At 45.6% G+C, this 112811-nt stretch overlaps 2 protein-coding genes across 3 annotated transcripts; both read right to left on the reverse strand.

Annotated features, from left to right (window-relative positions):
- Window positions 1–377: 377 nt before the first annotated feature.
- On the reverse strand, window positions 378–3365 carry LOC108698141 (notch-regulated ankyrin repeat-containing protein). Its single transcript, XM_018229406.2, has one exon. The coding sequence runs from the start codon at window positions 2749–2751 to the stop codon at window positions 2407–2409; it is 345 nt and encodes a 114-aa protein (XP_018084895.1). The 5' UTR covers window positions 2752–3365; the 3' UTR covers window positions 378–2406.
- A 6926-nt stretch (window positions 3366–10291) lies between these two features.
- exd3.L (exonuclease mut-7 homolog) lies at window positions 10292–106549 on the reverse strand. Of its 2 annotated transcripts, none has more exons than XM_018229408.2 (22): window positions 106279–106549; window positions 104986–105046; window positions 86948–87008; window positions 85957–86021; window positions 85702–85869; window positions 85349–85510; window positions 83722–83775; window positions 83272–83411; window positions 83013–83113; window positions 82652–82725; window positions 81736–81774; window positions 80425–80591; window positions 78472–78610; window positions 77454–77676; window positions 77119–77228; window positions 76627–76837; window positions 75895–76058; window positions 74981–75157; window positions 73502–73555; window positions 73138–73269; window positions 16405–16501; window positions 10292–10982 (listed from the first exon to the last, which is right to left on the reverse strand). In XM_018229408.2, the coding sequence occupies exons 3-22, from the start codon at window positions 86967–86969 to the stop codon at window positions 10693–10695; spliced, it is 2589 nt and encodes an 862-aa protein (XP_018084897.1). In that variant the 5' UTR covers window positions 86970–87008; window positions 104986–105046; window positions 106279–106549; the 3' UTR covers window positions 10292–10692. The 2 variants fall into 2 exon arrangements, with proteins under 2 accessions (XP_018084897.1, XP_018084896.1); XM_018229407.2 differs by having other exon boundaries at window positions 106362–106548.
- Between the last annotated feature and the right edge of the window lie 6262 nt (window positions 106550–112811).

Consider the following 112811-nt stretch of genomic DNA (forward strand, 5'->3'; position numbering starts at 1 on the left):
TATATATATATATATTATATATATATATATATATAAATACACACCATACACTCCGGGTCACATAGTACAGACTCCATCCAGTTACTCTTCAATTACAGCTTCAATATAAGCCTATAAGTTTAATTAACATAATTAAAGAAATGCTTTGTTTTCATTAAGTCTGGCGCTGGGATACAAGCAAACGTACATTAACTCCTTTCTGGAGTAGATTTCAGCCACGGCGTCCTGATCATCCCAAGGATTTCAGTGAAATTACAAATACGGAGTGAAATGGGACTGGGGACCCCGGAAGTCTCTGTGGGTGCCCAGTGTTGGGGTGCAGGGACGGGAATGGCTCTAGGCAATGAGACTGCATCCATTCACAGTGGAATAATTCAAACAAAAATGAAGTTCCCCTTTAATAAAAAGTGGGAGTGGCTTGAAACCCTTGAGATGAACACAGAATATTCACATCATAAATATTATGACATTAAATTGTGGCAGATCCACTTACACAATGTGCAACAAGCTGTATTTGTTTTATTATACACAAAAAGCCCCCCCCACTTTATTTCTCTTTTCATTTAACCCCCCCGTTTCCCCTTTCATACAGAAGCACAGGTCTGTGCTCACATTAACAGAGCCAGTCTAGTCACGTAGACAGATTAAATAAATGGGGGTCCCCCCATACACACATTTTTTCTTCTCTCTTTTTTCACTCCTCTGTGTGGGGGGGTGACAGGGGTATTTAAAAGAACCCCCCCCCATAAATTGTGGATTGTCTTTAAGATTAAAATGGGCTGCCCATCCCCCCGCCAGTCCTGGCGTAAAACATATATTACAGGGCAAAGCTCTGATAGGCCGGCTCATTTCATTTTAACTTTACTTTTCTCCCCCTGAAAAATAAAGGGGAGAAGCAGCCCCCCCCCCCCCGCCACAGCACTAACAGGACCCCCCAATGGAATGTACCCCATGTTTGGGCCTGACCCACGAACTGGACATTTCCATCCCTTTCGATATAAAAGTGTAATTAGATGTAGGGATGCACAGAATCCCTAGTTCCTCTTCTCAGCCCTAATTAAGAATATGCAAATTGGGAATCGGTTCGGTTTTCAGTCTTATTTGAAGGATTCGGGGGTTCAGCTGAATACCAAACAAAATCCTAATTTGTATATACAAATTAGGGGTGGGAAGGGGAAAACATTTTTTACTTCCTTGTTTTGTGCCAAAAAAGCATGCGATTTCCCTTTCCCCATATGCAAATTAGGAAGCGGTACGGTATTCGGGCCAAATCTTTTTTGAAGGATTCAGGGGTTCAGCTGAATACCAAACTGAATCATTATTTGCATATACAATTTAGGATTCGGTTGGGCCAGGCAGAAGGATTAGGCCTAATCCCGAACTGAATTCTGGATTCACTGCATCCCTAATTAGAACTGAGGGGTACATGGGTAGTGCAGACAGCTATTTAGGGTGACCCTTCTTCTGCATTCTGATCCACAACCGCCCCCCCCCAGTGATTTTCATTTCCTTTAATCAGAGCAGCATCACAGTTCGTTCTCTAATTGGTCACACATTTAAACGTGAACGTGCAGTTCTAATACCCCGCGTACACATGGACACACACAGGCAGATCAGTAGTCAACAGGTCAGTGCCCAAGTAACTGTCAGACAGCAGGTGGCGCCATTGCTCCTGTGCAAAACAGAAGGCCCCCCCACCCCATACACAAAATATCTGTCTATATAAAAAATATGCCGAAAAGCCCAGATTGTTTGTCAACAGCAACCTGTGCCTTTAAGAAAGGGACTTTTTTTTTCTTATTAAAAAATGGAGTGGGGTTATTTTTACATATTTTCATCCCATTACCTGAAATGTCTATTTTTTCAGCATTTTTTAAACCCATATTCCAAAAGTAGGGGCACGGGGGTTACTGAAGTGCAACATACAGTATCAAGTCCTGTGGGGCAACACTGTACGAGAACACTGAGGTAGATGAGAAAAGGATTTTTTTTTTGTTTGTTTTTTTTTAAAGTGATTTTTTTTTTCAAAAAAAAAAAAAAATTCTATATTTCTTTGCAGCCCCCCAGATTTCCTACAGACTTGGGGGGGTTCTAGAGCAGCTTTTCCATATCAAGTAAGAAAAAAAAAAAAAGGCAAAAAAAATGTCATCCAAAAAACCCCACAAACTCTCAGTTGTACCTTGAAATCACCCCGCTTACAAATTGAAGTCATAATTTTGGGGAGAGGGGGGGGCTCACAATACATAGAACTGAAGCAGCTGTTAATATTCATTAAGACATTATAAAGGGAACAAAAAAAAGAAATGATCCGATTTGCACTCCCCCTGCAACACACTTGCACGCTCACTCACACACAAGGACAGGGAGTGTTGGAATGTAAGTCCTGCACTCACTCCGCCACCTTGATTATCGGCTGCTGGAGGAGTATTTGGCCTTAGTGATCAGGTAGAGGACAATGTCTTGGTGGCCACCATAAGCGGCTATATGGAGCGCACTCCACCCGTCCCTGTTTGCCAGCCTAATATCCGCCCCAAACTTTACCAACAGTTTCACCAGTTCCAGGTTCCCATCAATCACCGACTGGTGAAGAGCAGTCTGGCCCTCGGGGCCGAAGGAATTGACGTTAAACTCACAGTTGGTCATGTTCTGCAGGAGGGAATGCAGTTCCTTGGTGTTGCCATTGCGCACGGCCTCCTGGAAGACCCGTTGGGTGTGGGGCATGGAGCAGGTGGACATTTCGGCCTGGCTCATGGCTGGTACCGGAACAGGGTCCAGTAGAAGGTCTTGACAATGAGGTGCCCCAGTAGAAGGTCTCGACAATGAGGTGCCCCAGTAGAAGGTCTCGACAATGAGGTGCCCCAGTAGAAGGTCTCGACAGTAGAAGGTCCACTAATGATGCGGAATAAGTGGTCAGACCTCGGCAGTGGTCATCCAATGATAGAAGGTCCAGGTCAGTTGTAGGAGGTCCAGAGAAGAACTCTACTGGTCCCAAGAGCTGATCTTTTGTAACTGATCCACAAAGGAGTAGTTGGACAGAAACCAGATGTTTGCTCTGTAACCAGGATTCCCAAGAGGTCTCTAAGGCAGGTAGGTGCCCAGCTAGAAGCCCTTAGCAGGGATACATGTATCAGCGTCTAGGGGTCGGCGACTCAGGAGGCAGCAGCAGCTCAGGTAAGTGCAATAAGCCCAGCTAGAAGGTGCTGTAGTCCCAGGGAATCAGGGCTCTCCGTAGGTCCCGAGGTCAGACAGAATCTCACTCACAGATCCAGTTTCCAGCAGAGGTTTCCCCAGTCCCCTGGCAGCGCCGATCCGCGTCTCTCTGTGTCCCCGTTGCGCTGCGCTTCCAACTCAGAATCGACTCAGCGCCGCTGCAGCTTTTCTTACAGTCCCCTCCTGATTTGCATCATAATGCGGAACAGCCGCGGCCGCCCATTGGCTGGAAGCCCACGTGGGGGTGGGAAGGAAGACTGGGAAGCCCTCCCTCCGTGTGGAACGTTGAGAATCTGGGCGTGGCCGTGAGGTTAGAGTTAGGGAGCGAGGAGAAAGTTTCAGGCGATGTTGAGCAGAAAAAAAATAATTTCCTATACTTGAGCCAGACTGCTCCCCTTTATTGCCATTACAGTCAGGGTGAAATGTAAGAGCTAAAGGACTTGGCATTGTGTATTGGAGCATCACTTTGGGGTAAAAGACTGATACATTTAGGTAAATAAAACTACAGATTGGGGCCCTGGGCTTCCTGTTGTGCTGTGGCCCTTTACATCTAAAAGTGTGGCCCTAAGATCAGTGTGGTTCCCAGGGGCAATAGGAGTCAATATATCAGCAGCTGGGACACCAGGATTCCTATGCACAATCTTGTCTGGATATTAGGCTTATATACTGCAGAACTACAACTCCCCGCTGCCATCATAACTGCCCCACGTGCCATTGCTCTAAGGCTAATATTGCCCTTATGGCAGTTGCTGCATTGGGACTATTTGCAGATTCATTCGAAACCCAGATTCTACACTTCCGGGGGGAACTGACTGAAGTGATTGTAAGCTCTTGTCAACGGCAAGAAAATGTCAAATTATGAAAATGGTATTTGATGGGTAAATGCAGGCCTTGGCAGAAAGAGCTTACAATCTACCGATAGTGTGAAGGTGGCCATAGATGTAGAAATCCGCTCGTTTGGCGTCACAGTGGGCGATATTGGGCTGATCCAATCGTGGGCCCAACGATCGGATCATAATGGATCCGATATGAGCAGTCAGATCGCAGGACCGCATAGACACAGGATTTAACCTGCCTGATCGAGATGTGCCTGACTTTCGGCCTGATATCGATTGAGGAAGCCCGTCAGATGGCCCCACATACGGGCAAATAAGTTGCCGACTCGATCAGTCAGCAGCTTTTATCGGCCTGTATATGGGGGCCTTAAGGAGAATCTCCCCTGATCCAAAGGGCTTACAGTCTAAATAATGGCGAAAACCTGTATAGATGTAAGGAAGTAAATGCACAGACCCTGAGGTTTGGGGAGCAAATATGGGGGGCGCTGCGCTTATGAAAGGAGAGGCCTTTGGTACCAGAGATCTGCCCATTGCTATAGAAAGGAATTTACTCGGGCCTGTTCCTTTAAGTGGAGACAGGGGGCAGTAAGGGACACAGTTAGATCACCAGTCACACTGACCCTCATTATAACACCAAATGGCTCATCCAGAGAGGAAGCAATAGTGGGGGGATCAGGCCCGGACTGACAATCTGTGGGTTCTGGCAAATGCCATAGAAATTCATTATTTAGTTTGGGCCTATTTGCACTTGGAATGCCAGGGCCTATTTTGACTCCCAGTCCAGACCAGTATATACCCCTCATACTGTACTACAGTAACATGGCAGAGAGAAGGTGCCTGCTGCAGACTGCACCAGTTAAGGAGGCAGTTGAACAGGACAGGACTTGAGTTGCATTGCAGGCTGCGGGGGGACATTTATACAGGGGGCTGGGAGTGAATGAGCGGATTCTTTCATACCCTATGTACACAGTAAACAGAGATGGGTCAGTAGAAGAGAGAGAGGGGGCAGATCATTTGTGTTCCCCCTCCTTCCAGGATCAAATGGAGATTTCCCAGAAAAATACTTTCCCTTTAACAGTTTGGAAAATGAAGTAGCCATGCCTCGTAGCCCAATGAGGGGTGTTATACCCCAGTAGGGAATCTTCGGAACATTGCTTTGAGGCTAAATCCCAGTGTAGGTGTTGCTGAGCGAAGTAGTAAGGTTCTGGGAGTTGAAACTGAACAATACCTGTAGCAGTTTGACTTGCCCTTTACTTATTTTCCGTGAGATCGAAGTCGCTGTCCTCAGATCACCTCTCTGCGGCACATTTTAATCAGTTCCCTAACAAGGAGCTTTAATTGGCGGCAGATTCGGTCTGACCAGTTTCCTCGCAGCAAACCCGGGATACCATTAAAGGGCAACTAACCCCATACGTTCCTCCAACCAGAAAAAGGATTCCATAACATTCTTATAAGCAAAGATTTACAACATGCTCATGCCTAATGCGGATATGCCCGATCCATGGGCTTGGCAAGAAAATATTATTCACATTAGCTTTGCAACAGGATCCCAGGAGCAGCAGCTTCCAGCCTCAAATAAATAACATACAAAGCATAGATGGACCAATCACAGAATGGCATTCATATGGTATAAAACAAGAGCCCACATACTGGTCAAATGCTTTTATCTACATAGCTGGGAAAAGAGAACTCTTAAAGGGACAGTGACATTAAAATGCACACAGCTTTGTAAATACAGGTACTTCTGTATCTGGGATAAAGACTGCCATACGTGTGCATGGAACGCTGATCTCTAGGTGGCATCTTCAGCCTAGATGGGAGACCAGCGGCCTGGGGGAGTGCCGGCAGGGGTTCGGGCATGCAACAAGTCACAGTTATATAGAATGAAGCAACCATGCATGTGCCGACGCTACTTGTAGACCAGTACAGCCTGCAGCATAGACCCATACAGATTGCTGGTGACTAGAAAGCTGAAGAACACTGAAAACACTATGACGAGTGTACCACCCACCTCGCCCCATTAAACCCAAACACATAAAATCAACACGATCATTAGCGCTTCATTTACACGCATTGCTGCAAAGAAATCAGTGTAGTCCGCAGCATGCATCCATTAACGCATGTACATGTAATGGCTATTGAACGTAAAACAGGTCTGCACTGCTGGTTCTGACAATCGAAAATGTAGCAGAAGCCAGCTGGCTGACAGACTTGTGCAGACGCATGCAAGGCATTGTGGGAACTGGGGTTGTGCTGCAGTTCTATCAGTAGTTACGGGAGGAGCCAGAAACCTAATTCACAAGTCTAATAAACTTTCTATGGCTTAGAATGTCCCAAGAATACAGAAAGGATGGGATTCTGGGTAACAACCAACCAAGACCCGCCTTAAAAATTGGGCAGCAGTCACAGGTCACACGGGTGCAAAAGACCTCAGCAGCGTCACCCTATTTATCTACTGACCCCTGTGGTATACGAACTCTCTGGGAAAGTCCTGACAATATCAGTCTAGTTTCATTATCACTGTCACAATGAGGCTCCTCCCTCTTTATATTGTATCCTGTGATACTGCTCGTTTCATCGAAGGGAATGTGCACTTGAAATTAGCAAAATAATACTGTGTGCCCAAAACATTCCATTTCTCCATTTATACATATGGGAGGGAGGTGCCATATTGATTCCCTTAGACAGTACAGTATGAGGGTATAGCTTATTGTGTGCCCAGAACATTCCTTCTCTGTATATTTGTATTTATACATATGCGAGGAGGAGGTGCCATATTGATTCCCTTAGACAGTACAGTATGAGGGTATAGCTTATTGTGTGCCCAGAACATTCCTTCTCTGTATATTTGTATTTATACATATGGGAGGAGGTGCCATATTGATTCCCTTAGACAGTACAGTATGAGGGTATAGCTTATTGTGTGCCCAGAACATTCCTTCTCTGTATATTTGTATTTATACATATGGGACGAGGAGGTGCCATATTGATTCCCTTAGACAGTACAGTGTGAGGGTATAGCTTATTGTGTGCCCAGAACATTCCTTCTCTGTATATTTGTATTTATACATATGGGAGGAGGGAGGTGCCATATTGATTCCCTTAGACAGTACAGTATGAGGGTATAGCTTATTGTGTGCCCAGAACATTCCTTCTCTGTATATTTGTATTTATACATATGGGAGGAGGGAGGTGCCATATTGATTCCCTTAGACAGTACAGTATGAGGGTATAGTTTACTGTGCCCAGAACATTCCTTCTCTGTATATTTGTATTTATACATATGGGAGGAGGAGGTGCCATATTGAAAACTAGAGGAAAACTAGACAGTACAGTATGAGGGTATAGCTTATTGTGTTACAGTACAGTATGAGGGTATAGCTTATTGTGTGCCCAGAACATTCCTTCTCTGTATATTTGTATTTATACATATGGGAGGAGGAGGTGCCATATTGATTCCCTTAGACAGTACAGTATGAGGGTATAGCTTATTGTGTGCCCAGAACATTCCTTCTCTGTATATTTGTATTTATACATATGGGAGGAGGGAGGTGCCATATTGATTCTCTTAGACAGTACAATATGAGGGTATAGTTTACTGTGCCCAGAACATTCCTTTGCCTAGAGATGAAATGACCAATTTGTTAAAAAGTGAAGAGTTACCTAGGGAGCCATTCCCTGCAGCGAGAAAGAGACAAGGAGAGAGAGGGAGAGAGAGCAGCTTGCACCAGTCACAGAAGGGTTAATGAAGCGCTGTGCTGCCTGTGCACCTGACTCACAACTTGCAATAGAATTTCCCGGGTCCCTAAAGGGTTCAGAAGCCACTCCTAGTCTCCAGCAAGAGAAGGGGAGGGCCCAGAAGCAGCCAATAGGAAAAAGGCTTCGGAAGCAGATGAAACAAAACAGGGTGTGGCCTCTGGTTAATTCATTAAAATGTGTTGGAGAGCGTGGGAACAGAGAGAGTTTTACTTCCCAGCACAGACTAATAGAATAGAAACAGAGAGAGTGCAGGAGGCAGACAATCTAGACCCATGCACCCATCGCTCTCCCCTTATACTACATATATATATATATTATATATATATATATATATATAAATATATATATCTAATAGTAATAATAAATAGCTCTAACTAATGCAATGACTCATGTGGGTTCTCTAAAAATAATCTACTGAATAAGCTGCTGCAACTCCTAAGATCCGTAGCGCAACAAGATGCAAATGTGGGGATGCAGGGAGTTGTAGTGTGCCCAGGATTGGGTGTTGCACATGACTAATGGATGGATAACCTGGGAACTATTCTTCTTCTTGACCCAATGACGGTACTGGTGACCTGGAATAGGTGTTCTTCTAGACATGATAACTTTGTGGGTGGCCTAGATGAAGTATTATTCTGGACCTGGGGACTATAAGGGTGACCAGGATTTCCTCTAATGATGACCATTGGCTGGGTGGCCTGCTACCTTTATGGGTCATCTGGATTAAGTACTGCATGTGTGACCTGGGTTAGGTACTGGGGTAGATGAAGACATTAGGTGTTGTTCTAGAGAAGACAACTGTATGGATAACCCAGAATATTATTATACAGTTGGACCTGAATTAAGGTATTCTTATAGAAGTGGTGACTGTGTGGGTGACCTGAATTAGGTTTCCCTCGATTTAATTAGATATTCTTTAGATCCAACACCTTTAGTTGTGGCTTGGATTAAGAACTCTTCGAGAGATGAGCATACAGTTTGTGACCTGGATTAGGTATTCCTCTAGACTTGGTGTCTTTATGGGTGACCTGGACTAGGTATTCTTCAATAATTGGTGTCTTTATGGGTGACCTGGACTAGATATTCCTCTAGTTTTCATGTCCTTGTGTGTGACCCGGGTTAGTTATTCTTCTAGACTTTGTGTCTTTCTGGCTGATCTGGACTAGGTATTCCTCTAGTTTTCATGGCCTTCTGTGTGACCTAGGTTAGTATTCTTCTAGATTTGGTGTCTTTATGGGTAACCTTGACTGGGTTTTCCTCTAGGATTGATGTCTTTATGGGTGACCTGTATTAGGTATTCCTCTAGACTTGGTGTCTTTATGGGTCACCTGTATTAGGTATTCTGCTAGACTTGATGTCTTTATGGGTGATCTGGAGTAGGTATTCCTCTAGACTTGGTGTCTTTATGGGTAACCTGTATTAGGTATTTCTCTAGACTTGGTGTGTTTATGGATGACCTGTATTAGGTATTTCTCTAGACTTAGTGTCTTTATGGGTGACCTGTATTAGGTATTTCTCTAGACTTGATGTCTTAATGGGTGACCTGGAGTAGGTATTCCTCTAGACTTGGTGTCTTAATGAGTGACCTGTATTAGGTATTCCTCTAGACTTGATGTCTTTATGGATGACCTGTATTAGGTATTTCTCTAGACTTAGTGTCTTTATGAGTGACCTGTATTAGGTATTTCTCTAGACTTGATGTCTTTATGGATGACCTGTATTAGGTATTTCTCTAGACTTGGTGTCTTTATGAGTGACCTGTATTAGGTATTTCTCTAGACTTGGTGTCTTTATGGGTGACCTGTATTAGGTATTCCTCTAGACTTGATGTCTTTATGGATGACCTGTATTAGGTATTTCTCTAGACTTGGTGTCTTTATGAGTGACCTGTATTAGGTATTTCTCTAGACTTGGTGTCTTTATGAGTGACCTGTATTAGGTATTTCTCTAGACTTGGTGTCTTTATGGGTGACCTGTATTAGGTATTCCTCTAGACTTGATGTCTTTATGGGTGACCTGTATTAGGTATTCCTCTAGACTTGGTGTCTTTATGGGTGACCTGTATTAGGTATTCCTCTAGACTTGATGTCTTTATGGGTGACCTGTATTAGGTATTCCTCTAGACTTGGTGTCTTTATGGGTGACCTGTATTAGGTATTTCTCTAGACTTGGTGTCTTTATGAGTGACCTGTATTAGGTATTTCTCTAGACTTGGTGTCTTTATGGGTGACCTGTATTAGGTATTCCTCTAGACTTGATGTCTTTATGGGTGACCTGTATTAGGTATTCCTCTAGACTTGGTGTCTTTATGGGTGACCTGTATTAGGTATTCCTCTAGACTTGATGTCTTTATGGGTGACCTGTATTAGGTATTCCTCTAGACTTGGTGTCTTTATGGGTGACCTGTATTAGGTATTTCTCTAGACTTGGTGTCTTTATGAGTGACCTGGAGTAGGTATTCCTCTAGAAATGACAGTAGAAATGTATTATTCACAGGAAACATAACATCATTTAATCCAGAAATAAAAGTTTTAGGAGGAAGTTGATGGACGCTCAGGTGTGACTTCATATAAAAAAAGACCACTTTCAGACGTGTGTGTCACTTCCCTCTCTGACACTTTTTAGCAATAAAATACAGTCATTAAAAGACGGGGGGGGGGGGAACACAATATTAAAAACATAAAATATAGTATTGTCCATAAATCTTCATTAAAAGGAAAAAAAAAAACAATTGGGAGGAAGGACCAGACCTGGGGCAATTGTGGGTCGGAGACGTCAGGAACACAACTCATGAACACTCACTGCTCTGCTAAGGAAAGGCTGCCTGGCACAAACACAATGGCACGCAGTCGTTGGGCGTCCAACACAACTGTCCATCTTGCAGTTTTCAGGGATTCTGGTCCACCAGCTGGTAGAGATTTTCCCCAGTGTCCTGCAGGACCTCTCTGAATTGGGACACCACTCTCCCAAAATGGGAACCTTCCCAGAACACCTTGCCACACTGGCTGCAGCAGAAGAACAGGTCCACTTTGTGGAGAAGGCCTGGTGGTATGGAGTCCAGTTGCAGAGCTGCACCACTGGAGAGACTCAGAGAGTCCAGACAAATCCCAAGCTCTTCCAGCCACTGTCGCTCTTCACTACTGGGCCTCTTTCTCTGATCTTCTGACTCTGTGGGAGCTGCAGGAAAGGGAAGGAATGAGTAGTAAATCCAGCGGGTTAGAGTCATCAATATAGAAAGTACTGTGGTTTCTCTTGCTCTGCTTTAGCTTATTTATCCTCTATACAAGTACCATGGTTTCCTTTACTCTGCTTTAGCTGATCTTCTCTCTCTCTCTCTCTCTCTCTCTCTCTCTCTCTCAGTACCATTGTTTCCCTTGCTCTGCTTCAGCTTATCTATCTTCTCTCCAAGTACCATGGCATCCCTTGCTCTGCTTCAGCTTATCTATCTTCTCTACAAGTACCATGGTTTCCCTTGCTCTGCTTTAGCTCATCTTCTCTCCAAGTACCATGGTTTCCCTTACTCTGCTTCAGCTTATCTATCTTCTCTCCAAGTATCATGGTTTCCCTTGCTCTGCTTCAGCTTATCTAGCTTCTCTCTCTGTCCAAGTACTGTGGTTTTCCTTGCTCTGCTTCAGCTTATCTAGCTTCTCTCTCTCCAAGTACCATGGTTTTCCTTGCTCTGCTTCAGCTTACATAGCTTCTCTCTTTCTCTCTCCAAGTATATCTCCAAGTATCTCTCCAAGTATCATGGTTTCACTTGCTCTGCTTCAGTTTATCTATCTTCTCTCCAAGTGCCATGGCATCCCTTGCTCTGATTCAGCTTATCTATCTTCTCTCCAAGTACCACGGTTTCCCTTGCTCTGCTTTAGCTGATCTTTTTTCTCTCTCTCTCTCTCTCTCTCTCTCTCTCTCTCTCTCTCTCTCTCTCTCTCTCTCTCTCCAAGTACCATGGTTTCCCTTGCTCTGCTTTAGCTTATTTATCTTCTCTCCAAGTATCATGGTTTCCCTTGCTCTGCTTTAGCTGATCTCTTTTCTCTCTCTCTCTCTCTCTCCAAGTACCATGGTTTCCCTTGCTCTGCTTCAGCTTATTTATCTTCTCTCCAAGTACCATTGTTTCCCTTGCTCTGCTTCAGCTTATCTATCTTCTCTCCAAGTACCATTGTTTCCCTTGCTCTGCTTCAGCTTATCTATCTTCTCTCTCTCTCCAAGTACCGTGGTTTTCCTTGCTCTGCTTCAGCTTATATAGCTTCTCTCTTTCTCTCTCCAAGTGCCATGGTTTCATTTGCTCTGCTTCAGCTTATCTTCCTTCTCTCTTCCAATCTTCTGCTTGTTAGTTAGAAGTAGGCGGGTTCCAATGATACCAACATATATACAATCAGTATGGCAACGGTCTATCAAACACCTGTGCTTTCTTCTAATTGGCCGTGCCGCCACTTTACTGTCTACAACTTTAACCCCCGTCTGTTTTCTGGCGCAGGGGGAACATATTTATACAATTAGAGGCTCCTGCGCAGACACACATGGGACCATTTAACGTTCCAGTTTGTAGAAAGAGACATAGAGTAACATGCAGAGGCACGAAGAAGAAGGAGGAGGAGGGGGTGATACATTGCGTCAGGCATCGGCAGGGTTTTTGGAGTCGGTGACGGTGTCTCATAGGGAAGTGAGACGAGGCTAAGTGCCCCTGTGGCTCATTAGCCCCAGGACCTGTGCAAGGTGTGAGAGGATGAGGACTGTCACTCTACATTAGGGGATGGAAATAAGAGTACAAAGCAGAACTCTACCTCCAGGCTGGCCTCACAGCCCATGAACTCAATTCTTACAGTGCGACCCCTCAAGCTTTGGATAGAAATGCAAGTTGACATGATGTACCTGCTGGGGTAACACAACTTCTTGTAAGCTTATATGTGCAGGGACTGATGCGAATGTGATAGGGACTATTGATTGTAAGCTCACTGGGGCATGGGCTGATGGGAATGATAGGGGCCTTAGATTGTAAGCTCACTGGGGCAGGAACGGATGGGAATGGAATAGGGACTTTAGATTGTAAGCTCACTGGGGCAGGGGCTGAAGAGAATGTGGTAGGTAGCATAGATTGTAAGCTCACTGGGGCAGGGACTGATGGGAATATAATAGGGACCTTACAGTGTAAGCTTATCGAGGTAGGGATGAATGGCAACATGAAAGGAACTTTAGATTATAAGATTGCTAGTGTAGGGATTGATGGGAACTTTACAGGGACTAATGGGAATGTGATACCGACCTTAGATTGTAAGCTCACTGGGGCTGGGACTGGTAAGAATGTGATAATGGAGCTTAAATCATAAGCTCCACTAGTGCAGGGGCTGATAGGAATAAGGTATCTATACAGCACTGCGGAATATGTTGGTGCTACAGAAATAGCATTCCTCGTGTATCCGCCTGCACTCGTATGTGTGATTACATTGTACAACACTGCAGAACATGCCTGTGCTCTATAAATCCTTGTGAATTCTGATCATCGTGCTAAAAATCTCCATATCTGGCCCCGAATCTCCCTGTTTGACAGTCCTTTCCATGGCGAGGGAATCGCTGGGAAGTCGGCCAAGAGGAGAAAATGTGCGCTATTGTTTCAGGGCCGGCCATTGTTTCCTGACCTTTTGTACACTTCAAGGAATGTTTGGTATTTTGGATTTTTCAGCAACCCCCCCCCCCTTCCCAAAGGCATTTCAGCTCTAGCTGGTCACTGAATGGGAGGCCAACGTCACTGCTGGGGCCGAATAATGGCCAACTCACCGGGTTTCCATGATTGGAAATGGCCAGAGATACATTGTAACACTTGTAATCATATCCATCAGTGTATCCCCCCAAATGCCCACTTATGTGCCACTGCTCAGTCACCCATCAATGAACACAAACAGAACAGAGGAAGGTGGGGGTCCATACCTACAGCCCATGCACTCATGGGGTTAAAATAGGGGTATCCAGGGGCACACGAGTGCAGCAGTAAAATTCCAGTTGAACTCTAACGTATTCTTAAGTTTTTTGGTTAAACTTCCCCTTTATCCCATGAGAATGTCTTATTGGTGTTGTCTAGAACTGTTTGGTCTCTGTTATAGGGCCTTATTTACTGAGTGCAGAAGACACTTTGCCCCTGCCCTGCACATAGTAAATACCATGCCTTATGTTTATATAAACCTACTTCATTATACACAGCATGCCTGAAGCGCTCAGGAGTGGCTACTCTTGGGGGTTCATCTATCACCGAAGCAAAAAGAGAAAATATTCAGAGAATCTGTGACTAATTTACTAAATGAAATTAATTGCCCCGTTTCCAAAAACACTTATAACAATTCCCGCAGTGAGGTGAAAAGTTTAAACAGCAAGCGTATGTGGTGGGAACCAGCAGTGCAGTCCATTTGGATGGGAGGTGCCAGTCGACCTATCAGATGTCAGCGAGGTTAGGGAAAGGGTTAATGGAGCGGCAGGTGGGAACAGCCGGAAAGGGAGATCTAGTTTCCTTCTCACCTAAGGGAATGAATTAGACAGGGATGGGTTTGCTAATTAATTAGCCGGGGCTAATTGGTTATTGAGGTGCTAATGAATAAGCCTTGGCTCTCAGGCATTGGCAGAGACCTTAGTACAAGAGCCGGGTTCCAGTAGGAACATCTAGATATGTTTTTACTAATGAAAATCATGTGCATCAGACAAAGCCCTTTCCTGTACTAGAGCCGCCCCTGTGCCGCATGCCGCAGACTGTGCTGAATGCAATAGAGCCGTGTATCTGAGGAGCGGGCAGGCAGAGGATTGGATAGGAAGGGGTGAGGTGACAAGAAGTGTTGCACCTGAGTGAAGGCCGTACCGGAACAAACACAACAGGAAAAAAAAGTGTATTTGTTATGGGTGTCAAGAGTGTGAGAAAGGATGGGGTAGGAATGCTGCCGCAGGCTACACAGGTAAGTGGCACCAGACAGTTTAAAGAGTCAGTGATAGATGATAAGGAATGGCAGGTATCTCAGGAATGACGTGGAGGGAGGGCTGATGGGACAACAGCAGCCTCAGTGCCCTTTCTCAGGATCAACAACTACCCCGAGACTGCTGGGGGGCCCCATCAGGGCGTGACTCGCAAACACACTATATGCGGGCCCTAAAATGATGTTGCTGAGGGCCCCTCAACTTATTGTTACCCCACTGTCCAACTTCAAATATCATTTAAAGGGACACTACAGTAATGTATGATGCAGGTGTTCGACTAAAGCTCGTGTGCCTGTATATTGGGGCCCTAGGGAGGATCTGCCCCGACATTACACTAATTTTTGTAGCCACACACCTTGCGATACACTTGTTGGGCAAAATGAGTGTAATGTTGGGGCAGATCCTCCCTAGGGCCCCTATACACTGGCACATAAACTTTAGTCGACCACCTGCATCATACATTACTGTAGTGTCCCTTTAAATGATATTTGAAGTTGGACAGCGGGGTTCCCAATTCCATTCTCAGTGTCCGTCCTTTTCTCTTGTCTGCACTGCTGGTTCTGACTCCTGAAACAATGTCATTCTAAGCAACTTCCCAAAACCCATTTATTCCTTCTTCTCACTAGGTCTATGCTTCAGTGTAACTGTCAGTGTCTCTGCGCTTGATACAATGTAACAATATGGCAGTTGGTTTCTGTTACATTGTTGCAGTCAGAATCCAACATGGCAGGTAGATAGTGTTTCTAACAGCAGATATAATTGCACAGAACTATAAAACCAGTGAGGAGGAGGAACGAACAGATATTGGGAAGTTGCTTAAAATGACATTTACTTTTATTAGGCAACATTTTATTTTTGGGTTTATATACCCTTTAAGGAGCTGTGATCCAGATTCCAAGTTGAAGAACCTGCAGTTGCTGGGAGGTAAAGCTCCCATTTAATGCTGTTATTTTGGTTATTCCAGTGTCTGGGTGACAAAGCACAGAAAGGGTTAATTTTAATGGTAATGGCGGTTACTGTGCGGCACATGGAAGCAATCGCAGCCACCGCGTGAGGAATAGACGATGAAGAGCGAGTGCAGACTGTCTGCATCAATCTAACAGTTAATTGTGAGGGGTTAGGATTATAAGGCCGGCCGGGGCTGGAAGGAAATTGCCCATTTTCCGCGGCTAGTGACGAGCGCCAGTGCAGCGAGGGAGGGGAGTGTGTGATGGGAAAGTAAAGAGGGAATAGGGACAGGACACACCTTTACTGCAAGGCAAACCAGCAAGTTTTTCTCACACTTATCTGCAGACAGAATAAACAGTGGGAAGGGGGAGCGGGGAAGGGTGCGAACAGGCAGCAAGGAATGGCAGCACAGGTGAAATCACTCTGCACCCTTTCCTGCCCGTGGGAACGACACAAACCCACTGCATTTTGCCCCAAATTGGCCTTTGTTTCTTAAACAATAAATCTGGTTAAAGCTCCATCTTGCCCTGTTGTCCCGTAGTGCCAAGTGGAAGGGCAAGACATGGGCAGCAGTGTATTGTACCCCAAATTAAATATATGGCAATTAGTGTTCTATGTATGTAAGTGAGCAGCATTATGGCACTAGTACTTGGCATGACACAATATGTTGCCACTAAATGGCAAGTGGGGGTCTCACCTGGCGCTTGGTTTGTGTCCTTCAAGTAACCGTGAAGCTCCAGCAGCCGAGCCATTTTGTCCTGGGAGATGTGCAGGTATTTGTCACAGTTGCACACCTGGAAGAGAGAGAAGAGAGGCTCGTGGGTGGCGTTTAATTACTTTCAGGGTCACTATCCAAAAATAATGAGAACTAACCCCAAAGTGCAATTAACAAATGATGCTTACGTTGTAGTTCAAATAAGCACTCACCCCAAATCTCCCCCTAACTGACCTTCAGACTGGACCCCCTTAGCTCATAACAAGGTTACAGATATATAGAAACATTGGGGTAACAGTCACCCTGCTATAGTTCCAGGGGTACCCAGGGCACAAATAAGTACACACCCCAAATCTCCCCCTAACTGGCCTTCAGACTGGGCCCCCTTAGCTCATAACAAGGTTACAGACATATAGAAACATTGGGGTGTTACCCTGCTATAGTTCCAGGGGTACCCAGGGCACAAATAAGTACTCACCCCAAATCTCCCCCTAACTGGCCTTCAGACTGGGCCCCCTTAGCTCATAACAAGGTTACAGATATATAGAAACATTGGGGTACAGTCACCCTGCTATAGTTCCAGGGGTACCCAGGGTACAAATAAACACTCACCCCAAATCTCCCCCTAACTGACCTTCAGACTGAGCCCCCTTAGCTCATAACAAGGTTACAGATATATAGAAACATTGGGGTAAAAGTCACCCTGCTATAGTTCCAGGGGTACCCAGGGCACAGGTAATCCAACCCCCCCCCCATTACGGAACTGGACTATGGAGATCCGTGCTGCACCTTGGAGTAGAAGCAGGAGAGCTGGAGTGAGGGAAGCTATTTGCTCACACAGGTGTTTGTTTAGGTGCATATTAAAGCCACGGGTTTATGTATTAAAGGCAATAAGGCTGACACGGCACCGGTGGCCCATGAGAAATATAAATAGACTCCAGTGAGACTGAGCACGGAGCTAATCCCGGAGCCTCTGCCTATATAGAATTTAGTGCCTTCTCCACTTTCCCATATTATAAATGCACATGTTCTAACCAGTCCATTTAAGCCAAGGACCAGTCCATTTGACCTAGGGATAGGGTTGCCACCTTTTCTCGAAAAAAATACCAACCTTCCTATATATTTATCTTTTTTCCCCTATTAATAACATTGGGATCACTGACCTTATTATATATTTATCTTTATTCCCTATTAATAACATTGGGATCACTGACCTTCCTATATATTTATCTTTATTCCTATTAATAACATTGGGATCACTGACCTTCCTATATATTTATCTTTATTCCCTATTAATAACATTGGGATCACTGACCTTCCTATATATTTATCTTTTTTCCCCTATTAATAACATTGGGATCAACCATCATTTTTACCGGCCAGGCTGGTAAAATACCGGCAAGGTGGCAACCCTACCTAAGGACCAGTCCATTTGACCTAGGAACCAGTCCATTTGACCTAGGGACCAGTCCATTTGACCTAGGGACCAGTCCATTTGACCTAGGGACCAGTCCATTTGACCTAGGGACCAGTCCATTTGAGCCAAGGACCAGTCCATTTGACCTAGGGACCAGTCCATTTGACCTAGGGACCAGTCCATTTGAGCCAAGGACCAGTCCATTTGACCTAGGGACTAGTCCATTTGACCTAGGGATCAGTCCATTTGAGCCAAGGACAAGTCCATTTGACCTAGGGATCAGTCCATTTGACTTAGGGGCCAGTCCATTTGAGGCTAGGACAAGTCCATTTGAGTCAGGGACCAGTCCATTTGAGTCAGGGACCAGGGGATGATTTGGATTTAAATGTTGGGGCTCTGGGTGACCCTTGGCATTACTTTAGTAGAAAAGCTCCTGGTGCATTCAGTCTTTGCAGTGACCTTTCCCTCTAATCTGGGCTCATCTATTTGTGAGACTCGCCTAACAAAGAGCCTTCACCGCCCCCTGCGCACCCAGTTTCACAGGTTTAGGTGTAATCTCCTCCTGACGACCTTCACACTTGTTTCTCTTTCAGATAAAGCTGCTGCGTTCCTCTCGTCGGGCCACGGCACACACAGAGGCATTCTGTGCAGTTTGAGGTGTGAGCCCTTATACCTCTAATGACAAACAGATCAGCCAATAACTACTATGGGTGCAACAAGGTGCTAAAGGTTTTTACATAGCAGTTTAATTTCGGTGCTACAGAGTCGCAGAGGGAACATTAGGGGCACCAGGGAATGTGCACATTTGGGCAGAGGAGTGTCCCGATGCTGTTGTACAACTCAAAGGTGCCCTAACCGTGCCCGACGCTGGGTAAGAAAAGCGTGAGAATAGGAAATCTGATCAAGCCCTAAAGCAATGTTTCCAACTTTCTGAGAAACAAAAGCTTTGGAGAGAAAAACCGGTTTCTCAGCAAAGGTACCTGAGACAGAGAGAAAAGGGGCAGACGGGGGGGGGGGGGGTGAGTTGGGTATAGAGAAAGGAACGAAAATTGGATGCTTAAATTCTTCTATAGAATTCATGATATTGTCATCCCATCATTTCCCATTTTATTTTATCTAACCATTTACAATGTATTACACTACAGATAGCTAGAATCTCAGCTGCCATAAAGCAGGACAGGACTGCTGCTTACAATGGGGATCAGATAGGATCTGTGCAGCCACTGGGACAGAATGTTCTGTTATACAGATAGCTAGAATCTCAGCTGCCATAAAGCAGGACAGGACTGCTGCTTACAATGGGGATCAGATAGGATCTGTGCAGCCACTGGGACAGAATGTTCTGTTATACAGATAGCTAGAATCTCAGCTGCCATAAAGCAGGACAGGACTGCTGCTTACAATATGTTGCATGTATATGAGCCAGATCCTCCCTGAGTGTCATTGTTATTTACAGACTGGTAACCCACCTTATATAAAGACCAGTTATTTTGACAGGGATATAAGGGAGTAGGGGGGGTGGACATGAGACCCTTAGCAGAGATCTGTGGGAATTCCTATTCCTTTGTCAGCAATACAAGTACTAATTCCTTGTGTGAAAGGCTGGGGTGTGTAAAAGTAAGGAGGGGGGGTACATATGCCCCACTGCACTCACAAAGCTTCTGCCACATCCCCCCAGGCAGTGTGGGAAATTCTCACACAATCCCATTGCTACAGATCCGCTGGCAAAAGAACAGTGAGATAAAGAGGGGACAGACATTGCACCTTTCAGCACAGATATAAATATCCAGTGTGGGCTCAGTGTGTGTCAGTGTATCAGCTCTCCTGGGGATGAACACAACAACACAACTGACAATCCCATCACAGTGAGACACTTGCACAGGACTTTACATTCTCCCAATCACATGTGTGGCACCAGCAGCCCCCCAACCCCAGAATTAGAGGGTGTCGTATAAAGAGAGCACCAATTTCCCACAATGACAGACATAACAAAGTACAAGCTCTTCTGCTCACTGGATAGAAGAAGGGAGAGGACAGACGGGAGTTAAACCATTGGGGGGGGGGGGGCATCCCTGCCGATCATGAGATTTGCTACTGAATTTCTGGCAGGAACCAAATATTCACAAAAGGCACTTGGAAGGGAAGAGAGGTTCCCAGGGAATAGGTGTGAAGTGTTCCCTCCCCCCCCCAGTGCAATCCCCAGGGGGGGTGAGAAATTCGACTTCATTAGCCCTTCATTAGGAAGTAACGTGCTGCTCTGGGTTTTCTCACATGCAGCCTCCAGATCCGGCACCCGACACAAACACTTCCACTTTATGTTCCCGGGGGAGACAAATGCTAAGCGCCTGCCCCCTCTCCTACTTACAAGGGGATTTAGCCTTAACATAGTCAGGGAATCACTGACCCACAGAGCTTGCAATCAACACACACACGGGTAAACCAGACCCTGCAGTACTTCCACCTGTTGCACACACTCAATTATATGCATTTCATTATAAAGCAGCAAAGAAACATTGGGGTAACACTCACCCTGCTATAGTTCCAGGGGTACCCAGGGTACAAATAAGCACTCACCCCAAATCTCCCCCTAACTGACCTTCAGACTGGGCCCCCTTAGCTCATAACAAGGTTACAGATATATAGAAACATTGGGGTGTCACCCTGCTATAGTTCCAGGGGTACCCAGGGTACAAATAAACACTCACCCCAAATCTCCCCCTAACTGACCTTCAGACTGGGCCCCCTTAGCTCATAACAAGGTTACAGATATATAGAAACATTGGGGTGTCACCCTGCTATAGTTCCAGGGGTACCCAGGGCACAAATAAGCACTCACCCCAAATCTCCCCCTAACTGACCTTCAGACTGGGCCCCCTTAGCTCATAACAAGGTTACAGATATATAGAAACATTGGGGTGTCACCCTGCTATAGTTCCAGGGGTACCCAGGGTACAAATAAACACTCACCCCAAATCTCCCCCTAACTGACCTTCAGACTGGGCCCCTTTAGAATACGGGAATTCAGGTAATTTGGCTGTGAGCTCTTTTGGTCCCATTTGGTGGCACATTTGTTGTACAACCCTGAGACTCAATTGGGAGTGGATGAAGGTGCAGGGAATCTCTATTGGCAGCAATAAACCAAAGCATTTGCGAGTGGCAGGCAGAGGAACGATGTGGGGGTTTATCTCTAATAAGAGTCATTTGCCCCCCTCTAATTACTAAGCGACTCCATCAGGGCAATTCACAGGTTGCTGACAAACTGCACAGACAATGATACAATAATACCCCCATGTCCCACAAACAGGTGATAGAGACTGGGAAACATTCTGCACCCAAATGTGACAGATGCAGAGCAGCAGGCGGGTGTCGTACAACTGCCAGAACAAGGGGTGAAAGTGCCACATTCCCGGCTAAGTGCTGCAGGATTTGCCTCAATCACATGGGGCAACACTTGCTCCACAGCTGCACCCATGGCCGATGTTGGGGTAAAAGTTATGCCCACCCCTGTCAAAATAGTCTGGATATCTCCAACAGAAAGAGACTTGGACAACATAGAAACAAGTATAAATAAGGACTGAATGTAAGAGCTAACAATCTATAGGTGGCAAAACAAATCCTAGTGGGTTTAATGGGTTCTTTTTTGCCCCTAAATTCCAGGCCAGGGTAATTCAAAGGAAGAGCCATTATCCTGGGCTGGAACACTGTAGCCTTGTTACAGGGCAGTGAAGAGGTTAAAGGGCTCTATAGGGGGCTCTGTCAGTGTAAGCAGGGGGCATGAGAGTGCAGGGCTTACAGGGTTAACAATAGACTAGAGGGTGAGCCCCCTATATCTGAGGGGCAGCTATTCAGCCTGCTTTGTTCTGAGGGGGGAAAGATTGGAGGGGGCAGTGACATACATGTAGGGGGTCAGGCAGTGAAGGGGTTACTGAGATCACTGAGGGGTCTCACCATTAGGGTCAGGGCACACGGGCAGATTCGGGGAGATTAGTCACCCGGCGACAAATCTCCTCTCCTTCGGGGCGACTAATCTCCCCCAAACTGCCTCCCGCCGGCTAGAATGTAAATCGTCTGCAGGATGGCACTCTGATTGCCTCACGAGGAAACTTCGGGCGACTTCGGAAAACGAATCGATCCGAGTGCCATTCCACCGGCGATTTACATTTTAGACAGTGGAAGGCATTTGGGGAGATTAGTCGCCTAGAAGAAGAAGAGATTTGTTGCCGGGTGACTAATCGTCCCCAATCTGCCTGTGTGTCTGACCCTTAGGCTCAGGGAAGGCTTTGGTGCGTTTGTTGGGGCTCTGGGGAGGGTCGGGCCCTATAAACACCTGGGAGACATGGGGTCCGGCTTATTCTTTCATCTGTCACATCAAAGGCAGGATGGGGGGCAAACCTGAAGGTGGGAAAATCCTCGCCCATTGCAGGAGACAGAGGGGTGAGAGCAGAGGGGACACCTTAATATTCAGTTCCTGTTTAGCACAACAGCAGCTTCTTACGTCTCTCTTATTGCCCCCCACACCTCACATCAAAAGCCTCCGCACCCCCCTCATCCCCCGTCCGGAGCACAAGTGAAATAACACAATTGAGGCAGAACATCTTCTAAAGGGGAGCTGTCAATCACTCCTACCCACAATCCTTTGCTTGATGTCATGTCTGAGCAGTGATTGAAACCAACCTGATGACTGATCTTTCCCAAATCTCACGGGCAGGAGAAATACTCCCGGGACCCTGCTCTATACATTGATACCAATATGGCAGCTCCTTCCCATTTACATATAAATACACAGAGAGGATATTAGGAAATAGGACGATAATAAAGTGTGACAATGTTATCGCATGTCACTGATCCCCAGGCAAATGGATTGTCACACTTATAATAATTTGTCTGCTGAAGTGGGAAGGCCATTTAGGGCAGAGACACACGCTGCTATTTCGGGATATTAGTCGGCCAGCGACAGATCACTTTTTCTTCGGTCGACTAATCTCCATGAACTGCTTCCCTGCCGGATAGAATGTAAATCGCTGACGGGATGACACTAGGAGTAGTTTGTTTTCCGAAGTCGCACGAAGTTGCCTTACGAGGAAACTTCAGAAAACAAACTGCTCCGAGTGCCATCGCACCGGCGATTTAGATTCTAGCTGCAGGGAGGCCGTTTGGGGAGATTAGTCGCCCGAAGAAGAGGCAACATGCCGCTTCATTTTCCCGAAGTAGCCTCATGAGGAAACTTCGGAAAGCCGAATCGATCCGAGTGTCATCCCGCCGGCAATTTACATTCTAGCCAGTGGGGAGGCAGTTAGGGGAGATAAGTCGCCCAAAGAAGCGATTTGTCTCTGGGCGACTAATCTCCCGAAACAGCAGCATATGTCTCTGCCCTTAATGAGGGGTGAATGGGAGTTGTTAGGGAGATAAAGGAGAAAGCTCCTGGGAATGTGCCTCTGGGATTGGGATTTACACCCAAGCGTGACAAATGGGAATCTTATTAACTCTGCGTGGGGAGACACAGGAATAACAGACACCGGCACCTTCATTACTCCGAGGAGTATCCAAGAGCTGCTGGGTGTATGCTATTAACTCTCTCCTATATGTATCAATATGGCAGCTCCCACTTTAAGTGCCCATAAAGCTATACATCTCTCGCCCATTGTGTAACTTTAATAACATTATACAGAGTCAATAACTTTATGGGAATTTACAGTGGGAGCTGCCATGCTGTTTCTTCCTCATTTAATATGTACTCCCTTGTCAGATGGGAGAGACAGGGCCTATTAATATAGTGATTAATCAGGAAGGATGTAATGATCTCTGGGAAAGATGTGACCTTCCCTGTATGAGTAACCAAGCTGTGAGTGTATGTATATATGTATATATATATATATATACTGTAATATATATACTGTATATCTATATATAGAGGGCAGATGCACAGGTAAGCAATGACCCCGGGGGCAGGAAGGTGTGGTGCATCAATAAACACAAATACCCATTAGAATGACACTAATCTCTGTGGGAAAGCCATGTGAGCTGGGTATAAGGGGAGTGAATGGCCTGAGATCTCTCTCATACTAAACACTAATAAAGGGGAACTTTACCCAACAATTGTTTTGTTTTTTTGCCTAATAAAATATAATTCTAAGCAATCTCCCAATATCCATTCATTCCTCATTCTCACTGGGTTTATAGTTCTGTGTAACTGTCATTGTGTCTGTCCCTTTCTCTTCTCTGCACTGCTGCCTCTGACTCCTGATACAACTTCCCAATATCCATTCATTCCTCATTCTCACTGGGTTTATAGTTCTGTGTAACTGTCATTGTGTCTGTCCCTTTCTCTGCACTGCTGCTTCTGACTCCTGATACAACTTCCCAATATCCATTCATTCCTCATTCTCATTGGGTTTATAGTTCTGTGTAACTGTCATTGTGTCTGTCCCTTTCTCTTCTCTGCACTGCTGCTTCTGACTCCTGATACAACTTCCCAATATCCATTCATTCCTCATTCTCACTGGGTTTATAGTTCTGTGTAACTGTCATTGTGTCTGTCCCTTTCTCTTCTCTGCACTGCTGCCTCTGACTCCTGATACAACTTCCCAATATCCATTCATTCCTCATTCTCACTGGGTTTATAGCTCTGTGTAACTGTCATTGTGTCTGTCCCTTTCTCTTCTCTGCACTGCTGCCTCTGACTCCTGATACAACTTCCCAATATCCATTCATTCCTCATTCTCACTGGGTTTATAGTTCTGTGTAACTGTCATTGTGTCTGTCCCTTTCTCTGCACTGCTGCCTCTGACTCCTGATACAACTTCCCAATATCCATTCATTCCTCATTCTCACTGGGTTTATAGTTCTGTGTAACTGTCATTGTGTCTGTCCCTTTCTCTTCTCTGCACTGCTGCCTCTGACTCCTGATACAACTTCCCAATATCCATTCATTCCTCATTCTCACTGGGTTTATAGTTCTGTGTAACTGTCATTGTGTCTGTCCCTTTCTCTGCACTGCTGCTTCTGACTCCTGATACAACTTCCCAATATCCATTCATTCCTCATTCTCACTGGGTTTATAGTTCTGTGTAACTGTCATTGTGTCTGTCCCTTTCTCTGCACTGCTGCCTCTGACTCCTGATACAACTTCCCAATATCCATTCATTCCTCATTCTCACTGGGTTTATAGTTCTGTGTAACTGTCATTGTGTCTGTCCCTTTCTCTGCACTGCTGCCTCTGACTCCTGATACAACTTCCCAATATCCATTCATTCCTCATTCTCACTGGGTTTATAGTTCTGTGTAACTGTCATTGTGTCTGTCCCTTTCTCTTCTCTGCACTGCTGCCTCTGACTCCTGATACAACTTCCCAATATCCATTCATTCCTCATTCTCACTGGGTTTATAGTTCTGTGTAACTGTCATTGTGTCTGTCCCTTTCTCTGCACTGCTGCCTCTGACTCCTGATACAACTCCCCAATAGCAGGAGTAGAACTGGGTTTTGCTACATCGTTTCACGAGTCAGATGTGATGAACAAGTGTAAATACTGGTAGCCATGTTGCTGTGCTGCAGAGGATTCTGGGTAAAGCTAGGAAGCAGATGAGCTGGTGGGAAAATAAACTCAGCCGCTCACACACCCCCCTACAGAGTTGAGGAATAGGCAGCTGATTTACAAAACAAAGGGAATTGTAGTTTGCTGCCGGCCCCCAGCCATTGACAGGCAGAGGATGAGGAGTGAGGGGCAGGGGCCAATCTGCATGAGAAAGACAAAGGAGTAGAAGGCAGCCTCCCCTGTATGGTCTCATATTATCTGTGGAATGACCCGAGGGTTAGAGAGGCTTTTTACTCTCTCACATCTGTAACTGTATATTCATCCCCTGAACAATGTACTCCGGGAGTCTCTTACTGCCTGTGAGAAACTGCCACGGGGGCAGGAAAGTCAGGCTAATTCTGCTGTGGCCCCAGATATTCACGGATACTTTATAATGGCCCTCTGCTCTTTATCCCACCTGAGAATTCACTGCTAGTAAATAAAGCCCTTCATTGAAATGGCAGCTATACACTAGAGCAGTGATGTGCAACAGTTGCCATGTTGTGGTATTTCACACGAGACTCCATACCCTCTCTATAGACACCTTGGTAACTATAGGGGCCAATAAAGCTCCTGAAGGGCCCTATTAGACCCACACACCTACAACTGCTTGAGGCTATGGTTTGTGTGCCAGAACATTCCTTCTCTGTATATTTGTATTTATACATATGGGAGGAGGGAGGTGCCATATTGATTCCCTTAGACAGTACAGTATGAGGGTATAGCTTATTGTGTGCCCAGAACATTCCTTCTCTGTATATTTGTATTTATACATATGGGAGGAGGGAGGTGCCATATTGATTCCCTTAGACAGTACAGTATGAGGGTATAGCTTATTGTGTGCCCAGAACATTCCTTCTCTGTATATTTGTATTTATACATATGGGAGGAGGAGGTGCCATATTGATTCCCTTAGACAGTACAGTATGGGGGTATAGCTTATTGTGTGCCCAGAACATTCCTTCTCTGTATATTTGTATTTATACATATGGGAGGAGGGAGGCGCCATATTGATTCCCTTAGACAGTACAGTATGAGGGTATAGCTTATTGTGTGCCCAGAACATTCCTTCTCTGTATATTTGTATTTATACATATGGGAGGAGGAGGTGCCATATTGATTCCCTTAGACAGTACAGTATGAGGGTATAGCTTATTGTGTGCCCAGAACATTCCTTCTCTGTATATTTGTATTTATACATATGGGAGGAGGGAGGCGCCATATTGATTCCCTTAGACAGTACAGTATGAGGGTATAGCTTATTGTGTGCCCAGAACATTCCTTCTCTGTATATTTGTATTTATACATATGGGAGGAGGAGGTGCCATATTGATTCCCTTAGACAGTACAGTATGAGGGTATAGCTTATCGTGTGCCCAGAACATTCCTTCTCTGTATATTTGTATTTATACATATGGGAGGAGGAGGTGCCATATTGATTCCCTTAGACAGTACAGTATGAGGGTATAGCTTATTGTGTGCCCAGAACATTCCTTCTCTGTATATTTGTATTTATACATATGGGAGGAGGGAGGTGCCATATTGATTCCCTTAGACAGTACAGTATGAGGGTATAGCTTATTGTGTGCCCAGAACATTCCTTCTCTGTATATTTGTATTTATACATATGGGAGGAGGGAGGTGCCATATTGATTCCCTTAGACAGTACAGTATGAGGGTATAGCTTATTGTGTGCCCAGAACATTCCTTCTCTGTATATTTGTATTTATACATATGGGAGGAGGAGGTGCCATATTGATTCCCTTAGACAGTACAGTATGAGGGTATAGCTTATTGTGTGCCCAGAACATTCCTTCTCTGTATATTTGTATTTATACATATGGGAGGAGGGAGGCGCCATATTGATTCCCTTAGACAGTACAGTATGAGGGTATAGCTTATTGTGTGCCCAGAACATTCCTTCTCTGTATATTTGTATTTATACATATGGGAGGAGGAGGTGCCATATTGATTCCCTTAGACAGTACAGTATGAGGGTATAGCTTATTGTGTGCCCAGAACATTCCTTCTCTGTATATTTGTATTTATACATATGGGAGGAGGGAGGCGCCATATTGATTCCCTTAGACAGTACAGTATGAGGGTATAGCTTATTGTGTGCCCAGAACATTCCTTCTCTGTATATTTGTATTTATACATATGGGAGGAGGAGGTGCCATATTGATTCCCTTAGACAGTACAGTATGAGGGTATAGCTTATCGTGTGCCCAGAACATTCCTTCTCTGTATATTTGTATTTATACATATGGGAGGAGGAGGTGCCATATTGATTCCCTTAGACAGTACAGTATGAGGGTATAGCTTATTGTGTGCCCAGAACATTCCTTCTCTGTATATTTGTATTTATACATATGGGAGGAGGGAGGTGCCATATTGATTCCCTTAGACAGTACAGTATGAGGGTATAGCTTATTGTGTGCCCAGAACATTCCTTCTCTGTATATTTGTATTTATACATATGGGAGGAGGGAGGCGCCATATTGATTCCCTTAGACAGTACAGTATGAGGGTATAGCTTATTGTGTGCCCAGAACATTCCTTCTCTGTATATTTGTATTTATACATATGGGAGGAGGAGGTGCCATATTGATTCCCTTAGACAGTACAGTATGAGGGTATAGCTTATTGTGTGCCCAGAACATTCCTTCTCTGTATATTTGTATTTATACATATGGGAGGAGGGAGGCGCCATATTGATTCCCTTAGACAGTACAGTATGAGGGTATAGCTTATTGTGTGCCCAGAACATTCCTTCTCTGTATATTTGTATTTATACATATGGGAGGAGGAGGTGCCATATTGATTCCCTTAGACAGTACAGTATGAGGGTATAGCTTATTGTGTGCCCAGAACATTCCTTCTCTGTATATTTGTATTTATACATATGGGAGGAGGAGGTGCCATATTGATTCCCTTAGACAGTACAGTATGAGGGTATAGCTTATTGTGTGCCCAGAACATTCCTTCTCTGTATATTTGTATTTATACATATGGGAGGAGGGAGGTGCCATATTGATTCCCTTAGACAGTACAGTATGAGGGTATAGCTTATTGTGTGCCCAGAACATTCCTTCTCTGTATATTTGTATTTATACATATGGGAGGAGGGAGGCGCCATATTGATTCCCTTAGACAGTACAGTATGAGGGTATAGCTTATTGTGTGCCCAGAACATTCCTTCTCTGTATATTTGTATTTATACATATGGGAGGAGGAGGTGCCATATTGATTCCCTTAGACAGTACAGTATGAGGGTATAGCTTATTGTGTGCCCAGAACATTCCTTCTCTGTATATTTGTATTTATACATATGGGAGGAGGAGGTGCCATATTGATTCCCTTAGACAGTACAGTATGAGGGTATAGCTTATTGTGTGCCCAGAACATTCCTTCTCTGTATATTTGTATTTATACATATGGGAAGAGGGAGGCGCCATATTGATTCCCTTAGACAGTACAGTATGAGGGTATAGCTTATTGTGTGCCCAGAACATTCCTTCTCGTACATTTGTTTTTATACACATGGGAGGAGGGAGGTGCCATAGTGTTTTTCTCCATAGATTTCACATACCTGAAACCTTTGGCCACTATAATCCCACAGTCCCAGTCAGTGACCTCAAGTGCCAGAATTCCCAGTAAACCAAATATAACAGATGGAAGGCTACAGGCTGATCCCTATAATAAACCCAAGCAGCTATCACTTGCACTTGGCAGGGCACACAGACTTGGGAAGAAGCCTTGGAGGGCAGTGGAAGTTGCCCTTTAGTGTGAGGGACACAGCGTGGGAATTAGCTGGTTGCTGGGGAGTGTGGGAAAGTGGGGGGAGGGGCAAGTGTCTTATCACTAGTGAGAGGGACAGACACTCAGGGATGCGCAAGGTTACACTGAAAACCCAGGTGTAATGAATGGTGGGACTAAATGTAGGTAAGGCTCACAATCTTTACAAGAGGAACAAGTTTTTCTAAATGTGACCGAGTTAAAAGTAAAATGGCGAATTTTACTCTAATGCACATGTGCATCTTATATACAGTTGGTCTGCTTTATGGCAGCTGAGATTCTAGCTATCTGTATAACAGAACATTCTGTCCCAGTGGCTGCACAGATCCTATCTGATCCCCATTGTAAGCAGCAGTCCTGTCCTGCTTTATGGCAGCTGAGATTCTAGCTATCTGTATAACAGAACATTCTGTCCCAGTGGCTGCACAGATCCTATCTGATCCCCATTGTAAGCAGCAGTCCTGTCCTGCTTTATGGCAGCTGAGATTCTAGCTATCTGTATAACAGAACATTCTGTCCCAGTGGCTGCACAGATCCTATCTGATCCCATTGTAAGCAGCAGTCCTGTCCTGCTTTATGGCAGCTGAGATTCTAGCTATCTGTATAACAGAACATTCTGTCCCAGTGGCTGCACAGATCCTATCTGATCCCCATTGTAAGCAACAGTCCTGTCCTGCTTTATGGCAGCTGAGATTCTAGCTATCTGTATAACAGAACATTCTGTCCCAGTGGCTGCACAGATCCTATCTGATCCCCATTGTAAGCAGCAGTCCTGTCCTGCTTTATGGCAGCTGAGATTCTAGCTATCTGTATAACAGAACATTCTGTCCCAGTGGCTGCACAGATCCTATCTGATCCCCATTGTAAGCAGCAGTCCTGTACTGCTTTATGGCAGCTGAGATTCTAGCTATCTGTATAACAGAACATTCTGTCCCAGTGGCTGCACAGATCCTATCTGATCCCCATTGTAAGCAGCAGTCCTGTACTGCTTTATGGCAGCTGAGATTCTAGCTATCTGTATAACAGAACATTCTGTCCCAGTGGCTGCACAGATCCTATCTGATCCCCATTGTAAGCAGCAGTCCTGGCCTGCTTTATGGCAGCTGAGATTCTAGCTATCTGTATAACAGAACATTCTGTCCCAGTGGCTGCACAGATCCTATCTGATCCCCATTGTAAGCAGCAGTCCTGTCCTGCTTTATGGCAGCTGAGATTCTAGCTATCTGTATAACAGAACATTCTGTCCCAGTGGCTGCACAGATCCTATCTGATCCCCATTGTAAGCAGCAGTCCTGTCCTGCTTTATGGCAGCTGAGATTCTAGCTATCTGTATAACAGAACATTATGTCCCAGTGGCTGCACAGATCCTATCTGATCCCCATTGTAAGCAGCAGTCCTGTCCTGCTTTATGGTAGCCGAGATTCTAGCTATCTGTATAACAGAGCATTCTGTCCCAGTGGATACAGAGATGGATGGAAATCACTGCTGGAAAAGACATGGTGTGCATTAGGTGTTGCTGACCCACAGAGCTTACAATCTAACTGGTGCTGGAAGCCAATAGCTGTGCATGGAGCTGCTTGGGTGCAGCTCAGGGTTACAGTCAGGCAGCAAGCACAGAGCTGATTCACACACAAAGCCCGTTCCTGGGAGCTGAACAAGTGAGCAGGAGAAAATTCCCACGGGGAGGAGGTGCCAGGATCTTGTTACCGACTAGGAAGAGAAAAAACGCCCAAGAAGCAGAACAAACCACAATAAAAAATAAAAAAAAGGGGATTCCTGCACTCCAGAGTCTGGCAATAAACACCTGGAAATGAAACTTTATACATTGGGTCCTGTAGCTTGGGGGTTCCCTGTAATAGACTACGAATTAGCGTCAGGCACCCCAACAACGACAGGATCAATGGCGGCTATGCAGAGAGATTTGCACTAAGGTGACTGCAGGGAGCGTGCACGGGAAGTGCTGCACCTGCTCTGTGCTGGAGAATATGATTGTTAGCCTTTAGGGTCAGGAGTCTCTGGCTGATTTTTTTCCCTGCTACCTAGTGTGAGGCTTGATCCTCCTCCAGCCCCTTTGTGTGCCATTCCCTGCGCCCCCTTCTCTGTGTGTGAATAAAGTCTCTCACCGCATTATCTCAGTAAACAGGATGCCGTGTGGTCACAATATAGCAAGAGACAGAGCCGTGCGAGGGAAAACATTCTCACTGGGCTTCCACGGGACCTGGCACTCTCCCTCCCACCGGGGGCCACAGGACTGACACACAGGGGGGGCCCAGGACTGACACACAGGGGGGGCCAAGGACTGACACACGGGAGGGACGAGCAGGACGCAATACCACGGATGTATCATGTGCATAAACTTTTATTCCTTACATTATTTTGTTTCAAACGGCTGGCAGAGGATGCAGGGAGTTCAGGCAGAGGATGCAGGGAGTTCAGGCAGAGGATGCAGGGATTTCAGGCAGAGGATGCAGGGAGTTCAGGCAGAGGATGCAGGTAGTTCAGGCAGAGGATGCAGGGAGTTCAGGCAGAGGATGCAGGGAGTTCAGGCAGAGGATGCAGGGAGTTCAGGCAGAGGATGCAGGGAGTTCAGGCAGAGGATGCAAGGAGTTCAGGCAGAGGATGCAGGGATTTCAGGCAGAGGATGCAGGGATTTCAGGCAGAGGATGCAGGGAGTTCAGGCAGAGAATGCAGGGAGTTCAGGCAGAGGATGCAGGGATTTCAGGCAGAGGATGCAGGGAGTTCAGGCAGAGGATGCAGGGAGTTCAGGCAGAGGATGCAGGGAGTTCAAGCAGAGGATGCAGGGAGTTCAAGCCGGTAGGGGGGAGCCCTTGTTCGTGTAGCAGTAGCTGTTTAACCCTATCACTGCTAGTTTGCCCAGCTTTCACTAACGTATCCATTCTACTTCCTCTGCAACACCTGAGCTTTCTGATCGTCCCACTCCCCCCCAGCCCTTCCTCACCTGCCTGCAGTGCTGCAAAGTCGCCTTGCAGATGAAATAAGAGTTTATGGGGGCAGCAGGACTGCTTCACATTCACATATAGGCAGTGGTGTGACTGAGAGATATGAGGAGTCCCAGGAAGGCTCAGGCTGTTAGAGGGGAGAGGAATGAGTCGGGGGGGGGGTCTGGGAAACGCTGCCGTACAAAGGCAAAGTGACACATCAGGTCTCAGTTCTGCTGCTTTCTGGGTGGGTACGAGGGGGGTCGGAAAGTCACAATGTCAGGCGGGTGAGAATAAAAAAGGGAGGTCAATATCCTTTCATCTCTCACTGCCGAGAGGGCCTGTGAAAATACTGGTACTGAGTCCCATTCCCCGAAACCCTACACCTGTTACTCACACCTACACACAGCTCTGCTTTTACTCACACCCACACATGTCCCACATACACAGACCCCCCCCCCCAATATTCAAATCTCACCTACTGCCATACACCCCAATACTGGCACCCACACACCTTCACTGCAACAGGTGCAACCCTCATCATCATCATCACAAAAGATCTTTTCAAAATATTCCTATTATAGAAAGAATGTAGTTGTATAATACTGTACTGTCTAAGGGAATCAATATGGCACCTCCTCCTCCCATATGTATAAATACAAATATACAGAGAAGGAATGTTCTGGGCACACAATAAGCTATACCCTCATACTGTACTGTCTAAGGGAATCAATATGGCACCTCCCTCCTCCCATATGTATAAATACAAATATACAGAGAAGGAATGTTCTGGGCACACAATAAGCTATACCCTTACACTGTACTGTCTAAGGGAATCAATATGGCACCTCCTCCCATATGTATAAATACAAATATACAGAGAAGGAATGTTCTGGGCACACAATAAGCTATATCCTCATCCTGTACTGTCTAAGGGAATCAATATGGCACCTCCTCCTCCCATATGTATAAATACAAATATACAGAGAAGGAATGTTCTGGGCACACAATAAGCTATACCCTCATACTGTACTGTCTAAGGCAGTGATCCCCAACCTTTTGAACCCGTGAGCAACATTCATAAGCAAAAGGAGTTGGGGAGCAACACTAGCATGAAAAATATTCTTGGGTTGCCAAATGAGGGCTGTGATTGGCCATTTGGCAGCCCCTATGTAGATTGTCAATGTACATTGAGGCTCTGTTTGGCAGTACACTTGTTTTTATACAACCAAAACTTTCCTCCAAGCCTGGAATTCAAAAATAAGCACCTGCTTTGAGGCCACTGAGAGCAACATCCAAGGGGTTGGAGAGCAACATGTTGCTCACGAGCTACTGGTTGGGGACCACTGGTCTAAGGGAATCAATATGGCACCTCCTCCCATATGTATAAATACAAATATACAGAGAAGGAATGTTCTGGGCACACAATAAGCTATATCCTCATACTGTACTGTCTAAGGGAATCAATATGGCACCTCCTCCCATATGTATAAATACAAATATACAGAGAAGGAATGTTCTGGGCACACAATAAGCTATACCCTCATACTGTACTGTCTAAGGGAATCAATATGGCACCTCCTCCCATATGTATAAATACAAATATACACAGAAGGAATGTTCTGGGCACACAATAAGCTATACCCTCATACTGTACTGTCTAAGGGAATCAATATGGCACCTCCTCCTCCCATATGTATAAATACAAATATACAGAGAAGGAATGTTCTGGGCACACAATAAGCTATATCCTCATACTGTACTGTCTAAGGGAATCAATATGGCACCTCCTCCCATATGTATAAATACAAATATACAGAGAAGGAATGTTCTGGGCACACAATAAGCTATACCCTCATACTGTACTGTCTAAGGGAATCAATATGGCACCTCCTCCCATATGTATAAATACAAATATACACAGAAGGAATGTTCTGGGCACACAATAAGCTATACCCTCATACTGTACTGTCTAAGGGAATCAATATGGCACCTCCTCCTCCCATATGTATAAATATAAATATAGAGAGAAGGAATGTTCTGGGCACACAATAAACTATACCCTCACACTGTACTGTCTAAGGGAATCAATATGGCACCTCCTCCTCCCAATGTATAAATACAAATATAGAGAGGAGGTGAGTTGTGAATATACAGAGGTAAGTACATGTGAGAGACAGACAGAGGACATGAGTTGATGCCTGGGGGGCACACGGTGCCTGTAGGGAGACGTCTCATACAAGCAAAGAGCAGGTGCAGGCACATGGATTCCCTGCTATTGCTGGTGCTGTTAGTCCCTGAGCTCTGCTCTCTCTGTATTTCCATAAGCACTGGCCTGGGAGCACATTTGTCATTGTCCAGCTCTGGAGGGGACAGGCTGGTACTGACAGCCAGAGGCCCATGTGACAATTTATATTCATTCCCAGAAGGTTATTCCCCCCTCATCCCCAGTGAGAATCGGAACTGGGTTTGTTCCCAGGGAAGCCGCTTCCTCTAGTGCAGCCTGGCCTGACTGAGAGCCATGTGCCCCTTGAAAGCCCGTGGGAAGATTATCCCCGAGTATTGAGATGCATCAATACTAATACAGCAAGGGAACCAGCATGGCAGCCCTGCAATCTCTGCTTCCTCTGCCTGAGAACTGCAGCAATTAACTTCCCCTTTCACAATTAAAGGGAAACTGTACCCTGTGTATGTACAACAGAAATGTTGTCAACAAAAAAAAACTAGAATATTGTGTGCCCGGAACATTCCTTCTGTATATTTGTATTTATACATATAGGAGGAGGAGGTGCCATATTGATTCCCTTAGACAGTACAGTATGAGGGTATAGCTTATTGTGTGCCCAGAACATTCCTTCTCTGTATATTTGTATTTATACATATGGGAGGAGGAGGTGCCATATTGATTCCCTTAGACAGTACAGTATGAGGGTATAGCTTATTGTGTGCCCAGAACATTCCTTCTCTGTATATTTGTATTTATACATATGGGAGGAGGTGCCATATTGATTCCCTTAGACAGTACAGTATGAGGGTATAGCTTATTGTGTGCCCAGAACATTCCTTCTCTGTATATTTGTATTTATACATATGGGAGGAGGAGGAGCCATATTGATTCCCTTAGACAGTACAGTATGAGGGTATAGCTTATTGTGTGCCCAGAACATTCCTTCTCTGTATATTTGTATTTATACATATGGGAGGAGGAGGTGCCATATTGATTCCCTTAGACAGTACAGTATGAGGGTATAGCTTATTGTGTGCCCAGAACATTCCTTCTCTGTATATTTGTATTTATACATATGGGAGGAGGAGGTGCCATATTGATTCCCTTAGACAGTACAGTATGAGGGTATAGCTTATTGTGTGCCCAGAAACATTCCTTCTCTGTATATTTGTATTTATACATATGGGAGGAGGAGGTGCCATGTTGATTCCCTTAGACAGTACAGTATGAGGGTATAGCTTATTGTGTGCCCAGAACATTCCTTCTCTGTATATTTGTATTTATACATATGGGAGGAGGGAGGTGCCATATTGATTCCCTTAGACAGTACAGTATGAGGGTATAGCTTATTGTGTGCCCAGAACATTCCTTCTCTGTATATTAGTATTTATACATATGGGAGGAGGAGGTGCCATATTGATTCCCTTAGACAGTACAGTATGAGGGTATAGCTTATTGTGTGCCCAGAACATTCCTTCTCTGTATATGTGTATTTATACATATGGGAGGAGGTGCCATATTGATTCCCTTAAGACAGAACAGTAGGCTGGTGGGCCTGTCTTGTGCCTGTGTGCAGATAAGATGAGAGTTCTGGTGCTCATGTTGCAGATGTAGGTGTGTGTGTGTGTCTGGTGGTTTGTGGGTAGGACACCTGCGTGCAGAGAGTTTGCAGAAGTGAAGCTGTTTCACACGGGACTGGGAGTCACTTACTCACATGTGTATGGCAATGCCCCCAGCCCTTGTCTTTATATAAAGCAGCCCTACTAAGTCTCAGCTGATGGCACGTGAATAAGGGGTACTAGGGAACAGTTAGTATACTAGGAGGTGGCATTAGGGTGCAAGAGATGTCAGTGTACTCCAGGCCCAGAGACATTAGGGTAGAACCCACTTACACGCAAAGGCTGATGGGAAACATTCCCAGGCCTTGTCAGCACTTACAGACTGAATGTGCGGCACAGTTATTACGAGCACCCATCCCTGCACCCACTACACCCAACACTGGATTATCAGCGGACACATTTGCACCATTAGAGACAGACATGCTCGTTTACTATAATTACATGTTTACTGGGGGTGAATCCAAGAATTCCTAGCTCCTACGACAACAGAATTGTAAGCAACTCCCCCAATATCCCTACATGATACATTTCCAATGGGTATAAAGCTATTTCTGAACCTCATTGCAACAATGTTACTGAAATCCTTTCCTGCGTTAATACAATGTAACAGTATGGCAGGCGTGTAAGAGAGCTTGTTACATCAACAATGAGCGGTGAATGGATATTGGGAAGCTGCTACATTGTTTCAGGAGTCAGAACCAGCAGTGCAGAGTTACAATGATGGTTCCACAGAACTATAAACTATAAATAAGCAATGAATGGATATCAGAGACGGGAGGTGGGCCCCATATGCTGCCCACTACTGACATCTTTAAAGGGAAATGGAACCCCCTTTCCAGGGAACATGTTATTTCATAAGAATTGCCCCTGTTGCTGATGAGGAGAGTGTAATTGGGGCACTTTCATGTGATAAAGAACCTGGAAAATGGAAAGAACTGCTATTATCTTGGCTGGATGACTTTGTCACCGTTGGGAAGTGTCAGCAGGTGGACAAGGTGATGGGGGGGATGGGTGACAACTCTGGGGTGAGAGCGGAGAGTCCCCAGTTTACCACATTGGAAAGAGCCTGAACTGCTGACTATCATGAACCAATACAATCACATATTTCTCAATTGTATTATCTGCAATAATTAGTGAGCATTCCCTGTCAGTCTTATTGATATATATGTATACATAGGTGGGATTCATATGGGTGACTTTCCGTGTATGGGTGACGTTGTGCACAGGTTGAATAGGGGAAGGAATATGAAGTGGAGGCTGAGAGGCAGGTTACGGGTCACTGACCCCATTATGCTGGTGGATGAAGTGAAGTGGTTATATTTAAGGATCACACATCTCTGTATCTTCTTTCCCATGGCTGCGTGGGAACCGACCAGCCTGTGGGATTTTCCAGAGGAGTCGGAGGGAAAGATAAGGAGCCGGGAGTGAGAAAGAGGAAGAAGAGCTGCCACTTCTCCAATCACAGACTCTCCCCCGACCCTGTGACAAAAGAGCCAGAGAGAGATGCTCATTAGTCTGATAGGACCTGAGTGATGAGCCTTTAATAGGAGGGTAATTGAGGGATAGAGCTGGGAATGTGGGAGGCGCAGGAGGGGCAATTAGGACTTGCAGGGGCTAATCACATGACATTTGCTCACCTCTGGAGCCCTGTCCTGACAGCTGGATACTGACTGGCAACCATCAAATCAGGCAGCTAGAAGTGACACACACTGAATTAGTGGGAAAAAATAATTCTGCAAAGGCAACTGGTGTCCAATCAACACGTGTTCACATTTTGTAGCCCAAGTCTTGCTAGCCACAACAGCTTCAACACCTATAAATATATATATATTCATACACACGTGCATAAACTGCTCACGTACCATAGGGCAATAGCAAGTTTAATAGGAAATGAAGATAACAGTGGGGCAAGATGGAGAGAGCGGGGCAAGATGGAGAGAGCGGGGCAAGATGGAGAGAGCGGGGCAAGATGGAGAGAACAGCAGGGCAAGATGGAGAGAGCGGATAAGATGGAGAGAGTTGGATAAGATGGAGAGAGAGCGGGGCAAGATGGAGAGAGAGCGGGGCAAGATGGAGAGAGAGCGGGGCAAGATGGAGAGAACAGTAGGGCATGATGAAGACAACAGTAGGGCATGATGAAGACAACAGTAGGGCATGATGAAGACAACAGTAGGGCATGATGGAGAGAGCGGGGCAAGATGGAGAGAACAGCAGGGCAAGATGGAGAGAGCGGATAAGATGGAGAGAGTCGTATAAGATGGAAAGAGAATGGGGCAAGATGGAGAGAGAGAGAGCGGGGCAAGATGGAGAGAACAGTAGGACATGATGAAGAGAACAGTAGGGCATGATGGAGAGAACAGTAGGGCAAGATGGAGAGAGCGGGGCAAGATGGAGGGAACAGTGGAGCAAGATGGAGAGAGTGGGGCAAGATGGAGCGAACAGTGGGGCAAGATGGAGCGAACAGTGGGGCAAGATGGAGCGAACAGTGGGCAAGATAGAGAGAACAGTGTGGAAAGATGGAGAGGACATTGGGGTAAGATGGAGAGAACAGTGGGGCAAGATGGAGAGAGATGGGCAAGATGAAGGCTTATGTGTTGACCATTTAATGGATAATATTAATGGTAACGTCTCACAGAAGCAGATTGAAGGGCTCATCTAGTGCAACTAATCAGTCGGAGGGGGCACATAATGCAGGAAAGTATATAGGGGACATGGCTGAGCCTGGTTGGGAATGAAGATCACGTTTCCAGAGGTTAATTAAAGGATGTCTAATTAAAAAAGTGTCTAATTGCCAGAAGTCAGGTTTGACTGCCCCAGGTTACAGATACAAGAAAGGGACCCATAAGAGAGGGGATTTTCCAATGAAAGGGAAGTTTCGCTACGGACTGATACCATTACACACTCGCAGCCCCTACCCTTTCTATCTACCCAGTCCTTGGCTCCCAGCCGTTTCTTTGTGTCTCTGGTGACCCAGCAAATTATGAGTGTGGGAACCGGGTCCCGAGGGAGAGCCGTAGATGTGCACTGTTGGTCCTGCAATCGGACAAAGAGAGGCAGAGACAGGGCTTCCAGTAGCTCAAGGGCCTGTGGGAACGAGGAAGATGGACAAGTCAGTGAGAAGGCTGCAGAGAGACGCAGTTCGTTTCCATTTGCTCCTCTGTTCTGCCAGTGGGGTAATGACGAATTCAGGGTGCAGGTCCATCTAATTAGACCCGCACATGGTCTCTATGATTGGCCAATCAGCAGAGGTGTCACTCTCCCTTGTGTCTCCACCTGAAAGTCCAGCATCTCTTGGCACAAAGCCACAGGTGGGATTTCTGGGAGTTGTAGTTCTAAAACAGCTGCAGGCTGACTGTGAGAACACCTATAAGACTCCCCCAAGGTCTGGGGCCAAGCATGGGTCAGAGCTGTATTACAGGAGCAGGGCAAAACCCCTTCACGGTGCATTTGGAATTAGTCATGGGAAGGGAGCACCATTTCATGGCTCCTGTCTGGGTGCCAAATCTACCAATGTCTCCTTCTGAGAAGCAACCAGCCCCTCTCCCACACACAGACCTGACTCAATTCTGCCCCCCGACTGTGTACTCGGCACTCTGCACCCCTGAAATCTCTCATTCCATGCTGGGATACCAATCTGCCCCCCACCTGCAGTAGCAGAACTACAAGTCCCACCATGCTTTTGTTAGAGTACAATGGCACTGGTGAAACCAATGATACCCCTATAATGAAGTGGCTACTAAAGGCCATAGTGCCATCATTTTGCCCCCTTTTCCCTGGGCATAGTGATATTTAGCAGGCTGCTTAGAGACCTGTCGATCACATGCCCACCAGAGTTATGGCTGTTATTTCCCGCTATGTGATAAGAGAATTTCCCAGGCTGACAAACTCCAGGAATGTGAAGGGTCGATGCCTGTGGAAGGGTGTTTGTGCAAGTTGGGGGCTAAACTCTCACGCTCCCCCCCCCAATGTGATTGAATTCCTTGCAAGGACTTTGTCAAGTTTAAGGGACGTGAGCAGGTAAAGGCAATATATTAAATACACCAATGGCAGTGCCTACAGTGTCTAGGGTTGCCACCTTTTCTGGGAAAAAATACCGGCCTTCCTATATATTTATCTTTTTTCCCTATTAATAACATTGGGATCACTGACCTTCCTATATATTTATCTTTATTCCCTATTAATAACATTGGGATCACTGACCTTCCTATATATTTATCTTTATTCCCTATTAATAACATTGGGATCACTGACCTTCCTATATATTTATCTTTATTCCCTATTAATAACATTGGGATCACTGACCTTCCTATATATTTATCTTTATTCCCTATTAATAACATTGGGATCACTGACCTTCCTATATATTTATCTTTATTCCCTATTAATAACATTGGGATCACTGACCTTCCTATATATTTATCTTTATTCCCTATTAATAACATTGGGATCACTGGCCTTCCTATATATTTATCTTTATTCCCTATTAATAACATTGGGATCACTGACCTTCCTATATATTTATCTTTATTCCCTATTAATAACATTGGGATCACTGACCTTCCTATATATTTATCTTTATTCCCTATTAATAACATTGGGATCACTGACCTTCCTATATATTTATCTTTATTCCCTATTAATAACATTGGGATCACTGACCTTCCTATATATTTATCTTTATTCCCTATTAATAACATTGGGATCACTGACCTTCCTATATATTTATCTTTATTCCCTATTAATAACATTGGGATGACTGACCTTCCTATATATGTATCTTTATTCCCTATTAATAACATTGGGATCACTGACCTTCCTATATATTTATCTTTATTCCCTATTAATAACATTGGGATCACTGACCTTCCTATATATTTATCTTTATTCCCTATTAATAACATTGGGATCACTGACCTTCCTATATATTTATCTTTATTCCCTATTAATAACATTGGGATGACTGACCTTCCTATATATGTATCTTTATTCCCTATTAATAACATTGGGATCACTGACCTTCCTATATATTTATCTTTATTCCCTATTAATAACATTGGGATCACTGACCTTCCTATATATTTATCTTTATTCCCTATTAATAACATTGGGATCACTGGCCTTCCTATATATTTATCTTTATTCCCTATTAATAACATTGGGATCACTGACCTTCTTATATATTTATCTTTATTCCCTATTAATAACATTGGGATCAACCACCATTTTTACCGGCCAGGCCATTAAAATACCGGCCAGGTGGCAACCCTAACTGTGTCCTATTTGGACTCCTTTGCTAAAGTCCAGCAGAGAGTTGGGTACCCGCGGGTTACTAGCAAAAAAAGCAGGTACCCTGCAGGATGAGGGTAGGATTTTTGGGTGCGGGTATAGATGTGGGTCTGCGGATCTCATCTAAATTTCTTATCTTATGTTATATTATGTTATATTATGTTTTACTCCTTTTCAAATTGTACAAAATGTTTTCTCTCCCACCCACTTTGATTATGTTACTTCCGGTTTGCAGAAACATCACTTCCTGTTTCATGGCGGTCGGCGGGTTGCGGATAAGGCAGTTGCGGGTCGGGTAGCGGAACAAATTGGGTAAATATGCAGGTCCGGGTCCTATAAATTGGTTCCAGGTAGGACTCTATCCTTTGCCACAATGGTTGGTTTGAAGCTTGTATATATCTTTCACATGCATCAACGAAAAAAGAAGCAACAGACTATCCATGAGCTAATGAAGTGCATTAGTCAGAACCCCCAGTACATGCATTACCTATATAGCCTAGGATTCATGTGGCAACATCATCAGCTGACGCCAGTCTTGCCCACAAGAGCCCCTGGGCCCAGAACATTCCTCCAGGGTTCTCACCTTTCTCCCCACCCAGTGCTTCACACGGCGTGGAACCCAATAAATGTGCCAATCACACGGAAGCCATGCAACATGAGATCTCTAAAAACAACACGCCATGGCGGCTAATTATACCCTATCTCCTGCTGATGTAACGCAAGATAATGATAAATTCCCATTCTCCTGGGAACCGGCTCCAATCCGGGTTTTGTTTGCACACGTTTCACTGGCTCCCAGGAACATTTATAGCATGTCAGTGAATTTGCCCCAAATACAAGGTGATTTTCCCATGGAAGCTGCCCTTAAAGGTCAATAGGCTCGGGTGATAAGGCTCTGGAAATGGCACGGGCACTGGGAGAGAGTCACATAAAGGCCGAGGCGGTGGGATTTCTAAGCAGCCGATAAACAGATAAAGGCTCCTTCAGGGCTGATGTCATCTCTTTTTGGGATCTCAAAATAAGTTTCTCAGTGTTCTGGTGGGAAACGCTGCCCCCTGAGCAAGTCATTCCCTTGGCCCGGGCTCTCAAGAGGAAGCAGAGCTGGAAGGCCACTTAATCCCCCCGGGGATCAGCGCTTTGTGTTTTTAGAGATGGCTGGGAGTTTGTTACGAGGGGTCGGAGGAAGAAGAAGGGGAACAGAGTGGTGCCGCCCAACAGGTACAGCTCTACAGCAAGTCCAACAGCCAAGAATAGAGTGGAGTCCCCTACACTGCTCATTCCGACTCACTGGGGGTCAGGTGGACAATGCAATAGTCAATGGACGGGCACATGATTGCAGCATGCATACTCATCCGATATTTGGCAGTCATGCAGCATGGGGATTTTATATAAGCACCCTTAAGTGCAAGGCTACAGTATGAAGCTAACAGAATAGGAGTGGCAAACATGGGGGTCATATCCTTATTACCCCAGGGCACCATCTAGTTTCATCTAGCAGGGGAGAAAGGCAAGAAGGGTTAAAGGGTACAGAATTAGACATAAGAGGGGAGCGTAGGGTGCAAGGAATCCATGCATACCCTCAAAATAAAGTAGTGAAAGTTGGATGACTTACAGTAGAGAGGTGGGCTCCTGTTTCCCAGAGTCATATTGACTGATACGAATGGTGGCCGGCCACTCACATGTTGCACATACAATACAGTCTATTGTTTGAACTGGGCCCATTTAATTGGGGAGAATGAGTGCTAAGAACAGATTTATCTGGATCTGTAAGGTTCCGGGCCAGGACACTTCTTACCTTTCATTTTCTCTATCACCATACAATGGCTGCACAGGGGCAGTTTTTAGCTGCCAGTTTGGCTCCTTCAGTCCCAGTTGGCAGTTTATCATGCCTGTGTATGGGCACTCCAATGGGCCTACCCAACCAAATCATGATCTTCTATTTCTACATTATGCATGAGAATAAGTGATCTAGAATCACGCCTCATAGTTCATTTTCATATTAAGGCTGACTATCAAGCGTCATATTCCACTGCCAGGCCAGATGAAGAATGGGTTAAATGTTGGATATACTGGAGACTTCAAGCAATGTGGCAGCTCACACACAATTACTAAGTGGGTAACAGGACACAGAAAAGGTCCCCCTCGATCCCTGGCTCCCAGGCACTGGCGGAACTGCAGCCCCCTGCCTGACAGAGCCCGGGTGACCCCTGATAAAGGGTTAAGCAGATCTGAGTGGCGGTTCTGTGGGAACGCTCTCTCCGGGGCACTGCTTGCCTCACAGGGACATTTTCCCATTCCATTTATAACTGGGGCAGCCTTGGGGTCCTGGTTTTCCAACCGATTAAGGCTTACTTGATGAATGACCCCAAGTTTGGCTTAGGACTTAACCCTCTCTTTGCTGGGGATGCTGGAGAACAGTCCACAGTGCAGAGCGAGTTCAGTCCCTAGGGAAGGAGAAGGTTAATAGCAGGACACAGTGACAAACACTGACATTTATTCCTACCGGATCTCCCCTCACTGGTTAGTTAATATCTCAAAATCCCATCCTCAGTGCTGTTCCAAACTCCTGAGTTACAGTGGAGCTTCCCTATCTCCATGGCTGCAGATTAGAGTGCCCTTTCCATGGCTGCAGATTAGAGTGCCCTCTCCATGGCTGCAGTTTAGAGTGCCATTTCCATGGCTGCAGATTAGGGTGCCCTCTCCATGGCTGCAGATTAGAGTACAATTTCCATGGCTACAGATTAGAGTGCCCTCTCCATGGCTGCAGATTAGAGTGCCCTTTCCATGGCTGCAGATAAGAGTGCCCTCTCCATGGCTGCAGTTTAGAGTGCCATTTCCATGGCTGCAGATTAGGGTGCCCTCTCCATGGCTGCAGATTAGAGTACAATTTCCATGGCTACAGATTAGAGTGCCCTCTCCATGGCTGCAGATTAGAATGCTCTTTCCATGGCTGCAGAATAGATTGCCCTCTCCATGGCAGCAGGTTAAAGTGCCCTCTCCATGGCAGCAGGTTAAAGTGCCCTCTCCATGGCAGCAGGTTAAAGTGCCCTCTCCATGGCAGCAGATCAGAGTGCCCTTGCTATGGCAGCAGATCAGAGTGCCCTCTCCATGGCAGCAGGTTAGAGTGCCTTCTCCATGGCAGCAGATCAGAGTGCCCTTGCTATGGCAGCAGATTAGAGTGCCCTCTCCATGGCAGCAGTTTAGAGTGCCCTCTCCATGGCAGCAGATCAGAAAGCTCTTTCCATGGCTGCAGATTAGAGTGCCCTCTCCATGGCTGCAGATTAGAGTGCCATTTCCATGGCAGCAGGTTAGACTGCCCTCTCCATGGCAACAGGTTAGAGTGCCCTCTCCATGGCAACAAGTTAGAGTGCCCTCTCCATGGCAACAGGTTAGAGTGCCCTCTCCATGGCAACAGGTTAGAGTGCCCTCTCCATGGCTGTAGATTAGAGTGCCCTCTCCATGGCTGCAGATTAGAGTGCCCTCTCCATGGCTGCAGATAAGAGTGCCTTTTCCATGGCAGCAGGTTAGAGTTCAAGGCAGTAAGGAAGTTTATGCAAACGAATTTATCTTATTCACAGTTTCTGATCCCACGCAAATATCATGGTCAAACCCACAGGCATTCATTCCATTTGGGTGAGTGGTGGGCATCAGGCAAAAGAAGTGGATGCAAATATTCTGTGTATATATATATATATATATATATATATATATATATATATATATATATATATATATATATATATATATATATATTCTGTATATTATCAGACAAGTGGTAGGTGCACGTGGCACACTCAGAGAAGGGCCCAGCACTGGGCATATGATGAGAAAGTGTGAGGAAATGTATCCAGTAGCTGTAACTAATACAAACACCTGCCTACCTTATTTATTTCTGCTTTCTGTATTATATCTTGCGGTGCAAGGGTTAAGCTCCTGTTTGTGGCTGGCTATACGGCACCTTTAAGGAAGGTGCTGGGCTATTCCCACGTCACACACAGTTTAGAGTCTGCCATTGTCCTCTCAAAACAGTTCTGATTTTTATCTGGATTATTTTTACTGGTGATTATTTTGGGGCTGCCCTTTTACACAGGAAAAAGGTCATCAAGAAATGATCCCAGAATGCCCCAGGGAGCGCCAGTGTTTCCCCCTCCCCAATGGGCCCCACTTATTATATAATCACTGGCCAAACTGTTGGTTCAGCTCAATTTGGATGACCTGGAGCACAAGGAGCCCATTGAGCAGATGTGGCAGTGTATAAACTCATTGTCCTGCATGTTACAGGGGTTCATATCTCAGGCAGTTTGTGGCAGATTATAGAACGGGTTGAACCACTCATTTCTGGACAGGGGCCACACAGGTAAAGCTCACAGCGAGGATGCGAGGAACTCTCCGTGCACAACACACAGTCACTCCCTTCAGGAGAATGCAGCAAAGAATTCAGGGAATTGTTCCACCAGGTAATCAACAACCTCCAGCTACAAAAGCAGCGGTGTGAAGTGTGAACTGCAACTCCCAGCACCCTCAGCAGGCACATAGGAGAAACAGCATTATGCAACTCTGCAGCGAATTAGGAGAATGGAGAATTCCCAGATCCTATCTGTATGTAGATAAGCGGGAACAACATGGGCATTGCTCATCATTCCCACATGTACAGGCTCAGCAGTGATCCATCCCATTCCAGTAACCAACTGGAGCAGAACTCCCTATCTTTAAATGTTTCTATATAGATGCCATTGTTACCCAAACACAGTACAGTATATGTTGATACCAGTAAGACACCTGTGCTGGAAGCTCATGAGTAGTAGTATTAGTATAGTAGTAGTAGTAGTATAGTAGTAGTATAGAAGTAGTAGTAGTAGTAGTAGTAGTAGTAGTGTAGTAGTATAGTAGTAGTAGTAAGAGAGAGAGAGAGTGTGTGTGTGTGTGTGTGTCTAATTAGCAATAAATTATTAGATAGATAGATAATTAGCACTTACAGACTGGAAGCCCCTCCCTCCTCGTTCCCACTCCTTTCCCTATGCTGGGGAGCTCTGGATAGGAGAATATTAACTGGTTTTGTTTCATGTGGTTTCCTGCCTGCGGTGGGGGCGTCTCACTATTCCTTAGGGTGGGGTGAGAGAGCGGGTGACTAATACACAGGTGGCTGCCATCCCTGCTCTCCTGATCTTGCGGGTACATGTCTGAGAGTGGGAGATACCTATACATGTCTTGTATCTCTCCTATAGGATCTGTGCAGCCACTGGGACAGAATGCTCTGTTATACAGATAGCTAGAATCTCAGCTGCCATAAAGCAGGACAGGACTGCTGCTTACAATGGGGATCAGATAGGATCTGTGCAGCCACTGGGACAGAATGTTCTGTTATACAGATAGCTAGAATCTCAGCTGCCATAAAGCAGGGCAGGACTGCTGCTTACAATGGGGATCAGATAGGATCTGTGCAGCCACTGGGACAGAATGCTCTGTTATACAGATAGCTAGAATCTCAGCTGCCATAAAGCAGGACAGGACTGCTGCTTACAATGGGGATCAGATAGGATCTGTGCAGCCACTGGGACAGAATGTTCTGTTATACAGATAGCTAGAATCTCAGCTGCCATAAAGCAGGACAGGACTGCTGCTTACAATGGGGATCAGATAGGATCTGTGCAGCCACTGGGACAGAATGTTCTGTTATACAGATAACTAGAATCTCAGCTGCCATAAAGCAGGACAGGACTGCTGCTTACAATGGGGATCAGATAGGATCTGTGCAGCCACTGGGACAGAATGCTCTGTTATACAGATAGCTAGAATCTCAGCTGCCATAAAGCAGGACAGGACTGCTGCTTACAATGGGGATCAGATAGGATCTGTGCAGCCACTGGGACAAAATGTTCTGTTATACAGATAGCTAGAATCTCAGCTGCCATAAAGCAGGACAGCTGCTTACAATGGGGATCAGATAGGATCTGTGCATCCACTGGGACAGAATGTTCTGTTATACAGATAGCTAGAATCTCAGCTGCCATAAAGCAGGACAGGACTGCTGCTTACAATGGGGATCAGATAGGATCTGTGCAGCCACTGGGACAGAATGTTCTGTTATACAGATAGCTAGAATCTCAGCTGCCATAAAGCAGGACAGGACTGCTGCTTACAATGGGGATCAGATAGGATCTGTGCAGCCACTGGGACAGAATGTTCTGTTATACAGATAGCTAGAATCTCAGCTGCCATAAAGCAGGACAGGACTGCTGCTTACAATGGGGATCAGATAGGATCTGTGCAGCCACTGGGACAGAATGTTCTGTTATACAGATAGCTAGAATCTCAACTGCCATAAAGCAGGACAGGACTGCTGCTTACAATGGGGATCAGATAGGATCTGTGCAGCCACTGGGACAGAATGTTCTGTTATACAGATAGCTAGAATCTCAGCTGCCATAAAGCAGGACAGGACTGCTGCTTACAATGGGGATCAGATAGGATCTGTGCAGCCACTGGGACAGAATGTTCTGTTATACAGATAGCTAGAATCTCAGCTGCCATAAAGCAGGACAGGACTGCTGCTTACAATGGGGATCAGATCTGTGCCACGGGGACATCCCAGCAGAAGAAATAGTTGGTTGCCAGTGATTGTAATTGAAAACATTGTACATCAGAATCTGCAATCTGTGGCTGTACAGCAACAACTCCCAGCACCCCACATCATCTAAAACTGAGAGCTGCAGGTAAGGGACAAGTTGAAGAGGGTTCAGAAGTCTCTAAATGTGAAACTGAAAAGAGAATTTCTATTAAAAAAGTACAAGGGGCAAGTGAATGAGAGCGAGTGGCGTGTGGGTGGTATGACAGTTGCACTAAGAGTTGTAAAAATCACAGGAAATATAAAGGGAAGCCCCCCTTGAGGAACACAGGTCATATAAACTCAGTGAACCCCTAAAAGCTAAAACAAACACACTGCCAGGGTGTTCCTGAGATGTTTAAAGGGAAGGCCAAGATTTATAATGCCCTCGGCACTAGTTACGCTGATTTTAAAAGGGGAAGTTAACCTTCCTATTCAAGTGGAATGTTTTGAAGAGGTTAAGACTTGGAGGGCCACATCTGGACCCAGGGTCTCTTGTTGAATAGCCATTATTTAGACAGTTGTATATTGTAAGACAATTTGCGATTTGTTTCTATTTGTTTGTTTTTTGAATGGCTGCCTGGTTGCTAAGATGACTTTCATAGCAACCAGTCAGGGGGTCTGGAAATCGATTTTGAAAGGGGACTAAGCAATTTTTGGTTGCCAAGTTCCCATTTAGAGGGAAGCAGATAAAAGGAGCAGCTCCACTTTTTCTTTTGGTAAAGCAAACTTTCACTTTAACTTATGTTAGTTCCTATTAGTGTTCATGAATGTCCCACCGAGAGTGCACTCCCTCCATGTGACTCACATGCACACACTCACCAGCACTCTCCCTCCATGTGACTCACATGCACACACTCACCAGCACTCTCCCTCCATGTGACTCACATGCACACACTCACCAGCACTCTCCCTCCATGTGACTCACATGCACACACTCACCAGCACTCTCCCTCCATGTGACTCACATGCACACACTCACCAGCACTCTCACTTCATGTGACTCACATGCACACACTCACCAGCACTCTCACTTCATGTGACTCACATGCACACACTCACCAGCACTCTCACTACATGTGACTCACATGCACACACTCACCAGCACTCTCCCTCCATGTGACTCACATGCACACACTCACCAGCACTCTCCCTCCATGTGACTCACATGCACACACTCACCAGCACTCTCACTTCATGTGACTCACATGCACACACTCACCAGCACTCTCACTACATGTGACTCACATGCACACACTCACCAGCACTCTCACTTCATGTGACTCACATGCACACACTCACCAGCACTCTCACTTCATGTGACTCACATGCACACACTCACCAGCACTCTCACTACATGTGACTCACATGCACACACTCACCAGCACTCTCCCTCCATGTGACCCACATGCACACACTCACCAGCACTCTCCCTCCATGTGACTCACATGCACACACTAACCAGCACTCTCACTTCATGTGACTCACATGCACACACTCACCAGCACTCTCACTACATGTGACTCACATGCACACACTCACCAGCACTCTCACTACATGTGACTCACATGCACACACTCACCAGCACTCTCACTACATGTGACTCACATGCACACACTCACCATCACTCTCACTACATGTGACTCACATGCACACACTCACCATCACTCTCACTACATGTGACTCACATGCACACACTCACCATCACTCTCACTACATGTGACTCACATGCACACACTCACCAGCACTCTCACTTCATGTGAATCACATGCACACACTCACCAGCACTCTCACTACATGTGACTCACATGCACACACTCACCAGCACTCTCAGTACATGTGACTCACATGCACACACTCACCAGCACTCTCACTACATGTGACTCACATGCACACACTCACCAGCACTCTCACTACATGTGACTCACATGCACACACTCACCAGCACTCTCACTACATGTGACTCACATGCACACACTCACCAGCACTCTCACTACATGTGACTCACATGCACACACTCACCATCACTCTCACTACATGTGACTCACATGCACACACTCACCATCACTCTCACTACATGTGACTCACATGCACACACTCACCATCACTCTCACTACATGTGACTCACATGCACACACTCACCAGCACTCTCACTTCATGTGAATCACATGCACACACTCACCAGCACTCTCACATGCACACACTCACCAGCACTCTCACATGCACACACTCACCAGCACTCTCACATGCACACACTCACCAGCACTCTCACATGCACACACTCACCAGCACTCTCACTACATCTGACTCACATGCACACACTCACCAGCACTCTCCCTCCATGTGACTCACATGCACACACTCACCAGCACTCTCACTACATGTGACTCACATGCACACACTCACCAGCACTCTCACTACATGTGAATCACATGCACACACTCACCAGCACTCTCCCTCCATGTGACTCACATGCACACACTCACCAGCACTCTCCCTCCATGTGACTCACATGCACACACTCACCAGCACTCTCACATGCACACACTCACCAGCACTCTCACATGCACACACTCACCAGCACTCTCACATGCACACACTCACCAGCACTCTCACATGCACACACTCACCAGCACTCTCACATGCACACACTCACCAGCACTCTCACTACATCTGACTCACATGCACACACTCACCAGCACTCTCCCTCCATGTGACTCACATGCACACACTCACCAGCACTCTCCCTCCATGTGACTCACATGCACACACTCACCAGCACTCTCACATGCACACACTCACCAGCACTCTCACTACATGTGACTCACATGCACACACTCACCAGCACTCTCACTTCATGTGAATCACATGCACACACTCACCAGCACTCTCCCTCCATGTGACTCACATGCACACACTCACCAGCACTCTCACTTCATGTGAATCACATGCACACACTCACCAGCACTCTCCCTCCATGTGACTCACATGCACACACTCACCAGCACTCTGTCTTCATGTGAATCACATGCACACACTCACCAGCACTCTCCCTCCATGTGACTCACATGCACACACTCACCAGCACTCTCCCTCCATGTGACTCACAAGCACACACTCACCAGCACTCTCACTACATGTAACTCACATGCACACACTCACCAGCACTCTCCCTCCATGTGACTCACATGCACACACTCACCAGCACTCTCACTCCATGTGACTCACATGCACACACTCACCAGCACTCTCCCTCCATGTGACTCACATGCACACACTCACCAGCACTCTCACTTCATGTGAATCACATGCACACACTCACCAGCACTCTCACTTCATGTGAATCACATGCACATACTCACCAGCACTCTCACTACATGTGACTCACATGCACACACTCACCAGCACTCTCACTACATGTGACTCACATGCACACACTCACCAGCACTCTCCCTCCATGTGACTCACATGCACACACTCACCAGCACTCTCCCTCCATGTGACTCACATGCACACACTCACCAGCACTCTCACTTCATGTGACTCACATGCACACACTCACCAGCACTCTCACTACATGTGACTCACATGCACACACTCACCAGCACTCTCACTACATGTGACTCACATGCACACACTCACCAGCACTCTCACTACATGTGAATCACATGCACACACTCACCAGCACTCTCCCTCCATGTGACTCACATGCACACACTCACCAGCACTCTCCCTCCATGTGACTCACATGCACACACTCACCAGCACTCTCACTACATGTGACTCACATGCACACACTCACCAGCACTCTCACTACATGTGACTCACATGCACACACTCACCAGCACTCTCACTACATGTGAATCACATGCACACACTCACCAGCACTCTCCCTCCATGTGACTCACATGCACACACTCACCAGCACTCTCCCTCCATGTGACTCACATGCACACACTCACCAGCACTCTCACATGCACACACTCACCAGCACTCTCACATGCACACACTCACCAGCACTCTCACATGCACACACTCACCAGCACTCTCACATGCACACACTCACCAGCACTCTCACATGCACACACTCACCAGCACTCTCACTACATCTGACTCACATGCACACACTCACCAGCACTCTCCCTCCATGTGACTCACATGCACACACTCACCAGCACTCTCCCTCCATGTGACTCACATGCACACACTCACCAGCACTCTCACATGCACACACTCACAGCACTCTCACTACATCTGACTCACATGCACACACTCACCAGCACTCTCACTACATGTGACTCACATGCACACACTCACCAGCACTCTCACATGCACACACTCACCAGCACTCTCACTACATGTGACTCACATGCACACACTCACCAGCACTCTCACTACATGTGACTCACATGCACACACTCACCAGCACTCTCACTACATCTGACTCACATGCACACACTCACCAGCACTCTCCCTCCATGTGACTCACATGCACACACTCACCAGCACTCTCACTTCATGTGACTCACATGCACACACTCACCAGCACTCTCACTACATGTGACTCACATGCACACACTCACCAGCACTCTCACTACATGTGACTCACATGCACACACTCACCAGCACTCTCACTACATCTGACTCACATGCACACACTCACCAGCACTCTCACTACATCTGACTCACATGCACACTCACCAGCACTCTCGGCGTGACAGTCATGAACATGAACAGCTCAAGTGTGTGTGACAGATGGAGCGAGAGTGCATGTCAGTGGCAGGATGTTGTGCCTGTGTCTCGTCTGGCGGTTGAGCTGCAAAGCCGCAGTGTTTACTTGGCACCTTCCGCCGGGGGTGCAGGGAAGCAGGAGAGAGGCGTTAACAAGCGGAAGCCCCCCAGCAGGAAACACGTGGCTTGGATGAGAGAAAAGGAAATCCCTTCAAAGTTCTCCCCCGGACTGGAGGGGCATGCAGGGCCTGAGTCTCGCAAGGACATACAACTGGTGGAGGTGATTAGGAAACCAGGCCGGATTTCGGAGGCCTGCGCCCAAGATTACGGCATCTTCCTGTTCTCTGGGAGTCGGGCAGTGCATTAGGAGTAACTGGGCAACATATGGGGGGGGGCACAAAGTAGAATATGTTTGATCATAGTGATTTGGCCAAGAGTACTGAGTAACATGCAGGGTAACTGGCTCCTGATAACACTACCCTAGGGTGATAGTGACCTTAGATTGTAAGCTCCTCTGGCACAGGGCTCTGTACTATATAAATAAAGGATATTGGGATGAAAGAGACAATGAGGAGAGATGGAGGCAGCAGAGAGAGGATGAGGAGAAATGGAGGCAGCAGAGAGAGGATGAGGAGAAATGGAGGCAGCAGAGAGATGATGAGGAGGAATGGAGGCAGCAGAGAGAGGATGATGAGAGATGGAGGCAGCAGAGAGAGGATGAGGAGAGATGGAGGCAGCAGAGAGAGGATGAGGAGAAATGGAGGCAGCAGAGAGATGATGAGGAGGAATGGAGGCAGCAGAGAGAGGATGAGGAGAGATGGAGGCAGCAGAGAGAGGATGAGGAGAGATGGAGGCAGCAGAGAGAGGATGATAAGGGATGGAGGCAGCAGAGAGAGGATGATAAGGGATGGAGGCAGCAGAGAGAGGATGAGGAGAGATGGAGACAACAAAGAGAGGATGAGGAGAGATGGAGGCAGCAGAGAGAGGATGAGGAGGGATGGAGGCAACAAAGAGAGGATGAGGAGAGATGGAGGCAGCAGAGAGAGGATGAGGAGAGATGGAGGCAGCAGAGAGATGAGGAGGAGGGATGGAGGCAGCAGAGAGAGGATGAAGAGGGATGGAGGCAGCAGAGAGAGGATGAAGAGGGATGGAGGCAGCAGAGAGAGGATGATAAGGGATGGAGGCAGCAGAGAGTGGGTGAGGAGAGATGGAGGCAGCAGAGAGAGGATGAGGAGAGATGGAGGCAGCAGAGAGATGATGAGGAGAGAGGGAGGCAGCAGAGAGAGGATGAGGAGAGATGGAGGCAGCAGAGAGAGGATGAGGAGAGAGGGAGGCAGCAGAGAGAGGATGAGGAGAGATGGAGGCAGCAGAGAGAGGACGAGGAGAGATGGAGGCAGCAGAGAGATGATGAGGAGAGAGGGAGGCAGCAGAGAGAGGATGAGGAGAGATGGAGGCAGCAGAGAGAGGACGAGGAGAGATGGAGGCAGCAGAGAGATGATGAGGAGAGATGGAGGCAGCAGAAAGAGGATGAGGAGAGATGGAGGCAGCAGAGAGATGATGAGGAGAGAGGGAGGCAGCAGAAAGAGGATGAGGAGAGATGGAGGCAGCTGTTTGAGGAATGGAGTGAACAGGGGAGGAATATATATATATTTGTATATGTATATTTTGCTCTAACAGCAGTTGACAAGCCCTGTAACCCCAGAACCCACAAGGCTTCCTGCTCCCCAGCTCTCCGCCTGCCTCTATCTTTCAGCACAAAGAGCCCTCGGAACACAAGTGGTGCAGGGAGGAAGCTCTTCCACCCGCTGACGTAGTTGTTATTGTGTCTGGCCCAAGCCGCTCTCATGGTTCTTGAACACGGGCCAAGCTGGGGAAGCGCCTAACCTTGAGCTCTGCTTGGTTCCCAGGCACTAGAACCGGGGAGAGGTGACAAGTTGTTGCATTTGTGGGGGGTAGCGACTTTGTAAGCCCCAGGCACTTTAAGTGGAGAAAGAGTGAGCCTGCAGGGCAGAAAGAAATACCCCCTCCCTCCCCCAGTCTCACTCACACTACTCTCCTATTTATGATACTCAGTACAGATATATTCACTGAGAGGGAAGCCCAAAGCTCTGATGAGAGACAAGGTTATCTCTGTCATTATGTGCCCCCCCCCCCCGACTATTATTTTAGCAACACTAATGGGGCCATTAGAGGGCAACTTAACTCCATCTGGGAGATCAGATGACCCGTTTACATTCCGTTACATCTGGATCCAGTACAGCCCCCCTGATACCCATGCACCAATGTGATGAGACCCCCTGGGAAAGGCTCAGAGCAATACAGACAATACGTATAATCAATATGCGCCTGGGCCCCCAGCCAATCACGATCTGTCGTGGAAGGTTCAGTACGAGGAATGGGCTGGGTCCCAGCTCCTTATCTCTCAAAACAAATACATTTCTGCTGGACAATCGGCTAAAGGTCAAGTGACCCTATTAATTCATTGCTCTCAGAGAGAAAGAAGACGGGGGGTGGGCATAATGGGCATCTTAATAAGCCAAGGTATTTCCCAAGGGCACATTTTGCCAGGACACTGTGGCCTGGGTGTGAAAAAAGCTTGCAATCTATTTAGCTGCCATTGTCCCTGTCTCTTCCACAGAATATTAGAGAATTCATGTACATCGACCTTTCTTTGTCTCATGGTGCTATGCCTTTAAATTATTAAAAAAGTGATTGGGTTCAATATCATAACAGAACAGATTATTCCATTCTGTCTCTACTGTCCACTTATGTCTGAATGGATCCAGCAGCCTCATCCACCTGAAACTCCTCTCACACTCTCTCGTGTCACAGCCATCCATCTACCTGTCTGTCCATTTACCATAAATACAAATATACAGAGAAGGAATGTTCTGGGCACACAATAAGCTATACCCTCATACTGTACTGTCTAAGGGAATCAATATGGCACCTCCCTCCTCCCATATGTATAAATACAAATATACAGAGAAGGAATGTTCTGGGCACACAATAAGCTATACCCTCATACTGTACTGTCTAAGGGAATCAATATGGCACCTCCCTCCTCCCATATGTATAAATACAAATATACAGAGAAGGAATGTTCTGGGCACACAATAAGTTATACCCTCATACTGTACTGTCTAAGGGAATCAATGTTGCACCTCCTCCTCCCATATGTATAAATACAAATATACAGAGAAGGAATGTTCTGGGCACACAATAAGCTATACCCTCATACTGTACAGTCTAAGGGAATCAATATGGCACCTCCTCCTCCCATATGTATAAATACAAATATACAGAGAAGGAATGTTCTGGGCACACAATAAGCTATACCCTCATACTGTACTGTCTAAGGGAATCAATATGGCACCTCCCTCCTCCCATATGTATAAATACAAATATACAGAGAAGGAATGTTCTGGGCACACAATAAGCTATACCCTCATACTGTACAGTCTAAGGGAATCAATATGGCACCTCCTCCTCCCATATGTATAAATACAAATATACAGAGAAGGAATGTTCTGGGCACACAATAAGCTATACCCTCATACTGTACTGTCTAAGGGAATCAATATGGCACCTCCCTCCTCCCATATGTATAAATACAAATATACAGAGAAGGAATGTTCTGGGCACACAATAAGCTATACCCTCATACTGTACTGTCTATGGGAATCAATATGGCACCTCCTCCTCCCATATGTATAAATACAAATATACAGAGAAGGAATGTTCTGGGCACACAATAAGCTATACCCTCATACTGTACAGTCTAAGGGAATCAATATGGCACCTCCTCCTCCCATATGTATAAATACAAATATACAGAGAAGGAATGTTCTGGGCACACAATAAGCTATACCCTCATACTGTACTGTCTAAGGGAATCAATATGGCACCTCCCTCCTCCCATATGTATAAATACAAATATACAGAGAAGGAATGTTCTGGGCACACAATAAGCTATACCCTCATACTGTACAGTCTAAGGGAATCAATATGGCACCTCCTCCTCCCATATGTATAAATACAAATATACAGAGAAGGAATGTTCTGGGCACACAATAAGCTATACCCTCATACTGTACTGTCTAAGGGAATCAATATGGCACCTCCCTCCTCCCATATGTATAAATACAAATATACAGAGAAGGAATGTTCTGGGCACACAATAAGCTATACCCTCATACTGTACTGTCTAAGGGAATCAATATGGCACCTCCTCCTCCCATATGTATAAATACAAATATACAGAGAAGGAATGTTCTGGGCACACAATAAGCTATACCCTCATACTGTACTGTCTAAGGGAATCAATATGGCACCTCCTCCTCCCATATGTATAAATACAAATATACAGAGAAGGAATGTTCTGGGCACACAATAAGCTATACCCTCATACTGTACTGTCTAAGGGAATCAATATGGCACCTCCCTCCTCCCATATGTATAAATACAAATATACAGAGAAGGAATGTTCTGGGCACACAATAAGTTATACCCTCATACTGTACTGTCTAAGGGAATCAATATTGCACCTCCTCCTCCCATATGTATAAATACAAATATACAGAGAAGGAATGTTCTGGGCACACAATAAGCTATACCCTCATACTGTACAGTCTAAGGGAATCAATATGGCACCTCCTCCTCCCATATGTATAAATACAAATATACAGAGAAGGAATGTTCTGGGCACACAATAAGCTATACCCTCATACTGTACTGTCTAAGGGAATCAATATGGCACCTCCCTCCTCCCATATGTATAAATACAAATATACAGAGAAGGAATGTTCTGGGCACACAATAAGCTATACCCTCATACTGTACAGTCTAAGGGAATCAATATGGCACCTCCTCCTCCCATATGTATAAATACAAATATACAGAGAAGGAATGTTCTGGGCACACAATAAGCTATACCCTCATACTGTACTGTCTAAGGGAATCAATATGGCACCTCCCTCCTCCCATATGTATAAATACAAATATACAGAGAAGGAATGTTCTGGGCACACAATAAGCTATACCCTCATACTGTACTGTCTATGGGAATCAATATGGCACCTCCTCCTCCCATATGTATAAATACAAATATACAGAGAAGGAATGTTCTGGGCACACAATAAGCTATACCCTCATACTGTACAGTCTAAGGGAATCAATATGGCACCTCCTCCTCCCATATGTATAAATACAAATATACAGAGAAGGAATGTTCTGGGCACACAATAAGCTATACCCTCATACTGTACTGTCTAAGGGAATCAATATGGCACCTCCCTCCTCCCATATGTATAAATACAAATATACAGAGAAGGAATGTTCTGGGCACACAATAAGCTATACCCTCATACTGTACAGTCTAAGGGAATCAATATGGCACCTCCTCCTCCCATATGTATAAATACAAATATACAGAGAAGGAATGTTCTGGGCACACAATAAGCTATACCCTCATACTGTACTGTCTAAGGGAATCAATATGGCACCTCCCTCCTCCCATATGTATAAATACAAATATAGAGAAGGAATGTTCTGGGCACACAATAAGCTATACCCTCATACTGTACTGTCTAAGGGAATCAATATGGCACCTCCTCCTCCCATATGTATAAATACAAATATACAGAGAAGGAATGTTCTGGGCACACAATAAGCTATACCCTCATACTGTACAGTCTAAGGGAATCAATATGGCACCTCCTCCTCCCATATGTATAAATACAAATATACAGAGAAGGAATGTTCTGGGCACACAATAAGCTATACCCTCATACTGTACTGTCTAAGGGAATCAATATGGCACCTCCCTCCTCCCATATGTATAAATACAAATATACAGAGAAGGAATGTTCTGGGCACACAATAAGCTATACCCTCATACTGTACAGTCTAAGGGAATCAATATGGCACCTCCTCCTCCCATATGTATAAATACAAATATACAGAGAAGGAATGTTCTGGGCACACAATAAGCTATACCCTCATACTGTACTGTCTAAGGGAATCAATATGGCACCTCCCTCCTCCCATATGTATAAATACAAATATACAGAGAAGGAATGTTCTGGGCACACAATAAGCTATACCCTCATACTGTACTGTCTATGGGAAACAATATGGCACCTCCTCCCATATGTATAAATACAAATATACAGAGAAGGAATGTTCTGGGCACACAATAAGCTATACCCTCATACTGTACTGTCTATGGGAATCAATATGGCACCTCCTCCTCCCATATGTATAAATACAAAAATACAGAGAAGGAATGCTCTGGGCACACAATAAGCTATACCCTCATACTGTACTGTCTATGGGAATCAATATGGCACCTCCTCCTCCCATATGTATAAATACAAAAATACAGAGAAGGAATGCTCTGGGCACACAATAAGCTATACCCTCATACTGTACTGTCTAAGGGAATCAATATGGCACCTCCTTCTCCCATATGTATAAATACAAATATAGAGAGAAGGAATGTTCTGGGCACACAATAAGCTATACCCTCATACTGTACTGTCTAAGGGAATCAATATGGCACCTCCCTCCTCCTATATGTATAAATACAAATATACAGAGAAGGAATGTTCTGGGCACACAATAAGTTATACCCTCATACTGTACTGTCTAAGGGAATCAATATGGCACCTCCTCCCATATGTATAAATACAAATATACAGAGAAGGAATGTTCTGGGCACACAATAAGGAATGTGCACAGTTTCAGGAATCCCCCCCAGGCAGGGGCTGAATGGATGGCTGGCAGTTGCACTGGGTGGCCTCGAGGAGTCGATGGGTGCATCTGTATATTCTTAGCAGCTTCTGCAATTCACACCGTGAATAAATATAACAGAAGGGCCGGCTGGGCTACGCTGGAGACTAATGTAGGTGACATTGTGCATGAACTCTGACTTTGCCCCTGAGGTTAGAGAGGGAAGGGGAGGGAGGGATATAATGTCTGGGAGACAAGGTGGCGTTGGGGTTGGAAAGAGTGGGATCCAGTTCTCAAGCCCATCGCTCAGCCTCCCTGACTGGCCTAGAGCTGTGTCTCACATTAATGCCCGGGGCCAGAGTAATATCATACATGGGAAATGGCACCGCTCTCTTTCTCCTCACATGTCTCTCCACTCTCTCTTGCTTGGGGGGGGGGATAAAACAGCCTCCATATGCTGCTGTAGGTCACCAAGTAGCACCCCATCTAAGCTTGCCCCCCAAACTCCGCTCCCACATAGCACATTGCCTTCCACTCATTTCCCTAAATCCCTTGTTTTTCTTGGCTTCTGTCCCCCCGGGTGATTTATCTGTTGGACTGATCCATAAAACATATTTGTTCTTTGCTGGTTTCTCCGTAAGTTTCTGTGAATTGGATAAACAGGGAAAGAATCGAGCGCAGCTAAATGCTCAGCCATTGCTACTGGTTTCTGTACAACTAGTGCCTAAGGGCCGTGTACCCGGGGTTGTTCATTTTTTTTTATTTCACTTTTTTTCAGCAGCTCTCAAGTTCGCAATTTCAGCAGTCAGGTTGCTAGGGTCCAAATTCCCCTAGCAACCATGCATTGATTTGAATAAGAGACTGGAATATGAATAGGAGAGGCCTGAATAGAAAGATGAGTAATAAAAAGTAGCAATAACAATACATTTGTAACCTTACAGAGCAGTCGTTGCTAGATGGGGTCAGTGACCCCCATTTGAAAGCTGGTAAAGCATCAGGAGAATAACTAAAAAACTATAAAATAAAAAAAATAAGTAATGAAGAGCAATTGAAAAGTTGCTTAAAATGAGTCATACTAGATTATACTAAAAGTTAATTTATTGGGCCTATACTGGTACAATACCATAGGGGAGGGACTGGGTCACACACAATATAGCTAAATGACCCAGATATAATTGGGGGGCAGTAATCATGGACACCTTCCTTTAGGGCAGAGACACACTCGCAGATTCGGGAAAATCGTTGCCCATCGACAAATTTCCTCTTCTTTGGGGCGACTAATCTCCCCGAACTGCCTCCCGCCGGCGGGATGGCAATTGGTAAACTTCATTTTCCGAAATCGCCTCACGAGGAAACTCCGAATCGCTCTGAGCGCCATCCCGCCAGCGATTTACATTCTAGCCGGCGAGAGGCAGTTCCGGGAGATTAGTCGCCCCAAAGAATAGGTGATTTATCAGCGGGTGGCTAAATCTCCCAGAATCTTCACGTATTCCCTTACCCTTAAGCAGCTCTGGGAAGGGAGGTTGCCTACTCTTTAGGGTCAGGGCACTCTCTCAGTTTCGGGGAGACTTATCTCCCCGAACTGCCCCGCGAAAGCTAGAATGTAAATCGCCTGTGGGATGGCACTCAGATCACTTCGTTTTCCGAAGTTGCCTGAAGTTTCCTCGTGAGGCGACTTTGTAAAGCGAAGCACACCTATAGCCATCCGGCCAGCTAGAATGTAAACTGCCGGCAGGTGCGCTTTGTTTTCTGAAGTTGCCTCACGAGGAAACTTCGGGCGACTACAGAAAACAAAGCATTCCGAGTGCAATCCATCCGGGCCATTTACATTCTAGCCGGCGGGAGGCAGTTCAGGGAGATTAGTTACCCCAAAGAAGAGGAGATTTATCACCGGGTGGCTAAATCTCCCAGAATCTTTGCGTATGCCCTTACCCTTAAGCAGTTCTGGGAAGGGAGGTTGCCTACTCTTTAGGGCCATGGCACTCTCTCAGTTTCGGGGAGACGTATCTCCCCGAACTGCCCCCCGAAGGTTAGAATGTAAATCGCCTGTGGGATGGTACTCGGAGCCCTTCGTTTTCTGAAGTTGCCTAAAGTTTCCTCGTGAGGCGACTTTGGAAAGCGAAGCACACCGATAGCCATCTGGCCAGCTAGAATGTAAACTGCCGGCAGGATGGCTATTGGTGCGCTTTGTTTTCCGAAGTCGCCCGAAGTTGCCTCACGAGGAAACTTCGGGCGACTCCAGAAAACAAAGCATTCCGAGTGCAATCCATCTGGGCCATTTACATTCTAGCCGGCGGGAGGCAGTTCGGGGAGATTAGTTACCCCAAAGAAGAGGAGATTTATCACCGGTTGACTAAATCTCCCCGAATCTGAGCGTGTCTCTGCCCTTAACAATGAGCTGCAACAAGCAACCCAGAATGTCCCGACTGGAGTGTGTTTGGTCCCAGGTCAGACAGTTATAGGGTGGGACTCAGATACTGGATTATATAAAATACCAGGGTACAGATTAAGGTGGCCATACATGGATAGATCCGCTCGTTTGGCGATGTCGCCAAACGAGCGGATCTCCCTCCGATATGCCCACCTTAAGGTGGGCAATATCGGGCAGATCCGATCGTGGGCCCTAGGGCCCAACGATCGGATCCTAGCATTCGGAAAACGGGCGGTCGGATCGCAGGACCGCATCAACGAACAGATGCGGCCGCGATCCGACGGGATTTTTAAACCCATCCGATCGAGATCTGGCCGACTTTCGGCCAGATCTCGATCGGGGAAGCCCGTCGGGGGCCCCCATACACGGGCCAATAAGCTGCCGACACAGTCTGTCGGCAGCTTTTATCGGCCCGTGTATGGCCACCTTTAGATGTATCAGTAGCAGATACAGAATGTTGCTGCGTTAGGAATAATTTGCACAAATCAAACACTGCCTCCCCTGGCCAAACAATAGTAAGGAAGCTCTTGGATGTAGAAATAGGGTTAGAAAAGGTGAAACCTTGTGTAACTCTGAGGTTTAATCAGACAACAGACGAGCATGAGAGGTGCCAGTGTGAGAGGGAGTTGTGGGAATGAAAGAGATTTGAGTGGGGAGAGATGATTATAATAAAAGGTAATTGGGAAGGAGCACATCCGCAGGGCTCTCACATTCAATATGGGATTATCAGGGCCACAATGTGTCTGCTCTGAGAAAAATGGGGCTCCCCAGGAGGTCTTTATTACAAGGCTGGGGGCCGAGAGATTGTTTTGCCAATGGGATTCCAGTCTATAGAAGGGAAGTGAGCGACATAAGATTATTGTACTTTCCTCCTTTTTTTTTTAATGGGGGGAGGTAATTGTATGATGGGGGCAAAGGTATTACAATAAGGGGATCTATATGGTCGGTTATTAATGGTTTGCTGCTCTTCACAATTGTCATGCTCAGGAAGTGAGCCGTGCAATATGGCAGCTCCACTTCATACGCCCCAATTTAGACTTTTTACTCTGTGTAACTGACCAAAGCCTGGACTGACAGGCAGGACGTATAGAATTTATAATCCCTGACACCTTCCTACTGGATGTGCCCCACAGGGAGCAGATAAAAGAAACTCATCTCCTCCTTCTGATCCTTTTCTAAGAACCTTTGAGAATTCCTCAGGCCAAAGGAGAATAAAGGAATCTCTTTCTGTAACTATATCCCTGTGTCCCATTCTCTGTAAGGCTCCTCGCATAACAAAGGCCTTCCCCTGCCCAAATTCCCTACAGTGTCATCTGTGCTCTCCTACAGGCTCACAGCCAGATGTACTACTATCAGTACACTATGAGGTATAGCTTAGTGTGTGCCCAGAGCATTCCTTCTCTGTATATTTGTATTTATACATATGGGAGGAGGGAGGTGCCATATTGATTCCCTTAGACAGTACAGTATGAGGGTATAGCTTAGTGTGTGCCCAGAACATTCCTTCTCTGTATATTTGTATTTATACATATGGGAGGAGGAGGTGCCATATTGATTCCCTTAGACAGTACAGTATGAGGGTATAGCTTATTGTGTGCCCAGAACATTCCTTCTCTGTATATTTGTATTTATACATATGGGAGGAGGAGGTGGTGCCATATTGATTCCCTTAGACAGTACAGTATGAGGGTATAGCTTATTGTGTGCCCAGAACATTCCTTCTCTGTATATTTGTATTTATACATATGGGAGGAGGTGCCATATTGATTCCCTTAGACCAGGGATCCCCAACCTTTTGAACCTGTGAGCAACATCCAGAAGTAAAAGGAGTTGGGGAGCAACACAAGCATGAAAAATGTTCTTGGGGTGCCAAATAAGGGCTGTGATTGGCCATTTGATAGCCCCTATTTGGATTGTCAACCTACATTGAGTCTCTGTTTGGCAGTACACCTGGTTTTTATACAACCAAACTTGCCTCCAAGCCTGGAATTGAAAAATAAACTCCTGCTTTGAGGCCACTGAGAGCAACATCCAAGGGGTTGGAGAGCAACATGTTGCTCACGAGCTACTGGTTGGGGATCACTGCCTTAGACAGTACAGTATGAGGGTATAGCTTATTGTGTGCCCAGAACATTCCTTATCTGTATATTTGTATTTATACATATGGGAGGAGGAGGTGCCATATTGATTCCCTTAGACAGTACAGTATGAGGGTATAGCTTATTGTGTGCCCAGAACATTCCTTATCTGTATATTTGTATTTATACATATGGGAGGTGCCATATTGATTCCCTTAGACAGTACAGTATGGGGGTATAGCTTATTGTGTGCCCAGAACATTCCTTCTCTGTATATTTGTATTTATACATATTGGAGATGGAGCATTGGAGCTGCCATAGTGCACTTCCTTGGAGCCATGGAGCAGTGCAGGGTCAATGGAGAGAAGCCGTCTCTAACCAGGGGGTTGGGCAGCGGTACATTCTTGCAGCCACATAAATGGAAATTCGGGGGCAGCCATAAAAATGACTGGGGGGCACAAGAACAATTTGGAGGCTGGAATAGAGAATGGCTGGAGCATTTAACCGGATATGTTCAAAGGAGGCATTGGACAAAGAAAGGCAGGGGGAGTGGGCCCTTAATTATCATCAAGCTGTCACAGCCTCATTATGCCTCTATATTGCCCACTTCTAATGGCTCCGCATTTTTGTCTAGGCCTTTAAATTATTGACTCTAAAGTGACAACAGTGCAATTAAAAGTGATTTCCGGGGGGGGCGGTTACATTTTGACAAGTTGTGGGGGGCGGGTGCACGAGAACTGATCCCAGGGTTTACATAGGAAGGGTTCGGGGAGGGAGGCCTGAACCCCTTGAGCTTCGGGTGGGTGACATAGTTATACAGCTCTATGGCACAAGATCAGTAGCACACAAGGCTAGTGTAGCTCATTTCTGCAACATACTTCCACAAGTCAGAACCAGCAGTGCAGGCAGCAGGAACAGACGCATAGTTATTTAGGGATTCCATCCCCTTTAAAGTAACCATGCTTTTCCTGCACTTTCATTCCCGACTGGGCTGGACGTGTTGATTCCCGCGCCAGGATTCCTTTCACGTCTCACAGCACCTATGATTGTGCCCTTATCAGTGTGGAGGGAATCAGGGAGATGTTATCAGTGTGAATTTAAAGAGACAGAGGATGTTGGTGGAATCCACTGCATCAGGCAGATAGCGGTTCAGCGAGGAAGATTTGAGACAGACAGACAGAACGCCCACGATGGACGCCTCGCACTGCTGCACCTCAAAAACATTCCACTTGCGCTCTGCAGCAGAGCTTACTATCCGGGGGATTATCGCTGCTACTGAAGTCGTGCATCAGGGCCGATGCCTTTGTGCCGGTTCCATGGAACGAGGGGAAAATACAAGTATTTCTATTATGTCTATAAGCCCCGTTGCAACAACCCCTGCTCCTTGTTATTCTTCGGGTTTCCATGAGCAGAACCAGAGGGGCATGGAACACTTTTTCTGTCCTTGGGAAATATTTGTACAGGAAAAACCTAATCACGGAATTTCCACCTTTAAATAGTGGTACGTCGCTTTAAGGCACTTCAGTTTATTTATTTATTGTATAAAGTTCCGGGGGTTGTTTGTTTGGCCCTAGCTAGAGTTCCTAGCAAAAACAGGCCCCCGCAGCCAGCAGAGTAACCAATGAAAATGCCCCTTTAAAGGGGTTGTTCTCCTTCAAACACTTTTTTCAGTTCAGTTGGTTTCAGATAGTTCACCAGATATAAAGACTTTTTGCAACTACTTTCTATTTTCTACAATATTTATAATATTGAAGTGTAAAGTGTCATTTTTCACCTAAGGACAGAGACAGACATTCAGATTTGGGGAGATTAGTCGCCCAGCGACAAATCTCCTCTTCTTCGGGGCGACTAATCTCCCGAACTGCCTCCCGCCGGCTAGAATGTAAATCGGGATGGCAATTGGTGCGCTTCGTTTTTCTAAGTCGACCTCACGAGGAAACTTGGAAAATGAAGTGAGTGCCATCCCTCCGGCGATTTAGATTCTAGCTGACGGGAGGCAGTTCGGGGAGATTAGTCGCCCAAAAGAAGAGGCGATTTATCACTGGGTGACTAAATCTCCCCGAATCTTTGTGTGAGCCCTTACCCTTAAGCAGCTCTGGGAAGGGAGATTGTCTACTCTTTAGGTTCAGGGCACACAATTAGATTCGGGGAGATTTAGTCGCCCGGTGATAAATCTCCTCTTCTTCCCCAAGAAGAAGATAAATCGACTAATTTCCCCAAACTGCCTCCCGCCAGCTAGAATGTAAATCACCAAGGGGATGGCACTTGGAGCGCTTCGTTTTCCGTAGTCGTCCAAAGTTTCCTTGTGAGTCGACTTTGGAAAACGATTTACATTCTAGACGGCGGGAGGCAGTTCGGGGAGATTAGTCGCCTCGAAGAAGAGGAGATTTGTCGCCGGGCGACCATTCTCCCTGAACCTGAGCCTGTGCCCTGACCCTTAAATGTTCTAAATTGATACATTTAGTTGATACATTTGTTATCTCTGTTCCTGCTGAGCAGAATCTGATACAAAAGTTGCACTTATATTCCACACAGATACTGCTGAGAAATGTATCAACTAAATGTATCAACTAATTGCATCAATTAAATGTAGTAAATTGTAACAGTTCAGAATCTGCTCCTAGACCACGGAGCTGCCAGACTGAAACATTCATCTTTAAACTTTCATTTTGGAAAAAGTAATTGAAAAAAGTCTTTATTTCTGGTGAATAATATGAAAACAACTCAACTGAAAAAAGTGTTTGGAAGGTGAAAAACCCCTTTAAGATAAAGGGTAACTGAGCCAGCTCGGTGGGAAGCAATGGGGAATTGGGGCTCATTTACAATGGATGCAATTACAAGGGTGCTAAGGGGCGCAAAATAACAATTTGGAATGGCATTTGGGACCCTGCAGAGCAGATTGGAAGGATGAGCTGTATGAGAAGGAAGATGGGGAGGGTAAAAAAAGCAGGGGGGTCCTAGTGCAGAGAAGGGGACACACATGAAAAGCACTTATCCGGCAGCAGGAAGCAAGTATTTTATAGACAGAGCAGGAGTTAATGGAAGTAACATGGCAGGGAAAGGATGCAGAATGAATACTATGGATGCCCTTCAAAGAGGCAGGAGATCACACTCTGGGGAGACATTTGGAAATGGAACTTCCCGTGCTGCAGAGCCGTCTCCAAGCAGAGGTGGTAGGAAGGCTGAACATGGCCCAAAGGCTCCAAAGAGGGAAAGGGGGGGGGGGAAGGGGCAATTGTTAACTAAAGACGGGTTCTAACTTCTTCACTCTGAACTGGAAATACTCTACACTGGATTAGCTCATCTGGACTGGGAACCAGTAAATGAGAGGCCATAACAACATGGCAGCTCCTACCCACATGAATAAACATAAGTAATGTCCTGGGCCCATGTGAGAAAATAACCCCGGGAAGTATCCGTTTCAGGCCGAGTGCTGTCTCCTGCCTCCCTACTAACAATGGCTGCCCCCCGGGGAGGGTGCATGTGAGGCATTGGGCTCATAAATAAGCTATTTACATACATAGCTGAACTGATATGCTAATGGAAGCACATTAATAGGAGCACACCTGTATTAGCGGGGCTATATGGGAAAGCCTAGCCCCGAGGGAGGCACAACTATAAACGCCTTTGTGCTCTGATGATGGGGCTGAAATGGAACGGGGGGCACTCAATAAAGAGCTGGGACCTGGTGCCTCCAGCAGTAGAATACGGCTCTGGCCTGGACACAGAACAATAGCAAGGAAGGGTTTATTCATTAACTAATTGAAAGGTAATTAAGTCTTCAAAAGCAAAGTTCCCGCCTTGGAGAGAGGCTCGACAACGTACCGATCAAGTGCGAGAAATCCCAGCAAAGCTTTTGTTATGATACAGTCTGGGCTTTTGTAATGAAACAGCGGGTTGGGACAACCCAAGAAAGGGTTGGGGGTCTCGAGGGGCTTTATATGCTGAATGTCTATAGTGAGTATCTGTGCTACTATAAAACTACAACTCCCTGCAATTCTACAAGCGACGCCGGCTGCTTTTCTATGAACTGAACATGGAAATGATCTGCATTGCAAATGTCTTTTGTACCTGCCTGTTCTATAAAACAGAAAGCTACACCTTCAAGTGTGAGGCAAACACAGACAAGTGTTGAGCTGGGCACATAGCAATAGACTTTTATACCTGCCCAATAGATATCTGGCCAATTCCCAGTCACGCAGGTCATCAGATTGCCCCCAGTGATGTCATAACAGCCCCCCTTTCTGTAAACTGAACCCCTTATGATCAGAAATCTCATCCTTTTATAAATGCAAGAATGGCCAGACTTATGTACCCCCAAAATGAAAGGCCCACAGTTTGGGCACCTTTGCATTGCAATGGCAGGCCAAGAAGACCCTGGTGGGGACCGCTATAGATTGTAAGCTCTTAAATACAAGAGCCCTCTCTTCATTAAATGGGTGGTTCACCTTTAAGTTAATTTTTAGTATGTTATAAAATGGCCAATTCTAAGCAACTTTAGTTTTTGAATTATTTGCCTTCTTCTTCTGACTCTTTCCAGCTTTCAAATGGGGGTCACTGACCCCATCTAAAAACACATGCTCTGTAAAGGCAGAGACACACGCTCAGATTCGGGGAGATTTAGTCGCCCAGCGACAAACCTCCTCTCCTTCGGGGCAACTAATCTCCCCAAACTGGCTCCCGCCGGATAGAATGTAAATCACCGGCTGGATGCCAATCGGTGCGTTTCGTTTTACGAAGTCGTCCGAACTAGCCTCACGAGGAAACTTCAGGTGACCTCTGAAAATGAAGTGCTCTGAGTGCCATCGCACCGGCGATTTAGATTTTAGCCAGCGGGAGGCAGTTCAGGGAAATTAGTCACCCCGAAGAAGAGGCGATTTATCGTCAGGCGACTAAATCTCCCCGAATCTGATCGTGTGTCTCTGTCCTAAGGCTACAAATATAATGTTATTACTACATTTGATTACTTTTCTTTCTTTTCATTCCTCTCCTATTCATATTCCAGTCTCTAATTCAAATCAGTGTATGGTTGCTAGGGGAATATGTACCTTAGCAACCAGACTGCAGATATTGCTAATTGGAGAGCTGCTGAATAAAAAGCTTAATAACTCAAAAAATATTAATAAAAATGAAATCCAAATCTAAATTGTCTCAGAATATCCCATGGGGTAACCAAATAGCCAACCACAGCATTTATTTGGCACCAACAGGAACTTTTTTCATGCTTCTGTTGCTCCCCAACTCTTTTTACATTTAAATGTGGCTCACGGGTAAAAAAAGTTTGGGGATCCCCGCTGTACATCATAGTAAAAGTTAACTCTAAGGTGAACAACCCATTTAAATGAGGCACAGGAAAGGGTCGCTAGGGCAGCCAATGGCAGATATTTACTGTTTCGTTCTTTTTACATGTCTCGGAGGAATGGAATTTTCCAGCAAAGGCTTTATGTCTGTAAGTGGGGAGTCTGGAATAGAGATAGAGTGTGATGAAGAGGAAGAGCAAGCAAAGGACACACACAAACGACCTTAGCAGACAAACAAGAGCACAACATAAACGGCAGCCAGAGATGCTGGAATAGCTCAGCCCAGACTGGGGGAGACAAGGTTCAGCTGCTGGAGGTCACTCATCTCTGAGGAGCCTGGAAGGGGAACACGGATAGACTTGAGCAAACAACAGTGAATAGACATATGTATAGTATGGCAGCAGCACCTAGCAGGGAGCCTTTACTATGGTCATTTCATACAAATAGAGGCACATATAAGCTTTTATTTGCTAGTTTATATGGAGTCAATAAACCTGCCTGTATGTTTATACGTTGTGGGCAGGGATCACATATAAACTCCATGCCTTTAATGACTTGGCTGGAATCAAACCTAGGACCCCGCACCCCTAGGTAGGACCACAGTGAATGAGAGCGAATATCTAGTCAGTTATTGACACCCGCCTTCAGTAGGGTTCTGCAGAGCATTCCACTGAGGGAGTTCAACTTTAATATCCTGGGACTGCCCTTATGGATCAGGGAAGAATTGGGAACAGATGTTGGGTCTCCACATGGCTCAAACCGGACAGCCTGTCACCTCATCTCCCCTCCGCTTGAGGAATTGCAGCTGATCTACTGCAGACCCCCCAATCAGACTTCCAGCAGGGCCAACTCACTGAGTGCGAATACCCCCAGGAGGAAAGGAAAAGGCAATGTGAGACACAACATTAGCTCTACAGATCAGTTGAGGGGGGGGGGGGTAGTGGTTGTTTGGGGGTCAGATTTAATGACCCCCAGTCTGGCTGGTTTCCCTGACCCCTGCAGATGATAGAGATCTTGACAGAGAGAGAGAGAGAGAGAGAGAGAGAGAGAGAGAGAGAGAGAGAGAGAGAGAGAGAGAAGGGGAATCTGAAGTCAGAGTTATGGGGTATTGATTCACTTAGACAGTACAGTATGAGGGTATAGCTTATTGTGTGCCCAGAACATTCCTTCTCTGTATAGTTGTATTTATACATAAGGGAGGAGGAGGTGCCATATTGATTCCCTTAGACAGTACAGTATGAGGGTATAGCTTATTGTGTGCCCAGAACATTCCTTCTCTGTATAGTTGTATTTATACATAAGGGAGGAGGAGGTGCCATATTGATTCCCTTAGACAGTACAGTATGAGGGTATAGCTTATTGTGTGCCCAGAACATTCCTTCTCTGTATATTTGTATTTATACATATGGGAGGAGGAGGTGCCATATTGATTCCCTTAGACAGTACAGTATGAGGGTATAGCTTATTGTGTGCCCAGAACATTCCTTCTCTGTATATTTGTATTTATACATATGGGAGGAGGGAGGTGTCATATTGATTCCCTTAGACAGTACAGTATGAGGGTATAGCTTATTGTGTGCCCAGAACATTCCTTCTCTGTATATTTGTATTTATACATATGGGAGGAGGGAGGTGCCATATTGATTCCCTTAGACAGTACAGTATGAGGGTATAGCTTATTGTGTGCCCAGAACATTCCTTCTCTGTATATTTGTATTTATACATATGGGAGGAGGAGGTGCCATATTGATTCCCTTAGACAGTACAGTATGAGGGTATAGCTTATTGTGTGCCCAGAACATTCCTTCTCTGTATATTTGTATTTATACATATGGGAGGAGGAGGTGCCATATAGATTCCCTTAGACAGTACAGTATGAGGGTATAGCTTATTGTGTGCCCAGAACATTCCTTCTCTGTATATTTGTATTTATACATATGGGAGGAGGGAGGTGCCATATTGATTCCCTTAGACAGTACAGTATGAGGGTATAGCTTATTGTGTGCCCAGAACATTCTTTCTCTGTATATTTGTATTTATACATATGGGAGGAGGGAGGTGCCATATTGATTCCCTTAGACAGTACAGTATAAGGGTATAGCTTATTGTGTGCCCAGAACATTCCTTATCTGTATATTTGTATTTATACATATGGGAGGAGGGAGGTGCCATATTGATTCCCTTAGACAGTACAGTATAAGGGTATAGCTTATTGTGTGCCCAGAACATTCCTTCTCTGTATATTTGTATTTATACATATGGGAGGAGGGAGGTGCCATATTGATTCCCTTAGACAGTACAGTATAAGGGTATAGCTTATTGTGTGGCCAGAACATTCCTTATCTGTATATTTGTATTTATACATATGGGAGGAGGTGCCATATTGATTCCCTTAGACAGTACAGTATGAGGGTATAGCTTATTGTGTGCCCAGAACATTCCTTCTCTGTATATTTGTATTTATACATATGGGAGGAGGTGCCATATTATTCCCTTAGACAGTACAGTATGAGGGTATAGCTTATTGTGTGCCCAGAACATTCCTTCTCTGTATATTTGTATTTATACATATGGGAGGAGGGAGGTGCCATATTGATTCCCTTAGACAGTACAGTATGAGGGTATAGCTTATTGTGTGCCCAGAACATTCCTTCTCTGTATATTTGTATTTATACATATGGGAGGAGGAGGTGCCATATTGATTCCCTTAGACAGTACAGTATAAGGGTATAGCTTATTGTGTGCCCAGAACATTCCTTATCTGTATATTTGTATTTATACATATGGGAGGAGGTGCCATATTGATTCCCTTAGACAGTACAGTATGAGGGTATAGCTTATTGTGTGCCCAGAACATTCTTTCTCTGTATATGTCCATTTCCACATGGGAAGGCGCTACATTGAAGACTCTACCCAGTTAATCAATTAGTGGAAGGGGTCTCAGAATTAGCAGCTGTGCCCTTAGTACCTGTTTTGTTTATATCTCTTTCTCTCTCAGCTGAGGCTGGACATCCTGAGGAATGGGCTGAAGAGGAATGCTAGTTATGCCAGGGAGCTCCCCTTTTCCACCCCAAACCTTTTGTTCACAGGCTGAAGAGATTCCTTAGCATCAAAATGCCAGAGGATGGGAGGAAGGAGGCCCCTTTCATCTGGTAGGTGTTGGAAAGCACAGGAAATGACAGTGTTAATGCCCCGGCCATTCACTGGGATGAAACATTATCGGAAGTGTAAAGCTTTAGCACCAGCTGCTGCCACTGACAGCCCTACGAGCCTGCTTTTCATCCGCTGTTAAAAATAAATGTCTTGTTGCTAGGATCAGTCACCATAGCAACCAGATACCAGTTAATAATGTCTCTCTCTCTCCCTGGCGGTGAGCAATAAATGATGACTTTGTGCATATACCAACCCAACCATGAACTTTCCCTTCTGCTTTACACCCCACTCTGTCAGATAGCTTAATGGGCGGATTATCTTTTCCTTCACCCAATACTATCACCTCACTATGCTTTGCTGCAAAGGAACGAGCAACGCCCTGTGTAAATTCCACTCTCTGCCCACACGCGTGTAATTAAACGGCGCTGGGTCACACTTTCCTGCCAGGACCACAGATAAGCACATACAAACATAAGTCTCCCGATGAAAAAAGGAGCAATTATGGTGCAAAACATGCCAGCGCTCTCCAGCTTTAATAGGTCTGTGGATTCTGACAGGAGCAAACAGTTCAGTTTAGATTACAAAACCAGAAAAACATGTTCTGCCAAATGCATATTTTCATGCAAGCGCTGCGCCCGGCTGCTGAATGCATTCCCCTGTGTGCTGCCTCTATAGAGACTGCCCATTATACTGAAGGATTCTGGGTAGATAACCATGTCATTGCTTCTCTCTTCAAGGTCCCTTCTTATTATACAGTCATGCCATAGCCAAAAAGGTGTAGCTCGTTTCAGTTGACCAACGGCAATCACAAATGCATAAGTTCCCTTACCTGGCATCGGCTGAACACGTCAGTCAGTGCAACCCGGATATTGAAATGATTCAGCACCTTGATGGCCTGCTCTTTGGCTTTCTCCGAGCAATCGACCCAGAAACACTTTCCCTCTCCAACTTGTGAGCGAAGCTGCGTGGATGGAAACAGGGACATTGGTTACTATAGGGTCCATTCAATATTTACCTATACCAGAATGCAAGAGCAATAAGGGGCACAAAGCTGAAAGGGCACTTTTTTATATTTTACCCTGGTTTAGTAATTGAGCCCTGATACCGGTCACTACATTTTCCCACCACACACAGAGGCCTGTAGGTGTGAGGTTTCCCCGTGTTTATGGGCATCCTCCCCCTTTTTAACTCACTGTCTCATAGGGCAATCCGCAAGTCAGGATCACTCTTGCATCTCGACGGGCAATCTGAAATAGAGAGAAATAATTTAGCATTAGTTCCCCACAGACCGGCTAAAGAAGAGGGCAGCAAAGCCTGTCTTTAATGGAATTGCAGGCCATCTAATCAGACAGGTCTGGAATTGTAATATAAATTATTTTTTGGGAAGAGAGGGTGATAGTAAATCAACTGGTGGAAAATAAAAAAAAAAAGTACTAAATGCTCCACAGGGGAAAAATGGCATCAACAATTACGGCTGCCCATTAGTATAAGAAATAGCTGCAGCTTGTGGGCTTTGCCCAGCCACCTGCTGGGTAAGGTGGGTAGCTATATTTAAAGGGGAACTATAGTGAAAAGGAAAATTTAATATAAGCTTCCTCATGCTGAAGTAAGAAACTTTCTAAATACAGTCAATTAAAAATTCTGTATTGTTTCTGAAATAATCAGGTTTATCTTCATTATCCCTCTCTCAGCATCTGTTTCTCTTCATTCTGTCTTCATGCAGCAGTTGGGTGTCAGATATTCATGAACAGTTAGATCCAATATATCTTATAGGGGGCTTCCTTTCCTAGCAGATGTATAAGAGCTCACTCAAATAACCAGTATTTACTATTATTATAAGATGTAACAAAATCTAACAAAATAACCGCCTTTTGCACAAATTCTGCATATAGAGAGACATGATTTCTGCTGATTTTAATAGAGTGAGCTCTTCTAGGCGAAAGGAGCCCCACTATAAGATATATTGGATCATTCATCTGACACCCAAGTGCCGCATGAAGAAGAGTGAGGAGAAACAGATGCTGAGAGAAGAATAGTAAAGATAAACTTGGTTATCTCAGAAACGGTACAGAATTTTTAATTGATTGTATTGTGAAAGTTTATTTTTTCAGTATGCTGAAGCGATTATTAAATTTTCATTTTTGGGGTGGTTCACCTCTAACAAAGCAACATCAGCAGAGCTCCCATTACCTACCAGAAACCAGTAAGTACAATAGTACCAACTACCACGGCAGTTAAATGGAAGAACTGGACTGTGTATAACCAGGTAATACAGTTTGTTGGCAGAGGGTTTAAGAATTCTGTAGATTTAAGGGGTCTTAAATAACAATAGTTCCTGTACAGTACATTTCTATTCGGTTTTAATGATAATGACACAAAGCCAGGCCTGGACTGGCAATCTGTGGGTTCTGGCAAATGCCAGAGGGGCTGCTATAGGGTCCCATAGAAAGTCACTATTTAGGGGGGCTGGTGAGGGCTGTTTGGGCCTCTGTGTACCTGAAATGCCAGGGCCTATTTTAATTCTCAGTCCGGACCTGCACAAAACCCCTGTATCCCTGCCAAGCTGCTCTATAAGGGAAGTGAAGTGGGCTTTACATGATATGAGTGATGGGAATCATACATAGTAATATACCTGTATAATCATTTCTGCCACAGATTCCAAACTGTCCTACCTCAGCAGCTTTCCGGTGCTCATCGTCATTGTCTAACATGAGGACGTCCACCCCGAGGCAACGCAAGTAGCGCCCGAGACCCTGCAGCATGTTGTCACAGATGACTCTGAAGTCGCGTGGGGTAATTGGCTGCATCGGAGCATTGCTGGTCTTTTCGGGCGAAGGGGATTGCAAATTCTATTGTGGTTAAAAAAAACAGAAGCTGCAATTGTATCATTCAGCCATTGCAATTGAATACCCTTAAAGGGATTCTGTCGTGATTTTTATCGTGTCGTTTTTATTTCTAAATGACACTGTTTACACTACAAATAATTCACTTTACAATATACAATATCATTCCTGAACCAGCAAGTGTATTTAGTTGTAATATTGGTGTGTAGGTGCATCTCAGGTCATTTTGCCTGGTCATGTGCTTTCAGAAAGAGCCTGCACTTTAGGATGGATCTGCTTTCTGGCAGGCTGTTGTTTCTCCTACTCAATGTAACTGAAATTTGTCTCAGTGGGACCTGGATTTTACTATTGAGTGCTGTTCTTAGATCTACCAGGCAGCGGTTATCTTGTGTTAGGGAGCTGCAATCTGGTTACCTACTCATTGTTCTGTTAGGTTGCTGGGGGGAAAGGGAGGGGGTGATTTCACTCCAACTTGCAGTACAGCAGTAAAGAGAGCACAAGTCACATGACTGGGAGCAGCTGGGAAACTGACAATAAGTCCAGCCCCAGGTTTCAAAATTAAATATAAAAAAAATCTGTTTGCTCTTTTGATAAACGGATTTCAGTGCTAAAGTCTGCTGGAGCAGTGACACGTTTTGAAAAAAAAAAATGTTTTTTCCCATGACAGTATCCCTTTAATACCTTTAGCCAGTGTGCAGACAAATCCCCCCCAGTGCTACTCTGTATGAGGAAATGGCACCTACCTGCTTCCTTACAGTTGTGTTCTTCTGATGCATTCTTTTCTCAGAGCCTGATTTAGACGCGGAGTTGCCCTTGGGGCACTGTTGGAAATTTGGGTTGAGTCCAAACCTTGTAGGATCCTGATGCAGGACTTCATACACCTCAAGCAGGCAATAAGCATCAGCGGCTGGAGCCAGAGAAGAGTATAAGGGGCAGATTTATCAAGGGTCGAAAATTTGAATTCAAATTTGAATTTTTTTTATGGTTAAAACTCTCAAATTCGACTGGGGAGTTGTCCAAATTCAATTCGAGTTTTTTTTTTATTAAAAATTCGAATTCAATTTCCGAGATTTATCATACTTTGGCCCTTTAAGAATTGGTATTTAACTATTCGCCACCTAAAACCTGCTGAATTGCTGTTTCAGTCAATGGGAGATATCTAGGGATCAATTTAGAGATGTTTGTAACCTTCCTGACATTCAAGTTTTTTCGAAACTCGAAACAAGTTTGATCTAATTCGATTCGAGTTTTCAGGTTGTTTCAATTCGTCCGACTAATGATAAATTTTGATTGGTCGAATTTATGCGAGTTTATGGGAGTATTTTATGTAGTTTATGTGCATCATGTGCATTATTTATTACTGGTTAGAGGGCTTGGCTGAAACATGCAAATACACATGTAGGGCATTTATGCTCCTGTAACACTATTTAGTGGCATTTTCCAGTATTTTGCATTAGTAACTCGTCGCATCTCACCTGCATACAAGATCTGCTGTTCTCGAAGAGGCCTTTTATCCCAGTTCGACAGCTGCTCGGTCTTGTCCAGCGGTTTCCCCAAAATGTCCCGCACTAGAAGGCTCAGTCCCTTCTCCGACTGCTGAGAAAATCTGTCTTCTGAAGGTGGCGCATCGGCAAAGACATCTACGGGTTCGCTCTTTCCCCGGGGTCTATGGGGCACACGCTGGAGCTGTACATTGAACATGCCAATTATTTTTATGTAGAAACACGCATGTAGCAACTTACATTCTGTTAGCTGCCCTGGAACAACATGTCCCAGAATCCCCAACTTTCAGCTGTTAGGGGATCCTTGGACTTGCTTGCACATCCCTATACTAGCACCGGTATCTCAATAGTATTTACACCCTACATGCTTTTCCCATCTATGCAAACTAGTTCTTTCCAGGATGTTGCCCAACCACTGGAGATGCTGGGGTTTGCAGTTCAGCAGACACATTTTAGGGTCCTTACCTGTTTATGTATTGTGTAGAGATCTAAAATGCCACATGTCTGCTTTTCCAGTCCCAGAAATTCAGGGTCAGTGGCTTCCAGATTTTGGATATCCCCCAGAACGCTGTAACCTACACGAGGACACAAGGGGGTCAGTTATCTGGTGACAAGTTCCTCTCTAACTATGGGGCTTATCAATTTTATGACCATCATTTTGTAACTAAAAACCCCTGTTTTGCAAAATACATGCATTAGCTTAGATAGATGTGAGTTGATCAATTTTTTCCTCCTCTGTAACTATGCCATGACAGTGGGGTGCATACACAACAGGCATAAAATGCTGTGCTGATACTTACTCAGTTTTGTAATTGCTGCACAAGAGAAGAGATTCTTGATGAGCTGGATAAGCCCTTCCCTCATCATCAGGGTCTCACTGTTGCTGTTGGACACATTTAAGTGCAACAAATCCAGCAGAAACACTTCCTCCTTCAGTGCCACCTGTATCAGAGACACCGTCTGCTTCCCCAGCCCTCCAAACATGGGTCTCCACTCCATATCCACGCCAACAATCTGGCCATCCTAACATAGGACACTCTAGGTTAATATACTCAAAATATAACATACTCACAAATACCCCCATTTCAACCAAAGATTGCCTTTCATTAGTCTAAAGGCTGATCTTTTATGGTATCTGAATACGTGTAGCCAAATTTGACAGATTAATATTGGTTGTGACCATCCAGCCAGCATATATGCCTTTTGAATTGTATAATCTTATTGGTGTGTGCATGGTCGTCTATAGAGATGTTTTTGGGTTCAAGATTTGTTCAGGGCCCCCATAGTCAGTCCTACATTTAAGGAACCAGGGATCTCTATCAGGACTGGAGGTACCTGCTAGTAGGGAAGCTATGAATACACTATTTTGGATTCGGCCGAACCCACGAATACTTTGCGAAAGATTCGGCTGAATATCAAATCCTAATTTACATATGCAAATTAGGGGTGGGAAGGGGAAAACATTTTTTACTTCCTTGTTTTGTGACAAATAAATCACCCAATTTCCCTCCCTGCCCCTTATTTGCATATGCAAATTAGGATTCGGATTTGGTTTGGCCGGGCAGAAAGATTTGGCAGAATCCGAATCCTGATGAAAAAGGCAGAATCCCGAACTGAATCCCGGATTTGGTGCATCCCTACCAGCTAGTCATCTTTGACTAATACAAATTAGGGACTAGTCATATTAGGGGAGACACCATGGTTAGGTGCAGCAATATTATTGCTGGCCCCTGGGTGTAGGTAAATAAACAGGTATTGGTGTAGATAAAACTTTTGGGTAGTTTTATTGATAATGTTACTTCCCGCAGTCTGCGTTACCTTCAAGACACGTTCCCTGCAGAGTGACAGGTCATCAGCGCTGCGCAGGAAGTGAATCTTGTCCCTGGGAATCGGGAGCTGGTAAAAGTGTTCCTTCCTGGTCTGCAGATTATCAGGAACATTCTCATTCTCCAACAGCCTGTAACATTAAGCAGAGCCTGAGAGAAGGAACCAAGGCAAGGGGGGGGGGGGTGTATTCATTAATAAACTTTTGGGAAATGGGAGTGCAGGGAAGGAGGAAGCCATTCTGACAAGGTAGAACATTTGACATGTTTTAAATGGATATGACAAAAGCCTGTATATTTAATAAAGGCAAAGCCTTTCATCTTGCAGCAGGAAGTTCTATTTGCACGCTGCGAGCAAACAGAAAAAACACATTCTAATTTCATTCCGGCGATTTATGGCTTTAATCTGCCCAGTGACAAATGGAGTCCATGGGGCTGGTTTACACTGGAGTACAGAAGTTAAAGGCCCCATTAATAACATGCAGTGTATACAAAAACGTCCCCAGTAATGACCACATAAACCCATTTTAGAGGAGTCCTGTGGGAAATGACAAGTTTCAAGTGTTAATCTTTATTCCTTCAGGAGACAGGCCCTTCTTGCTGGACGGAAAGCAGGACCAGCCGGGGTCAGAGGTTAGTAGGGCAAGGAATTCTGGGAGGAATGGAAAGTCCATAGCAGTTACTGCAGGAGAGGAATTTTCCCACAGCATTCTGGATGGCATCAGTATGAGAACCCATCATGCCTGCTATCTGGGCAGCGCAGATATCTGGGATAACTCCAATAATAGCAGTATTCACAAGCAGCCAATATTACCTCATGAGTCTCTTGGCTTTACACTGAGTCAGCAAGGCTCTGGCCAAGAATCTGAACATGGCAGAGTGAGGTCATAATTCAGAATAATGCATCTTGGGGTTTATTGTATTACTATATACTGATTTGCTGAATAATAAGGCTACAGAGTCTGTATTTTACCTACATGCTGTACCTGCCCTAGAACTGTAGCCAATTGGGGACATAGATCAGCTCCCCAAACGTCTGTCTTTGTGCCTTGTGCATTGAAGGAATACCTTTCTACACTGACCAACAATAAGGATCTGTGTGGACCATGATGCAGGTGCTGAAGGTGTTAATTCATAAACACTGGCTTGTAATAGGTAAGAAGCCAGAGGTCTCTCTGTCTCTCTCCTCCTGAACAGGTTGGAGCAGAGGTTCCCACGCTGCCCTGAAACAGTCTCTTTATTCACAGCTACAGGCTGGCCTTGTGCTCTTTGCAGCGCCATGCCTGATAGACAAACACAGCACAACACTATGTACTGCTATGTGTGCACACGTGCAGGAGTCAATATTTGTGCAAACCATTTAGAGATGTGCGATTGTGTGAATTTCCTCTGGATTCTTATCCGGACGTGACCCAGGGTGCCAATGTAGAGGTGAAGTCATTTATTGGCACTGCTGTAGCCATGTCTCCTGCCCCCTGTGTGTATCAGGTCAAACACTGCAAGGGGTGAGAGCATTAAAGGGGTGGTTCAACTTTAAGCGAACTTTTAGTATCTTATAGAACTTTTCAATTGGTTATCATTATTTATTTTTTATAGTTTTTGAATTATTTGCCTTCTTCTTCTGACTCTTTCTAGCCTTCAAAGGGGGGGATGGTCACTGACCCCATTTAAAAACCAAATGTTCTGTAAGGATATACATGTATTGTTATTGCTACTTTTTCTTACTCCTCTTTCTATCCAGACACTCTCCTATTCATATTCCAGCTGAAATTACAAACTGGAAAGCTGCTGAATAAAAAGCTAAATAACTCAAAAACCACCAATAATAAAAAATGAAAACCAATTGCAAATTGTCTCAGAATATCCCTCTCTGCATATACTGAAAGATAACTCAAAGGTGAACAACCCCTTTAAGGTAAAGGTTTAAGGTGCTTTGGGTGCCACTTACTGGTCCTGAATGCTGAGGTCTTGCAAACAGTCAGAGACAGCCAGGGGAAGGGCTTCTTTAGGGAGGCCAAAGCGTAGAGCCCAGCGGGCGGCAGTAGCATAGTCACTATAACGGACTAGTAGGGAGATCAGCTGTTCCTGTAACCAGCGGTTGTTCTCAACAGTGTTCTGAAAAGGAAGCATGAAAACATCTATAAAAAAAGGTTCCGTAATGCCTGAGAGAAACAATATGGCAGCTTCCAGTACATACATATGAACACAAATGGAAAGAAGAAATGTTCTATACTGTACTCTACAGAGAAGGAATTAGGGATGCACCGAATCCAGGATTCGGTTCGGGATTCGGCCAGGGTTCAGCCTTTTTCAGCAGATTCTGTCAGGCCAACCAAACCCACATTTTAATTTGCATATGCAAATTAGGGGCGGGAGGGAAATTGCATGACTTTTTGTCATAAAACAAGGAAGTAAAAATTTTTCCGCCTTCCCATCCCTTCTAGGGATGCACCGAATCCACTATTTTGGATTCAGCCGAGCCGCCGAATCCTTCGCAAATGATTCTGCCGAATTCGGTTCAGTATTCGGCCGAATCTTTCGCCAAGGATACGGGGGTTTGGCCGAATCCAAAATAGTGGATGCCCTGCGTTATATCCCTAGGGGTAGTTGCATGTTTGCTTTACAATTTCCCCAACAATAAGGAGAGAAAAGCAAACCTAAATTTCCATAAGCCGAGGGAAAAAAAAAAGCTGACTCTAAAAAGATGGATTTTGGGGTTAGACAATAGTGTGGGATACAGAAAGGTTTCCGCAGCCCTAATCCCCTGATGGGGAAGGTGTTTCATGTTGTCGTTGTCTCCAGTAATCAGACACCTTGAGCAGCTCCCCAGGGCACGGTCTCCGTTGTCTGTGAGCTTTGGGGTGGGGAGTTCTCACTGCTCCTGAGTTGTTCAGTTATACTGGAAATTCACTCCCTCTATTCATACGGCACAGGTGTAAGATAAATCCCATCAGCCGCCCCGAGATCTTTTGTACCACTGGGAGGGGGGGGGGCTTTGGATAAAATACCTCTCTGTGGCTTTATGGGAACGGAGCTCTCTAAAGTAGTTCTCTCAACCACCCCGGGGGAAAGGGCTGCTTTTTGCACTGGCTGGAAACCTAACCTGTGTTTCTACTTTTATGCCTACCCATGTCTATAAATATTTGATACAACATAGAGTGCCAGTGACTCCCTGATAATCAGCCAGAAGGAGGTTCCCATAGGATCTAGTAAGTAGAATAATCTCAGACACTTATGAGAGACAGAACAAAAAAAATACCTGCACGTGATCGGTCCAGTTTTCATGCGTCATTGATTTCTGGAAGAAACATTAAAAAGATCATTGATTTCTGGAAGAAACATTAAAAAGATAAATAAAAAGAAAATTCAAAGCAAGTAAAATGTAATGAGAGCCAAAGGCTAAACATAAATATAGCTATAAATACTGTATTTTATCCCACTGGGCTTACTGTACTAGCATAGGGGTTTAGCAGTAAAGATCTATTGTTCACAGCAGTTCCCTATCTTGGACCTTGTTGTGGGTCAGAGGCACTGTACATGCTCAGTGGGTTGCTGATGAGAAGCTTAGGGTTCGTGAGAAATCATCAGAATGCTAGCATTCCTCAAAGCTGATGGTACAGGGATAATTTCTGAGGCAATATCATTACTAATGAACCTTGTATTGTGACAAATAAGTTGTATATTGTGAGTGGGTCCCTTAGCTCAGGTAAGTGAGAGCAGTCCAGATGTATGTGCTGTGTACAAGCAGAAAGGAAGATGGGAAGCTACTGGAGGCATATTCAGAGGCACAGATCTTCCATTCTAAAAGATTTGCAGTTGCCTTAAGCTAGTAATGAAGCCCAGAGTAAAAGGGGCAACATTTCCAGCTTACTTTTGTTCTCATTTAAATCCGTATAGTTGCAGCACTCACAGATTTACAAGCATGGCAATAAATATGAAAAGTCAAAAGGATACTAGAGACATTTCAAGGAGGTGCTGCAAAGAAAAAAAAAATAGCTTCCCCTTTGCCATATTCTATCCACAGAAGAAAGATCTCCACATTATGATTACCCAAATAACGCATAGATATGGTTGATATCAGTTGGTATGACCTGTAACAGAACCACAATGTTCCACCACCAAACTCAAAGCTGGAAAAAGACCCCCCACTTGTTGAATGTCAAACACACACTCACCTCCACAAACCTCTTGTACATGAGATATTTCAGCGTTCCCAAATGCCGCTGGTTTAGCAGGTTGGAACACAGAACTGTCAAGATAACGCAAGGAATAAACCCAATTAATGGCGGAATTACATTTCAGATATACAGGATTGACATGTTATTTTTATTAGCCACTATTTCAATAGCACCCTCATATTTCACAGAGATGATACCTCAGTTCCTGTCCCAGTGGATCTTACAATCTAAGGGCCCAATTACATTTGCACGACTAGGGACAATTTTACATGGAGCCAATCAACCTGCCTCTTATTTATTTGGAGAGTGGGAGGGAAAAATTAAAAAAAAAAAAAAAGTAAAAATGTTATATAATAACCTGGGTCGAGGTTATATCGTTCCAGAAGCTTGAAAGCCAATCGGCTGAGGGTTTTCATGTTCAGTTTGTCCGGTTTGACAGGTGGAAGTCCTTTATACTGTCTGCAAGCAGCAAGGGAGCATGGGAAACAAAGGAATACAGACATTACATAATGAACCCCACTGTTTGTTCCAAGATTTCATTATTTTCTTCCACTTACGATTAAAAGGGACCTAATTTAACCTCCTTTGCCTGCAACATTCTAGGAGACGTCACTTACCTGCTCACTTTGCGGGCATTAAAATTGGAGGCGCTCCAACAATCCAGAATCTGCACGAGTTTGCACTGCAGCTCTCTGTAATTGTGCACATAGGCTTCCACAAGGTTAAATCTCTCCAGGAAGATCAGAGGGGTGCACATCTACAGGAACACAGAAGCATCGCATCAATTCTTCTCTATATTTTGGAACTACTATACCTCTTACGGTTATTGTAATTACGTGTACGAGTGAGGGCTGCCATATTGGTTGCCCCCGAAATTTTTAGTTTGGAGGGTGTAGCTTATTGTGTACCTAGTACATTCCTTCCCTGTATATTAGTATTTACATATGGGAGGGAGGACGGTGATAGTGAGGAGGCATACTATGCTCACACAACAGAATCCCTATTTCATCAGTCTGTTGGCAAGTTGTGATTCTGACTGGCTGCTCCTGATATGCTTTCCAACTCACCTCTTCTAAGTCCAGATCTTGCTGCAAATCTAACCTGGTGGCCATAATCGCTGCCTGCAAGAGAAGAACGATTATTTACAACTGACAGGGACCTTACAGAGAGCATTAGCTGTGCCGGTACCCACTCTGTGAGCCATCTCTCTTTCCCTGGCATGCAAGCTATAGACCAGTCTGGGAAACACATAAAAACAAAAGCCCCAATATAAGTTCATCTAATATGGGACACACATTCCAATGACAGAAAAAGAACAAAGTTCTTGCAATGTTCCCTACAACCAGATTGCGTAATGTTCAAGGGGAACTATGGTGAAAATTTTATATAAGCTTCAGCATACTGAAATGAGAAACTTCTTTAAATACAATCAATGAAATATTCTCCATCGTTTCTGAAATAATCAAGTTTATCTTCACAATTACTCTCTCAGCATCTGTTTCATTCTGTCTTCATTTAGCAGTTGGGTGTCAAATGAATGATCCAATATATCTTATAGGGGGGCTGATTTTTCCCTAGAAAATGTACTGGAGGTCACTCAATGTAAATCACCAGACATCATGTCTCTCTACATGCAGGATTTGTGCAAAAGGCAGTTATTTTGTTAGATTTTGTTTATACTGGAATCAGTTATTTGATGAGCTCTAATACATCTGCTAGAAAAGGGATCACCACTATTAGATATATCTGACACCCAACTGCTGCATGAAGACAAAATGAGGAGAAACAGATGCTGAGAGAGGAATTGTTGATTATTGAAACAATGCAGAATATTTAATTGATTGTATTTAGAAAGTTTCTTATTTCAGTATATTACATTTTCATTTTCAGCAATAGTTCCACTTTCAGTTATGCTTGCTGTATACTGATGTACTGTCCCATCAGTATACAGAAGCTGAGTGTATGGCAGGGGCCATGTTTGCAATAAGATCACCCTACCAGCTATGATTCCATGTGACATGGGGTTCTAGGTTATGCTAAACATGTTCACAGTCTCCCCAAATAGGGGGGGGAACAAGATATGAACAGGCCATTAATTTGCAAGCACCCCTCCCTGAGCTAATGAGAGCGGATAAGGCCCTGAATGCATTTCGTGGGGATGCAGGAGCAGTATGAGGAGGCAGTGAGGCGTGCACAGACAAGTCTTCTGTAGGGGGACAATGGCTTTTTCCTTGGTGGAAGGGCTGTGACAAGAGGTACCATTGTCCTCTCCCCCCACTACTCTGCCTTTTAGAGTGCAGGAGATCCCCATTCAGCCTGCCACAGACACTCTTTCAAATAAAATAAAAAAAAGTCTGAAGTGTAACATAAGACATGCATGAAATACTAGCCGGCCTTCTGCTGCTGCCCCCTTATTCAGAATAGCGGCACACTAGAAGCCGGCCCTCTCAATGCCACCTTTGATTGTTGCTGCTTCTTTTTGAAACAAAGCAAAGAGGAGGAGACTGAAGTAAATTGGGAAAGGGGCCGTTAGCATAGCAGCCATGTTGGCTTTGTAATAATTTTTTCCCCCTAAAAAGAGACATTTGTTGAATCTTCAGAGTGGGGCACAAACAAGTCTGGAGGAATGGAGATTTCACCATCAGCACAGGAGGCGTCATTCTGGTTAGTGGGAAGCAAACAAGCCTCAATCACCTCTTTATATTTGCCGGTGCTGTGCAGGTGGATCACCTGCCCCAGTAAAAAAGCTCTGTCGGCCTCCGCAATCTCGTACATGTCGGTCAGCAGATCCAAAAGCTGTCCTTCTGAGATCAGGCTCAGCACACGGGCTTGCAGCTTCCTCAGCCGTAGGCCAGACTAGATGGAAAGACAAAAATTATGGTTATACAGTAATGAAATGGATGGGTGGAAAAGAGGCTTTAAACAAGCCTCAGATGTGGTTGGTTTAAGACCAAACTCTAGAAAGGCCATTGTAGATACCAGGCCAATCAGATTAGAGTTTATTATCATGGCCAGTTTCTTCCCCCAATCAATGGTCTGCGTCTTACCTGTCGTGCACATGGATTGGCCGTCAGCCACTGATGAAACTCATTGGCAATTAAAACTGCCAGAGAATTGCCTTTCCCCCTCCATGTACTGGTGATCTCCAGCATATCCAACAGCGTGGTCAGGGGGTCCTCCAGTGTTGTCATCAGCTGACGGACCACTTCACGGATCTGTCACCATAACAGATATTATTTTATTATATTATGCATTAAGCCTGGTATATTTTGTAGCTATTAGAAGGTGGAAATATCTCTCACCTGAACGACATCTTTCTTGGCCCAAAGGCTTTGCAGAGTGCTCAGGATTTCGGACAAGCCGTGCTCTGCAAGAGACCAATGACATATACAGGTTATACTAACGCTTGAATGAATTAACATTTCCTTTGTACAGATGTGCATCATGTGATAGAACTTGTTTAGTTGCACAAACATGGCTGCCGGAATGCAAGTCTCCCATCATGCACCATTTCACAGAATCATTTAGAAGTGGTTTACCTTTAAGTTAACTTTTAGTATGTTATAGAATGGCCTATTTTAAATAACTTTTATTTTGGTTTTCTTTATTTATTTTTTCACAATTATTTGCCTTTTTCTTCTGACTCTTTCCAGCTTTCAAATCGGGGTCACTGACCCCATCTAAAAACAAATGCTCTGTAAGGCTACAAATGTATTGTTATTGTTACTTTTTATTCCTCATCTTTCTATTCAGGCCTCTCCTTTTCATATTCCAGTCTCTTATTAAAATCAATGTATGGTTGCTAGGGGAATTTGGACCCTAGCAACCAGTTTGCTGAAACTGCAAACTGGAGAGCTGCTGAACAAAAAGCCAAACAGAAGTCAAAAACCACAAATAATAAAAAATTAAACCCAATTGCAAACGGTCTCAGAATATCCCTCTCTACTACATACTAAGGGGCAGATTTATCAAGCGAATTTTGAGTTCATGGGAACAGCACCGTCACATGGAATTTCCTTTATGGGTCTGGAAATGACGTTATTTCTGGAGAACTGTCTGAAACTAACTGAACTGAAAAAAGTGTTGGAAGGTGAACAACCCTTTTAATGTCCCAAATCCTTCCTTACTGCCTAGTCCAGCGTGGGATACGTGTGCCCCTCATCACATGACGTGCTCCCCTGAATAAAAATGTCTGCGTGCCCTTTGGACATTCCTCAATGCATTGCTCACAAGCAAATTCCATGCATACGAATGGGTAGAGACCCCACACACACCAGACTCCCATTCACTTACCAGTGGGGTTGATCCCTGACATTTCTCACACACGACAGTGTCTCCAATCTAACGTGGCTTCCTGAAGAAAACACAAAAATGTATTATTATTACTGTTTATATGAAGGGCAGGTGCTGGACTTGTACTTGTGGTTGCCCATAGTAGGGCAAGGTAAAGAAAACATGGCGGCTTGTTTTTTTAGCAGCATTTATAAATGGGCCCCTGATACCCACAGTAATGTTTCACCAGTGCCAGAAAAAGCCCCTAATTCAGCCCCTACTGTTGCCTGAGAGTGGAATTCCTGCCGCTAGAAAGGGCACACGGGTGCTGGGTATAGGGCTCCAAAGGGGAAGGGTCAAATAAATACAATGCAGTGAATATCAGCCCTGCAAGTTGCTCTAACAAAGGGGTCCCCAACCTTTTTTTTTACCCGTGAGCCACATAAAAATTTAAAAAGAGTTGGGGAGCAACACAGGCATGCAAAAAGTTCCCCGGGTGCCAAATAAAGGCTGTGATTGTCTATCTGTGGCCCATATGTGGACTGGCAGAGTACAGGAGCTTCTGTTTGGCAGTACAACTGGTTTTTATACAACCAAAACTTGCCTCCAAGCCTGCAATTCAAAAATAAGCTCCTGCTTTGAGGCCGCTGGGAGCAACATCCAAGTAGTTGGGGAGCAACACGTAACTCACGAGCTACTGGTTGGGGATCACTGGTGTAACGCATTGGGATCAGAGCTACACCAGATTCACTAGTATCTGGCACCCCCAGCTGGAGGAACAAAGTATTACAGGGGGGAAGAACATACAGTAGAACCCCCATTTTATGTTTTTCAGGGGACCAGGAAAGAAATATTCGGGAAAAAGTTAAATCAGAGAAATGTGTTAAAGTTACTATAACTGAAAGGATAAAAGCACAGGAGTGAGTTTTACTTTGAGATACAATATTAAAGGTTAAACATGGCAGTGTTAATGTTACACTATGGGGGGCACGTGTCAGTCACATACACAAGCTAAAGCAATAAGTGATTGGTGCAGGACTGTATATACATTGTAATTGACCATTTACAGGCAAAATATACCTCTGATTAGTATATTAAACCTCTTTATTTCACAAATAATAACATTCATAGAGGGGAAAAATGCAGTTTTTGGGAACATCAGGACAACATTTTGATGTCAAATCCAAAAAAATCAGGGACATGCATTATAAATTGGTGGGACCACAAAAAAAAATGTAAAATGTGTGACTTTCGAGGTTACACTGTATAAGCTTCCAAGCATTTGATTGAATGATGATTAAAGATATAGTTATTACATGTACAGCGCAGACATATTGTGCAGCGTAGTACATAGGAACTGCAGGAAGTGACAGTAAATAACACGTAACGCGTGACTCCGGGATTCAGGTAATGAGGGTCTTGCACGCAAGGCTTACAATCTAAGGGTGGGGGTGATCGTATAGCACAATGGGAAACAGGGGTGCCACAGAAATGAGTCCGGGGAGGCAGTCACCCTTCTCAGGGGCAATTATCAGTCAGATGAACTGTGGGGGAGCACAGGAGAGTTTGCGTAAGGATCCCCACTACACCAAACTACCTACGAGGCCTATGAAATAAGTGAGGTGGGCCAGTGGGGGGCAGGAGAAGGGTACATGCCTTAAAGCTGGCCATAGAATTCGAGGATTCGTGTGATTTTCGGAACGTGTGTGGAGAGTCCCGACATTTTTGGTCCGGCGGAGATCGTTTGGTCGATGGGACTGGTTAGAAGATTTCCGTCGGCTGCTGATAATATCTCTGCGTGTATTGTCGATCTTACGATATCAGTGGGAGACTGTCACTAGCTTTGTCGGACATAACTTTCGTACAATTACTGTCAGGGGCAGAACATCGGCTCATCTGTTATTTAACTACTTTATTTGATCTGAATGTATGGGGATTCAGCAGCTAACGGCCGGGGATGCTGGGATGTGTAGTTCAGCTGCCTGTTTTGGTTTCAGAGTTACAGGAGGAGTCTGCATGTGCTCATTATCGGGGTATTTCCAGACTCCCAATCTCCCCCCAGACCAGTCTGTAACATGTGCAGCCAACTGTAAGGCTCAGCTTCCAATAGGTTCCTGGAACAGCCAATGGCACAAGGCCAAATGGTCCCCAGGGACACCAGGAGTTGGGGAGGGGGGTGAGACCGAAACCTTTGTTTCTCTTGGCTGCAGTTTATTTACAAACTCAAACAATATTTTCAATTGGCCGGACTTTCAACAGACTTAAAGTCTCAGAGCTTAAGTAAAGGGGAACTAAACCTTATTTATCCAAACTGGACAAATTAGATCCTCTCTAACCCTAATAGTAACAGGCACATGCCTAGCTGTGGGGGTAATAATGAAATACAAACAGGAGCCCACCCCGGCGGCCGGCTCTCAACAAACAATAAGGCCTGACATCTTGACACTTCACATTAGAAAAAGTTTTAAGGATCGAGGAAGGAAATCTAGAATTTAAACAGAAATTTGTATGGTTTGTGTACACACACACTGGTGGCCCTTGGCCCCTGGTGTTCTCCAGTAGAGTGGCCCTTGGCCCCTGGTGTTCTCCAGTAGAGTGGCCCTTGGCCCCTGTTACCGTAGGGTGGCCCTTGGCCCCTGGTGTTACCGTAGGGTGGCCCTTGGCCCCTGGTGTTACCGTAGGGTGGCCCTTGGCCCCTGGTGTTACCGTAGGGTGGCCCTTGGCCCCTGGTGTTACCGTAGGGTGGCCCTTGGCCCCTGGTGTTACCGTAGGGTGGCCCTTGGCCCCTGGTGTTACCGTAGGGTGCCCCTTGGCCCCTGGTGTTACCGTAGGGTGGCCCTTGGCCCCTGGTGTTACCGTAGGGTGGCCCTTGGCCCCTGGTGTTACCGTAGGGTGGCCCTTGGCCCCTGGTGTTACCGTAGGGTGGCCCTTGGCCCCTGGTGTTACCGTAGGGTGGCCCTTGGCCCCTGGTGTTACCGTAGGGTGGCCCTTGGCCCCTGGTGTTACCGTAGGGTGGCCCTTGGCCCCTGGTGTTACCGTAGGGTGGCCCTTGGCCCCTGGTGTTACCGTAGGGTGGCCCTTGGCCCCTGGTGTTACTGTAGCGTGGCCTGTGGGGTTCCTGTTGGGTGGCCCATGGCCCCTGGTGTTTTCCTGTAGGGTGGCCCCTGGCATTCCCTAGGGTGGCCCATGAACCTGCTTTATTTAAAACTGATCTCAAGTCACCTGATGTGTTTGGTGGGATGCAGCACGTAGATACATGCAAGGCTGGCATTACCAAATCTAAAAACTCGCCCAGGATTTTAAGACAAACACGTTCTTCTCTGAGCAAATAGTTGAAATATTTACACTTTTCAGAAAGCTAGGGTGCGAGTCTCACGTGAACTCCAAGGCTGAATGTTCTCTCCAAGAGGTAATCCGACTCCATAGCCCGGAGCAGCCCTCAGATATAGGAAGTCAGGCCTATAAAGTGCAAGAATTTCCAAGTTGATTGGTCATGGATAGGATGTCAGACCTCCCGATTACAAAGTCACGGTCTCTTGGACATCTATTGCATGTATTCCCTACACACTGCCAGGCCCTGATTAAACTGCATCGGAATTCAACCTTTTAACCCTTTCCGACCTCCATGAAGAAAATGCTTTTATCTACAGGACAACGACGGAAGAATCACAGAACAATGGCCGAAGATTTTCTTACTCCGCTTGTTTTGTTCTTAATCTGCTTTTCCATAGAAAACAATTGGGAGAATTCGGAGCATCTACAACAGTAATCCCCATGTTGCTCCCAGTGGCCTCAAAGGCAAGTTCTAGTTACATAAATACCATGTGCATTGCAAAACAGAGCCTCCTGTAGGCTGCAAGTCCTCATAGGGGCTACCATAGCCAATCACAGTCCATATTTGGCACCCCAGGAACTTTTTGCATGCTTTTGGTGCTCCCCAACTTATTTTTACATTTAATGTGGCTCACATTTAATATAATTGGACATATGTATGTCTCACTAAGTTTGAAGGAGCCTAGCTCCACGCCCCCAAGGAGCCTCGCTGCGCGCCCTCATGGACCCTAGCTCCTCGCCCTCATGGACCCTAGCTCCTCGCCCTCAAGGACCCTAGCTCCTCGCCCTCATGGACCCTAGCTCCTCGCCCTCATGGACCCTAGCTCCTCGCCCTCAAGGACCCTAGCTCCTCGCCCTCAAGGACCCTAGCTCCTCGCCCTCAAGGACCCTAGCTCCTCGCCCTCAAGGACCCTAGCTCCTCACACTCAAGGACCCTAGCTCCTCACACTCAAGGACCCTAGTTCCTCACACTCAAGGACCCTAGCTCCTCACCCTCAAGCACCCTAGCTACTAACCCTCAATCACCCTAGCTCCTCACCCTCAATCACCCTAGCTCCTAACCTCGAAGATCTTCAATTCCTCACCCTAAAAAACCCTAACTACTCACCCTGAAGAACCCCCAATACCTCACCCTGAAGAACCCTAACTGGTCACCCTGAAAAAACCCCAATTCCGCGCCCTGAAGAACCCTAAGAGTAAGGTGCAATGTGAAGGAGAAATGGCAGCAGCTGAATGTAGAAATACTGTGTGTAGATGTGGGGGTACTAATTGTTAGCTAGTGAATATAAACAGGTACATTTGTACATAGTGATAGATCCAGTTGGGCTTGTATATGCGTACAAATATTACAAAGAACTGCAAGGTGGTGTCTGTGCGTTAATGTGTAAATAACACAGGTAAGAGAAAATTATTTTTGCATTAAGTGGGAATGGCGGGATTAATTTGTGCAAGTTAAAAAAGAAAAGGGGATCCAGTGACCGTGATTGTGAACAGGGTAAAATAAAACCATCTGCACTGGAAGCTCAAGCCAAACAGCTTCCTCCAGCTTGCAAACTTGCTGCTCCCTGGGGCAATCCTATGTTTCACTTAACCCAATCCTGCCCCCTTTCAGCCGCCACCATCCTAAAAGTCAGGAGAAAGCTTTGGTGAGTTGTCGTGGGCAGACATCTCACCTTACTATACTCACTATCCCACAGTTCCAGCCATTTCCGCTGCTCCATCTCATCTTACTATACTCACACTATCCCCCGGCTTCCAACGGCTGATCTGCTGAGCCACTCAAATCGTGGGGTCCTGCAAGTCACCAAGGCTCCCACCTAAAGCAGGGTGACCAGATCTCACTCAAGAGTCAGCAAAGTGAGGCTCTCAAAGCCCCTGGAGATTTGGGGGGTCCAATGAGCAGCACAGGGTTCAAAGGCCAGGACTTGGCTTTCATGGTACCATGGTTTGGGTTTTAATTATTTTTGGGGTAAAATTGGCCTACAGGCTGCCAGATATATGAGGGTGAGGAGCTAGGGTCTTTCAGGGTGAGGAGCTAGGGTCCTTCAAGGATGTTCTTAGTGAGGCTTATATCTGTCCTTCCAATTAAATATAAAGCTATTTTTGCTTCCTGACCCAGATATGGGACTGTATTAGTAAACTACAGCAGTACCTTCCACCAAAATATGTATTAATTTGGGGAACATGCCATTAGTAACCTTCAACCCAACATCTTGTTATTTGATGGGATTAATGTAGGTGCATATTAGTCATAGCACACAGCCGGATTACCGATTATGTAGGGATTAATGGGTATAACATTGCAGCATTGTGTAGAAAAGGTGGCCCCAGGGCAGAAACCACCCCAAATCCCTTCCTTTTCTGAAGAGGACATTGATCGGCACGCATAGCATTTCAGAGCAAGAGCTGCGAATCAGATGTCAGAGGTTGCCTTTAATTTCCTAACATCCAGCACATGCCCAACACGCAGCTTTCCAGATGCAGCACAAATACAATTCCCAGCACCAATAATGTGGCCTTCATTGGTATCACTGCATCCAGTGGGGTGCACAGTGGGTGGGAGGAAGGCAACAAGCAGGGATTAAAGCAGTCTGATTGGCCAGTTTGTGTTAGAGCTGATAGGGATTGAAAAATATTGGTTTAGTACGTGAGCTTGAGAAGTCTACAGACCGGAGGGTAACAATCTCACAGTCAACTGAGTAGGAGGGTTCCCCATAAACAGAACACAGTGGGGGGGTCCATACGATCCATCTGCTTAGCACCCCACCAACAGAAACACACACATACAGGATTATATAAGGCAAACTCTAGAAGGGAGAAGCCAAGTGTCTTTTATATTTCTATACTATACCAACTTTGGCTTTGCTTGCCCTTTAATAAGGATGGGGATACTTGGCAGAGAGAGGTAAGAATTGCAGAATATGAAGTAGAATACGAGACACGCTATTACCTGAAACCAGATACAGTTTGTGCATAACCTGGGGCCCAGCCTGGGACCGAGCGATAAAAAACCAACTAAATATGCGAGAAATGAATGGAAATTCCATGCGACTCCTGAGGGGCGAAAGGGAAAGGAGCGCCTGCTGGAAGAGTCAACATTCTTCAGCCGAAAAAGAAAAAAAAAAATCGCAATTGGCAAATTGTTCAATTATTTAAACAAACAGAGAAGAAAGAAAAAGGAGAGGGGCCTTGGGAGTTTGCGGGGAGTTGTTATGCTTTTTTTCGATTTTAAACGTCCCAGCATAGGCTTTGCCAGATTCCCAGCGCCGCTCCAACTTTCACTTGAAACCAGAAAATCTCTCCCTGTCTTGGCTTGATTTGCCATGACAGGAATTTGAAAGCAAATCTGCAGAAATCCTCATGTTTTTTAAAGGAGACAAGGTTGGGGGGGGGGGGTTGGGGTGGTCTCAGGTTCCCGGGTCGGGGGTCAGAGAATCGGCTATGGGGTCCAGGCTTCCTAACTGATTTCAAGGCTTCTAGGCGTACATATTACCCACTTGTATTTTATGGCACTTGTAAAAATAACTGCAAATTACCATTAACATTAGTGATATCATTAAAGGGGATATAAACCTAAACAATGCTGCCTAATGAAACAATTCAGCAGGAACAGTCCCCTAAGTTTGTTCATAGTCTGTACAGAGAGATCCCATAAAACTATGGCAGCATAGGTATTCCCTGTACTAAGCACAATTCAGCAGGAACAGTCCCTAAGTTTGCTCATAGTCTGTACAGAGAGATCCCATAAAACTATGGCACATAGGTATTCCCTGTACTAAGCACAATTCAGCAGGAACAGTCCCCTAAGTTTGCTCATAGTCTGTACTGAGAGATCCCATAAAACTATGGCAGCATAGGTATTCCCTGTACTAAGCACAATTCAGCAGGAACAGTCCCCTAAGTTTGCTCATAGTCTGTACAGAGAGATCCCATAAAACTATGGTACATAGGTATTCCCTGTACTAAGCACAATTCAGCAGGAACAGTCCCCTAAGTTTGCTCATAGTCTGGACAGAGAGATCCCATAAAACTATGGCAGCATAGGTATTCCCTGTACTAAGCACAATTCAGCAGGAACAGTCCCCTAAGTTTGCTCATAGTCTGTACAGAGAGATCCCATAAAACTATGACAGCATAGGTATCCCCTGTACTAAGCACAATTCAGCAGGAACAGTCCCCTAAGTTTGCTCATAGTCTGTACAGAGAGATCCCATAAAACTATGGTACATAGGTATTCCCCTGTACTAAGCACAATTCAGCAGGAACAGTCCCTAAGTTTGCTCATAGTCTGTACAGAGAGATCCCATAAAACTATGGCAGCATAGGTATTCCCCTGTACTAAGCACAATTCAGCAGGAACAGTCCCCTAAGTTTACTCATAGTCTGTACAGAGAGATCCCATAAAACTATGGCAGCATAGGTATTCCCCTGTACTAAGCACAAGTCAGCAGGAACAGTCCCTAAGTTTGCTCATAGTCTGTACAGAGAGATCCCATAAAACTATGGCAGCATAGGTATTCCCCTGTACTAAGCACAATTCAGCAGGAACAGTCCCCTAAGTTTACTCATAGTCTGTACAGAGAGATCCCATAAAACTATGGCAGCATAGGTATTCCCCTGTACTAAGCACAATTCAGCAGGAACAGTCCCCTAAGTTTACTCATAGTCTGTACAGAGAGATCCCATAAAACTATGGCAGCATAGGTATTCCCCTGTACTAAGCACAATTCAGTAGGAACAGTCCCTAAGTTTGCTCATAGTCTGTACAGAGAGATCCCATAAAACTATGGCAGCATAGGTATTCCCCTGTACTAAGCACAATTCAGTAGGAACAGTCCCTAAGTTTGCTCATAGTCTGTACAGAGAGATCCCATAAAACTATGGCAGCATAGGTATTCCCTGTACTAAGCACAATTCAGCAGGAACAGTCCCTAAGTTTGCTCATAGTCTGTACAGAGAGATCCCATAAAACTATGGCAGCATAGGTATTCCCTGTACTAAGCACAATTCAGCAGGAACAGTCCCCTAAGTTTGCTCATAGTCTGTACAGAGAGATCCCATAAAACTATGGCAGCATAGGTATTCCCTGTACTAAGCACAATTCAGCAGGAACAGTCCCTAAGTTTGCTCATAGTCTGTACAGAGAGATCCCATAAAACTATGGCAGCATAGGTATTCCCCTGTACTAAGCACAATTCAGTAGGAACAGTCCCTATGTTTGCTCATAGTCTGTACAGAGAGATCCCATAAAACTATGGCAGCATAGGTATTCCCCTGTACTAAGCACAATTCAGCAGGAACAGTCCCCTAAGTTTGCTCATAGTCTGTACAGAGAGATCCCATAAAACTATGGCAGCATAGGTATTCCCTGTACTAAGCACAATTCAGCAGGAACAGTCCCTAAGTTTGCTCATAGTCTGTACAGAGAGATCCCATAAAACTATGGCAGCATAGGTATTCCCCTGTACTAAGCACAATTCAGTAGGAACAGTCCCTATGTTTGCTCATAGTCTGTACAGAGAGATCCCATAAAACTATGGCAGCATAGGTATTCCCTGTACTAAGCACAATTCAGCAGGAACAGTCCCTAAGTTTGCTCATAGTCTGTACAGAGAGATCCCATAAAACTATGGCAGCATAGGTATTCCCCTGTACTAAGCACAATTCAGTAGGAACAGTCCCTATGTTTGCTCATAGTCTGTACAGAGAGATCCCATAAAACTATGGCAGCATAGGTATTCCCTGTACTAAGCACAATTCAGCAGGAACAGTCCCTAAGTTTGCTCATAGTCTGTACAGAGAGATCCCATAAAACTATGGCAGCATAGGTATTCCCCTGTACTAAGCACAATTCAGCAGGAACAGTCCCTAAGTTTGCTCATAGTCTGTACAGAGAGATCACATAAAACTATGGCAGCATAGGTATTCCCCTGTACTAAGCACAATTCAGCAGGAACAGTCCCTAAGTTTGCTCATTGTCTGTACAGAGAGATACCATAAAACTATGGCAGCATAGGTATTCCCTGTACTAAGCACAATTCAGCAGGAACAGTCCCTATGTTTGCTCATAGTCTGTACAGAGAGATCTCATAAAACTATGGCAGCATAGGTATTCCCCTGTACTAAGCACAATTCAGCAGGAACAGTCCCCTAAGTTTACTCATAGTCTGTACAGAGAGATCCCATAAAACTATGGCAGCATAGGTATTCCCCTGTACTAAGCACAATTCAGCAGGAACAGTCCCCTAAGTTTACTCATAGTCTGTACAGAGAGATCCCATAAAACTATGGCAGCATAGGTATTCCCCTGTACTAAGCACAATTCAGTAGGAACAGTCCCTAAGTTTGCTCATAGTCTGTACAGAGAGATCCCATAAAACTATGGCAGCATAGGTATTCCCCTGTACTAAGCACAATTCAGTAGGAACAGTCCCTAAGTTTGCTCATAGTCTGTACAGAGAGATCCCATAAAACTATGGCAGCATAGGTATTCCCTGTACTAAGCACAATTCAGCAGGAACAGTCCCTAAATTTGCTCATAGTCTGTACAGAGAGATCCCATAAAACTATGGCAGCATAGGTATTCCCTGTACTAAGCACAATTCAGCAGGAACAGTCCCCTAAGTTTGCTCATAGTCTGTACAGAGAGATCCCATAAAACTATGGCAGCATAGGTATTCCCTGTACTAAGCACAATTCAGCAGGAACAGTCCCTAAGTTTGCTCATAGTCTGTACAGAGAGATCCCATAAAACTATGGCAGCATAGGTATTCCCCTGTACTAAGCACAATTCAGTAGGAACAGTCCCTATGTTTGCTCATAGTCTGTACAGAGAGATCCCATAAAACTATGGCAGCATAGGTATTCCCCTGTACTAAGCACAATTCAGCAGGAACAGTCCCCTAAGTTTGCTCATAGTCTGTACAGAGAGATCCCATAAAACTATGGCAGCATAGGTATTCCCTGTACTAAGCACAATTCAGCAGGAACAGTCCCTAAGTTTGCTCATAGTCTGTACAGAGAGATCCCATAAAACTATGGCAGCATAGGTATTCCCCTGTACTAAGCACAATTCAGTAGGAACAGTCCCTATGTTTGCTCATAGTCTGTACAGAGAGATCCCATAAAACTATGGCAGCATAGGTATTCCCTGTACTAAGCACAATTCAGCAGGAACAGTCCCTAAGTTTGCTCATAGTCTGTACAGAGAGATCCCATAAAACTATGGCAGCATAGGTATTCCCCTGTACTAAGCACAATTCAGTAGGAACAGTCCCTATGTTTGCTCATAGTCTGTACAGAGAGATCCCATAAAACTATGGCAGCATAGGTATTCCCTGTACTAAGCACAATTCAGCAGGAACAGTCCCTAAGTTTGCTCATAGTCTGTACAGAGAGATCCCATAAAACTATGGCAGCATAGGTATTCCCCTGTACTAAGCACAATTCAGCAGGAACAGTCCCTAAGTTTGCTCATAGTCTGTACAGAGAGATCACATAAAACTATGGCAGCATAGGTATTCCCCTGTACTAAGCACAATTCAGCAGGAACAGTCCCTAAGTTTGCTCATTGTCTGTACAGAGAGATACCATAAAACTATGGCAGCATAGGTATTCCCTGTACTAAGCACAATTCAGCAGGAACAGTCCCTATGTTTGCTCATAGTCTGTACAGAGAGATCTCATAAAACTATGGCAGCATAGGTATTCCCCTGTACTAAGCACAATTCAGCAGGAACAGTCCCCTAAGTTTACTCATAGTCTGTACAGAGAGATCCCATAAATCTATGGCAGCATAGGTATTCCCCTGTACTAAGCACAATTCAGCAGGAACAGTCCCTAAGTTTGCTCATTGTCTGTACAGAGAGATACCATAAAACTATGGCAGCATAGGTATTCCCTGTACTAAGCACAATTCAGCAGGAACAGTCCCTATGTTTGCTCATAGTCTGTACAGAGAGATCCCATAAAACTATGGCAGCATAGGTATTCCCCTGTACTAAGCACAATTCAGCAGGAACAGTCCCTAAGTTTGCTCATTGTCTGTACAGAGAGATACCATAAAACTATGGCAGCATAGGTATTCCCCTGTACTAAGCACAATTCAGCAGGAACAGTCCCTATGTTTGCTCATAGTCTGTACAGAGAGATCCCATAAAACTATGGCAGCATAGGTATTCCCTGTACTAAGCACAATTCAGCAGGAACAGTCCCTAAGTTTGCTCATAGTCTGTACAGAGAGATCCCATACAACTATGGCAGCATAGGTATTCCCCTGTACTAAGCACAATTCAGTAGGAACAGTCCCTATGTTTGCTCATAGTCTGTACAGAGAGATCCCATAAAACTATGGCAGCATAGGTATTCCCCTGTACTAAGCACAATTCAGTAGGAACAGTCCCTATGTTTGCTCATAGTCTGTACAGAGAGATCCCATAAAACTATGGCAGCATAGGTATTCCCTGTACTAAGCACAATTCAGCAGGAACAGTCCCTAAGTTTGCTCATAGTCTGTACAGAGAGATCCCATAAAACTATGGCAGCATAGGTATTCCCTGTACTAAGCACAATTCAGCAGGAACAGTCCCTAAGTTTGCTCATAGTCTGTACAGAGAGATCCCATAAAACTATGGCAGCATAGGTATTCCCTGTACTAAGCACAATTCAGCAGGAACAGTCCCTAAGTTTGCTCATTGTCTGTACAGAGAGATACCATAAAACTATGGCAGCATAGGTATTCCCTGTACTAAGCACAATTCAGCAGGAACAGTCCCTAAGTTTGCTCATTGTCTGTACAGAGAGATACCATAAAACTATGGCAGCATAGGTATTCCCTGTACTAAGCACAATTCAGCAGGAACAGTCCCTAAGTTTGCTCATAGTCTGTACAGAGAGATCCCATAAAACTATGGCAGGATAGGTATTCCCTGTACTAAGCACAATTCAGCAGGAGCAGCCCCCTAAGTTTGCCCTGAAGAGCAAGTGAGCAGCCAGTGATACTGTAGGGCAGTGATCCCCAACCAGTAGCTCGTGAGTAACATGTTGCTCTCCAACCCCTTGGATGTTGCTCCCAGTGGCCTCAAAGCAGGTGCTTATTTTTGAATTCCAGGCTTGGAGGCAAGTTTTATTGCATTAAAACCAGGTGTACTGCCAAACAGAGCCTCAATGTAGGTTGACAATCCACATAGGGGCTACTAAATGACCAATCACAGAACTTATTTAGCACCCCAAGAACATTTTTCATGCTAGTGTTGCTCCCCAACTCCTTTTACTAATGAATGTTGCTCACGGGTTGTAAAGGTTGGGGATCCCTGCTGTAGGGAAAGCCTCTGATCTCTATGAGTCCAGTCACATAGCCAAAGGCCATTAACTCTTTTGAGGGGAAGTTGTGACTCCTGCAGAGGTAAATCATCTTGTAGGAATGTGTTTAGGGAAAGGAGAGGGGACGTGGGTGCTAATGAGGGGTGCCACGCAGGATGCACAGGACCAAACAGTGCAGTGATTAGCTGTGCCTGGGCTTCAGAAGTCTCATTTTGTGATGGTCCGTTTCATGAGATCACACAGGCCTATAGATGAAACACGAGACAAGAGGGTGATTGTGCTGAAGCGATGAAAGGTCTGCAGATTAATAGCAGCAGTCTGTCTCCTCATGGGTTAAATGGGTAAAGAGCAGAAAAACAAATCCAGTGGGTCACAAAGCCCATCTGGGTCAGGGGGTTCTGTTTAAATCTCATTACGGACTGCAAAGGGTAAATAATCACGTCTTACACCGGCCAACAGCTGCAACTCACACATCTGGCTGAGATCCCCACCAACATGTGGCCCCTAAATACCTCCCACCTCTGTGCTAGGGGCCCCTTTCTCCCCTAATAATGCAAATACCAGCATCACATATGATTGGTGGGATCCTTGGCCTGTGTTCATCCTCAGGCAGCGAATGAGCCCGGTGTAGTCATTGCCTAAGAGAAGCAATATGGCAACTCCTGCCGGGGGTGTTTATGTTTGTAAAGCCAATTAAAAACTGAATTTGATTTCAGGCTGACTTTCCCTTTAATAGCCGGGGGGCTCAGTGGGGAGAATGTGCCCATAAGGAGCAGCAGTAAAACAAAATAAATAAATAAATGTGTGTGTCTTGTTTAACCCCGTCATGCCCGGAAAAGAGACAGTTCACTATTATGTTAACTTTTAGTATGTTATAGAATAACCAATGCTAAGCACCATTTCAATTGGTCTTCATTATTTATTTTTAATCATTTTTTAATTATTTGGCGTCTTCTTCCGACTCTTACCAGCTTTCAAATGGGGGTCACTGACCCCTTCTAAGGCTTCTTAAAGGCTACAAATGTATTGTTATTGCTACTTTTTATTACTCCTCTTGCTATTCAGGTCTCTCCTATTCATATTCCAGCCTATTATTCAAATCAGTGCATGGTTGCTAGGGGGATTTGGACCCTAGCAACCAGATTGATGAATTGGGGAGAGCTGCTGAATGAAAAGCTAAATAAGTCGAAAACCACAAATAATAAAAAACGAAAACCAATTGCAAATTGTCTCAGAATATCACTCTCTACATCATACTAACAATTCATTTAAAGGTGAACAACCTATTTAAATCAACAAAGAAGGATGCAGAGATGAGAAGCACAGAGTAGGGTTCCTATGTACTGCACTACTGACTCCCGTGGGCGACATTCCCATACTCCTTGCAGCAGGGAGCTGTCAGGCCGATGGAAGCCAAAATACAGCTGCAGATTGTTCTTCTAGGAAACAGCATGTTATCATCACCCAGGGCCCTTGAGATTTGATTAGAATTAAAGCAGGGTATTTTGTAAAACCATCAGGGTGCTAGGGTCACTGACCCCTAACACTAGTGGCTTGGTGACTTTGTCAGCATGGGGAAACATAATGCAGTGCACACCTCACTTCCTAATACCGTACAAATACCATGAGACTGGAAAAAAGGGGAACTTAAACCAGCTCCCTGCGGGATCTTTGCTCATTTTCCTGCACAGGTCAGTGCCATAAAGAGATTTTATGATGAGAAGGAAAGCCGGGTTTTTATGGGTGCGAATGGAGAAACGATACCCTGGCCATTAAATTTTTCCGAGAGCTATGGGAAAGTAGGGAAAGGTGCAGCAGTCGCACACAGAGGTGCAGGCGTGACTGAACCCTCCATCACTTAATCCACACATAATAAAAACAATATGGCTGCAACCCCCGGGGCTCCCCCGCTGTGCAGTGGCACGGCCCGTCTCGCAGTTCAGTTTATGGGCAGATGCCAATGTCACCCGATAAAAACTGATGGCAGACAAGAAACATTTGGCCGAGGGAAACGCTGCCAATTCCTCTGGTTTTATTACAGCAAATAAGGTGGGATTTACTCAGAGCACCCGGGGGGGGGGGGATCATATGTTAGAGCAAGGGGCCTTCACTATATAAAATAATAATAAGTCTCTATTAGCAGGGCCACCATATTGGCTGGGATTCAATGTCCGTCTCTCTGCATTTATGTAAATGGGAAATAAACCGGAGTAACTAAATGATGATTTGATACCGTTGTACTCTAAGGCTAGTGGCACATGGGGCTCTTTGCCCGAGGCTGACCATAAATGTGTCCCAATGTCTTAGAGAGTTACAATAATAATAACGATTCCCAGGGTGTGTTTCCCCTTCGGTTGCACCGTGTGCTGAAAGTAGAGACAGTCCTAGACATAAACTTGTTCTGCTTGATAGAGACAGACTCTAAACATCTCACATGGTTCTAACAAGACACCCCCGGGGGTCCCACGCACAGACTAAACAGTGAGGTGGGAAAAGAGAAAGTGGCTAAGTAGAACTCACAGGGGGGGACAGCAGTTCAGCACCAGGCATGTCCTTGTGTACTCACCACTCCACCCCATGGGCAGCTGCTGCCCCCCACCTTATAGACTTATAGATGAGTGAATAGACCCCCCCCACCTTATAAACGAGTGAATAGACCCCCCCACCTTATAGGCTGCTAAACTCCATATTGGGGAAAGAAGGTATATGTCACCATCGGAAAGTATGAGATCTACGGAATACACAACACAAACGAATAATTCACAGTTAAAGGGGAACTAAAGCCTGAAAATGGTTTTATATACTTTACTTATTCTAGCAGAGTCAGATAGAGAGAGAGAGAGAGAGAGCGCAAGAGGGGGCAGATATTTATACATATAAAAATACATAGAAATATTATAAATATTCCACCTGGAATTCTGTAAGTACCTTCTCCAGGTCCACAGGAGCACCTCAAACTCTACCTGTCGGGCTGAGCTGGGCACATTTCCCCTAATGTTTGCCATACAGTAGAGGGCACTCACATACTGGCCACATCTACACAACAGCAGCCCCATGAGCTTCCACCATAAAGCCTGGCTGAACAACCAGACCCAGGGCAAACCATGCGCCCTGAAACAACTCATCAGCACCCTGAAATAACAACTCATCAGCACCCTGAAATAACAACTCATCAGCACCCTGAAATAACAACTCATCAGCACCCTGAAATAACAACTCATCAGCACCCTGAAATAACAACTCATCAGCACCCTGAAATAACAACTCATCAGCACCCTGAAATAACAACTCATCAGCACCCTGAAATAACAACTCATCAGCACCCTGAAATAACAACTCATCAGCAGCCTGCCCTCCCAAGACTCCGACCAACTGACAAAAGGCCAAATAACACAAAATAAACAAAGACAAAGAGCAATACGTCTGTGACTGGAAGAACGAAATATCAAATTCCCAGATCCCTATCACTAAGGAGAGAGAACAGACTGGTCCCAAATCTGGAAAGGCAACAGAACCCCAAAGACAGACAGATCATGAGTCTGTACAGACTGAGTGGCCACAACTTAGAGATTGAACTGGGACAGCACAGACAGACCTACAGACCCAGAGAGAACAGACTGTGCCAGAGATGTGACCAGGAGGCAGTGGAGGATGAGGCCCACTTCTTGCTACAGTGCCCCAAATACTCAACACTGAGGGACCCCCATTTCCATAGATTCTCCCGTCACAGCCCGGACTTCACATTCATAAAAGAAGAGAGGAAACTCCACTTCCTACTGGGAGAAGAGACACTGACAGTAACAATAGCTGCACAATATGTAAGAGACTGTCATAGACTGAGAGAGACTGGACTTTCCCCTATTCCCATAAACTGCCCCACCTAACCCCACCCATTTCACTACCTGCCTTGGCAATGCTTCATGTATTAGAAGACAGGGAATAGTTTTGGTGAACGGTCAGCTCCCCAGGGGACGACTGATGTCTGATCATTGCCATAAATCAGGAAGAAGAGTTTGTGGTTGGCTGGAGAGCCCTAAACTCACAAAATATGGAATTCCAATGAACTCCCCCCCCCCTGCATTTTGGAGGGGAGAAGCCTGCTAAGCTTTGGTTTTGCAATGACCCAACAAGGCAGAGCTGGTCTCTCATTAAGCGACCGGTGGTAAAAGCAGACAAATGTACAATAAACTGATTAGAGATTTGCTGGAACAACTCTGGTTCTTATGAGCAAGGCTGAGTGAGGTGAGAGCAGCCTCCTTATAGGAGACATAAAAAACACTAATTTTGTAGGCAATTATAAGTAATATATGATGTTGCTTTTACACTGTGCTAATAATTATTATCTTTAAAAATTGCCCCTTTATTGGAGCTCCCTATAGATGTTCTCTGGTCCCTGTATGTGTTTCACACGAGGGGGGGGTGTCCTAACGGTCCCTGACAGAAGCACAGTAGGAGGGGGACAGCCAATCACAGCCCTGCAGCCGCACAAGCACAGACAGGCTTCAGTTTCCTATCAGGTCCTGCTAGCTGCTGATTGGTTCCTGTCCTACAGTGCAGTGAGCTGAGCAGCAAGTGGAAGAGAAGGGAGGGATTAGGGTTTTTGCAGAAATATTCAATAAATCAGCCGGAAACACTAATTTTTTAAGCACAATTCTTCTATATCTAAATGAGAATAACGTACTGGTACATTCTTATTTTTTACACAATATGTCTCCTTTAATAAATATGGCCGACAGGACCGTGCAATGCCAACAACACGATCAGCGTCAACCTTATCCGCACAGAATGGAACTTGCACCATAAGAGCTGACAATCCTGCCATCTGGAGAGTCCATCTGTACTGTGTCAGCATGCAGCATTTATATGGGAAGGACTGCTCCAAATAAAAACCCCACTCCAACCATATGTGTCCAAAAAGGGAGGGGGTGCTTGCTTTTTTTTTTTTGTACTCAATTCACATGACATGAAATATTCAACATTCCAAGAAAATTCTAGCGTGAATCCTGCCAGATTGTGTCCATCAAGGATGGCTGTTTTTCTTATGTTTCATATAAAAATATAAACAGCAACTCCTGGCATCCATTGCAAGCTGGAGGTCTGTGTATTGAGCAGCCATACCCCGCAGCGTAGTGTGAAATCTACTCTGCCTGTGACGTCACAGAGAACTGGGCACTTGATTAAGGTCACCCTTGGTTTCAAAATTAAATTGTCAGCTTCACAGACCAGTAATTCAGTGTGCGTGGGAAATGTTGCCTTGTTATTAGTGTTCTGGTTCCATCTAGTGGCACATTCAGGAACAGCAGCTTGTTTCAATCACTTCCACCAAGTCACACTAAATGCATCCAGTGACCCCTCTATATAAGTCTGCGTTTCAATTACAGAAGGAAAATAAGAAAACTCCTCACCTTTCTTCTCTTTCAGGAGGGAGGGAAGACGTAAATGAATCCTCGTCTCTGCTCCAATCACCTATAAAAGAAGTGATGTTTTGTTTATGTACATGAAATATAAAATATAAAAGAGAGGGCTAGGAAGTAGTCTTGTGTGGCAGTGGCAGCCCATCAAGGAGGTGCATTTGTGCAGTAATCCCTGTCCTGCAGGTGGTGCAATTTCCCTATCGCGGGGCTGTAAGAGAGGCTGCTGGGAAAGAACGAGGCCTGAATAGAGAGTAAGTGGAGGCAGCGTGGGTTGACTAGTGGGAAGAGAGACAAGCCTTGCTGAGGATCCTGCACATAAGCTTAGGAGAAGCCTTTCATTTGAACTTCACTACAGTAGGGGAACTGGAGCTGCTCCCAGTGGCTGGAGCTCATAGGGACAGACGACTCCCAATATCAGAGCCAAATACTGAGCAGGAAAATCCCATTCGATCCAATCAGCCAGTCTCGTCCCTTGTATGGGCAGTTTCATTGGGCAGAAGTTTAACCCTGCTCTGCCCAACAGCCACTTAGAAACACACAGCCTGGGCATCACTGACCCCCACAATGTACATATGACCCCGAAGTACAACAATTAACCCCTGCAGTGCCTCACAGACTAGACAGACAGGTGAATTAACCCCTGCAGTGCCTCACAGACTAGACAGACAGGTGAATTAACCCCTGCAGTGCCTCACAGACTAGACAGACAGGTGAATTAACCCCTGCAGTGCCTCACAGACTAGACAGACAGGTGAATTAACCCCTGCAGTGCCTCACAGACTAGACAGACAGGTGAATTAACCCCTGCAGTGCCTCACAGACTAGACAGACAGGTGAATTAACCCCTGCAGTGCCTCACAGACTAGAGATACAGGTAAATTAACCCGTGCAGTGCCTCACAGACTAGAGATACAGGTAAATTAACCAGTGCAGTGCCTTACAGACTAGAGATAAAGGTAAATTAACCCATACAGTGCCTCACAGACTAGAGATACAGGTGAATTAACCAGTGCAGTGCCTTACAGACTAGAGATACAGGTGAATTAACCCGTGCAGTGCCTCACAGACTAGAGATACAGGTGAATTAACCCATGCAGTGCCTCACAGACTAGAGATACAGATGAATTAACCAGTGCAGTGCCTCACAGACTAGAGATACAGGTGAATTAACCCGTGCAGTGCCTGAGAGCCGGTACAGGACAGTAGTGAGAGTGGGTCGGCAGCAGAGAGAGAACACAGAGCTGTAATGAGGGAACGTGAGGTAAAACCGTGTCGCTGCGGTACCTCAGTCAGTGAAAGGCGTCCCCTGTAATATGTGGCGGCAGGACTGAGACATAGAACCTTCCCATGCCCTCGGGGTCCCTCACCTGTCCGACCGGGAAAAAGCAGGAGGTTCGCCTCTCCAACGCGCCGTCTTTCCTCACACACCTCGTTCCTATCTCTTCCGCCCGGAACCTTCCTCACCTCACCACTAGTGCCGGCAGGACGGTTTAACAGGACGGACCCGCTGCCACAATACGGAAGCGCTGTTTGCCGCCCAGCCGCTTGGTGGTTCCCAAGGTGACGCCGAGTCACGTGACCTACTTCTCTTGAAAACGCGGAAGCCGCCGAGGCGTTGGCATGGTAACCGTGGTGATGGGAGTTCCATGATCCTTCTCAGTACTGACCAGGAAGGGCACTGAACCCAAGTCCTTTCTGTATGTGCTCCTGCTCCTCGTCACGTATAGTTACCCTGTGCTTTCAATGATTAACCCACCTACCTCATCATTTTGTTTCCTCAAGTCATTTTGCTGATAAAGGGTAACTGGCCCTGCCATCTTCTCTCTGGGACTGTTGCTCTGGAATCCCTGCCATAAAGCAATAAAGTCCTGCTGTTATTTACCAGAAAGGAAGTGCAGGTGGGGCACATGAGTAACAGGAAAATCAGTCCCCCATGCAAGTACAGGAAGTGTCCAACACTGACTTGTAATCTCACCTAGTGTAACCTTTGTGTTTGAGTTCAGAGAGAAGGAGCCAACAATGGAGTGTAATTCACAAACACTGAATAAAAAGCACTGACAATAAATACAGACCTTCCTATATTCTTGCCCTTTTTTCCTAATAATAACATTGGCATCAAGCTTCATTTCTACCGGCCAGGCCTAGTGGCAACTCTACTCTGTAATATCCAGTGTCACGATCGCCGCCCGGAGCAGGACCAGGAGCTCCGGGCGGCGCAGCTATTCCTTCCGACGCCGCTCCCAAAATGGCGGCGCCCATGGCCGCCACGTGGGTAGCGGCGCCGGCGCAGAGATGCCTGCGCGCAAGTGCGCAGGCGCGAAAACGTCACAACGGCGCGACGGACGCAGGTGCAGCGCGTCGGTCGCAGACGTGCTGACGCCGACGCAAGGGCGTCAAGATGGCGCCCGAAAATAGGATCTTGTTCCTGATTAGATTCCTGGGTTCCCTGTTGCTGTTATTCCTGTGTATTCGATTGATTGATCTCTTGTTGTTGACCCCCTGCCTGGACTTTGGACTCTGTTTATATTCTGCCTGCCTTTTGACCTGTTGCCTGAACTTTATTACCCCTTCTGCTGAATCCCTGGATACCACGATCCTGATCCCTCCTGAGGGGCTTCCTCCTATATCCGGACAACTCCCCAGAGGGAACTCCCGGTTCCCTGACATTATTTTCGGGCCATGGATTCCTCTGAGGAAGCTCAGCCAGATTTCGGCAGGGCCTTTCGGGGCCTGCATTCCCGCATGGAGGCGTATGAAGCCCGGCAGAATTACGTGGGACACACGCTGGAGGCGATCTTGGAAAAGCTCTCCTTGTTGACACCAGCGACCCCCCTGCCGGCACCTCCTCCAAAAGCGGCTGCTGCCAAGGCTACCCAGCCCCCCACCTCTGGTCCACATATTCCTGCTCCGCCTCTCTACGATGGCGATCCTCAAGCCTGTCGAGGATTCGTGAATCAGTGCCAGATTCGATTTGCCCTACACCCCACTGAATTTGACTCTGAACGTGCCAAGGTGGGGTTTGTGATTACTCGTCTGGCAGGGAAAGCTCTCGAGTGGGCATCTCCACACTGGGAGAAGCAGTCCCCACTGATGGATGACGCGGAAGCATTCCTCAAAGAATTTCGGATCGTTTTCGATGCTCCCGGCCGGGTGACATCCGCTGCTTCCCGTCTGTTCCAAATCCGCCAAGGGAGTCGCAGTGTAGCGGAGTATGCTATTGAATTCCGTACACTTGCTGCTGAGACTCGTTGGAACAACGACGCATACCATACTGCATTTTATAATGGTCTCTCCCTCCGCATCAAAGATGACCTGGTCTCCCGGGAATTACCCACGCAAGTTGAGGACCTTATCGGATTGGCTGTTAAGGTGGACACTCTTCTGAGAGAGCATCAAACCCTGAGAGATCGTGTCAGGAAGTTTCAACCCACGTTGGCACCCCGCTTCCAGAGGCCTCTCCTGCAGGCTCCTGTCACCCCGCCTGCCCAAGCATCCATTTCTCTCCAGGAGGAACCCATGCAAGTGGGAAGAACTCGCCTCACTGAACAAGAGAGACTCCGCAGACGGACGTCAGGCCTGTGTCTGTATTGTGGCGGACATTCCCACTTCGCTAATGCCTGTCCTGCAAAGGCTAAGAGTTTTGTACCCCGAGGTATGTCTATGGTAACTCATGTAGGGGGCACGACTCAAAAGTCTCGAGATTGGTCTCAGGGGAAGACCCAAGGAAACTCACACAGGTTTCTCCTTCCCTTCCAGATTCGTCTGACTGATAAGACCATCTTCGGGAATGCTTTCCTCGATTCCGGAGCTGGGGGTAACTTCATGGACGCTCTCTTTGCTAAGTACATGGGAATCCCCCTATTTCCTTTGCCTTCTCCCATGAGGATTTTCGCCATAGATGATAAACCCCTGGAGTCTGTACTCACGATGACCACTGGCGAACTACTTGTGCAGGTTGGGACCCTGCATAAAGAGAGACTTTCGTTTCTTATCATCTCTTGTCCCGATGTTCCTGTTGTTTTGGGTCTCCCCTGGCTGCGCCTGCACAATCCCACCATAGACTGGTCCACAGGGCAGGTTTCTCGTTGGAGCCCATTCTGCTTACAGCATTGCCTTCCTGCTAAACCCCTCAAGAAGGTAACTATCTCCTCAACCGAGTTAAAGTCTCTTCCCTCCTGTTATAAGGAATTCTCCGATGTGTTCTGTAAAAAGTCTGCGGAATTCCTTCCTCCACATCGCTCCTACGACTGTCCTGTCGAACTCCTGCCAGGAGCCATGCCCCCCAGAGGCCGCACTTACCCTCTTTCTCCTGCTGAGACTACCGCAATGAAGGAATACATCCAAGAAAATCTCCAGCGGGGGTTTATCCGCCCTTCTACCTCTCCTGCAGGGGCTGGGTTCTTCTTCGTGGAGAAGAAGGACGGAGGTCTTCGGCCATGTATAGATTACCGGGGCCTGAATAAAATCACTGTAAAAAACAGGTACCCTCTGCCCTTGATCGTAGAGCTCTTCGTCCAGCTGAAGGGGGCGAAGATATTCTCTAAGTTGGATCTCCGGGGGGCGTACAACCTCATTCGCATCCGTGAGGGTGATGAATGGAAGACGGCTTTCAACACTCGTGACGGGCACTATGAATATCTCGTTATGCCCTTCGGCCTTTGCAATGCCCCTGCCGTCTTCCAGGAGTTTGTTAACGATGTGTTCCGGGATCTCCTAGGAAGGTTCGTAGTCGTGTACCTGGACGACATCCTGATCTTTTCTAAAGACCTAGAAAGCCATCGCTCCCAGGTGAAGGAGGTACTCTCTCGTCTGAGGAAGAACTCTCTCTTCGCCAAGTTGGAGAAGTGCGTCTTCGAAGTGTCCAAGATCCCCTTCCTAGGATACATTATCTCTCCTGAGGGATTTGAGATGGATCCCGTGAAAGTGTCTGCCATCCAGGAGTGGCCTATCCCGCTGAGTACCAAGGCAATCCAGAGATTTATCGGATTTGCTAACTATTATCGGCAGTTCATCCGGGGGTTCTCTTCCCGCATTGCACCTATCCTGGCCCTCATTCGGAAAGGGGGTAAACCCAGCTTGTGGCCTCCATCTGCCATTGAAGCTTTTCAGTCATTGAAAGAGGCCTTCACGTCCGCTTCTGTCCTCCGACACCCCAATCCTGAACTACCCTTCTGCATCGAAGTTGATGCTTCTGAAGTCGGAGCTGGAGCCATCTTGTCCCAGAGACACCCCGCTGATGGGAAGTTGCATCCCTGTGCTTATTTTTCCAAGAAGTTCTCGTCCGCAGAGCAGAACTACGATGTCGGGAACCGAGAACTCTTGGCTGTCAAACTTGCCCTTGAAGAGTGGCGTCACCTCCTGGAGGGTTCTCTGATTCCTGTTCAGATCTACACCGATCATAAGAATCTCGAGTTCATCCAGTCCCTCAAGAGGCTAAACCCCAGACAAGCAAGGTGGGCTCTCTTCTTCTCTCGATTTAATTTTATCTTGTCTTATCGCCCAGGCTCCAAGAATCTGAAGGCCGATGCCTTGTCTCGTAGCTTCACTCCGGTGGACCGCTCTCCTGAGAGACAAGAGCCAATCATTCCTCCAATCAAGATTATTGCCTCCCTGTATCCACAGTTTGCCGACCAAATCCTGGCTGGTCAGTCTTCTGCTCCTTCTGATACACCCATTGGAATGGCATTTGTTCCTCCTGAGCTGCGTCTGCCTATCCTGCAACAGACCCATTGCTCCAGGCAAGCCGGACATCCTGGCCCAGCTAAGACTCTTGAACTCTTACGACGCCTGGTTTGGTGGCCTGATATCCGCAAAGATGTGAAGGACTTCGTTGCTGCTTGTAATGTTTGTGCCACGTCTAAGTCAAGCCACTCTCGCCCCAGTGGGTTACTACAGCCTTTGCCGGTTCCTTCCCGTCCCTGGACCCACCTGTCCATGGACTTCATTGTCGAACTTCCTCCCTCTTGTGGGAACACTGTGATCTGGGTTGTCATTGATCGATTCTCCAAAATGGCCCATTTCATCCCTTTGAAGAAGTTGCCCTCTGCGGTGGAGTTGTCCCAGTTATTTATCCAGTACATCTTCCGCCTGCATGGTTTCCCGGTGGAGATCGTCTCCGATAGAGGCACCCAGTTTACTGCCAAATTCTGGCGTTCCCTATGCAAGAACCTGGGAATTGTTCTTCAGTTTTCTTCTGCATACCATCCGCAGACGAATGGGGCAGCTGAACGTGTCAACCAAGCCCTGGAACAGTTCCTGAGGAACCACGTATCCCTCTGCCAGGATGACTGGTCAGATCTCCTCCCATGGGCGGAATTCGCTCATAATAATGCTTGTCATTCCTCTACAGGAAGATCTCCGTTCATGTCGGTGTATGGGCAGCATCCTCAAGCTTTTCCCCAAGACTTTGTACTATCTGACGTCCCGGCTGCTGACGATTCCGCAGCCCATATGTCTGCTATTTGGGCTGCTACCAAGTTGAACCTAGAGAAGAGCGCTCTTGTTCATAAGACTTTCGCGGATCGTCGTCGAAGATCCTCTCCTCCCTACAAGGTGGGTGATAATGTCTGGCTCTCTTCCAGGAATATCCGGTTGAAGATACCATCTCCCAAGTTGGGTCCAAAATTCGTGGGTCCATTTCCCATCTTGGAGATAATCAACCCTGTGGCTGTCAGACTTCAGCTTCCACCAGAGATGAGAATCCCCAACGTGTTCCACGTGTCTCTGGTGAAACCCGCCATCACCAACCGGTTCTCTGGCGGTCAATCTCCTCCTCCTGCCATCTCTGTGGAGGGTCAACTCGAGTACGAGGTGGACAAAATCTTAGACTCCAGGATCTCCAGAGGGTCCCTTCAGTACCTCATTCAGTGGAGGGGCTTTGGTCCTGAAGAATGCTCCTGGGAAGGACACCGTGATGTTCACGCTCCTCGTCTGGTGAGGGATTTTCACGCCAAGTTTCCCCAGAAGCCTTGTCCTGGTGGTCCTGAGGCCCCCCGTGAGGGGGGGGTACTGTCACGATCGCCGCCCGGAGCAGGACCAGGAGCTCCGGGCGGCGCAGCTATTCCTTCCGACGCCGCTCCCAAAATGGCGGCGCCCATGCCCGGTTCCCTGACATCCAGTGATTGAACTCAAGTCACACGTGATTTCTGACCATAAAGCTGCCCTATATATTTATCTTTATTCCCTATTAATAACATTGGGATCACTGACCTTCCTATATATTTATCTTTATTCCCTATTAATAACATTGGGATCACTGGCCTTCCTATATATTTATCTTTATTCCCTATTAATAACATTGGGATCACTGACCTTCCTATATATTTATCTTTATTCCCTATTAATAACATTGGCATCACTGACCTTCCTATATATTTATCTTTATTCCCTATTAATAACATTGGGATCACTGACCTTCCTATATATTTATCTGTATTCCCTATTAATAACATTGGGATCACTGACCTTCCTATATATTTATCTTTATTCCCTATTAATAACATTGGGATCAGCCATAATTTTTACCGTCTAGGCCTGTAAAATACCGGCCGGCTGGCAACCCTAAAGGTAACCCAAATCATGGTAGAAAGAAATGGAAGGTTTGGGGCACACACTGGAGACCACATGCAGATCAGACCAAGTACTATTTGTTAAAAAATAGAAAAACCTTTGTTAAACAATCATGTCAAACCTTACACATTTCATGTCTGTCTGACGCTTATCATAGACTAAACATGTGCAGCACAATACCTGTATTTAAAGAACTCAATACCAATAGGAAAAAAACATGGAGGGAAAACTGACAATTCCAAAGCATG

This window comes from Xenopus laevis, chromosome 8L (genome assembly GCF_017654675.1).
Source record: "Xenopus laevis strain J_2021 chromosome 8L, Xenopus_laevis_v10.1, whole genome shotgun sequence".
Taxonomy (NCBI): Eukaryota; Metazoa; Chordata; class Amphibia; order Anura; family Pipidae; genus Xenopus; species Xenopus laevis.

Bases quoted from the DNA above. Each gene is read 5' to 3' on its own strand.
- LOC108698141 (XM_018229406.2), bottom strand. From the start codon at position 2,751: ATGAGCCAGGCCGAAATGTCCACCTGCTCCATGCCCCACACCCAACGG.
- exd3.L (XM_018229408.2), bottom strand. From the start codon at position 86,969: ATGTCAGGGATCAACCCCACTG. The intron at 83,114-83,271 runs GTAAGTGACGTC...TGCTGCTTGCAG, and splicing joins AATGCCCGCAAAGTGAGCAG to ACAGTATAAAGGACTTCCAC. The intron at 81,775-82,651 runs GTGAGTGTGTGT...TGTTTCTTCCAG, and splicing joins TGTACAAGAGGTTTGTGGAG to AAATCAATGACGCATGAAAA.